Here is a 141230-nt window from a genome sequence, read left to right on the forward strand (position 1 = left end):
CATACATGAAATATCCTTATGTTTAAAGATGTAAAGTAACACATTAATAATGAATAAAGAGGGGAAAAACATGAAAATAACAGTATACAGTAGTTCTTACTATTACTTAAGTAAATAGGATTGTTGATGTCCCCTCCGAGGCTAAGGGACAGTTAGGGCCTCACAGCCCTCACTCATCACTGGCAGAACTGGCTGGCTGGGCAGGGCTGGCTGGCTGCACGGGGCTGGCTGATGAGTCTGGACTGGCGGATGAGACTGGGCTAGCTGGCTGGCTGGGGCTGGCTGATGGGGCTGGACCAATCGATAAGACTGGGCTAGCTGGCTGGGCAGGGCTAGCTAATGAGGCTGGACCGGTGGACAAGTGTGTGTGGTCTAATGCCGACAGTGTGAGGACGTTTTTGTTGCGTTTGCACATTCGCTGTTCACTGAGCCGTGGATGATCCATTGTTGTTGCAAATCGTTCCCATTGTATAGTGGGCATACGGTACTAAAATTTTGACATTGTATAAGCGAAATATCGTACAATGAGGCATTGTATAATGAGGGTTTACTGTATTTGTATTTCATGTATATTAACTCTTTATTCCTGCTTAAAATTGTCTGTCACAGGTGTTGGTGGTTGGTGGAGGTTACTTGGCTGGTTGTTCACCCCATCCCTAGTTTACCTATAATTTATGTAATTCTGCTTATATTAATGCTGTTTTTATATTTCAGGTGTATTACCCTCTTGTATTAACCCCTTATTCCAGCTTAAAATGATCAGAAAGTCAGTGTTGGTGGTTTGGGGGGAGGTTGCTCGGAGGCCTTGCTCCCTAACCCTATTTTTTCCATAATTTCTTCACTTCATTTAACAAGAATTCGGCTAACAAGCAAAATCCTTGCTCCCAATTAGCTTGTAAGATCGGGACCCACCTATAGTTAACTGAATTTAATCATCTTTATTCAAGGATACTCAAAGGAACTACAGGCCCTGCTGGCTGTCAAATTCCTTCTTAGACATCATCATCAGGAACAGTAATTTTAGCAGTAAGCAATATAAGGTGTATGATGCCCTCCTCTTTATTTCATAGCCAGGCCCCCTGCCCCTCAGATTATCTGCATGCCACAGTGCAGGAGTGTAAGGAGGGAATGGAACCTTGGAACACCACAGACTCTTGACCAACTTCACGCAGTGTATGGTTCATGACGCACGTGTTGCTTATCCACAGCCTAGTTTTGTTAACATCAACATCCTGGTGAAGACAATGGGCCCATGGGAGTCCAGTGAAGTCTATATGAGAATGCACAAAATGGGTGGCAAGGTCAGTTCTGTAGCTTGCATTGCAAGAGATGCAAGCATCATGCAAGAGACCACAGAAGGCAGTTAGAACAGGGACCATGGTAATCACTGTGCCAGAGGTCAGTGCCTGGTTTACTGCCACATTACCAATCTCATTTCTGCAACTGCCCCCATAATAAATCTGAATTAATGGAAGCACCAGTTGGGGAGACAAAGAAATGATGGGCGAAAATGTATAGAGGCCGCACATGAAACACGGTTTTCGTGTGGAAGCAGGGCAAAGACAGAACAGAGTTCTTGTGTAAAAACAAGCGAGACCCTCACAATTCCTCATTTGAACTTCCCGCCACTCACTGGACCCATCTAGATTTCTGTTTTGTATCCCAAACCTTCGTATTTTCAACATTACTGTGAAAAGTATTTGTTCCCCAGCATCGACAGACGACCAGTTATCAATATCATGTTGCTTAGACTGTATATAAATTAAAGTTTGTAGTGTTTGGTAGATACAAACACACTTGTTAGTGTTTGGGCGAAGTTTATTCGGAGTTTTGGAGGTTCGGGATAACTATAAAGTTAATAATTCTTAAGCTTCATAAGACGGACTATTGTATAAGCACCTGGTAAGTGTATGATCTGATAATGAAAGTGTGGGCAATAATATCCAAAACTGATATTATCGAACTTCATATTTTTTTTGGTTATTTTTGGACGGGGGGAGTGCCAAGTTTGGTTATAATTTTGGTTGTTAAGTTTATTGCATATTTTCGACAGTGTGATTGTGACTGCTACTTAGTAATCAGCTTGTACGTCAGTCTCTAGTGGATTTGTAAGTACAGAATTAATGGAGATAATTTTATCCAGTGATAAACGTAAGGAGGGAGAAGTTGGGGTTGACCCATAACTCCGTCGATTATTTTGACGTATTTTACGACTTTGTTTCGTCAGTTTAAGCGACATACCCCAGTAACACACATCTCGTTAATCATAATAACAGAGGTATAGTCTCATATTCAAAACAGTTATGGGCATATTGAAACGATTCCGTGAGGAGGAGGTCGGGGACACAGGATGGGGGCTCAGACCCCTTCTTGTTTAGAATTGTATGATTTGGTCCAGTTTCTTTCATAATTCATCCATTTTAGTTAGGGAATGGTTATATATTACGATATGTATCATTAATACTTGGTAAAATAATAGTGGCATAGGTCAGTTGGGGAGCTCCACTTGTTCAGAAAGCATTATTTCAGAATTACACCCAGCCAGCGGAGAATGAAATTAATGTATTCGTCATTTAGTTTATGCAGTTTTAACTTTTTTTTTTCAATATACATCCAAAGCAAATGCACTTTTTAGTACTAAGTAGCTAAGGTGTGGGAATGGGGGTTGTTCAGCTCGTAGCTCCATCTGTTATCGAATCTACATCCAGACAAAATTAAATTGGGTTAGTCTGTACATCTATTGCCAGACTTCTTATTTCTGTAAGGGATGGCCACAAACAATTTGCCTCCATGTCACCCTGTCCCCTGCCATTTCACTGCCCTGCTCCCAGCTGACTCCCCCCTCTCTCATATACCTCTCCACTCCATCCCTCCATCTCATCCTTGGCCTCCCCCTCCCTCTCCCCCCCTCCACCTCACTCACTACACTCTCCTCATGAGTTGCTCACTCTCCATCCTTTTCACATGTCCAAACCACATGAATGTGTTTTTCCTAATGCTTCTTATCACATCCGCATCCACGCAATGCACCTTCACATCCTCATTTGTCAGTCTGTCTCTCCATGTGACTCCACAGGCTCCTCTCAAGTAACTCATTTCCACTGTTCTCACTCTTGACTTCTGTCCCTTCAACTCCAAAAGGTCCAAGCTTCACTTCCATACATTACGGTACAGTTGGTATCACTATACTGTCATGTAGTAATTTTTTCACTTCCATGCTCACTTCCTTGTTTCTTATCACTGCTTTCAAGGAACCAACAACCTTTCTTCCCTGTTGTACCCTTTCAAGCACTTCACGCTCCAAACTTCCATCCTTACTTATCACACCACCCAGGTACTTAAACGCACTCACATTTTCCATTTCCTCCTCATCCGACTTCACTGTACATTCACTGGCTTCACTTCTCTCGAAGACCATAACTTTACTGGTACTCTTCTCTACATTCTCCTTTAGATTCCATTTCTTACACACAGTCCCAACTCATCCACCAAGCCTTGCAGCTCTCCTTCGTCTTCACTTAACAACACAGTATCATCTGCAAACAACAGTACAGGGAGTTTCCAAACACTTCCCTCTCTCATTAGGGCCACTCCAAAATCCATTGCCCTACCTTGTATCTCATTTATAACCTCATCCATATACAGTTTGAACATCCATGGAGACATGTCGCATCCCTGTTTTAATCCAGCCTTCAAGTAGAAAAATTCACTTAATCGCTATCCACATGCACTTCAGCCTTAGCGCCCTTATACATACTCTTCACAGCATTCAACAACTTCCCATCTACTCCATGTATTTTTAATACTTTCCACAATCCTTGTCTATCTACCCTGTCATATGCATTCTCCAAGTACATGAAGGCATTCTCTAGAAACTTTTCCACTAAAGATCTAAGAATGAATATCAGATCTACACAACCTCTTCCCTTCCTAAAACCTCCCTGTTCTTCTCCAGCTAATTCCTCTGTTAGGCCTATTTCTCTAACTCTGTCAATAAGTAGCCTACCAGTACCATATACTTTTCCTGTTACACTAAGAAGACAAATGTCCCTGTGATTACCACACACTTCTTTTTCACCTTTTCCTTAATACAGGGGAATAATTATACCTGACTTCCAATCCTCTGGGACTCTACCTTCCTCCCAGGCCAATCTGCCATCTTCCACATCCATTCTACTGTACTTCCATCTCTCCCCCATGCTTCAGCATTTCACCACACAGTCCATCAATTCCTGGGACTTTCACCATTTTGACTTTCTTCATTGCTTCCACAACTTCCATCCTACTGATTTCTTCCTCTTTTCTCACATCCCTCCATCTCCCACCCATTCCCCAGCCCCAGCCACTTTTACACGCATTACTTTCATTCAGTATGTTCAACAATTCCTCAAAGTGTTCTCTCCATGTGCTCACTTTTTCTCCCTTCTCCACTAGTAATCTACCATTATCATTCACTCCCCGACTAACTTGTTTAGGTTCAGTTGGATTAAGTTAAATTAGATGCAATGAAAGACAGAGATATGAGCTAGAGACTCTCCTTCCCCATCTCCTTTTCTTTTGTACGAAGAAAAGCATTTGCGACAAATGCTTATACACCGGTAAGAGAAAGTGCTTAGAATTGCTTAAATTCAGCAGTGAGCATATTGATTTCAGTGCCAGCTAGTTGGGTGTAATTCTAAAAATTTACCGTTTAGAATCATTCAGTATGATTTTCCACAGTTTCTTTTATAATGCCTAACTTCGCTGGATATTGTTTTGATAGATTTGAGCAGAAGGTGCTGGATATTGTGACAACAGATAAATGAGAGATTACTCTGCAGTGTATCAGCATACCAGATACAGAAATTTGCTGGTAAAGGAGAGGTGCTAGGGAACCTCCCCAACCAACAAGCATACAGGGTCCAGAATTCCTGAGACCTTGGTGGTGCCAGAGTGATAGTGCTATTCGCTTAATCTGTATGATGAAACACAGCCAGTAAGCCATGGCCACACCAGTTATAGCACATTACAAATTTTAATTACACACCACCAAGACTCACCCTTCCACACTTGTCCATACCCACCTCATTCTAGCTCCATCACTTGTAACTGTAACCCTCATTCTAACTCCATCACTTCTAACTGTAACTCTGACTTGTAATAGACAAATATATGCACATGATAGTGTCAGGGTGACTCTTGCACGTAGTAGACTACTACTTGCACGTGTCAGGGTCAGAATGAGGGAGTATCAACTCACATCATTCCACATTTGCCCATGCCCTCTCACTCTGACTCCATCACCTATGACTTTAATTTTAATCTGGAATGGAATATATTTACAGGCAATAAAGTTAGAATGAAGGAGCATCCGCAGGTGTGGAAAGACTTGGGTCATGGCCAGGAGTAATTTATATTTGGAGTAGATTGTAGTTTTGACCTTTGCACATAGTGTGTCATTTTAACCCGCAGATCTCTTAGTACCACACAAATGTCACATGAAGCAGTGTACTGTATATGTCTTTTATATGATGGAAGTAACCAGATTGTAGCATTTAAATTTAACCCTCTGATCCCTAAATGTTACACAAATGCTTCTGGAAATGGTATACTGGTATATGCCTTTTATATGATGGAATGGTGTTGTGCTACCTACCTCTTCCTTAGCCTTTATCATTCTTTTTCTGTGTCTGTCCTCCTCTCTTCCTATTTCTCCCATCTTTCCTGTCACTTCTTATTGCTTTTCTTTCCTTCACAGGTGGCTTTACATTGAGTGACAAGCCAAATGGTTTTCTGTAAGCCAAGAAACCATTTACAACACTGGGTGGTTACCATATAACCAACCCATACGTGGTCCTACATGTCAACAAGTGGGTTGGTGGAGGGTTAGTGCCCCTCCCTGTAAAACAGGTAACTCAAAGTCAAGTGGCCACCCCTTACGGGATTATGGCATCTGGCAATAGATAGATAGATAGATAGATCTTTTATTATTTGGTATTTTGGCTTTGGAATGGTAGTATATTACAATATATACCATTAATGCTTTGTAAACTAATAATGGCATAGTTGTAATTGGGAATGGTGCAAATTAAATATTGAAGTTATAAGGGCTATACGTTAGATGACACTAGATATCCCAGCAGAGCCGCCAGTAGGTGACCAAGGCCGACGCATGGAAGCATGTTGCATCCTTTGTAAATGATATGAAGGACATTTAATTAGAAACTTCTTGTGTGCTTCCCCACACAGGTATTTTTCATTATCCAAACCATGTCATATCAGCTTCTCACATGGGTGTTAGTCGAACCCTTTCACTTCGGTGTTGTACCGGTAAGGTCACCGTCACATGATTTTATTCAATTTGAGATCCCTTTTAAGCCAGTGAGGGTTTTGGCAGGAGGCTTATCTGGGTATAAACCTGGTGGACTGCAGGCTGAAGCTGCCCATCATCTACAGTTCACCATCCTCCTTTCAGGGAATAGAGAGAGAGTTGAGGGACATTTGTATAACCAAGCAATGGGGCAGTCCAGTTATATGGCGCCACCACATGATGGCGTCACTCTCCAGGACCATTGTACAGATTATGAATATTACATGGAATGGTTATAGTCGGTTTGTTTTTACCTGACAAAACTGGACCATTCCCATTGCTTCAGTACTACCGTAACTTGTTTCATGAAATTTTATAATTATTATAGATGATGAAGGAATGAGTTTCATTGGTTACTTGTCAGATCTGACCACTTTGTCTCCATTTGTCCATCACCTGAATTGAAAAGGGTTAGTGATCTTACTCAGGTTAAATACACTGTACAGTAGTTTGTCCACCTTAACTTTGTGGAGATTTTTGTCCTCCTCAGCATGTTTTCCCACTGTTGAGTGTCAAAAAGAAGACAGCACAATGACTACATCATTTCTGCTGTAGTTCTTCATTATGCCATATTCTATACCAGTACTTTTTTTTTTTTTTTTTTTTTTTTTTTTTTAGGCAAAGGTGCACTTCCCAGGTTGGTGATGATTGGTGGAAAGCAACATGTCCGAATAACATTTACTAACCCAAATTTCCCCCTCAGGTATATGTTGTCAGTTAATAATGCTAATGAGTAAAGAGATTGTGAGGTACCCTAATGTTGCATTCAACCAGGCATCACCAACCTGTCAAATGCATCTTCACCTCGGAGAAAAAAAAAAAAAAAAAAAGAGTATAGCACTGTATGATACCGTATTGATCTCTTGCTACAGCACTGGCAGAATATGACAGTATTGCAACACAATTGGGTATATAGCCTATACTAGTATTCTTGTGTTAACCTTATGCAACAGCTCAGTGGCAGAGTACCGGTAAGACATTACAATGGCTGTACCGTATTTATTCTTTAGCTCTTCTTCATGACTGCTATATGTGATTGAAAACTGCCATCTTTCCATAGTAAATGCAGAGCTGTAATTGGAGATGATTTGTAAATTATGTTGGTATCTATGAAGAAATTGATGGAATTGTTGTGTACATGTAGTATTATCTTAAACTACCATTAAATAACAGGTAATCAGGTAAAAGGGGCCACATATCTGTATCATACAAGATTAGACTGGCTATAGCACTCTTTTACAGTGTTACTCTGTGTGTCAGCTCAGCAGGAATTTGGAAGAAATTTGAGTGAAAAGTGGAGGGAATATAAGAAAATGTTCTGGAAAGAGGTAAAGAGAGTCAGACAGGGTGGCAATGAAGTTTGTAGGGGAGTGAAAGATAAAAATGGTAGATTACTAGTTGAGAAGGGAGAAAAAGTGAGCAGATGGAGAGAATACTTTGAGGAATTGTTGAACACAGAGAATGAAAGTAATGTGAGCATAAGTGGCTGGGGAATGGCTGGGAGAAGAAGGGAGGTCAGAAGACAGGAAGGAATCAGTAGGATGGAAGTTGTGGAAGCATTGAATTAAGTCAAAATGGGGAAAGCCCCAGGAATTGATGGACTGTGTGGTGAAATGCTGAAGCATGGGGGAGAGATAGTAGTAGAACGGATGTGGAAGGTGTGCAGATTGGCATGGGAGGAATGTAAGTCCCGCATGATTGGAAGTCAGATATAATTATTCCCTTGTACAAGTACAGCAGGGAAGAAAGGTTGCTGGTTCTTTGAAAGCAGTGATAAGAAACAGGGAAGTGAGCATGGAAGTGAAAAAGTTACTACATGACAGTATTGTGATACCAACTCTAACGTATGGAAGTGAAGCTTGGACGTTGTTGGAAGGGCACAAGTCAAAAGTGAGAGCAGTGGAAATGAGTTATTTAAGGGGAACCTGTGGAGTCACATGGAGAGACAGGCTGACAAATGAGGATATAAAGGAGCATTGTGGTGTGGATGTGGATGTGATAGAAACCATTAGGAGGAATACACTGAGGTGGTTTGGCCATGTGGAGAGGATGGAGGGTGAAAGACTGACGAAGAGACGGTATGTGAGTGAGGTGGAGGGGGGGGAGGGAGGGGGAGGCTGAGGATGAGGTGGAGAGGTATATGAGAGAGGGGGGTGTGAGTTGGGAGCAGGGCAGTGAAATGGCAGGGGACAGGGCGACGTGGAGGTGATTTGTTTGTGGCCACCCCGAACGGGATTGAGGCGTCTGGCAATAGATAGATAGATAGACAAAGGGAAAGGGGAAAAAGAAGTGTGTGGTAATCATAGGGGCATTTTTCTTCTTAGTGTAATAGGAAAAGGGTACAGTAGGATACTTATTGACAAAGTTAGGGAAATAACAGAGGAATTAGTTGGACAAGAACAGGGAAGCTTTAGGAAGGGAAGAGGTTGTGTAGATCAGATATTCATTCTTAGATCTTTAGTGGAAAAGTTTCTAGAGAAGGGAAAGAAGTTGTATGAGGCCTTCATGGATTTGGAGAAAGCATATGACAGGGTGGATAGACAATGATTGTGGAAAGTATTAAGAATATATGGAATTGATGGGAAGTTGTTGAATGCTGTGAAGAATATGTATGATGGTGCTAAGGTTGCAGTGCATGTGGATAGTGAACTGAGTGAGTTTTTCTATTTGAAGGTTGGGTTGTAACAGGGATGTGTCATGTCTCCATGGTTGTTCAGTCTGTGTATGGATGGGGTTATAAAAGGGATAATAAGGTAGGGCAGTGGATGTTGGAATGACCCTAATGAGAGAGGGCAGTGTTTGGAAACTCCCTATACTGTTGTTTGCAGGATGATACTGTGTTGTTAAGTGAAGACGAAGGGGAGCTGCAAGGCTTGGTGGATGAGTTTGGGAGAGTGTGTAAGAAACGGATTTTAAAGGTGATTGTAGGGAAGAGTAAAGTTATGGTCTTTGAGAGAGGTGAAATCAGTGAATGTACAGTGAGGTTGGATGAGGAGGAAATGGAAAATGTGAGTACGTTTAAGTACTTGGGTAGTTTGATGAGTAAGGATGGAAGTTTGGATGGTGAAGTACTTGAAAGGGTACAACAAAGAAGAAACGTTGATGGTTCCTTGAAGGCAGTGATAAGAAACAGGGAAGTGAGCATGGAAGTGAAAGAAATTACTACATGACAGTATTGTGATACCAACTCTGACGTATGGAAGTGAAGCTTGAACGTTGTTGGAGGGACACAAGTCAAGAGTGAGAGCAGTGGAAATAGAGTTCTTTGAGAGGAGCCTGTGGAGTCACATGGAAAGACAGACTGACAAATGAGGATGTGAAGGAGTGTTATGGTGTTGATGTGGATATGATAGGAAGCATTAGGAGAAACACATTGAGGTGGTTTGGCCATGTGAAGAGGATGGAGAGTGAGAGACTGATGAGGAGAGTGTATGTGAGTGGAAGGGGAGAGAGGGAGAGGCCATGGATTAGATGGAGGGATGGAGTGGAGAGGTATATGAGAGAGGGGGGTGTGAACTGGGAGCAGGGCAATGAATGGTGGGGGACAGGATGACATGGAGGTGATTTGTTTGTGGCCACCCCGTATAAGGGATTAAGGCATCTGACAATGGGTAGATAGATAGATAAAAAGGGGAAATAAGGCAGTTTTTGGTCAAGTTAAGGTATGGTGTAGTGGTTAGAATGCCCTAATTGGAGTGACGGTCTTGCTTAGGTTGAGTCCCCTTGAGGTGACTTGGAGTTTTTTGACTGTGTAATACCATCAAGGGATGTAGGCTGGTCATGTAGGGTACCCTTGAAAGTATTGGACTACATTAGCCCAGCCATGGGGCCTTGCACCTTCAAGAAGATAGCTAGTTAAGAAGGGATTGCCCTTTATTTATTTTTTAATGGAGAGAAAGCAGATCCTAGCATTTTGAAAAAACATAAAGTGCATATACAGGGAAGGTTCCTGTGAGATGGAGTCAGTATTCTGGGAGCCTAAATGGTGAGTGAATGAATGGGTGGCCCATTTCACTGGTTATGTTGTTGGTTATTTCTCTCTGTATCATGTCTCCTATTTCCTTAGGTGAGAAAAGAAGCCATGATGATGATGATTTTTTTTTTCAGGGATGTGAAGAAAACTGGGATGGGAAATTACAGATCAAGGCCAAGATCTTCATGTGCAGAGGAACTATTGAAGAGAATACTGCAGAACTATAGACTGTTAGAAGAAAAGATGCAAGATGATTTAAATATTGATTTTGAGCAGCTTACTGAGATACAGAGAATATGCTGGTAGGTATCTTGTTTGTTGTGGTGGTGGTTTTGGTTGTTGTTTTTGTTGTGGTAGTTGTTGTCAATGTACCCAGGCTCATCGGAACATGAATCCAGTGGACTACAGCCTGAAATTTCTCTTCTGCAGTCCTCCATCCTCCTTTTGGTTAATAGGGAGGGAGTTGCAGGACATTTCTACAACTGTGCTGCAGAGCTACCCAGTTAGCTTATGTCAGTGCCAGTGCAAGAAGGCATCCCTCTTTAGCGCTGTTGCTTATTGTTGTTTATACCAAGTCCTTTTGATGAACGAATTTGGGACAGTGTGTAGGAGGAGGAAGCTGAAAGTTAATGTAAACAAAAGTAAAGTTATGGTGTTTGAGAGGAATGAAGTCACAGAGTGTGCAGTGAGGTTGGATGGTGAGGATATGGAGAATGTGAGTGCATTCAAGTACTTGGGTAGTGTGATGAGTAAGGATGGAACTTTGGGGGATGAAGTACGTGAAAGGGTACAGCAGGGAAGAAAGGTTGTTGGTACACTGAAAGCAGTGATGAGAAATAGGGAGGTGAGTATGGAAGTTAAGAAGTCACTGCATGATGGTATTGTGATCCCTACCCTGACGTATGGAAGCGAGGCGTGGACCTTGCAAGAGGGGAACAAGTCAAGAGTGAGAGCAGTGGAAATGAGTTACTTGAGAGGAGCATGTGGAGTGACGTGGAGGGACAGGTTGACGAATGAAGAAGTGAAGGAATGTTGTGGGGTAGATGTGGATGTGGTTGAAAAGATTAGGAGAAATACACTGAGGTGGTTTGGACATGTGAAGAGAATGGAGAATGAAAGACTGACTAAGAGGGTGTATGTAGGTGAGGTGGAGGGAGGGAGAGGGAGGGGTAGACCGAGGATGAGGTGGAGGGATGGAGTTGAGAGGTATATGAGGGAGGGGGGGGTGAGTTGGGGGGAGGGTAGTCAAATGGTGGGTGACAGAGTGACTTGGAGGCGTTTTGTCTGCGGCCACCCTTTGCGGGATTAGGGCGTCGGGCTATAGATAGATAGATAGACTTATTATATGTTGCCATTTGTACAATCATTTTTTGCAGTTAAGTTCATAATAATGTACAGAAAATTTTCCCATTCAAGTTTCTTGGCAGTCTATAAAGCTGATAAACTAGTTTTCACTAGGGCACCTTCCTGCTGTGGCACCAGTATAGTCAGGCAGCTCAACTTTCTGGTTATACAAATGTCCCTTAATTTCCTTACTATCCCTCAACAGGAGTATGATGAAAAGCAGAAGAAGGGCATTTTATGTTACAGTTTGCTGGGCTCACTTTCATATGAGCCTGGGGTTGCAGCTACCAGCTACTACTACTACTACAGCTCGCTAATTTACGGTAGCTAACTAGTTACCATTTGTATGGGTAAAGTTGTAATGTTTAGAACGTGTTATTGCCATTTAACGAGGACTGTCATGCACATATACATTTAAGACACCTGGTGGCGTGGTGGCAGAATTCTCAGGTCAGAATGCACCATGGCCTATATGTTACAGTTGAAGCTAGAGGTGGCTAGAGATTTTTCTATCATGAAAGCTTTAGCTACCAGGAACATAGGTCAGTCTTCGACTCATAAAAGCTCAGGACTCAGATAGCCTAGCCACAGAACCCAGTTCTCTGAATGGGGCACAGTGCGATTGGCAGTCATGGGAATGGCATTTATATACTTATTTTTGTATTTTTTTTTTTTTTTTTTTTTTACCCCTTCAAGCAAAGGACCTCATCTCTATTTTTATCCTTGTTGCTGCCAGACAGTATTATGCAGCCTATGAGAGTACCCTAGTAGTGAGGATTAATGAAAGCCACTGACCCTTCCAGTTCAAGAAGCCTCGTGAGCTCAATAAAATCATCTTGTAAGAGATTGACTAGAAGAGTGTATGCTAATGAGGTGGAGGGGGAGAAGGGAAGGGAGAGGTTGAGGTTGAAGTAAAGAGGTGGGGTGGAGAGATATGTGAATGGGTGAGGTGTGAGTTGGAAAGAGGGCAGATTGATGGAAGACAGAATGTAGTTCTCCCTTCCAGGAATGAGATAGATAGGTAAACAGCATAAATATCTGTAAAGCAAAAAACCACTTCATCTTGTTGAATGGATTAAGATTTATTGTGCCATTTATAAAGCTGGCACACTTTTTAAGCTATCAGCTACTATAGTGCCATTTTGCTAACTCTGTGTCATTTACTTTGGACCCTGTTAAACTAAGTGCTAGGGCTCCTGGTAATTTCATTAGTAGACACCTGGGGGCCTAGTGGGAGGTTTTTTGAGTATTGGAAAGAGGGATGAAAATAGTAATGAATGGTGAAGGGTGGAATATTTCAAATCTGATGTATGCAGATAATGTTGTGCTGCTGGCTAATAGTAAACGGGATGTCCGTGAGCATCGTGTTTTGAAAGTAAATGTTGATTGGAGTAAAGTGATGGTTGTTGATATCGAAGGTGACTCTCCCATTGTGATGTTCTGGTGAATGGAGAGAGACATGAATTGGTGAGATAATTTAAGTAGTTGAGTAGAATGGCACAGGGAAGGAAGGTGGCAGGTGCTATCCTCAGTATGAAACAGAGGATCAGGTGTCTCAGCTGCAAGAGGATTGCATGAATGAGCAGAAACATCCTCATGAATTTATGGGTGTGAGAATTTGATATGGCATGAAAATGAAAGGTCAAAAGTTAGAGTAGTGGTGATGGGGTTATTGAGAAAAAGTGTGTAGAGGACAGATGTGATTCATGAAACATGTGGAACATGGAGGTGCAGAAAAGGAGTTTTGTCAGAAGAGAGGACAGCATGTAGACCAATGAATCTCCATAGAGGGTGGTTCTTTGTGGAAGTAGGATCATTAGTCTGCATGGAACTGTGTAGTCTGTTTAATAGAGTTTTCAGGCAGAGGGAGCTAATTTATTTATCTATTATTATTATTATTTTTATTGTCATGGGGGTTGGCATTGTTTTTTTCTTTTGTAATACAACATTAGTATTGCAATTATTAACTAACAACTTTGATTAACAGGTATGTTTCTTATCTTTGTAATATCCAGAAAGTTTATAATTAACTAGAATGGAAAAGGATGCTGTGTGTTATTTATGTATTGTACTGTACTGGAATTGTGTTTGAATTTTGCCTTTATCTTTACAGCAATGGAACAGCTGAGAAACTAGCTTCTGTACTAAATTCAGAATCCCTTAGTGAGAGACTAGAGAATGGTATGACACTAATGCACCTCTGTTGTATGGCAGCCGTGATGGCTAAGAGTGATGATGCAAAGGAAAAGAAAGAGGAAATGGAAGTGGAAGGAAAGAAAGTTGAGATTGAAGGCAAGAAAAATGCGACTCAAGCTCCATGTATCCTGCAGCTGATGAAATCTCGAGGGAGAAGTGATAGGAAAGAGAAAAACCAGCTTAAAACTAGTGAAACTAAATGTGATGTTGACAGTACATCCAAGAGGAGCTCAAAGGAAGACTTGGGAAAAGAACAACGAGACCAGATTCGCCTGCTACTACAAAAAGGCGCTGATCCTGCTATTATAAGTAAAAACGGGTTCTCACCACTCCATCTGGCTTCGTACAAGGTTAAACCAGTAGAGGGTTTGAGTTGCCAGTGTTGTGAGCTTGGAGTGATGCCAATATTACTTATTCAAGGATGCATGAAAGGTGTGTATTATTTAACAGATTTATTCTTTGTAGAGATTATTGAGAAAAACTGGTTTGCTGTACTAAGCCAAAAACATTAAATAATACTTTAAACAGTATATCTTGTACATTTACAGTGCAAGTTGACACTTGCAGATTTGTTATTGATATTATGTCATTGCATTATTGTATATGACAAATGGAAGTACAGTACCATAAGACAGTGTTGGAGAGGGATGCTTTCACGGGGTGGCACTGATGGAATTGGGTAGTGGATCTGTCTGGTTATACAAATGTCCCTCAGCTACTTCCCTGTCCCTTTAAAGGAAGATGGTGGAATGCGGAAGAGCAGTTCACCCTGCAGTCCACTTTTTCACATGCAAATGAGCCTGAGGCAAAGGCAGCATCCATAAGGCAGTGTAATGTATCAGTTTATTATGAAAAAACAGGCTGTCAAGTAGTGGAATTTTCAGTAGTATTTATAAAAAACTACAAATGTGACATGGTGGTATGTTCATTCACATACTTGATTTTGCACTTCTTGCTTTGCTTTTATTATTCTGTCACTGTGTCTGCCCTCCTCTCATCATGTTTCTTTCTTTCCCTCTAGTCACCTTTTACAGTATTACTCTTCTTTCCACTTAAGGTGGCTCTACATTGAGTGACAAACCTAATGATTTCCCATAGCCCGGGAAACCATTTATAACATTGAGTAGCAACCACACACCGTAACCAGATGATGGGGTGATGTAGAGACAGTTATGGTTATGGTACCCCTGCTAACTGTGTGGAGCAATGCAAATCTGGCATTCACCCAGAAACTAAATCTCCACACTTTTCCCTGCGCCTTTTTGTTACAAGGGAACATCAGTTTGCCGCACAGGATGGCCCTGTATGGGTATTTGCCTGCCTGTAGTTGATGGGTTTGCCCAGCCAGACAGATGGGTTGATCAGCAACAAAATGTGTGACATTTTAGTTTCTTTATGCATGTTACTCTTGTTTTTAAGATACTGTATTAATTATTATACAGTAGCTACATAGCTGTAGCATTTGTTAGCAGCTGTGCTGGCTTTCTCATCCATTATCACAAGGCATGTGTTAATATTTAGTATATAACTGTTTGAACATAATAATCTTCTTAACCTTATGTCCCACTATATCCTAGGATTGGTGCTGGAATGAAACACCCTCATGTGGTGACACCAGTGTAACAGTCATTGGGGTTCCTTGGTTATACAAACTTCCCTTACCTCCTTCTAATCCCATGAATGGAGGATGGTGGACTGCATGAGAAGAGCAGATTTAACCAGCAATTCACTGGGTTCACATTCAAATGGGCCTGGGGCCACAACAACAACAGCTGAGGTGGTTTGGATCATATAGGAAAAGGACCACACAGCACTGTAAGGTTGCTTTAATGCAGCTACCCACATTACAACACACTTACTGACCTCATGCACCACACAGCATAAGACAGATAATTCTTCAACATTTCCTCAACAAAAGGTTTCTGGGAACACCTTGTTGAAGCACACTGATTTAAATAGACAGTTTCCTTCAGTTAACTGGGTTCACATTCAGATGGTCCTGGGGTGTAATAACAGCAACTACAACAACTGTAGCATGTTACTGATTTTTGCTGCTACATATGATCCACATAGAATGATTCCTTGCTAATAGGAGTCACATTTTTATTGACACTCATATACAGATTTTTTTTCTTTTTTAATATATAGATTGTCAATAATAGTACTAATAAAATTGTTTTGTATTGTGTTATAAGACTAGTATTGTTATCTGTCTTATGGATAATATATTAAGTTGAGAGTGAATTGCAGGAGCCTGAGAGTTACCATTAACACACTCATTGTTGGGAGTCTAGTATTGTTTCCCAACTACTGCCACGTGATTTTATTTAAAGTAACTGAGAGTGAGCATAGGAGCCTGAGAGTATTAATTTTGTTGATATGCTCCCTACAACAACCATATTAAATGAAAATTACTCTTAAGTGAGAGTTGTGCTTAGAGATGAACAATACAGAAATGTTAGACAGGTTAATGTTAACCTCCATGTGGAATAAGTTTGTATCAATATGATGGAGCCAGAGTTCTCTGGGCTTGAATGATGAGTGAATTGGAGTGTGGATCATTCATTTAGACAAACTGTGGTTAGTTTCTCATTCTGTCAATTTTTTTGACTCTGGATCATACCTCACCCCATCCTAGGGTGGGAAAAGAGGTTTGATGTTGACAAAAACAGATTATAGTTACCCCTTTTCACACTTCCATATTTTCCTCTTTATTGGACAGTTCTCTGGTGCATGCAAGGAGATTGAGTGTGAACTTTGTGTTGTGTTCTGATGTAGTAAAACTCCATCTCATAGACAGTGTTGTAGATGCATGATGAGGTGAGGCATTATAACTGGATGTGGCTAATAAGGATCTACTTGTAAGCTGTGCCTGGGGTTTGTTGCTCATATAGTATTACTCAGTTGCTTGGCCTCAGTAGCAGTCAAGTCCCTGCACTCCTGATGGGGTAATGGTATACTAGATTGGATGCTGATGGTGGCTAAAGATTCAGATTCAAAGCTACAAATAGTATCAGAATGTAGCATTGTTGACAATGAGATTGGATATATTTGGATAACCGTAATGTTAGAATCCAGTTACAGTTTAAAAGAAATACTGTAAGTGATATAATTAATAAATGCTAGTGTGCATTGTGGCAGGTCTGACCACTCACTGCAAGACCACTTTACAATAAATAATCAGTATGGAGTGGATTTTTGCATATAATGAGTGAACGAGCATTTGTGGTTGTTTTCCAAATTGCACAGTTTTATGGTGTGATAACAGTTTTGTGAATCATGAAATAGAAAATTGAACTGACTGACATAGCATCTAGAGAAAAAAAATTATTTGCTCAAGCTTTATTAGCTGTATTAGGTATAATGTTGTTCACTTCTGAAATGTGTGACAGTCAGACCAGGCCGCTTACTGTAATTTTCCACCCATGCATTGACAGTAAACATCGCTTACTCTTGATGATCTCTTGTATGAAAAGTGTTCCTGTGCTGAATACAAGTTTAAGAGTAAAAAACTTAATAAGAGAGAATGTCTGGTACTGTAATTACCTGGGATGTAACAGAAGAAATCTGTGCAGCATGTGAGGTGGTGTGTGGGGTGAAGAGAAGACGAAAGGGGATGCAAGGAACAGCGTGGTGGAATGAAGAGGTGAGACAGGCTGTGGCAGAAAAGAAGAGAGCATTTAGTGAGTGGATGGGAAGCCTGGGCATGGAGGAAGTTGAGAGACGGAAGAGAGTGAGGTATATGTAGAGAGGAAGAGGGAGGTAAAAAGATTAATATGAGAGAGTAAGATGAGAGTGGATGAGGAATTTAGAAGGAATTTGAGTGTAAAGTGGAGGGAATTTAAGAAAATTTTCTGGAAAGAGGCAGTGAGAGTAAGACAGAGTGATCAAGAAGTTAGTTGGGGAGTGAAAGATAAAAATGGTAGATTGCTAGTGGAGAGGGGAGAAAAAGTGAGCACATGGAGAGAACACTTGCAAGAACTGTTAAACATAGAGAACGAAAGTGATGTGAGGATAGGTGGCTGGGAAATGGCCAGGAGAAGGAGAGAGGTGAGAAGAGAGGAAGAAATCAATAGGATGGAAGTGTTGAAGCAATGGAGAAAGTCAGAATAGGGATAGCCCCAGGAATTGGTGGAGTGTGTAGTGAAATGCTGAAGCACGGAAGATATATAGTAGTAGAATGGATATGGAAGATATGAAGATTGGCCTAGGAGGAAGGTAGAGTTCTGGAGGTTGGAAGTCATGTATAATTATTACCCTGTACAAAGGAAATGGGGAAAAAGAAGTGTGTGGTAATCCATCCATTCATCCATCATCCAATCCTATGCCGCCCCATGAGGAATACAGGAACCTGGGGCTTGGCAAGTTGGTCCTGACATTTAAGATGAGAGTGACCAGCTTCACTCATCCCTGGGTGGCATTACATGAGCAATAAACCCCAACCACCCCTTGGATATTAACCTACACAGGCTTATCCGATTGGAGCGCCTTAATTACCAACTAAACCACCAGATGCCATAATTTGGTTATATGGTTATCATCCAGTGTAGTAAATGGTTTCCTGGTGTACAGGAAACCATTTGGCTTGTCACTCAATGTAGAGTCACCCACAGACAGAAGGAAGAGAAAAGAAAGAAGGAAAGAAAGACAGAGGAGGGAGTGAAAAGTCTCCCATAGGCAGAAGAAAGAGGAAATAATGAAGGAAAGAAAGACAGAAGAGGAAGGATAGAAGAAAGGAAAGGACAGACACCCAAAGTAGCACTACCTCGAGTGAGTGAGAGGAATTTGCCCTCTTAGTGTAATAGGAAATGTGTATAGTAGGATACTTATTGACAGACTTATGAAAATAACAGAGGAATTACAGGTAGTTGGTGAAGAACAGGGACATTTTAGGAAGGGAAGAGATTGTGTAAAACAGTTATTCATTCTCAAGTCTTTATTAAAAAAGTTTCTAGAGAAGGGAAAGAGGTTGTATGTGGCCTTCATGGATTTGGAGAAAGCATATGACAGGGTGGATAGACAAGGGATGTGGAAAGTATTAAGAATATATGGAGTAAATGGGATGTGGAACGTATTAAGAATGTACAGTACTGTATGAAGCAAATAGGATGTTGTTGAATGCTGTGAAGAGTGTGTATGAAGGTGCTAAGGCTGCAGTGTGTGTGGATAGTTAATTAAGTGAATCTTTCTGTTTGAATGTTGGATTGAAACTTTGATGTGTCATGTCTCCATGGTTGTTCAGTTTGTATATAGATGGGACTTTAAAAGAGATACAAGGTAGGACAGTGGATGTTGAAGCAGCATTAATGAGAGAGGGCAAGATTTGGAAACTCCCTGTACTGTAGTTTGCACATGATACAGTACTGTATTGTTGACTGAATATGATGAGAAACTACAAGGCTTAGTGAATGAGTTTGGAAGAGTATGTAAGAAATGGAATGTAAAAGTGAAAGTAAAGAAGAGTAAAGTTGTTGTCTTCAAGAGAAATGAAGCCACTGGATGTACAGTGATGTTGGATGATGGCAAAATGGAAAATGTAGTGCATTTAAGTACTTGGGTATTGTGATGAGTAAGGATGAAAGTTTGGAGGGCAAAGTGCGTGAAAGGGTACAACAAGGAAGAAAGGTTGCTTGTTCTTTGAAAGCAGTGATTAGAAGCAGGGAAGTGAGCATGGATGTAAAAAAATCGCTGCTTGACAGTACTGTGATACGAACTCTAACATAAGGAAGTGAAGCTTGGACTTTGTTGGAAGGACACAAGTCAAGAGTGAGAGCTTTGGAAATGAGTTATTTGAGAGGAACATTGAGTTTCATGGAGAGACAGACTGACAAATGAGGAAGTGAAGGAGCGTTATGGTGTGGATGTGGATGTGATAGAAAACGTTAGGAGAAATACTTTGAGGTGGTTTGGCCATATGGAGAGGATGAGAGCATGAGGCTGACGAGGAGAGTGTATGTGAATGAGATGGAGGGGGGGTAGAGGGAGGGGGAGGCCAAGGATGAGATGGAGGGATGGAGTGGTGAGGTATGTGAAAGAGGGGGGTGTGAGGTTTGAGCAGGGCATTAAAGTTGCTGGGGATCGGGTGACAGGGAGGCAATTTGTTTGTGGGCACTTCTTACAGGATTAAGGCGTCTGGCAATAAATAGATAGATAGTAATGATGATTTACCTTGAGAATGCACTACTGTATATACTGTCAGTTTTTAGTGTGGCTGAGTGGTTTGTAACACAGTGACTGTTATAGAAAATCGCAGTATGGAATGCGCAGAGCTTATGGAAAAAAGGAATTTGGTTGGCATCCTCCTCAGTGTCACACCAAATGACCCCCCCCTAAGCCTGCCCTAATCTTCCCCAATTTGACCATAAAAGTACCAGACATTCATAAGGAAACCTAACAACATTGATAAACACATCTAGGGAAGAGTTAAGTTTTGATCTTCAAGAGAAATTAAGTCATTGAATGCACAGTGTGGCTGGATAATGAGGAAATGGAAAATGTGAGTGCATTTAAGGACGGGTCATGTGATGGATAAGGATTCAGGATGGAAGTTTGGAGGATAAAATGCTTAAAAGAATACAGCAGGGATGAAAGGTTGCTGATTCATTGAAAACAGTGATAAGAAATAGGGAAGCGAACACTGAAGTAAAAAAGTTGTTGCATGACAGTATTGTGCTCCTCACTTTAATGTATGGAAGCAAAGCTTGGAACTTGTTGGAATGACACAAGTCAAGAGTGAGAGGAGTGGAAATTAGTTATTTAAGAGAAACTTGTGGAGTTACGCAGACTGACAAATGAGGAAATGAAGAAGCATTGTGGTGTGGATGTGGATGTGATAGAAAGTGTTAGGAGAAATACATTGAGGTGGTATGGCCATGTCAAGGGGATGAAGAGTGAGAGACTTGCAAGGAGTCTATGTGAGAGAGGTGGTGGAGGGAGAGAGGGTAGGATAGATTGAGGATGAGATGGAGCAGAGAGGTATATGAGAGAGGGGAGTGTGAATTTGGGGGATGGCAGCGTAATGGCAGGGGACAGGGTGACATGGAAGCGATTTGTTTGTGGCCACCCCTTACAGGGTTAAGGCATCTCGCTAGAGATAGATAGATAGATAAGCACTTATTGTACTTAATATGAATTGTGATTGTAGATGGGCGGGTGTGAGAGAAGGGGGAGGAGAAAGTGTGCAGTGGGCCTCTGAGCCATCACATGCCACACTCCATGGAAAGGAGGGGCACGTGTAATGGCCGGAAGTGCCATGTTTGGGCATGCTTGGGCCTGCACCATTTATTATGCACATTCTGTGCACTTTATGAAAACATTTTGAACAACATTTGACAACAGCTATGTGTACCATATTCAGATAGCATTTTGGAAGTGCATGTTGTGGATGAGCTGACCATGGTTTGTTACTGTTTCGTCAGGGTGATGTTGAGGTGGTGCGCCTGCTGGTGGACAAATGTGGGCACCTGGATCACACAGGGGCAGGGAGTCTTACGGCTCTTCATGTTGCTTGCATGGCCGGCCACCTGGAGGTCACCCAAGCCCTGGCCCAGCGTGGGGCAAACATTGAAGCTCGTGATGCTGTGTCCTTTTCACCCTTACACATCGCTTGTCTATTTGGACATGAAACTGTAAGATTTTTTTTTTTTTTCTAACTGCTTAATCCCTGAACCATTATATGCGTGTGGGTGTGTGGGTGTCCATATACTGTAATAAATAATAAGTAAATACTGTATGTATATATATATATATATATACTGAAAATGAGTGAGTTGGATAAAAGAGAGAAAAAGATAGAGTATCAGGAGAAATTGAAAGATGAGTGGAACGCAGTGAAAGATCAGGAAAATGGCAGTGTGGAGGAGGAATGGCAGTTGTTTAAGAGTGCTGTGGTGGGGCATGCAGAAGAGGTGTGTGGTGTGAGATGTGTGGGTGGTGGTGTAAGAAAAGGAAGTGAATGGTGGTGCGAGGAAGTAAGTATGGCTGTGGCTGAGAAGAGACGTGCATATGAAGTGTGGGTGCAGTGGAAGGATGAGATGTCATATGAAAGGTATAAGGAAAAGAGGAATAGGGCAAGAAGGGCTGTGCGTGATGCTAAAGTGGCAGCAGATGAGAGGTGGGGTAGGTGGCTGACAGAGAATTTTCAACAGAATAAGAAAATGTTTTGGAAGGAGGTGAAAAGGGTGCAAAAGGGAGAGTCTGGGAAGGAGAACAAGCAAAAGCAGAGGATGGAAGGATGTTAACTGAGATGGATGCAGTAAGGAAGAGATGGGCAGAGTATTTTGAAAGATTGTTGAATGTAGAGGAGGAAAGGGTGGCTGAGATTGTGGTGGATGGAAGGGTGCAAGGAATAAATGTGTTGGGAAAGTTGAATGATTCTTTGATCACGAAGGAGGAAGTGGAGAAGGCAGTAAAGGAGATGAAAACAGGGAAAGCTGCAGGTATGGATGGGTGTGCTGTGGAATGCCTGAAGGGTGGTGGAGTGACTCTTGTTGACTGATTAGTAAGATTGTTGAATGTGTGCTTTGTGAAAGGTATGGTGCCATTTGACTGGGTAAGTGCTTGTGTGGTCCCGTTGTATAAAGGCAAGGGTGATAAATATGAATGTACTAGCTTTAGGGGTATAAGTCTGTTGAGTGTTGTAGGTAAGGTGTATGGTAGAGTGTTAATTATGAGAGTCAGAGAGGGTACAGAGGGAGTGATTGGTGATGAGCAGTGTGGCTTTAGGAGAGGGAGGGGATGCGTGGATCAGGTGTTTGCTGTGAGACAAGTGTGTGAAAAGTATTTAGCGAAAGGCAAGGATGTGTTTTGGGCATTCATGGATTTAGAGAAAGCGGATGATAGAATTGATAGGGAGGCTTTGTGGACTGTTTTAAGATTGTATGGACTTGATGGTAGGTTACTAAAAGGGGTGAAAAATTTTTATGTAAATAGTAGAGCGTGTGTAAGAGTGGGAAATGCTGTGAGTGATCGGTTTCCCGTGAGAGTGGGGCTGCGACAGGGATGTGTGATGTCGCCTTGGTTGTTTAATATTCACATGGATGGTGTCGTAAGGGAGGTGAATGCAAGAGTTTTAGGTGGAGGTCTGAGTCTGGTGAATGTTGATGGTGGAGAGTGGAATCTGAAGCAGCTGCTGTTTGCAGATGATACTGCACTGGTGGCTGATTCAGAGGTGAGATTGAGACAGTTGGTAGAGAAGTTTGGAAGGGTGTGTGAAAGGAGGAAATTGAAAGTAAATGAGAATAAGAGTAAAGTGATGAAGTGCACGAGGTTGGTAGATGGTAGGGGGATGAATATAGTTTTGAATGGCGAGTTGCTTGAGGAGGTAGAGTGTTTTAAATATCTAGGGTCACATAGTGCTGTGGATGGAAGAATAGATGCAGAAGTGAAGTTTAGAATAAATGAAGTAGGAAATGTGCTGGGAGGAATGAAAAAAGTGTTTAGATGTTGTTAGCTTAGAATGGATGTATAGAGAAGGCTGTATGAGGGTGTTGTGGTACCAACTGCATTATATGGGGCTGAAACATGGAATATGGGTGTTGCAGAGAGGAAAAGTTTGAATGTAATGGAGATGAGGTGTCTGAGGAGTATGTGTGGAGTGATGCGTATGAATGTAATGGAGATGAGGTGTCTGAGGAGTATGTGTGGAGTGATGCGTATGGATCGAGTGCGAAATGATGAAGTGCGAAGGAGAACTGTTCGGGAGATGGCTAGTAGAGTTGAGCAGAGGGTGTTGCGATGGTTTGGGCATATGGAGAGAATGGATAATGAGCGATTGATGAAAAAGATAACTAGATCTGATGTGAGAGGTGTAAGGCTGAGAGGAAGACCACGAATAAGATGGATGGACAGTGTGAAGAGAGCGCTGGATGCGAGAGGGATGTCTGTTGTGGTGAGCAAGGAAGAGTGGCTGTGCGTGACAGAAATAAATAGAGAGAAATTGTGAATGAATAAGTGATGACGCAGCCCTGAGGGCATATTCTCCCGCATTTGGTCTGATCAGCTAGTCAGGTCAGGTGCGGGTAAGGGGATGGGTCTGTTATGATGCGGCAGGGGTAAACCAGCTCTGCTGTCGGGCCCTGCTGCGGATGTCACTGATTGCATTGCGCAGTTGACCCTTGTGCGGTGTGGTGCAGTGAGAATCTGTCCGTTCTCCCCTTTGGGGCTAAGATGCGAATGAATGTGTTTGAATGGATGAGTAAATGGGGAGTGTGTCATCCTGTCTCAGCTACCTCCCCTTCCTTGGGGGAAGTAGCCTACGTATATAGATAGATAGATAGATATATATATATATATATATATATATTGGTGATAGCCAATACCTCTTCAGGCACAAAATGATCCACAGGTATACATGGCGAGTGATGAGAAGGGTGGGTGGTGAACTGAATGAAAGGAAGGCAGTGATTGATTATGTATGTGTGGATGAAAGGATGCAGAAATGTGTAATGGATGCAAGAGCTTATAGAGGTTGGGGGAGTGGACTTTCTGACCACTGCTTGGTGGTGGCCAGAATCAAGATCCAATTAGGATGGAGAAAGAGAAGAAGGGAAGGACGGGAAGAAGGAGTATTTGTAAGGAGAGAAAAAAGGTTACAAGAGGATGAGAAAAAGGCAGAGTATAAGAGAGAAGTGGAGGAACGATTGGGCAAATATGAATTGGAGCAGATGGGGGGACATGGAAAGTGTGTGCAGGATATTTACAGAAGAAATATGTGCAGCATGTGATGTGGTGTGTGGGATGAAGAGAAGACGGAGGGGTGTGCAAGGAACAGCGTGGTGGAATGAAGAGGTGAGACAGGCTGTGGCACAAAAGAAGAAAGCATACAATGAATGGATGAGAAATAGGGGCGTGGAAGAAGTTGAGAGGCGGAAGAGAGAGTTATATGTAGAAAGAAAGAGAGAGGTGAAAAGATTAGTAAGAGAGAGTAAGAAGAGAGTGGATGAGGAATTTGGAAGGAATTTGAGTGTAAAGTGGAGAGACTGTAAGAAAATGTTCTGGAAAGAGGTGAAAAGAGTAAGACAGGGTGGAGTGAAGTTAGCAGGGGAGTGAAAGATAAAAATGGTAGATTACTAGTGGAGAAGGGAGAAAAAATGAGCAGATGGAGAGAACACTTTAAGGAATTGTTGAACATAGAGGATGGAAGTAATGCGAATATAAGTGGCTGGGGAATGGCTGGGAGAAGGAGGGAAGTGAGAAGACAGGAAGAAATCGGTAGGATAGAAGTTGTGGAAGCAATGAAGAAAGTTAAATTGGGGAAAGCCCCAGGAATTGATGGAGTGAGTGGTGAAATGTTGAAGCATGGGGGAGAGATAGTAGTAGAATGGATGTGGAAAATGTGCAGACTGGCCTGGGAGGAAGGTAGAGTCCCAGAGGATTGGAAGTCAGGTATAACTATTCCCTTGTACAAAGGAAAAGGAGAAAAAGAAGTGTGTGGTAATCATAGGGGCATCTGTCTTCTTAGTATAATAGGAAAAGTGTATGGTAGGATACTTATTGACAGAGTTAGAGAAAGAACAGAGGAATTAGTTGGAGAAGAACAGGGAGGCTTTGGGAAGGGAAGAGGTTGTGTAGATCAGATATTCATTCTTAGATCTTTATTGGAAAAGTTTCTAGAGAAGGGAAAGAAATTGTATGCGGCTTTCATGGATTTGGAGAAAGCCTATGACAAGGTGGATAGACAAGGATTGTGGAAAGTATTAAGAATATATGGAGTAATTGGGAAGTTTTTGAATGCTGTGAAGAGTATGTATAATGGTGCTAAGGCTGCAGTGCGTGTGGATGGTGAACTGAGTGAATTTTTCTCTTTGAAGGTTGGGTTGAAACAGGGATGTGTCATGTCTCCATGGTTGTTCAATCTGTACATGGATGGGGTAATAAAAGAGGTACAAGGTAGGGTAGTGGATGTTGGAGTGGCCCTGGTGAGAGAGGGTAGTGTTTGGAAACTCCCTGTACTGTTGTTTGCAGATGATACTGTGTTGTTGAGTTAAGACGAAGGAGAGCTGCAAGGCTTGGTGGATGAGTTTGGGAGAGTGTGTAAGAAACGGAATCTAAAGATGAATGTAGGGAAGAGTAAAGTGATGGTCTTTGAGAGAGGTGAAGTCAGTGAATGTACAGCGAGGTTGGATGGTGAGGATTTGGAAAATGTGAGTACGTTTAAGTACTTGGGTAGTGTGATGAGTAAGGATGGAGGTGTGGAGGGTGAAGTGCTTGAAAGGGTACAGCAGGGAAGAAAGGTTGCTGGTTCCTTGAAAGCAGTGATAAGAAGCAGGGAAGTGAGTATGGAAGTGAAAAAGTTACTACATGACAGTATTGTGATACCAACTCTAACGTATGGAAGTGAAGCCTGGACTTTGCTGGAAGGACACAAGTCAAGAGTGAGAGCAGTGGAAATGAGTTATTTAAGAGGAGCCTGTGGAGTCACATGGAGATACAGGCTGACAAATGAGGATATAAAGGAGCATTGGTGTGGATGTGGATGTGATAGGAAGCGTTAGGAGGAATACATTGTGGTGGTTTGGCCATGTGGAGAGGATGGAGGGTGAAAGGCTGACGAAGAGAGTGTATGTGAGTGAGGTGGAGGGGGGAAGAGGGAGGGGGAGACCAAGGATGAGATGGAGGGATGGGGTGGAGAGGTATATGAGAGAGGGGTGTGTGAGTTGGGAGCAGGGCAATGAAATGGCGGGGGACAGGGCGACGTGGAGGCGATTTGCTTGTGGCCACCCCGAACGGGATCGAGGCGTCTGGCAATAGGTAGATAGAATATATATATATATATATATATATATATATATATATATATATATATGTATATACTGTATATACACAGTATTGTATATTGATTTTTATTTTACTGCATGGTATTATGGCTACTAGAATGGTGAGTTTACTAATGCTATTCATGGCATATCTCTTTGAACACAACACTTAAGATTTTTTTTTTTTTTAGCCACTTTTGTATTCAGGTATGGCAGAACCATTGAAATAAAAATAAGGTAAATGTTTTAATAATTTATTTTACTTTAAATTGTGCAGCGACCTGGAACACAGCCGTGTGTTTTCAGGTGGTAGAGTATTTTGTGGCCTTTAGAGTGTCTGCTGTGCAGCCAGGTACTAAATGATGTAAAATCTTTCATTACTGTTTGCTAGTTTCCTAACTGTATTTGTATCATAAATTTTGCAGTGTTCTTGAACAGTAGGCTCATATTTTCAGGTGGTGGAGTATTTGTTGTCTCGGGGTGTTGATGTGAACATTTCTGGCTCAGTTGGAGACCGACCTCTCCATCTGGCAGCCACCAGAGGGCATTTCAGAGTTGTTCAGATGCTTCTTAAAAAGGGAGCTAGAGGTCTGTATTATTTTTTTTATTATTAGTTTTATCAGCATCTGCTATGCATAAAATCAAAACAGTTTGTGCAGGATTGGCTCAAAAACAGTCTGACACCACAAACAACAGCTGTTGCATGTTGCCCAGGGAGTCTGTCCTAACTGGTAAAAATATTTTCATGAAGATATCAATGTATTGCTTTCATGTTACATCTTTAAGTCATTGTTGGTTTCATATGCATAATCAGGTGATGATAGATGTAATCTTGAGACTTTGCAAGCTGTATTGACCATTTAAATATCATCAGACACTCCTACATGATACTGTTATTTTTTCTGTGAATTATTTTATGCAGTATCTGTGCATATTGACTAACTTATTCTGGTACTGATGGTATGATAATTTGCTTCCAGATGAAATAAAATTTCATATATTGAGTCTTGGAAATATTTATAGTAAATTATTTTGTTACTATAGCACGTCAGCAGGATGAGGAAGGCAACACACCTCTGCACTGCTGTGTCAGATTCGGTCACTTTGGTATCCTGAACCTGCTACTCCAGCCCCAGTACCGTAATGATGCTCACATAGCCAATGTGTACCTAGACACACCACTCCACATGTAAGAACTGTATTTTGTATGTAATCTTCAACCTGGTTGTTATATAATCCATGTAATTATAAAGCCACAACTAAGTTTTTAATTGTAAAACCATAGCTAAATTTTTTATATCCATCATACCTATTACAGTGGGATGGTGATAGAGGTCTCAGGTCAGAGCACACCATGGCCCATACGCTATGATTTGAGTCTCCGGGATGGCCAGAGGTTTTTCTATCATGTAAATGCCACCAGGGACATAGATCAGTCTCCTACCCTAAATTGATCTGGACCGCAGTAATCAAACCTCACACCCTTATGCTCTGAAAGTGGCAGCATAGGATTGGCAGACTTTACTGTTTTATTTGCCACTGAGTACACCCATACCCTGATTTCTGATCCAGCGATAACTGACGATTTGCTAGACCAAACAGAAGAAGTGGGGGAACATTTCCACAATCCGAGCAGCCATCAATTTGCTAGACTGCACACACCACCCCTCCCTAGCTTTGAAACAAGTGTGTCTGAATGGGATGTGGTGGTGCACACAGCTTTCCCTGTCCTCCCTCCATGCCCTCTCTTCTCCCACCATCACTCCTCCATCCCCCACAACGCTCAGCACTGTCAGGCGTGTCTCCCTCTCGATCCCACTGCCCTCCGCCACCCCCGGTTGTCTAACTCCCCTTCTCCCCACCTTCCCCCACCCCTGCTTGCCTCCCAAGTGTGTGTGTGTGTGTGTGTGTGTGTGTGTGTGTGTGTGTGTGTATTTACCTAATTGTATTTACCTAATTGTGATATACAGGAAATGAGCTACGCTCGTGAGGTCCCGTCTCTGTTTCTCAGGAAGCCAAATTTAGCTTTAAACTCGTTTAAGTTTTTAGAGTGGACATTCTCTTTGTCCAGGCTATTCCATAGGTCTATACATTTATAAGGAAAACTATATTTCTTGATATCCTTCAAGCAGCTTAGCTTCTTCAATTTCATTCTGTGTCCTCTCTTTACTCTCTTATCCCATAAAAACAGATCTTCTTTGTCAATTTTATATACTCCCTTCATGGTCCTGAACACTGCAATCATGTCGTCTCTCTTTCTCCTTTCTTCTAAGGAAGGCAAATCCAGCGTTTCCAGCCTCTCTCTGTAAGACAGATCTGCCAGACTGGAGACCATTTTGATTGCTGTTCTTTGTATTTTCTCAATCTTTTGTATATCTTTCTTTTTGTGAGGGGACCACACTACTGCTGCATATTCTAACCTGGGGTGAATCATGGCCACTATCAATTTTTTCATCATCTCCTCATCCATATAATGAAAAGCTACTCTTATATTAGTCAGGAATTTATACATCTCTCTAACTGTCTTGTTAATATGTTTTTCAGGTGACAAATTGTCCTGGACCAGCACTCCCAAATCTTTCTCTTCTCTCGCTTTTGTGATTGGTTCATTACCCATCAAATAATTCAGTGATGGCCTATTGGTGCTTGTACCCATTTCCAATATTTTACATTTCTTTGCATTGAATTTCATTTCCCACACCTGGCTTCATTCGTTTATCCTATCCAGATCCTCCTGTAGCATTTTACAGTCTTCCTCAGCCTCTACCTTCCTCAAGATCTTTGCATCATCAGCAAACAGACTTGCATAACTGTTCACTCCATCTACCATATCATTTATGTAAATCAGGAACATTACTGGTGCCAACACCAAGCCCTGTGGGACTCCACTTGTTACTTCCCTCCATCCAGACATCCTATCCTTTATTACTGTCCTCATTTGTCTCTCTCTCAAAAAATCTCTCATCCATTCCAGGAGATTCCCCTTCAGTCCTCCTATATGCTCTAATTTCCAAATTAGTCTCTTATGGGGTACCTTGTCGAAGGCCTTCTCCAAATCTAAATACACACAGTCCACCCAACCATCTCTTTCCTGAAGCACGTCAATTGCTCTTGAGTAAAAACTCAACAAGTTGGAAACACATGACCTTCCACTTCTGAATCCAAACTGACATTCAGCCAAAATATTCATCTCTGCCAGATATTTTACCCATCTATCTTTCAGAATTCTCTTGCACAATTTTGCGACCATGCTGGTTAGGGACTCTGGTCTATAGTTCAGGGGTTCTTCCTTGTTTCCTCCCTTATTAATTGGTACCACATTTGCCATCTTCCATTCTTAAGGCACTTTCCCCTCTTCCAGAGAACACACAATTAAACTGTGTATCTTATCCGCCAGTTGTTCTCTCCATTCCTTCAGTACCCAGTTAGAGATTCCATATGGTCCTGGAGCTTTCCTTACATCTTGAGTTTCCAGTAATTTATACACTTCCTGTACTTCCACTTTTATATCTTTTATCACTACATTTCTAGTTACTCCCTCCCCTTCTACAAACTCCTTTTCATTAGTGAAAACTGATTAGAAACATTTGTTCATTATTTCTCCTTGCATTGCCGCATCTTTATAGACCTCTCCTTCTACATTCAGTTTGGTGATTCCTTCCTTTTGTTTCAATTTGCCATTGACAGATCTATAAAACAGTTTGGGTTCATCCTTACCTTTGTCTATTATACCTTTTTCAAAATTCCTTTCTTCCTCTCTACGTATTCTTGTGTATTCAATTCTAGTTCTTTTATATTCTTCCTTTGTTTTGTTGTTGCCTCTCTTCAATTGTTCCATGCCGTGTCTCTCTCTTTTTTTGCCATCATACAACTATTAAACCACTCCTTTGTCCTGTTTTCTTTCCCCCTTACTCTTGGCACAAATTTTTCCACTCCCGAATTATAGAGGCCTAGAAAAATATCCTACTTCCTCTGTATCTCTCTTGTTTCTCTGAATTTTCTTCAGTCTGCGTTTTCTGGAAATTTTCTCAATCCTGTAAAGTTTGCTTTCCCAAAGTTGTATCTTCCCTGCCTATAAAGCTTGTCTCTTGGCTTCACGTTCCCTGTTATCATCTGGAACTCAGTGACCACATGATCACTTTTTCCATTAGGACACAGATATTTCAAGGATTCTGTTATATCGGGTTCTTTGGTAAACAGTAAATCTAGTCTTGCTGGTGTGTCCTCACCTCGGAACCATGTCTCTTCTTTGACCCATTGCGTCATCACATTGTTCATTGTTATATTTAATAATATAGTGCCCCACGAATATTCATTGCCTCCTGAGTCCCATTCTTCCCAGTTCACCTCTTTACAATTGAAGTCCCCCATTAAAATTATATTGTTGCTTTTCTCAATCATTTTCTGTAAAAAACTAGCCATGTCTGACAACATTTCGTGGTATTCATCATCACTCCATGCTCTTGTCTTAGGGGGAGCATACACTACTGCCATATCTCTCTTGCTATTCTCTCCAGTGTTTGTGTGTGTGTGTGTGTGTGTGTGTGAGAGAGAGAGAGAGAGAGAGAGAGAGTCAGTGAGTGAGTGAGAAAGTCAGTGAGAATGTGAGTCTGTGAATGAGAGTGTGAGTCAGTGAGTGAGTGAGTAAGTCAGTGAGAGTGTGAGTCTGTGAATGAGTGAGTGAGTCAGTGAGTAATTCAGTGAGAGTGAGTCTGTGAGTGAGAGTGTGAGTCAGTGAGAGTGAGTCAGTGAGTGAGACTGGGTGGGGAGGGGGTAATAGGGCAGTATGGCTTTCTTGTCTCCCTCCCAGTCCCAGCCACTCTCCTCCACCCCTGCTTGTCTCTCTCTCTGTCCCCCCACCCTTCCCTCCCCCTCCCCCACTCCAGCTTATATCCCCCCAGTCCCTTCACCCTCTCCCACCCCTGCTTGTCTCCCTCCCCTTCCCCCTGCCCACCTTCATCCCCACTTGGCACGTTGCCAGCTCCCTACCTGTCACTTGTTAATTGCCCTGAAGCATCTCGATCACACTACATGTCCCACCCACCTTACCTTCTTGCATGTGATGTTTGATGTCTCATTTTTTAGCAGTAGTATTATTTATGAGGATAATAGCATTACCTGTGGTGTTTCTATGTCAGTCTGTATTGATTGAATAAAGTATGTGAGAGTTTGGGTTTGGGCCTGGAACCCATTTCTGGCTTTTCCTCAGTATCTCATGGGGAAAATTGCTTTGATATCCGATATACTAACTGACTGAACACTCCCACTGGTACATAACACAGCTGGAAATCAGCGAATGGGTGTACATTGTTGCAGAAGGCCAGACAGGAGTGAGTACAGTCATTTCTTGAATAACGCTCAGTTGAGTAACACATTTTTGTTCTAACACGGCAACGATAATCAACACAGGAAAAATCTCAAGCTTACGAGGGAAGTGTCAGCTGGCTTGGCAACGCAGTTTGAAAGTCACGCGCAGTGACATCACCTGCCAGACTTACCATAATTGGCCAACTTACCTCCGGGTACATCCACCTTCAGCGACAAGGTCAGGTCTGTTGTTTCAGCCCTGGACCTTGAAGGATTCGGCTTAGATGTTGAGAAAGAATTGCAGGAGCATCATCATCTCAGCAATGATGAAAACAACATTGCAGTTGGGGGGTGGGGGAAGAGTGCCATGGAGCTACGCACCAACAACACATGGTTCCCAATGTGTAACTTTTGTTTTTGTTAATGCTATTTTTTAATACCATTCATGTTCTTAATTGCAAGAGTTATATCTCAAAGTGTTTTGCCTGATGGTGGGTATAAGTTTGTCTGTCTGTCTGTTGGCAGACACCTTAATCCCGTAAGGGGTGGCCACAAACAAATCGCCTCCATGTCGCCCTGTACCCTGCCATTTCAGTGCCCTTCTCCCAGCTGACATACCCCTCTCTCATATACCTCTCCACTCCATCCCTCCACCTCATTCTTGACCTCCCCTCTCCCTCTCCCCCCCACCACCTCACTCACATACACTTTCCTCATCAGTCTCTCGCTCTCCAACCTCTCCACGTGTGGCATAGGCTGGTAAGAAGGGGTAAAAGTGAGAGTTTTGGAACATTGCCAGAACACGTTGTACCATTATACGTGGAAACATATTGTTTGAGTAATGCCACTTGACTAACAAGTTTTGGATGCAAGAGTGGAGAGGGTGGGGGAATGGAATCTCAGACCATCACTTAGTGATAGCCAAAGGTAAGGCTGCAAAGAAAATTGGTGAAGAGACGAAGGGGAAGAAAGGAAGAAACAGCTCCTATGAAAAGAGTGGAGAAGTTGCAAGATAGTGAGAAAATGGCAGAGTATAAGAGCATAGTGGAAAAAAGATTGGGAAGGTATGAGTTAGAGCAGATGGAAGGGGTGGAAGAAGCATGCAAGATATTCACGGAAGAGATAGGTGCAGCGTGTGAGGTGGTTTGTGGAGTGAGGAGGAGATGCAGGGGTGTGCAAGGGACAGCATGGTGGAATGATGAGGTGAAACGAGCTGTGGAACAAATGAAGAAGGCATATAGTGACTGACTAGTGAGTATAGGTAGAGGAGAAGATGAGAGAAGAGAGAGGTATATGTTAGCAGGAGAAGGGAGTTGAAGAGATTGGTGAAGGAGAGTAAGAAGAGAGTGGATGAAGAGTTTGGGAGGAATCTGAGTGTGAAATGGAGGGAGAGTAAGAAATTGATTTGGAAGGAGTTAAAGAAAGTAAGTCAGTGTGAAAGGGAAACAGTAGAGGAGTGAAAGATAGGAATAATAGATTGTTGGTGGAGAAGAGAGAGAAATTGAGGAGATGGATGTAGCACTTTGAGGATTTGTTGAATGTAGAAAGTGAGAGAAATGCGAGTATAAGTGGTTGGGGAATGGCTGGGAGAAGAAGAGATGAGAGGAGTGAGGAAGAGATCAGAAAGGCAGAAGTAGTTTAAGCAGTGAAGAAGATCAAGATGGGAAAGGCCCCAGGAATTGATGGAGTGTGTGGTGAAATGCTTAGGTATGGGGGTGAGATTGTTGTGGAGTGGATATGGAAGTTGTGTAGATTGGCTTGGGAAGAGGGAAGGGTTCCGGAGGACTGGAAATCAGGTAAAATTGTTCCTTTACACAAAGGAGAAGGGGAGAGAGAAATGTGTGGTAACCATAGGGGTATTTGCCTTCTTAGTGTGATTGGAAAGATATATGGTAGTATTGATAGGGTTAGGCATATGACAGAGGAGCTAGTTGGAGAAGAACGAGGGGGATTTAGGAAGGGAAAAGGGTGTGTAGATCAGATATTTGTTCTGATATGTTTACTGGAGAAGTATCTAGAGAAGGGAATGAAAGTGTATGCTGCCTTCATGGACTTGTATAAAGCATATAACAGAGTAGATAGACAAGGTATGTGGAAGGTTTTAAGAATATATGGAGTGGATGGGAAATTGCTGAGTGCTGTGAAGAGTATGTACGAGGGAGCTAGGGCTACGGTGCGAGTGGATGGTGAGCTGAGTGAGTTCTTTGATCTCAATGTGGGACTGAAACAGGGATGTGTGATGTCTTCATGGCTATTTAATATATTCATGGATAGGGTTTTAAAGGAGGTGCAAGGTAGGACAGTGGATGAGGGGGTGGCTCTAATGAATGAGGGTGAGGTGTGGAAGATTCCGGTGTTGCTGCTTGCTGCTGATACAGTATTAAGTGAAGATGAATGGGAGTTTCAAGGTTTGATGAATTAATTTGGGACAGTGTGTAGGAAGAGGACTCTGAAAGTTAATATAAGCAAGAGTGAGGTTATGGTGTTTGAGAGGAATGAAGTCACGGAATGCACAGCGAGGTTGGATGGTGAGGATATGGAGAATGTGAGTGCATTCAAGTACTTGGGTAGTGTGATGAGTAAGGATGGAACTTTTGGGGATGAAATACTTGAAGGGGTACAGCAGGGAAGGAAGGTTGTTGGTTCACTGAAAGCGTTGATGAGAAATAGGGAGGTGAGTATGGAAGTCAAGAAGTCACTGCATGATAGTATTGTGATCCCTGCCGTGACGTATGGAAGCAAGATGTGGACCTTGCTAGAGGGGAACAAGTCAACTGTAGAAACTTAATAGGTTAGTAACACATGATCTTCCTTCCCTAAAACCAAATTGTCTTGGTGTTATCACTTCATTTTCTTCTAAATGCTTTATCCATCTTTTTCTAATAATTTCCTCACAGATTTTGCAAACAATACTAGTAAGTTATACAGATCTGTAATTGAGTGGATCTTCCCTATCTCCTCACTTGAAGATTGACACAATACTTGCTCTTTTCCAGTCTTTAGGTAACTGTCCATTTTCCAGTGAGGTCTTGATGATGTTATAAACAGGCCACACTAACTGGTCTGCACATTCCTTCAGGATCCATCCAGTCACACCATCTGGTCCCATTGCTTTTCTCACATCCAAATCCCTCATCAGCTGCAGCACCTCATTCACGTCATCTGTAATTTCTGCCATTCCCGTCATTGTGGGTTCCATTTCAGGTTCCCTAAATTCTTCTTCCAACACATAAACTGACTGCAGCTTGTTGTTTATTATTTCACACAATTCTTCTTCTCTTTCGTAAGTTTCATCTTCATCCCTAAATCGTATTATACTGTCCTTAACTTTCATTTTACCATTTACAAACCTATAAAATTAAATTCTTACCTGCCTGTACTCCTCCCGAGCCCTTTCACTATACCTTTTTCTCACTTTATTCCATGCTCTTTTTCTTGCCTCATGTGCCATTCTACATCTGTTGTTAAACCATTCTTTCTTCCTTTCCATAGCTGCGGAAAAATTTGGGACATATTTACCAGCTCCTGTTTTATACACTTCTATCAGAAACTCATATTTCTCATTAACATTTGTGATCGTATTCATTTTACTCCAGTCTACATTTTGTAAAAAGTTCCTCAGGGAGTCAAAGTCTGCCTTCCCATAATTGCATCTATTTTCTCTGTGTTTTTCATCTCTTTCTCCTTCCCTTACTCCTGCTACTTCCATCTCAATAACCAGATGATCACTTTTACCAAAGGGGCATTGGTAGGTTATGTTCTTCACATCATTTGGGTCCTTAGTGAATACTAAGTCGACCCTTGATGGTTCGTCGTCACCCCTAATTCTTGTATTTTCTTTAATTAATTGGGTTAACATGTTTTCCATTACCAATTCCATTAATTTATTTCCCCATGATTGCTCATTGTTCCCAGGATCCATACTTTCCCAGTCAACTTCTCTACAGTTAAAATCTCCCATTATTACTATTCTGTTTCTTCATTCAATTAACATCTTTAGTTTAATAATGGATTCCCTTATTAACTGTTCATAATCTTCTTTTGTCCATGCCCTAGATTTGGGGGGCATATAAAATACATGTTCCATCTATTTTTACTCCATAAATGTCCTCTATTTCAGTTCCCGAAAGTTCAGTCGTGGTATTTTCAATTTCTTTATTTTTTGTTCTTAAGTCATTGTGGGTTAAACTCATTATACCTCCCCCAGACTTGCTATCTCTGTCCTTCCTCCAAATATAATTGTTCCATCCAATCAATTTTGTATCAACATCTCAGGGCAATTTAGTCTCCACAAAGCAAACAATTTCAGGTTTATTTTCATTTATATAGTCTCTAATTTCCCCTTTCTAAGGTAATAATTCATCAACATTACCATACATAATACTTAGATTTACTGCAATCGTTTTATCTGTACTCATTCTTCCCTTTTTCGTATTCATATCCATCCCCCTTGTTTCCTTCACTTCTAGTTCCTCACATACCACTTCCTGACTTTTATATCAATCACTCTCCCAAAAAAAAGGTTTTACATTCTTCCTCTGTCCTCTTGTAATTTTTTTTCTTTACTTGTTCCTTCAAAGATTTTAAAACCTCTCTTTTCTTCATTCAAATCTATTCTTACTATAATATTTTCCATCCCTGCCTCTTTGCTTAGTTTCCAGGTCACTTTAAGTACAGTATATCGTTTACTACACTTTCTGATGACAATTTTTACTCTCATTGGTCCTGCATCCCCTTTCTTATATGGCCCTATCCTCCTTACTTCCTCAGTTTCTTTTACCCACTTGTTTCCTTCGGGATTGATCTTGCCCAATATTTTTCTCACCAGATTCGTGTCGTGTGTGTGTGTGTGTGTGTGTGTGTGTGTGTGTGTGTGTGTGTGTGTGTGTGTGATTTTTCTGCACATGCCTGACTGTCCTCATATATATTATTGATGCAAACTTTGTTGACATTAAAACACTATAAGTAGCGGATAAGAGAATCTGAAGATGTGATATGTAAAATAAATTGCTAAGGACAAAGTGCTATGACCCCTCCATGCCACCTAGATATAGACCTAAGAGACAGCATTTCTACACTGTAAACATTAGGAAGAGAGCTATGACTGAGGCCTTTCTTCAGGGTGGCATAAGAGACATTATAGCACCTGTTCACTTGCAGTTTTTTGCACAGTACACATTAATATTCTCTTCTGTGTTATTTATGCTCTTTTAATATGGGCATCGTTTGTATCGGTGACCTACAAGAGGATAATGAGGTGCAGTAAGGAAAACAGATTTTTGAGGAAATGTTAAGAAATCTCCAAAACCACTTAGAACAGGACCCTAAATTTGTGTGTATACAGGGCATGTTACGAGGGATGGTTTGAGTGTGCCAAGACCCTGCTGACATATGGTGGTTCCAGTCTGCTGCTGAAGGAGAACCTGTGGGGGGAAACAGCCCTCCACGCTGCCTGTACTGGGGGACAGTGCATTGACTTGGTGGATTATCTTCTCAGCCAAGATGCTGCCTACGTTAATTACCAGGTGTGTTGTCCCTGTGGACATGCAGTACAATATACATGTGTGGACAGCAGTTTTGATTTTTTTAATTTTCCGAACAGCTACGAAATTCCTATACGCTGTATTATCTTGGTGGAGTATCCTGTTGGTCAAGATGCAGCCTTTGTCATTTACCAGGTATGTTGCCTTTGTGGGTAATAATAATAAAAAAAAAAAAAAATGTCTGTGTTATTGTCCATTGTATTCTTTTGAAAGTGGACAAAATACAGTATTTTCGAAATATTCTCCAGAAAATTCTCACTTATATATCATTTCATTGTTTTTATCAATACAGCCTGAAGATGGAACTTTATATGATGGATTTATTACACTGTCCAGGCTGGGGGACCACTAATGCCATATTCATTGTTTGACAGCTTCAGGAAAAATATATTGGAAAGAAAAGAGAACTGCACTTTGTTTTTGGTGATTTGGAAAAGGCCTTTGACAGAGTCCCTAAATAGGTGGTGAAGTGGGCAATGAGAAAGTTTGGGATTGAGGAGTGGCTGGTTAGGGTGGAAGGCCATGTATGTGGGTGCTCACACCCAGGTAAGAGTGAATGCAGATTTGAGCAGGGGCGTAACTAGCTTCCAAAAGTTGGGGGGGACAGTAACGATATTAGTTTTGTTAGCTGTGGCAAGTGAAACGAGCCTGTACAGCCCCCACCCCCTTGGGAGAAAATTTTTGAGGTCTGACTAATTTTAGAGATGTTTTTGTAGGACTAGACTGTAGCACCAGTCGAGCATGGCAGTACTCCCAAGGTGGATGGAAAGCTGATGACAGGGAGAGCTGGAGCTCCCGTTTCATCAGCCCTCGGTACTAGGTCCTGACCATCCCCCTTTGCCGAACTTTTTCAGTGGTTCAGTAACACGGAGAGTAGGCCAGCATGCTCTCCAATACCAATTTCTCTAACTGTCAACACCAGACTACATGCACAGTACACACCACACTTCCTTTTCCAAAATTAAAAAAAAATTATGGCAGCAAAACACTTGGCCTCAGAGTCCCCAGGGAAGGGGGACCATAAATGCCCCCACCTTCCACCCCTCTCCCGGTGATGACTTGAGCTGCCTGGAACCACTATCTGACTCTCTTCTTCATTTCTGCAACACTTGTGGCCTTTCCTCTAACTTTTGCTCTGTTGAGCACCACCTCTCCTTCTCTAAACCTCACCTTTTTCTAACTAAGACTCAGCTGTCTGATGCAACTGACAGCAAACCCTTTTCTGTATCCTTCTACTTTCTCTATACTCATTTCAAAGCAAAAGGTGGCTGTTGTGTATATATACGCAACGACTTATCTTCCTCTTGTGTTCCTGAACTCGATTCTTCTGACTAAATATATCTGCGCTGTTTACTTATCTCCTAATTCTACGGACTATGAAAAATTCTTTGACTATCTTACTTCTACGATGGAACACATTCTATCTCTATCCCCTTTCTCTGAAATCTCCATTCTAGGAGATTTCAGTGTTCACCACCACCTTTGGCTCTCCTCTCCTTTCACTGATCCACCTGGTGAACAAGCCTACACCTTTTCTATCCTTAATGACCTAGAGCAGCTTGTACAGCACCCAACTGACTGCCTTGGAGAGAGCTCCAACATGCTTACCATACTTGACCTTTTCCATACAACTAATCCTTCTGCTTACACTGTTAATCTCTTCTCTCCGTTGGGCTCCTCTGATCACAACCTCATTGCCTGAACCTGTCCTATCACTCCGGTACGGCCTGTGGACCCTCCAAAGAAACGTCGTCTCTGGCACTTTGGAGCTGCGGATTGGGAGGCCCTCAGGCAGTACTTCTTTGATTTTCCCTGGAATGATTATTGCTTCCATGGCTGGGAACGATCTGGGTGTGCCTTGTGCATTACGGAAGTTATTCTCTCGGGCATGGAAGCATACATTTCTTTCACATATCCTCTGACTAATCCAAAAAGGCCTTGGTTTAATCACTCATGTTCTAATGCTGTCCGCAATGAGGAGAGGGCCTATAAAAGGTACTGGAGCCAACCCATCCCTGAATCACATCTTTTATACGTTTCTGCCTGGAATCGTGCTAAGTCTGTTCTTCACTCTGCTAAAAATAATTTCATCCATACTAAATGCTCTCATCTCTCCAACTCTAATTCTTGCCGCTCCTTCTGGCACCTTGCCAAAACCTTTCTAACAAATTTACCTCATCATCCTTCCCTCCTCTTTTCTACTCTGATGGCTCTGAAGCTATTTCTTCTACTGATAAAGCAGATCTCTTCGCTCAGACTTTCTTCTCCAATTCCACCTTAGACAATTCCGGTGCTGTTCCTTCATCACTTCCCCCCTCTGACTTCCTCATGGCTGACATCAAAATTTCTTTAGCTGATGTATTTTCTGCCATCACAGGCCTCAGTACTAATAAGGCATATGGGCCTGATGGAGTACCTCCTGTTGTTCTCAAGAACTGTGCTTCTGTGCTTACACCCTGCTTAGGCAAACTCTTTCGCCTTTGTCTATCAACTTGTACCTTTCCTTCTTGCTGGAAGTTTGCTCTCATTCAGCCAGTCCCAAAGAAGGGTGACCATTCCCAACCTTCTAACTATCATCGAATTGCTTTAAGATCCTGTATCTCAAAAGTTTTCTAATAAATTCTTAATAGAAAAATTTTAAAGCATCTTTCCTATCACGACCTTCTTTCTGATCGTCAGTATGGGTTCCATCAGGGACGCTCCACTAGCGATCTTCTCACCTACCTTTCAGACTCCTGGTCATCCTCCTTTCGGGACTTTGGCGAAAGCTTTGCCATTGCACTTATCTCAAAGGCTTTTGATCGAGTCTGGCATAAATCTTTAATTTCCAAACTGCCCTCTTATGGTTTCTGTCCTTCTGTCTGTGCTTTCATCTCTAGCTTCTTTTCTGGTCGTTCTATAGCCTCTGTTGTAGACAGCCATCGTTCTTCTCCTAGATCTATCAACAGTGGTGTTCCTCAGGGCTCTGTCCTATCACCAACTCTCTTCCTTTTATTCATCAATGACCTTCTAAGCTGTACATCTAACCCTATCCACTCATATGCTGATGATTCCACCCTTCACCTTTCCATTCGGTTCCCGCAATGTCCATCTCAGCAGTTACTTCAACAAACTAAGGATGAGGCTATGGCACACCTAATGTCTGACTTGGCTCATATCTCTGACTGGGGTAAAAATAATATGAGTATTTTTAATGCATAACAAAGACTCAGTTTTTACACCTATCAACCCGACAAAATCTTCCACAGGTATGCTTAATCCTGCATCATCCTTGAACATGCTTGGGGCTTCATTTACTCGGGACTTATCTTGGAAAGATCATATTACATCTCTTGTCAAATCTGCTTCCAAGAGATTGGGTGTGCTAAGCCAACTCCGTTCCTTCTTTACCTCTGCACAGTTGTTGACTGTATACAGGGGTTTTATCTGCCCCTGTTTAGAGTACAACTCTCATGTGTGGGAAGGTTCCCCACAAACAGCTCTTCTCAATAGGGTGGAGTCAAAGGCTTTTCATCTCGTGAACTCTCGTCCTCTTACTGACGTCCTTCAACCTCTGTCTCTTCGTCGCACTGTTGCATCGTTATCTCTTTTCTATCACTATATCTCTTTTCTATCACTACTTCAGTGGTCACTGCTCCTCTGACCTGCCTGCATGCATTCCTCCACCTCTACGACGGGCGTGTAGCACCCTTCTAGCAGCAAACTCTCATCCCTTTTCAATCCAACTCTCTAATGCAAGAGTTAACCGTTACCCCCAGTCCTTCATTTATGCAACGGGTCAAATCTGGAATTGTCTCCCTCTGTGTGTATTCCCTGCTTCCTATGATCTTCAGTCTTTCAAACGCAGTGTGTCCAGGCATCTCGAAATGAATGGATCTTGAATTTGGCTCTCTATTGTATTTTGTTTTTCTCTTGAAAGGAACGGTTTTGTGGGCTCGTTGCCTTTGGTTCCTTCTTCCCACATAAAAAAAAGACACGAGAACGTGCTATGTTCTTCTAACCTCTTTTGAATACAGAAAAGTCATGAACCTGCAACATTCACACACTACGGTCAAAAGGCAGAGTCCAGACAAGCTATATTCTGATGCACCATCAATACTGAGTCTAGTCTAGTGACAACCTGATGAGCCCTAGGCTGGGTGGCGGGGTTAGTTACTGGAGTCAGACATGTGCAGGACCTGTCCAATTCAGTGTTCATACACTTAGTAAACGTGGTGGGTGAATGAGATTCCCAGTTGTCAATGGTTGCTACATTTAATGCCCTTTTCCCTGTAAGTTCTCAGATTTTCATGTTATAATGTACATCTCCCTTGTTCAAAAGTTGGGGGGGGACAAAATCTATGATGTCCCCCCCAGTTCAAACCTTGAGGGGGACGTGTCCCCTTGTCCCCCCCATGAGTTATGCCCCTGGATTTGAGTGATGTGTTTTCTTGAATGTTGGTGTGCTTCATGGGTCAGTTTTGAGGCTTTTGTTTATCATGGTACTTGAAGCCCTCTCATGTGACTTAAGAAATGGACTCCCATGGGAGATGTTGTATGCTGATTATTTGGTGTTGATTAGAGAATGAAAAGGAGGTGGAGGAAAGATTTAGGAAGTGGAGAGATGCTATGGGGCACAAGGGCTTAAGAGTAAATGCAAATAGAACTAAAGCGATGATATCTAGGGTTGGTAGCAGTACTGTCAAAGAAGAGGGAGAGTGGCATATGTGCAATTTGCCACAAGGGCTTGGGAAGTAATTGCATCTTGTGCAGTGTTTGTGATAAGTGGGTGCATAAGAGATGTAGTGGTATTAGAGGTAGACTGCGAGATGATGCTGATTTTATGTGTGCGGTGTGTTGGGGAGAGCAGATGGAGATTGTCAGGCGTTCTGGTGAGTCTCTTGAATGTGTGTAAGAGTTTTGTTATTTGGGAGACAAATTATGTGCTGGAGGTGGGGCTGGAGCTAGCTCTGTGGCTAGGGTGAGGAGTGGTTGGAAGAAGTTGCCTCTCCTGACACTGAGAGGGCTCTCCCTACGTTCTAAGGGATCTTTGTGTGCAGCATGTGTTAGGAGTGTAATGCTGTATTGAGTGAGACTTGGGCAGTAAAGAAAGAGAATATGTGCAGGCTCAAATGTACAGAAATGACAATGATTAGGTGGATGTGTAGTGTGTCCCTGAATGAAAGGCCTGGGTGGGGCTAGGTTTACAATGGAAGAGTTGAGAGGTAGGATGGGACTGAAGTATATTGATGTTGTGATGAGGAGAGGTAGATTGATGTGGTTTGGGCCTGTGGATAGGATGGGGGATGATAATTGAGTGCTGAAAGTGAGAAGCGTTAATATTAGGAATGGGGTTGCAAGGGGTAGACCTAAAAAGTCCTTGGACGAGGTCGTTAAGTGTGACCTCAGGTTAAGGGATGAACAGGGAGGCTGCCAGAGATTGAGCAACATGGAGATCTGTCATTTGGTGACCAAGGCCAACGCATGCAAGCACGTGGAGCCTTCAAAAAACAAAAATGAAAACTATACAAAAATATTTGCCTTAGGATCATCAAGACCAGCAACATCATTTGTTGTGCAATCATTGTTCTCCTCGTGTTGGATACTTTTTTTATTAAGTGTATGGTTTGGTCAAAAGTTTACTTGACCCGTTAACTGCAGCATTAGGTTTCGTGGTCGATCCTCCCCATGCACAAAAAAATGGGATTTTTTTTTTTTTATTCCTCAAAAATAATTTTTGCTCTTATAGGCTAAATGAAAGAGTGCATGGAAAAGAATAGGAAAACCAAATATGAGTTCATTATTTACCTTAGTTTGGCTGTGGGACACTATTTATGGACATTTGGGTGAAAAATGTAGTGCGCCTTTAACAAAAAAAAAAAAGAAAAAAAGAACTTGATCATATGATGTACATAGCAGTTGCACACTATTCTTCATATGATGTACGTAGCAGCTGTCGGGTTAATATATGTCAGCTTCTGCGTGTCACTAACCTTTGCTTATTTTTCATTATTTTTTAATCATCATCATCTTCTAGACCTTTTCCACCCTAGGGCAGGGTGAGGAGTAGCTATGTTCAGACACCCCAAGTTTGCCCGCTACGATGGGCCACGCTTCCATTCATTCATCATTCAAGCTCCTGGAATCCTGGCTCTATCTGATATGCCCAAAATCTTTCACCACATTCTTTAGCTTCGTATGAATATATCCGATAGAGTCGGTCCGAACGCTGTCATGTTGAAAAGGGGTGCCAAATCCCTGATCATGCACTTGTTCTCACAACATTCATCCAGCCAGCTCGATCTCTTGTCAGTCCTCTACCCTCATCGATTTCGATACCTCTCATTGTGACACACTCATCCACCATATCCCTCTACCTTCTCCTTGGCCTACCATGCCTCTTTCCTCCTTCAGATTCGCGTAGACATACCTTTTTCACCATTTGATTGTTATCCGTTCTCTCACATGACCATACCACTTCAGTACACTCTCTTTGATTCTGGTGGAGTAGACTATAGCACCAGTCGAGCAGGGCAGTACTCCCAAGGTGGATGGAAAGCTGATGACAGGGAGAGCTGGAGCTCCCGTTTCATCAGCCCTCAGGACTAGGTCCCGACCATCCCCCTTTGCTGAACTTTTCAGTGTCTCAGTAACACAGAGAGTAGACCAGCATGCTCTCCAATACAAGTTTCTCCAACTATCAACACCAAACTACATGCGCAGTACACACCACACTTCCTTTTCAAAATTTTCAAAAATGGCTTCGAAAAACATACCGGTAGCCTCGGAGTCCCCAGGGGGGGGTACCATAAATGCCCGCACCTTCAGCCCCTCTCCCAGTGACGACTCAGGGTGCCTGGAACCACTGTCTGACTCTCCTCTTCTTCATTTCTGCAACATTCATGGCCTTTCCTCTAACTTTCGCTCTGTTGAGCACCACCTCTCCTTCTCTAAACCTCACCTTCTTTTCCTAACTGAGACTCAGCTGTCTGAGGCAACTGACAGCAAACCCTTTTCTGTATCCTCCTTCTTTCTCTATACTCATTTCAAGCCAAAGGTGTCTGTTGTGTATATATATGCAACAACTTATCTTGCTTTCGTGTTCCTGAACTCGATTCTTCTGAATTCTCTACACTCTGGCTTCGGCTTTCCTGTCATTCTCTGACTAAATATATCTGTGCTGTTTCCTTATCTCCTAATTCTACTGACTATCAAAAATTCTTTGACTATCTTACTTCTACGATGGAACACATTCTGTCCATCTCTCCTTTCTCTGAAATGTTCACCACCACCTTTGGCTCTCCTCTCCTTTCACTGATCCACCTGGTGAACAAGCCTACACCTTTTCTATCCTTAATGACCTTGAGCAGCTTGTACAGCACCCTACCCGTATCCCTGACCTCCTTGGAGAGAGCTCCAACATACTTGATCTCTTCCTTACAACTAATCCTTCTGCTTACACTGTTAATCTTTTCTCTCCGTTGGGCTCCTCCGATCATAACCTTATCACCTTAACCTGTCCTATCGCTTCGGTACGGCCTGCAGACCCTCCAAAAAAACGTCGTCTCTGGCACTTTGGAGCTGCGGATTGGGAGGCCCTCAGGCAGTACTTCTTTGACTTTCCCTGGAATGATTATTGCTTTCATGGCCATGAGCCATCTGGGTGTGCCTTGTGCATTACGGAGGTTATTCTCTTAGGCATGGAAGCATACATTCCTTTCTCATATCCTTTGACTAACGCAAGAAAGCCTTGGTTTAATCACGCTTGTTCTAATGCTGTCTGCAACAAGGAGAGGGCTTATAAAAGGTACCGGAGCCAACCCACCCCTGAATCACATCTTTTATACATTTCTGCCCGGAATCGTGCTAAGTCTGTTCTTCGCTCTGCTAAAAATAAGTTTATTCGTACAAAATGTTCTCAACTCTCCAACTCAAACTCTTCCCGCTCTTTCTGGCACCTTGCCAAAAACCTCTCTAACAACTTTACCTCATCATCCTCCCCTCCTCTTTTCTACTCTGATGGCTCTGAAGCTATTTCTTCTACTGATAAAGCAGATCTCTTCGCTCAGACTTTCTTCTCCAATTCCACCTTAGATGATTCCGGTGCTGTTCCTCCATCACTTCCCCCCTCTGACTTCCTCATGGCTAACATTAAAATTTCTTCAGCTGATGTATTTTCTGCCTTTGCTGGCCTCAGTACTAATAAGGCATATGGGCCTGGTGGAGTACCTCCTGTTGTTCTCAAGAACTGTGCTTCTGTGCTTACACCCTGCCTAGGCAAACTCTTTCGCCTTTGTCTGTCAACTTGTACCTTTCCTTCTTGCTGGAAGTTTGCTCTCATTCAGCCAGTCCCAAAGAAGGGTGACCATTCCCAACCCTCTAACTATCGTCCAATTGCTTTAACATCCTGTATCTCAAAAGTTTTTGAGTCTATTCTTAATAGAAAAATTTTAAAGCTCACAACCTTCTTTCTGATCATCAGTATGGGTTCCGTCAGGGACGCTCCACAAGCAATCTTCTCACCTACCTTTCAGACTCCTGGTCCTCCTCCTTTCGGGACTTTGGCGAAAGCTTTGCCATTACACTTGACATCCCAAAGGCTTTCGATTGAGTCTGGCATAAATCTTTAATTTCCAAACTGCCCTCTTACGGTTTCTATCCTTCTTTCTGTGCCTTCATCTCTTGCCTCCTTTCTGTGCCTTCATCTCTAGCCTCCTTTCTGGTCCTTCTATAGTCGCTGTTGTAGACGGCTATCGTTCTTCTCCTAGATCTGTTAACAGTGGTGTTCCTCAGGGCTCTGTCCTATCACCAACTCTCTTACTTTTATTCATCAATGACCTTCTAAGCTGTACTTCTAATCCTATCCGCTCATACACTGATGACTCCACCCTTCACCTTTCCATTCGATTCCCACAACGTCCATCTCAGCAGTTACTTCAGCAGGCAAGGGATGAGGCTATGGCACACCTAATGTGTGACTTGGCTTGTATCTCTGACTGGAGTAAAAATAATCTGGTTGTTTTTAATGCATCAAAGACTCAGTTTTTCCACCTATCAACCCGACAAAATCTTCCACAGGTATACCCACTTATGTTTAATAATACTCAACTTAATCCTGGATCATCCTTGAACATGCTTGGGGTTTCATTTGCTCGAGACTTGTCTTGGAAAGATCATATTACATCTGCTTCCAAACGATTGGGTGTGCTAAGCCGACTCCGTTCCTTCTTTGCCCCTGCACAATTGTTGACTCTATACAGGGGTTTTATCCGCCCCTGTGTGGAGTACAACTCTCATGTGTGGGGAGGCTCCCTACATACGGCTCTTCTCAGTAGGGCGGAGTCAAAGGCTTTTCGTCTCATTAACTCTCCCCCTCTTACTGACTCCCTTCAACCTCTGTCTCTTCGCCGCAATGTTGCATCTTTATCTCTTTTCTATCGCTACTTCAATGGTCACTGTTCCTCTGAACTGTCTGCATGCATTCCTCCACTTCTACGATGGGCGTGTAGCACCCGTCTAGCAGCAAACTCTCACCCTTTTCTGTCCAGCTCTCTAATGCAAGAGTTAACTGTTACTCCCAGTCCTTTATTTATGCAACAGGTCAACTCTGGAGCTGTCTCCCTCTGTCTGTATTTCCTGCTTCCTATGATGTCCAGTCTTTCAAACGCAGTGTGTCCAGGCACCTCAAAATGAATGGATCTTGAATTTGGCTCTCTCTTGTATTTTGTTTTTCTCTTGAAAGGAACAATTTTGCGGGCTCATGGCCTTTGGTTCCTTCTTCCTCATAAAAAAAAATAGAAAAAAAGAAAAAAAAGACCACTCCGCATCTTTCACAAATCACATTATTTGATATCCTATCCTCTCTTTGTACTCCACAATCATTTCTCAGCAGTCCCATCTCTCTCCACTGCTGTCACTCTTGACTTTTCATTTTCATGCCACACCATAGTCTCACATCCATATGTTAAAGTTGGTACTAACACTCTTTCATGTAAACCTCGTGCAGCAGCAGCACTGAAACCTTTGTTTCTTATCAAGGCCTTCATAGCACCAGCTACTTTCCCTCCTTGTGTCACTTTACTTTCCACTTCTGCATATTTTCCACGCTTTTCTGTCACTGTACCCAGGTATATGAACTCTCTCGCCAATTCCAGTCTCTCTTCTTTTACTGTAACATCACAGTGGGAGTCACTTTCTCTCTTGATGTAGAAAATCTATATTTACTCTCAAGGCACAATGCTTACAAAGATCAGCAAAACTCTGCACTAGTCTGCCAAGTTCTTGTCTAGTATTTGCAAGTAGTACTGCATTATCAGCATACAACAAATTTGAGATATTCCATCCATTACTGTACATTAACAGTGCCATCCCTCTCTCCATTACTTGTGTTTTTACTTCTCTTATCACCTCATTATTATATATGTTGAACAACCATGGGGTCATTACACAACCTTGTTGCACAGCCACATTGATCGTGAACTATCCGCTTTGATGCCCATTTACCCTTACTCGTGCCTCACTACCATCATAAAAACTCTTGTCGGGACCTATCAGCTTACCATCTACACCCTACACATGCAAAACTTTCCACAGTCCTTCTTTGTCTGCTTTGTCATATGCTTTTTCCAGATCCATAAATGCCATAAACACCTTATAGTCCTTCTCACAAGCCTTCTCCACTGTCTGTCTCACTGCAAATATTTGATCCACACATCCTTTGCCACTCCTGAAGCCACCCTGATCATCACTCACTAGGACATCTGATGTCACTCTTACTCTCCCTATAATAATTCTTCCATATACTGTACATTCCCTACAACACCCAATAAACTTATGCCACGATAATTTTAGTACTCACTTTGCTTATCTTTATATTTGTACAAGGATACAATCACAGCCTTTTTACACTCTGCTGGCACAGTTTCACTCACCCATGCCTTCTTAAATATTTCCAACAAGTACTTCATTCCGCTCTCTCAATTACACTTAACCCATTAACTGTGCATGGCGGTTTTTTGAAGGTGTCCATGGTGTGCAGACATAGGGGTAAAAATGAAATTTCCCAAAGGCCAAATTTTGTCTTAGGAATTGAGAGAAAACATGCCAGAGTATATAGTAACGAAATATTAGCTCAATATTTAGCTTGGTAAAGCCATGGATGAACATTGAAGTGTCTGATTCCCAATTGGAATGTATGGTTTTCGTTTTCGGTTTCGGTTTTGAAGGCTCAAATAACCTTGCATGGGTTGCCCTTGGTCACCATGGCACTATATTCGAAATTCACCTGTGTACCCAGAACTACATTTAGCAGTTGCACTCGCAACAGCCCAGGCTGTATAGTGCAGTTAATGGGTTAAACATCTCTTCATACACCTCATCAACCCCAGCTGCTTTCCCATTTTTCAGCTGTTTCACAGCGTTCTTCACCAGTGCAAGTGTCATGTTTGCTGGCACTGCATTCCTTCTCTGCACTGCCCCAAAACCAGTCATGTTTACAGCAGCTCTGCTCTTTCAATTCCCATTCATCAGACTTTCAAAATATTTATTCTAACTAGTCCTTACTTCATCCCCATGGGTTAATAATCTTCCATTTACATGCTTCACACTTTCGCATTGCTTTTTGTTGTCACTTCTTCGATTCTGCACGCCTTTTCAGAATAATTTCCTACTTTCACAGTCATTTACATTCATTTTTCTTCCAAGATCATCATTTTGGGGGAAAAATTAGAAAAATTTAGAATATACCCCTGGTAGTGTCGTAAATATGTAACTGGCTAATCACTTGCACTAAACAAGACAAAAATAGGCCTACAACACTACATAATTTGTCCGGATATATATGTCTTACTCCCAGGACTCACCTGGATCGTAATGACGTGTAGGTTGTGTTCCCTACTAAGCAACTAAACGATCTGTTTAAGGATCCTCAAATAAAAGCTGGAAACCCTGGTGAAATATTATTCGCCCAGTCTTTCGCCACTAAGGGTCATTTAGTTACTTAGCTTAAGAGTAGCAATGGAGAGGCTTGTAGGTTGTTGTCATATGGTCGGAGTTGTTGAAGATGTTACTTGTTGCTAGTGCTTGGCGGATTACTGGAGGTTACAGCCTGGACCAAATACGTACTTTTTACGTAAGCATTACTACTTACTCTATTTATAAATTAAAGTGAATTGATAATGTTCATTCCCATCTAGGAGGAAGCACTGTCGTAAATTAATTAATCAGTCCAGTCTGTCCCAACCGAATTCTCTCGCAATACCATGAGAGTTGTTAGACTGCTTCCAAGCGTGACTAAGGCATGACTGGGACTGCCTCTGACCCGACTCGAGATCATCTGAGACTAAGACTCAATGAATTAGGACTGAGAGCGTGGGCGAGAGCCCAAGCAACTGAGGTCTTGAGACTCGTAATTGACCGAGGCCTAGCCGAGACTAAAACTTAGACCTCTGGAGAGAAGAACAGAGGCGATCCACCAATCAAATAACTAAAAATGCATATGTGCACATTCCATCCATGGCTGGGAAAAAGACTAAATTATGAACCATAGTATAAATATACGTAATCCTATATACCCATCACCCTGGGTTACGTATAATACATTATACTTCCAAAATACGACTGCCCATCACCAACTAAAATAGAAAAATGGGAGGAATTATTCCTAAATTTCCGACAATCATTTACTCCCTTCTTTTTCCTTTTTACTAGTCTTTTTACATGCTTCTTGCTCTTAATATATTCAGTTCTTATATCAATTGGTCCCCTGTCCTGTAACCATTCTATGGTCCTTCCAATTTATCCAGATCGTTTGGGCGTTGTCCCTCACGGAAGTTCCCCATCGAGCGACGTTGCCGAATCTGTACCAAAACACACCTCTCTGTCTCATGTCAGCTATTTACTACTTCTAAATGAAATTTATTTACAGTATATATATATATATATATAAAATTCTCTAATATGGCTATATAGTGTAAGAAAATGCCTATTGTTTTTAGTAATAACAATGACTTTTTATAAATACCTCAACACTTGGCAACGTTGCATTCCAACGTTGTCGCACTTGTAGGTGAGTCAGTGAAGGTAAGTCAGGTGTCAATCCGCAGGTCACTTTATCTGACCACCATTAAAAGTTAAACTCCTACCCCTAATACTCGCCCTCGTCTGCTCCACAGTCGAGAAAAAGAACTTATTTACAGCGTATATAAGTATTTTTTAGAAGAGAAGGCAAACAGGGGACCTATAATTGATCCCTCAAAAGCTGTTGCTCGAACAGCAAAGGCCACCAACGTGAGTGAAGTAACAGTCAGACGAATTTGCTCTTCTTTCAATCAAGCCTGCATTACACAAAAGTCACCAGAACAAACTACAGTGGGGCACCAATTTTCGCTACAGCAGGAATCGCGGAATCCACTTTCGCGGCATGCACCAAATATTCCCTAACTTCCACTTTCGCTTGAAAAAAATCGATTTTCGCGCACAAATTTTGGGTTTGGGACAATATTTTGAAATTTTAATTTCCTGCACCGCCCGCCCGCAACCCACCGCCATCTTGAATGACGTCATGTCAACACTCTGTCCACCCATTCCCGCCATTGTGTACGAGCGTGCTAGCTCCATTGTGTTGGATTCTCACGGTTCAATGGCCTCTACTATACCTGGTAGTGTGGGGAAAATTATTGCTTGCTTTCAATCAGCACTAAGTCTGATTGGTGAAGTGTTCAATAAACGCATCCATGAAGGGCAGCAGGCTCTTATCACACGCTACCTGCAGAAGACTAAGGAAATAACGGAGGTGGAAGTACCATTGGAAGCCGAGGGTGCAGCTGACCATGGTGCTATCCCTACTGACAATGCCATAGAGGAGCTTAACCTGGATGAAGATTTCAATGGATTTGTTCAAGAGAACCTAGCACAAAGGGAAATTCAGCACAGAGTGGAAGTGTTGCATCAAGTTGCATCTGAGGAGGCAGAGAGAGAGAGTGGTAGCGCAGCAGCAAGAGGTGGCGCCAATACGTCTGGCGTGGCTAAATAAGCCCGCCACGCACCTCGGATACTTACCCCCAACATCCATTAAACACCTCAACCTGGTCTCTGTGGTATGTTTCTCCTCATATAATGTGTACTGTACAGTTTTTATTGTTTGTATCTCACAATGCAATGTACAATAGTGATTTGATGTACTGTATTGCAAGTGAAAATGAAAATCTGATGTTACTTTAGGATAACCGGGAACCAATTAGCCTTTTTGCCATAAAGACAATACCCCAACTTTCGCTAATTCCACTTTCGCGCATTATTTTTGGACCCAATTAGGCGCGAAAATTGGTGCCCCACTGTATAATAATTCATAAAACCGTATAGACTTTTTATAGAAATAAATCACCATAACTGTAGATTTTATATGCAGAGAGAGAGACAGAGACAGGGACAGTGGACAGAGACAGACAGACAGACAGACATGAAGTCAGGAGGCTTTTCCTCAATTTCTAATAATTCATAAAACCGTATAGACTTTTTATAGAAATAATCTCCATAAAATGTTGATTTTATATGCAGAGAGAGAGAGAGACAGACAGACAGAGACAGACAGACAGACAGATGAAGTCAGGAGGCTTTTCCTCAATTTCTAAAAATTCATAAAACCGTATAGACTTTTTATAGAAATAAATTTCCATAAAATGTTGATTTTATATGCAGAGAGAGAGATAGAGAGAGAAAGAGAGAGAGGTAGTGAGCTGAGAGTGAGGGTTAACCCTTGTCTCTAATCCGATAATTGGCCCAGTAGAAACTATGGCAACGTCCAACGTAGGGGAAGTCCCGTGAGGGACAACACCTAAACGATCTGGATAAATTGGAAGGACCATAGTCACCTCTTCCTCTTTTCCTCCACTCTCTCTTAACCTCTTCATCCCACCATATCTTACCTTTCTTCTTTGTTGTTGCACTTGCCACACCACACACTGCTTTAGCATTCCCCAGGCTGCCCAGGTCCATTTCATTCCAATTCACTTATTCTATCACCTCCCATAGTTTGGTCCTGTATTCATTGGCCATTTCTTTGATCCTTAGCTTCTCAACTTTCAGTCTTTCTCCCTGACTGCTCCTCTCTCTCTCCTGGTCCACCTTACTCCTCTCAGCTTGATCTTGTATACCACAATCATGTGATCTGACAGACCTCCACATTGTCCTCTCACGGTTCTCATATCAGCAACCATTCCCAGCATCGACCTCTCTACAAGCACGTAATCAGCCAGGCTCCTTTCAATACGATCCCCATTCCCTCTATACCATGTATATTTATGTGCATCTTTGTGTTTGAAATACGAGTTACAAATGCACAACCTCCCTTCTTGACACATATCCTTCAGTCACTTCCCACTCTCATTTTCTGGTATTCCATTACAGCCCATTATGTCATCCTCAGGACCAGTGCCTACCGTTCCATTCATATCGCCCATTATAATCACTTTATAGCTCCTGGGCATTTCTTCCACTGATTCATCCAGCTTATCCCAAAACCTGTCTTTATCTCTCTCACTCCTGTCTTCACACGGTGCATACACTACAATCACTGCCACTTTCACCTTCTCAAACTTAAACTTGACATACATACATCTCGAGCTGACACATTTGTAATCTCTCATTCCACTCTGCCACATTTCATTCATCAACAGAGCAACTCCTTCTTTGCATCTTCCTTGCCCATTCATCCCCGACCTTACACTTTATGTACCCTCTCACTCCTCCACTTCACGTCCTTTCATCTTTGTTTCACACGGAGCCATCATGGCATGCCTCGCATTCTTGAACCCATTCACCACTTCCACCCTATTGCTCTCCTCATTCACACCTCTGACATACCACATGGCCATGCAAATCTGCACATTTTGTTGGAGCCCCAGGCAGGTAATGAGCCCTCCGAGGCTCTCTGAAAAGTTTGCCATGATTAAGTGATTATCGATAGGGGAATCTGTGCAGGGTTGGTCTGATACCTTTCTAATATTTCAGGCTCAGTCAATATGCATTCTTCACTCTTAAGGACAGTACTCATTGGCTTTGGAGATTTCACAACTCCTCTTTCTTAATGATTTAGTCCACACATTTCACTTCATTATCCTCTTGTATATTATTGATGCAAACTGTTTTGATAAATTGAACAACATAGACAACATATAAGAGAATCGTAAGTTGTAATGTGCAAATTACATTGCTAAGGAAGAGATATTATGAAGCCTTCTATGGCACCTAGAATGCACTCTTAGGCGTCATTTGTTTTGTACATAATGTGCACAATACCTTATTTAACATGCATACAGTTGACAGAAAAAGAATCTCACCAGAAAGGTTTGATGGTGTCTTAAATGATCAAATATCGTCCATGCTGATTCAGGATGATCAACCTATTATCTTCTAAATTCACATATGTTAATAGTACTGGCTAGGAAATGTCAAGCAAGTGGTATCCTTAAGATATCTGATTTTGCAATAATCATCCTCTGTGGTGTCAGATTGTTCCATGTGAAGTGTGCTCTGATGCTTCTTTTGATGGAATGTACATGTGTTGTTTAGGGTGTTGATGGTCACACACCACTACACTCTGCCTGTCACCATGGCCACACACGAGTGGTACAGCTGTTACTGAGCCACGGTGCTGACACCAACCTCACTGCCCACCACCGCCCTGACAACAACAACTTCCACCATCGACCTGAGAGCAGTCTGATTTCATTGCATCGCCCACACTACAATGACAGAAAGGTGGGTGTATTGTTTTTCATCCATCCATCCATCATCCAATCCATTTTTGCTGTATCATAAGTACAGGGGACAAGGCAATGTACAGGCAACTTGTTTATGGCCACTCCTTATGGGAATAAGGCATCTGGCTATAGATAAATAGGTGCATAGTAACTTAGGGCTCGGTACACTTCAGGCAAGGGTGACCAGCTTCACTTACTACTGAGTGGCACTGTATGAGCAGTAAAGTTCAACCACCCTTAACCACCCTTACAGGCTTGATCTGGTTGGAGTATCTTATCCTACTAAACCACGAAGCATCACTACTGCTTTTATATGGCCTAAAAGCATCTTATGATGGTTTGATCTTGTGGAAAAAATGGAGATTGAGAGAGTGACTACAAAACTGTACAGTATGTGAATGAAGTACAGGAGGGGAGGGAGAGGGGGAGACCAAGGATGAAATGGAGGGATGGAGTTGAGTTAGGATATGTATGAGGGAATGGGGGAGTATGAGTTGGAGAGAGGGCAACCTAATGGTGAAGGACATAATGAGGTGAAAGTAATTTGTTTGCAGCCACCCCTTCTGGGACTGAGGCATCTGTCTGTTGATAGATAGAAAACTGCCATCTCTCAACTTGAAAGTGGATTTGTAACAAGAGGTGATAACACTAGGATGCTAATTATGAAGAAGTACTATGGAAAGGATGTAGAGCTGAAACACTGCCTTGTCTTAATCTGCTATTGTGCTTCGTGAAGAAGGTACAACAGAATTAAAATCTCTGCCAAGTTAAATTGAATGAACTGTTGTGACTGGTATTTAGAGTCATCATCATCATTATCTTGATCATCATCATCATCATCATCATCATCATCTTTGGCTTATTTTCTGCTGATGTATGAGATGGATAGGCGTCATCATCATCATCATCATCATCATCATCATCATCATCATCATCAGTAGTAGATGTTTTAGCCTCAGGTTCATCTGATGCTAAAACACTTACTACTGATGATGTAGTAGGTGTTTTAGCATCAACTTCATCTGAAACTTGAACCCAGTGGACTGCAGGCTGAAATTGCAGTTCTATGGCAATCCACCACCCAGCTTCAGGAGGATAGAGAGGGAGTTGAGAAATGTTTGCATTACTAGGAAGCAGAATCATTCAACTAAACCAGCGCCACTGCATGAAGGCATCCCCCTGTAGCACCGTGCCATAGAGTGAATGGTTTGTTCACTGACCCTGGCTTTGTATGTTCAGAGGATACCAGTTATTGTTTTTGTCCCATGATTCCTGGGGCTTGAATGGTAAGTGAATGAGGGTGCATCCCATTCAACTGGGCAGACTTTTGATAATTTTCTCATTCCATCAGGTTTTTTCTTGCTTTCTCAGCCCTATCTAACCCCATGCTTAAGTGGGAAAAAGAGGTCTGGCTAGTGATGTTGATGATGATGATAACAGAGGCCTGGGTGATGATGATGATGAGTGAAATTCTTCAGGTGTCAACACAGGATGAGCAAACCCCTCTGATGTGGGCATACGAGCAGGGCCACGATGATATTGCCAACATCCTGAAGCACTTCCGTCGGCCTGGTCTTCACGAGGATTGTGCAAGAGGAGATTACCTGGCCGGCCTTGACACCTCTTACTTCCCTATACCATCACCTCTTGGAAAACTGCGTACTATGATACAAGGTAGGTCAGGTTAACTCTCATGTCATTTATTTGATATCTGGTGCTGAAGAGGGATGTCTTCCCATGATGTCACTGATATAACTGGTTGGCTCCATTGCCTGGCTTTGCAGATCCATAACTGAACTCCCTCCTTTTTCCCTCAAAAGGATTTTGACTGCAGGAAAAGTGCACCTTCATCCTCCAGTCCAGTCCAGATTCAGATGAGCCTCATTGCACATAAACATGTTACTATCTGGCCAACCTCAATACTTCTTCCCCATTCCCTGACCTTGTATAACACTGGTGTACAAGGTAAGGCAGGTCAGCACACTTGTATTGTACTAACTACCTGATTGATGTACTGATATTTACAGTACAGTACCCTCAGTCCTTGTGTAAATGAGCAACATGTTTTTGTTCTAACATGCTCAGCATAATATGATAGGTCATAATCAACACCGGGAAAAACTCGAGCCCTTGCAGGAAGTCAGCTGGCCTGATGACAAAATTTGAAATTTACGTATGGTGATGTCAACCATCAGACTTGCCATTATTGGCCAGCATACATCCAGGTACCGTACCTGTCCTGGGCACTTTGAAGGGTGTATGGTTAGATGAAAATATATGGGTTTCGCAATTTTAGGGGGTGAAATGGAACGAAAAAGTACTTTCATCCATGCATTCTCGTAAGTTACTTTTCAGTTCCACATTCTTTGTTCGATTCCACGCTTCCCAACACATTGCAGACCGACTGAGCATACGGCTATCAATCCTTTCACGTGTCTTACCGAGCTCTACTTTCTGGGCTGTATAATATGGGGAGGCCATATCTGCAGTGAGCTTGTAACTTTGGCCGCCATATTGAAACACTTGCACTCGTCCCCTCCACCATGGTAATGAAATTTGAACACTGTTTTTGCTTGGTGTCTCTGTTTCCCTGCTGCTTGTATATATTTATATATATATATATATATATATATATATATATATATATATATATATATATATATATAGATAGATATATATAGATATATATTTATATATGTGTGTGTATATATATATATATATATATATATATATATATATATATATCTATAGATATATATTTATATATGTGTATATATATATATATATATATATATATATATATTTATCATAATAAAAATACTGTGTATATATATATATATATATATATATAATTGTGGTAGGTGGGGGCGCTCACCATCCACTCACTTGATGTAGTGCTGCTCTCGGGTGTCTGCCCTTTCCTCTCCTCCATCCTTCTTTCCATCCATCCTCTTCTGTCTTTCCTTCATTCTTTTCTCTTTCTTCTGCCTGCGGGTGACTTTACGCTCCCTCTTGTGTCTTTCTTTCCTTCATTCTTTCTTCTTCCTTCTGCCTGTGGGTGACTCTACACTGAGTGACAAGCCAAATGATTTCCTGTACACCAGGAAACCATTTACTATGCTGGGTGGTAACCAGATAACCAAATTTTGGCTCCTGGTGGTTTAGTGGGTAATAAAGGTGCTTCAATCGGATTGAGCCAGTGAAGGTTTATATCCTAGGGGTGGTTGGGGTTTATTGCCCACATAATGCCACTCAGGGATGAGTGAGGCTGGTCACTCTCATCTTAAATGCTAGGACCAACTTTCCTAGCCCCGGGCTCCTACGCTCCTCATGGGGCAACGTAGGATTAGATGATGGATGAATGGATATATACAGGTATTTTAGAAAATTCTACGACACTTTTCTTCTATGATATTTTCGTTCCAAATTCTATCTATCTATCTATTGCCAGACGCCTCAATCCCGTTTGGGGTGGCCACAAATAAATCGCCTCCATGTCGCCCTGTCCCCCGCCATTTCACTGCCCTGCTCCCAACTCACACCTCCCTCTCTCATATACCTCTCCACCCCATCCCTCCATCTCATCCTCGGCCTCCCCCTCCCTCTTCCCCCCTCCACCTCACTCACATACACTTTCTTCGTCAGTCTCTCACCCTCTATCCTCTCCACATGGCCAAACCACCTCAGTGAGTTCCTCATAACGCTTCATATCACATCCACATCCACACCACAATGCTCCTTTATATCCTCATTCGTCAGCCTGTCTCTCCATGTGACTCCACAGGCTCCTCTTAAATAACTCATTTTCACTGCTCTCACTCTTGACTTGTGTCCTTCCAACAACGTCCAAGCTTCACTTCCATACGTTAGAGTTGGTATCACAATACTGTCATGTAGTAACTTTTTCACTTCCATGCTCACCTCCCTGTTTCTTGTTACTGCTTTCAAAGAACCAGCAACCTTTCTTCCCTGCTGTACCCTTTCGAGCACTTCACCTTCCAAACCTCCATCCTTACTCATCACACTACGCAAGTACTTAAACGTACTCACATTTTCCAGTTCCTCACCATCCAACCTCGCTGTACATTCACTGACTTCACCTCTCTCAAAGACTATCACTTTACTCTTCCCTACATTCACCTTTCTTACACACTCTCCCAAACTCACATTCACCTTTCTTACACACTCTCCCAAACTCATCCACCTAGCCTTGCAGCTCCCCTTCGTCTTCACTCAACAACACAGTATCATCTGCAAACAAAAGTATACCCACTAATGTTTGATAATATTCAGCTTAATCCTGCATCATCCTTGAACATGCTTGGGGTTTCATTTACTTGGGACTTATCTTGGAAAGATCATATGACATCTCTTGTAAAATCTGCTTCCAAGAGATTGGGTGTGCTAAGCCGACTCCGAACTTTCTTTACCCCTGCACAGTTGTTGACTCTATACAGGGGTTTTATCCGCCCCTGTGTGGAGTACAACTCTCATGTGTGGGGAGGCTCCCCACATACAGCTCTTCTCAATAGGGTGGAGTCAAAGGCTTTTCATCTCATTAACTCTCCTCCTCTTACTGACTCCCTTCAACCTCTGTCTCTTCGCCGCACTGTTGCATCTTTATCTCTTTTCTGTCGCTACATTAATGGTCACTGCTCCTCTGAACTGTCTGCTTGCATTCCTCCACCTCTACGACGGGCGCGTAGCACCCGTCTGGCAGCAAACTCTCATCCCTTTTCTGTCCAACTCTCTAATGCAAGAGTTAACCGTTACTCCCAGTCTTTCATTTATGCAACAGGTCAGCTCTGGAACTGTCTCCCTCTGTCTGTATTTCCTGCTGCCTATGATCTCATCTTTCAAACGCAGTGTGTCCAGGCATCTCAAAATGATCAGATCTTGAATTTGGCTCTCTATTGTATTTTGTTTTTCTCTTGGAGGGAACTGTTACTGCGGGCTCATGGCCTTTGGTTCCTTCTTCCTCAAAAAAAAAAAAAAAAAAAAAAAAAAAAGTACAGGGAGTTTCCAATCACTATCCTCTCTCACCAGGGCCACTCCAACTTCCACTACCCTACCTTGTACCTCTTTTATTACCCCATCCATGTACAGATTGAACAACCATGGCGACATGACACATCCCTGTTTCAACCCAACTTTCAAAGAGAAAAATTCACTTAGTTCACCATCCACACGCACTGCAGCCTTCGCACCATCGTACATACTCTTCACAGCATTCAACAACTTCCCATCTACTCCATATATTCTTAATACTTTCCACAATCCTTGTCTGTCCACCCTGTCATATGCTTTTTCCATGAAAGCCGCATACAACTTCTTTCCCTTCTCTAGAAACTTTTGCACTTAAGATCTAAGAATGAATATCTGATCTACACAACCTCTTCCCTTCCTAAAGCCTCCCTGTTCTTCTTCAACTAATTTCTCTGTTCTTTCTCTAACTCTGTCAATAAGTATCCTACCATAACCTTTTCCTATTACACTAAGAAGACAAATACCCCTATGATTACCACACACTTCTTTTTCCCCTTTTCCTTTGTACAAGGGAATAATTATACCTGACTTCCAATCCTCCGGGACTCTACCTTCCTCCCAGGCCAATCTGCACATCTTCCACATCCATTCTACTACTATCTCTCCCCCATGCTTAAGCATTTCACCACACACCCCATCAATTCCTGGGGCTTTCCCTGATTTAACTTTCTTCATTGCTTCCACAACTTCTATCCTACTGATTTCTTCCTGTCATCTCACCTCCCTCCTTCTCCCAGCCATTCCCCAGCCACTTATACTTGCATTACTTCCATCCTCTATGTTCAACAATTCCTTAAAGTGTTCTCTCCATCTGCTCACTTTTTCTCCCTTCTCCACTAGTAATCTACCATATTTATTTTTCACTCCCCTGCTAACTTCACTTCTACCCTGTCTTACTCTTTTCACCTCTTTCCAGAACATTTTCTTACAGTCCCTCCACACTATACTCAAATTCCTTCCAAATTCCTCATCCACTCTCCTCTGACTCTCTCTTACTAATCTTTTCACCTCTCTCTTTCTTTCTACATATAACTCTCTCTTCTGCCTCTCAACTTCTTCCACGCCCCTATTTCTCATCCATTCATTGTATGCTTTCTTCTTTTGTGCCACAGCTTGTCTCACCTCTTCAGTCCACCACGCAGTTCCTTGCACCCCCCTCCTTCTTCTCTTCATCCCACACACCACATCACATGCTGCACATATTTCTTCTGTAAATATCCTACACACACCTTCCACGTCTCCCATCTGCTCCAATTCATATTTGCCCAATCGTTCCTCCACTTCTCTCTTATACTCTGCCTTTTTCTCATCCTCTTGTATCCTTTCCACCTTCCTTGCAACTACTCCTTCCTCTCGTCTTTCCCTAATTCTATTCCTCCATCTTACTTGAATCCTAATTCTGGCCACCACCAAGTAGTGGTCAGAAAGTCCACTCCCCCAACCTCTATAAGCTCTTGCATCCATTACACATCTTCGCATCCTTTCATCCACACACACATAATCAATCATTGCCTTCCTTTCATTCAGTTCACCACCCACTCTTCCCATCACTCTCCATGTATACCTGTGGATCATTTTATGCCTGAAGAGGGTATTGGCTATCACCAACCCCCTCCCAGCACAAATGTCCACTAACGCACTCCCATTCTCATCTATCTCAGCATGCACACCCCACTCACCAACTATTCCATCCATCTTCACATTAACTTTACCATTCATATCACTGATCAAAAACACTCTCTCATTCTTTCCAAACTTTTCCATGCACACTTCCACATTTGTCTAGAACTCTTCTCTCACTCTTCTAGCACGATCTTGCGTTGGCGCATACACACACACAATCGCCCACATTTGTATTCCAACTTTCAACTTTACCCACACAATCCTTGACCCAAGTGATCCATACTGTCTTATGCTCTTCTTCCATCTTTTACTCACAACTATACATACTCCTTCCTTTGCATACTCCTTCCTTTGCCCTCTCATTCTCACCTACTCCTGCACATATACCCCATCCATACTCCCATTCTCTCACACTTTCTCATCTCCATTTTGTTTCAGTCATTCCACGTACATCCACTTTCGCACCCTCAAGCACCTGGACAATCTTTATCTCTTTCACCTCATCATTTGCTCCGCTTACATTCCATGTACCCATTACCAAGTCCTTTGTCCGGTCCTGGGTTGTCATCGTTTGGTCAGTCCTTGTCCGAGGCTTCTTGTTTGTTTTTTTAGTTAGTTGTTTTCCGGGGAGGGGCACTAACCCTCCGCCAACCCTTTTAGTCGCCTTTTACGACAAGCAGGGATACTGGGGGAGTATTCTTGAAAAAAAAAAACCCTACCCCCAGGGGTTCATATACCGGTATAATTAAAAGAAAGAAGTGAGATATTGAAGTAAACATTTTTTCACATCACATCCAGACCATTTATTGAAAAACAGTTGCATGTTATGTAAATGAACATCCATATACTGGAACATGTATTAAGGTAATGCATGGTAAACTAGGAATTATATAATACCTAATTCACTTATTAGATGTCTGGTAGTTATTATAATACCTTACTCAGAGTGACAACCATGTTTTATGCATTGGTATCACCTCCAAGAGGTAACTGGGGATTTTATTATATCTCAGCCAAGGAGAGTAGGTTGGCCATCGGCCTCTAAATGTACTGGACTACAATAGCCATCCTGTGGGTCGCTACACTTTAAAGAGGGTTATGTCTGGTACCATTTATTTATTTGTTTACTTTTTATATATTTTTTACTGTAAACTCACTAATGGTAGGTGGTGGCAACCATCATCCATTCACTCGATGTAGTGCTGACTGTTTCTTCTTTCCCATTTCTCATTCTGTCTCTGTGTCTTCACTCCTCTCTTCCTGACTCTCCCATTCTTTCCAATCACATTTTGTTACTCTTACGTCCACATCAGGTGACTACACTGAATTACAAAGCTAATGGTTTCCTGTAACCCAGGAAACCATTTGCTGTGGTGGGTGTTAACCATATAACCAAGTTACGGGTTGACGTGGAGCCTGCTATGGTGCCATTGTTAAGTGGGTGGAGAACTGCAAGTGCAGTGTCCATCCAGGAACAATGTTGCCCACACCTCGATGTGGTGAGGTGGTGTCAGTCACAGGGGAACATCAGTTCACTGCACAGGACAGTCTTGCAGTGGCAGTTGCTTGCCTGCAGTTGATGGGTCTGGTCAGTCAGACAGACTGGGGCTGATCAGCTACAACCATTGTTGCATGTTGAATTTTCTTTGGAAGCTCATTTTCACAATCTCAACCTTATACACACATTCACTCAGTATGTCTTCATCACAGACTCCAAAACTATCATGAACTATTGAGGATTGCCTTTTTTCTTTTGTCTTTTATGTTTAGCCAACGGCCATGCCACGTTGAGTACACCGCTTCCCGTCCGATCAGCGAAGTTAAGCAACGTTGGGTCTGGTTAGTACTTGGATGGGTGACCGCCTGGGAACACCAGATGCTGTTGGCATCCCTACGTGTCAAGTGGGGTTGGTGGAGGATTAGTGCCCCTCCCTGTAAAACAATTAACTCTAAGCCCTTGACCACCCCGTTTGGGATACATGGCGTCTGGCAATGGATGGATGGCACTCAGTTAAAGTCACAGTTCAGTAAATAATTTTATAATCAAATGTTCCAAGACTTGTACACTCATCTTTACTCATATTGTCTTCTCATTACTCATTCAAAGTCATCTTATTATTATTCTTTCCCACACTGCCCTATATGCAGCTGCAAAGCAAGGATTTTAAAAAATGGGGTTGCCAAGTCTGATTCAACAGTGGCCCAAGGAGAACTCTGTAGAGTGGTGCAGGAACATTCTTCCAGAATTCATGGGGTTTAGGCATATTACAGGGGTGGATAACTTCGTCCTGGCATCCCCACTGGCTACTACCTTAAATATAAGTAATACTGTAGCAGGCAGTGCTTTCTAGGACAGAGAGACCCCTCGGCCTGAAGGAGTTAAGAGGAAGCATAGCATCATTTTAATATATTCGTTTTGTTTTGATATGCTGATATCCACAGGAAAAAAGGAAGCACACAATATCCCAATATCTTTCATGTATTCACATCACCCTTGAAGATATGAATACACAAAAGCACCTGGTATATTTTGTGTTTCTTCCCTGTCGATACCCAAGTAATTTTTTTACATGATGTTTTGATATTCATATTTTCCTCACAGAGAAAATAGACGTCCTCCATTTGCGATCAGTGCTGCCGCCTCACCTCCATCTCAATCTATCAGAAATAGAAAGTTTAGAAAATATTGACTCTGGTTCATTCGGAAAAGTTTATAAGGTTTGTACATACTGTCATGTATGTTTAATAAGGATAGCTTCTGGTGTGTTTGGATGATGAAAAATTTAGTGATGGTATTAATAATCAATTTATTCTACGGGCAGTTGTTACTTTTTGTCAAAAAATGTGTTCCAAAATATCAAATGTTTTGACATACCGTTATTGTTGTAAATTGGAGGAACTAGCAATTCAACTTCATAATTAACAATAGAGCGTGAATAAGCAGTCTTCGTAAATTACCATGAACTTAAAAGCAAAAAAGAACGTCTGTTAGAGGGCTGAGAACAAAAATTTACTGCACTGTTTGAGGGAACTGTGTCCTCTTGCACCTGCCTCAAGAATATTCTGTTTCTTCATGAGCCATAAACTTTTTTCATGTGTAATACTGAAGCTGATATCATGTATAGATACTGTATTCACTCTTGAGGCCAGTACAGGCACCCACCATTCTCCTTTCTCACATACAGGGGCGATATAACGACAAGATTGTGGCTGTGAAGAGGTACCGTGCCAATCTGCTATACGGCAAGAGTGATGTTGAGATGTTCTGCAGGGAGGTGTCCGTCCTGGGCTCCCTTGACTCTCCCTATATTGTCAAGTTTATCGGTGCCTGTCTACATGACCCGAGTGTGAGTATGGTGATCTTTCTCTGATTGGTCTTTTTCATACATGACTCCTAGTTAATGGTTTGCTGTTAATGAGAAAGTTGAATTCTGTGGAATCATATAGGGGCAATCTTCTCAGGAAGCTGCAGTCTCCCATTTTTATGCATACTTTTTCATATTTCTGATATTTGTGTACCTCATTCATTTTGTAGGAAATAAGGTTTACACAGATGATGATGATGATGATGTCAGATACATTATTTATTCTTGTTGTATTAGTGGTGTTCTGCTCATATCAGTCCAGTTACAGAAAGCTCAGAAATTAGTGAATGTAAGCATACTGGACATCTTTGCCATGATATCTGATAATATGATTGTCTTAACTATAAGTGAATTAAAATAGAGAAGAGAGAGAGAGAGAGAGACTAAAGAAAGTTACAAGAACATATAAACTCAAACATTTATTCAGTTGCAGCAGTTTGTCCAAAACAAGTTACAACAAGACCTTATAAACTCACCAGTACTGTATTTATTTGGTTGCAGCAATTTGCCATTGTAACGGAGTACGTGCCTGGCGGGTCACTGTTCAGCACCCTACATGAGCAAAAACGTTCCATTGACACCCTCACTCGGTTCAACATTGCCTTGGATGTGGCAAGAGGGATGCACTATCTCCACACACTCAAGCACCCGATCATACACAGAGATCTTAACTCACATAATATTCTTCTTAGTAATGAGGTTAGTTGTCTTTATCTTCATTTTCTTCATTATCATTTTCTTTTTTTCCTTCATCATTATCATCATTATCTGCTTCATCATCATATGGTTATCATCATTGTCATTATTAGTGGATTAAAGCAGTCAAAGTTGTTTAACCAAGAGTTGTTTCATTTAAACTGCTGATGATGTAGCTCCTGTTCTTAATGTAGTGTTACCTTTGAATCACTATAAAGTTGTTTTAAGTTCAGGAATGAGTGTTTTTGTGCTTCTAACCCCTTACTCCTGGTCCAGAAATATGTTTCACTTCAAGTCATTTCACTTAAGAGTATTGCTTTGCTCTCACACATCCAGACTAAGTAAATTAATCCGTAGAGAGCGATAGGCCTCATTTGGGTCTTATCAGAGTCAAAAGCAGTAAGCCTCAAATGATCGTAATTTTCAAAGGCGTACCAAAACCACGCCACGAGGAGTAGGTGGCTGAAATTTGTATGGGAAATAGGGGCAGGCGGCAATGCTCGACACCACCTGCGCACTGCCTATTATACGCTCAATACTCGCGCATGGACACCTTAGAGCGTGCACGTAAATATTCCACCCACGACGCCACCAGCCGCACACCAGGCACTAAGGGATCTGCACACACACACACACACGAGAGAGAGAGAGAGAAAGAGAGAGAGAGAGAGAGAGAGCGATAAAGGGGATCTGCACACACACACACACACACACACACACACACACACACACACGAGAGAGAGATAGAGATAAAGGGCATTTTTCTGAGCGAGAAAGAGAGAGAGAGTTACAAGTAAATTGTATAATAATGTATGTTTTGTAGGCAGTGCGTAAGGTAATTTATCATAGTTTGAGAGTTTGTATAACCTAGACATTACATATCATTTTTGAATGGTCTTGTCCGTTTGTCAGGTAGAATATGGAGTCCCTTAAATCTGAAATCCTTTAAATGGAGGTCCCATAAATCAAGATTTGAGTTGATATTGCTGGATGCGTGCGAACATTTCCAAAATGGTGATGTGTGTTTCATTCAATTCTGTAAGACTGGAAATTTCGGCCAAGTCATCGCTTGGCGGTAGGTACCTCTAGAACCATGGTCGCTCTCCATGGGTTAAAAATGGTATCAACCAATCCCATTATACCGCCTATGAAGCATGGGGACCCAACGCCAGGCTGCCATAGTCCATTTCATCCAGGAATAGATGACCACCCTGCTTAGTTTGATGGTGTTATATGTATTAAAGATAATATCCAATCACTCAATACCAGGCTGTCACTCTAACTGGAGCATTCAAACCACAAGACCACCAGGCACTTAATAAATCCATTCGCATTTAAAATTACATTTGGCTAAAACCCACTCCCTTCCATACCTGTATATTCTCCCACACTGTAACTCCATCACCAATAATTCTAATTCAGAATAGACTGTAGTTATAAATGTTAGAGTGATGGAGCATGAGAAGATGTTGAAAGATGTGAGTGAAGTTCTGATTTTGGATGGACCACAATTGCAGGTGATTGAGTTAGAATGATGGAGTATGGGCAGGTATGAAAGGATATAACCCATTGCCTGGTGTAAGTCAGAGTTAGAGTGGATTATAGGTGCAGGTGATGGAGTTAGTGATGAAATGTGGGCAAGTGTTGAAGAATGTGAGTTGTGGTTGAGTGTGATGGAGTTATAGTGATGGAGTATGGTCAGGTGTGAAATGGTATAAGGCATGGCCAAGTGTGCTTCTAATTTGGAATGGACTGTAAGTGAGGGGTGACTATATTTGTCGTTATGTTGACAGTGTCGTGCTCGTGTGGCTGACTTTGGTGAGTCAAGGTTTGTGCGTAACATCTTTGAGGAGAACATGACTAAACAACCTGGTAACCTGCGGTGGATGGCACCTGAAGTCTTCACTCAGGTAAGTAAATCTGTTGACTGTGTTATAAAGGCTCTTGTGCAAAAGTGCTAATTTTTGTTGTTGTGGCCCTAGACTCCTCTGAAATGTGAACTTGGTGGACTGCAGACTGAATTCATTGTCTTCCCTCTGAGGGGTAGGGAGTGAATTGAGGGATGTTTGTAAACTGGGCAGTGGAGTCACCCAGCTGTATTGGTGCCCCCACATGAAGGCATCCTGCTGTCACTCTCCCCCTTCCCCCCCCCCCTTTTTTTTTTTTTTTTTACTGATTCATATATCCATCCATCCATCATCCAATCCTACGTTGCCCCACGAGAAGCATAGGAGTCCAGGACTAGGCAAGTTGGTCCTGACATTTAAGATGAGAGTGACCAGCCTCACTCATCCCTGAGTGGCATTACGTGAGCAATAAACCCCACCCATCCCTTGGATATAAACCTACACAGGTTCAGTCTGATTGGAGCACCTTAATTACCTACTAAACCACCAGGTGCCATAATTTGGTTATATGGTTACCACCCAGCATAGTAAATGGTTTCCTGGTATACAGGAAACTGTTTGGCTTGTCACTCAGTGTAAAGTCACCCGTAGGCAGAAGGAAGAGGAAAGAATGAAGGAGAGAAAGACAGAAGAGGATGGAAGTAAATAGGGATGGAGGAGAGGAAAGGGGAGACACCCGAGAGCAACACAACATTGAGTGAGTGGATGGTGAGCCCCCCCACCAACCACAACTGATTCATATAGCACCTATAATTATTAGATGTTAACAGTCTGCATCTGTCATTTCAAAAGCGTACTTAGCAAGGGTCAGAAATGTGTGGCAGTATATATGGAAAAACACATGACAAGGGTTTGACACTTCTTTTTAATGTCAGCTGCAGGATTGATTAATGTGTAATGGGTGTATGTGAAGTGCATTTACTAAAAACAAACAAACAAACAAACATGAAGATGATTTTGCCTGTGAGGCCAAGTCAGAATTCTGAAAGCATGAATGATGTACATCCACTTTTATTATTACTGTACAGTATTTATTTTTTGGATCTTACCTTACCATGTGTTTTCAGGTAAGAATAACAGTTGTGATGTTGATAATATATTGAGTAATCAGCTGTATGTCAGCAGAAGCATCTTTCTCTTCTAAATATTTGAGCTTGACAAACATCCCAAACCGTTTTCAGCTTGGTTGATGGCCAGATATAGTCAGATTGGAGGATCATTTGAGCAGTTAATGAAGGTGGCTCATTACCACCTCTTAACTAAAGTTTATTAAATTTCATACAACCATGACATATTGTAATATTTTAGCTGTGTGATTGGCTGCATTCCACCAGATGATAGAAAACCAACTGTAGTGCAGTACAGGTGAGGCTCCGATGTTACGAGTAGTTATATACACCTGGAAATACTGTATGTTCATTAAGTGAATGCTCATATTATAACAAAGTACAGAACAGAACATATCCTTTGAGAAAGGGGGCATTTAGTGTTTGACCAAACTTTTTTTTTTTTTTTTTTTTTTTTTTTTTTTTTTAAATACAAGGAAGAAGGAACCAGAGGCCAAGCATACACATATAATGCTGTGTAAGGCAGTTTTAATTGAGAATAAGTTAGGTATACCTAACACATATATAGAAAATAAACATATGCATATCTACCCCCTGGGGGTAGGGGGGTTTTCAAGAATACTCCCCCAGTATCCCTGCTTGTCGTAAAAGGCGACTAAAAGGGTTGGCGGAGGGTTAGTGCCCCTCCCCGGAAAACAACTAACTAAAAAAACAAACAAGAAGCCTCGGACAAGGACTGACCAAACGTTGACGACCCAGGACCGGACAAAGGACTTGGTAATGTGTACATGGAATGTAAGAGGAGCGAATGATGAGGTGAAAGAGAGAGAGATTGTCCAGGTGCTTGAGGATGCGAAAGTGGATGTATGTGGAATAACTGAAACAAAATGGAGAGGAGAAAGTGTGAGAGAATGGGAGTATGGATGGGGTATATGTGCAGGAGTAGATGAGAATGAGAGGGCAAAGGAAGGAGTGTGTATAGTTGTGAGTAAAAGATGGAAGAAGAGCATAAGACAGTATGGATCAGTTGGGTCAAGGATTGTGTGGGTAAAGTTGAAAGTTGGAATACAAATGTGGGCGATTGTGTGTGTGTATGCGCCAACGCAAGATCGTGCTAGAAGAGTGAGAGAAGAGTTCTGGACAAATGTGGAAGTGTGCATGGAAAAGTTTGGAAGGAATGAGAGAGTGTTTTTGATCGGTGATATGAATGGTAAAGTTGGTAATGTGAAGGTGGATGGAATAGTTGGTGAGTGGGGTGTGCCTGCTGAGATAGATGAGAATGGGAGTGCGTTAGTGGACATCTGTGCTGGGAGGGGGTTGGTAATAGCCAATACCCTCTTCAGGCATAAAATGATCCACAGGTATACATGGCGAGTGATGAGAAGGGTGGGTGGTGAACTGAATGAAAGGAAGGCAATGATTGATTATGTGTGTGTGGATGAAAGGATGCGAAGATGTATATTGGATGCAAGAGTTTATAGAGGTTGGGGGAGTGGCCTTTCTGACCACTACTTGGTGGTGGCCAGAATTAGGATGCAAGTAAGATGGAGGAATAGAAGAAGGGAAAGACGAGAGGAAGGAGTAGTTGCAAGGAGAATGGAAAGGTTACAAGAGGATGAGAAAAAGGCAGAGTATAAGAGAGAAGTGGAGGAACGATTGGGCAAATATGAATTGGAGCAGATGGGAGACGTGGAAGGTGTGTGTAAGATATTTACAGAAGAAATATGTGCAGCATGTGATGTGGTGTGTGGAAGGAAGAGAAGACGGAGGGGGGTGCAAGGAACAGCGTGGTGGACTGAAGAGGTGAAACAGGCTGTGGCACAAAAGAAGAAAGCATACAATGAATGGATGAGAAATAGGGGCGTGGAAGAAGTTGAGAGGCAGAAGAGAGAGTTATATGTGGAAAGGAAGAGAGAGGTGAAAAGATTAGTAAGAGAGAGTAAGAAGAGAGTGGATGAGGAATTTGGAAGGAATTTGAGTGTAAAGTGGAGGGACTGTAAGAAAATGTTCTGGAGAGAAGTGAAAAGAGTAAGACAGGGTGGAAGTGAAGTTAGCAGGGGAGTGAAAGATAAACATGGTAGATTACTAGTGGAGAAGGGAGAAAAAGTGAGCATTTGGAGAGAACACTTTAAGGAATTGTTGAACGTAGAGGATGGAAGTAATGCGAGTATAAGTGGCTGGGGAATGGCTGGGAGAAGGAGGGAGGTGAGAAGACAGGTAGAAATCAGTAGGATAGAGGTTGTGGAAGCAATGAAGAAAGTTAAATCGGGGAAAGCCCCAGGAATTGATGGAGTGTGTGGTGAGATGCTGAAGCATGGGGGAGAGATAGTAGTAGAATGGATGTGGAAGATGTGCAGATTGGCCTGGGAGGAAGGTAGAGTCCCGGAGGATTGGAAGTCAGGTATAATTATGCCCTTGTACAAAGGAAAAGGGGAAAAAGAAGTGTGTGGTAATCATAGGCATTTGTCTTCTTAGTATAATAGGAAAAGTGTATGGTAGGATACTTATAGACAGAGTTAGAGAAAGAACAGAGAAATTAGTTGGAGAAGAACAGGGAGGCTTTAGGAAGGGAAGAGGTTGTGTAGATCAGATATTCATTCTTAGATCTTTAAGTGGGAAAAGTTTCTAGAGAAGGGAAAGAAGTTGTATGCGGCTTTCATGGATTTGGAGAAAGCATATGACAGGGTGGATAGACAAGGATTGTGGAAAGTGTTAAGAATATATGGAGTAGATGGGAAGTTGTTGAATGCTGTGAAGAGTATGTATGATGGTGCTAAGGCTGCAGTGCGTGTGGATGGTGAACTAAGTGAATTTTCTCTTTGAAAGTTGGTTTGAAACAGGGATGTGTCATGTCTCCATGGTTGTTCAATCTGTACATGGATGGGGTAATAAAAGAGGTACAAGGTAGGGTAGTGGATGTTGGAGTGGCCCTGGTGAGAGAGGATAGTGTTTGGAAACTCCCTGTACTGTTGTTTGCAGATGATACTGTGTTGTTGAGTGAAGATGAAGGGGAGCTGCAAGGCTTGGTGGATGAGTTTGAGAGAGTGAGTAAGAAACGGAACCTAAAGGTGAATGTAGGGAAGAGTAAAGTGATGGTCTTTGAGAGAGGTGAAGTCAGTGAATGTATAGCGAGGTTGGATGGTGAGGAATTGGAAAATGTGAGTACGTTTAAGTATTTGGGTAGTGTGATGAGTAAGGATGGAGGTTTGGAGGGTGAAGTGCTTGAAAGGGTACAGCAGGGAAGAAAGGTTGCTGGTTCCTTGAAAGCAGTGATAAGAAACAGGGAAGTGAGCATGGAAGTAAAAAAGTTACTACATGACAGTATTGTGATACCAACTCTAACGTACGGAAGTGAAGCTTGGACGTTGTTGGAAGGACACAAGTCAAGAGTGAGAGCAGTGGAAATGAGTTATTTAAGAGGAGCTTGTGGAGTCACGTGGAGAGACAGGCTGACGAATGAGGATATAAAGGAGCGTTGTGGTGTTGATGTGGATGTGATAGGAAGCGTTGTGAGGAACACACTGAGGTGGTTTGGCCATGTGGAGAGGATGGAGGGTGAAAGACTGACGAAGAGAGTGTATGTGAGTGAGGTGGAGGGTGGAAGAGGGAGGGGGAGACCGAGGATGAGATGGAGGGATGGGGTGGAGAGGTATATGAGAGAGGGGGGTGTGAGTTGGGAGCAGGGTAGTGAAATGGCGGGGGACAGGGCGACTTGGAGGCGATTTGTTTGTGGCCACCCCAAACGGGATTGAGGCATCTGGCAATAGATAGATAGATAGATATCTACTGCAGTGGAAGCATAAAGATCCCCAAGAAGTGCCATTGGAATTTTAACTACACCTGTTAACTCAGAACTCTGGCTAGTGACTGCATACAACTTCTGTGTTAAACATGAGTACAGTAACCTTGAATAATAAACATGTGAACCAAGCGATATGGGAAAATAATTTACAAGAACTGAACTCACATAATTATGTTTCCCAAATTCTTATATTAACACTTAAACTCATCATGTACAGTGAAAGCCAAAATTATCTAACCCTGTGTGTCAGCTTATGACAAATATCAGCCACGAAACAATTTTCATATGCATTGCACTAAATGTGACAGCTCATGAATTTTATTGCTCTGGCATCATTAACCTCTTTAAAGAGTTTATTACTTTCCAACAATGGGCCTGTCTACATCATAACACAGTCAACTCATTTTTCTGATTGTATAAATACGATGAGGTGGAAGAATGGAGTTGAGAGGTATATGAGGGAAGGGGGGGTGAGTTGGGGGGAGGGTAGTCAAATGGTGGGTAACAGAGCAACTTGGAGGCGTTTTGTCTGCGGCCACCCTTTGCGGGATTAGGGCGTCGGGCTATAGATAGACAAATACGACTCTCCTCTCAGTTGTATTAAGTTCCTGTATTTCCTACAATATTTGTACTTTTTTTTTCAATAGTAAATCCTTTTCTTATCCATCCATCCATCCATCATCCAATCCTATGTTGCCCCACGAGGAATGCAGGAGCCCGGGGCTGGGCTAGTTGGTCCTGACATTTAAGATGAGAATGATCTTCTTAGTATTTTCAGCACGAGAAGGAGCACTTTCTGGACACTTATGCATCGTAATTAAGTTAGTTTGGAGCCACATGGTCAGAGTTCTGGGATGAAATGAAGAGCAAACAAGGAAAAAAAAAATCTAGAAACAGTGACAGTCAGTGCAACAACCAGGCTAAGGCAAGCAGGTACAGGTATAGAACATGAGTCACAGGGGTGGGCTTGGGTCTCCTGACCCTAGCACTGAGCAACATAAGTGCAGTGCACAGGTTGTATGCAGATGCATCCATCTGGAGATCAGATATTTAAACTCACCTACTTTGTTTCTTCTGTGCAATTGAGGATTATTATTTTGTTATTAAGTGGTAGGTGGGGGCACTTGCCATCCACTCACTCAGTGTAATGCTGCTCTCAGGTGTCTGCCCTTTCCTCTCCTCCATCCTTCTTTCCATCCATCCTCTTCTGTCTTTCTTTCCTTCCATCCTCTTCTGTCTTTCTTTCCTTCATTCTTTCCTCATCCTTCTGGCTATGGGTGACTTTACACTCCCTCTTCTGTTTTCTTTCCTTCATTCTTTCCTCTTCCTTCTGCCTGTGGATGACTCTACACTGAGTGACAAGCCAAATGGTTTCCTGTACACCGGGAAACCATTTACTATGCTGGGTGGTAATCATATAACTAAAATTTTGGCACCTGGTGGTTTATTGGGTAATTACGGCACTCCAGTCGGATTGAGCCGGTGAAAGTTTATATCCAAGGGATGGTTGGGGTTTATTGCTCACGTAATGCCACTCAGGGATGAGTGAGGCTGGCCACTCTCATCTTAAAAATGTCAGGACCAACTTGCCTAGCCCCTAACTTCTGTGCTCCTCACAGGGCAATGTAGGATTGGTTGATGATGGATTAAATAATGAAGGGAGAAATTAAATGCTTGTGTTGTTGTAAGATTCTTATATTCCTCTGTCGTAAATTACAGCTCTGCTGTACAGTATACACTAGGAACATTGTCCCAACTCATTGGGATTGAACTGCCCTTATAATACTTCACCACCAGCAGGGCTGGCTCAGTGTCTGCTGGCTGGCTCAGTGTCTGACTGAGGCTCAAGAGAATGTGATAATGAAAGTTGCACGTGTGCTTTTAAAATTTTCCTTACTTGTGCTTCTTAACTGATTCTCATATTCTTGACTGATGCTTGTAACATTGAATTTCTTAAACTCATAAGACCAAAAAGTCTCCTACATATGTCAGTCATGTAACACTGAATTCTAATATAATGGATGCTTGCATAAGGGGGTCTTACAGTAGGTGTGTTTGTTATTGCAGTGCACCAGGTACTCAATCAAGGCTGATGTGTTTTCATTTGGACTTTGCCTGTGGGAGTTGCTGGCCTCAGAGCTTCCGTTTGCTCACCTCAAACCAGCTGCTGCTGCTGCTGACATGGCTTACAAGTAAGTTCATAGTTTTATGCCTGACTGTGGTGAGGAATTGGTAGGTATTAGAAGGACCAATAGAGTGTATTTGAGATGTCGAGGAGAAGAATGATTTGTATGAACTTTTCTGTATGGAAGAAGTTTTTCCATTCTTGTTTAAGATGTTTGAAGTGTAATCATCTTTAAAACCCTGTCACAGTGAGCATGGAATGAGCCATATACTGTTCAAAGTGTCTGATCATAAAGGTTTGAGTAAAAGCTGGAATAGGTACACCACATTTATATTGGGACACATTCTGAGTACAGTATTTTGTCTTTAGATGCTAGATATGATGCAGTTGACAGAAATAAATGAAAGGCATAGATTATTGTCCAGAGAATCAGAGTATTTTTATTACAACTTTTTCTCTTACCTACATTGTCAGAATGCATAAAGTTTCAACCTCAAAAGGGAGGATGCCATAACTGTAGGTACAGTAGTTTCTGTTCCATAAATTTTATTAGAGCAACTTAATTATGTGAAACATATTTTTGTGTGGACTGATGCTTTTGTGGTGGGATGAACAGTTTGAAGGATTTAATGAGTAATTGGATGTATGACCTAGTTCATTGGGCATTGCCATGTGAAGAGGTTGGAGATCTAGACATTGACTAAGATTGTGTATATGACTGAAATGGAGAGGAGAAGGGAGAGGGCGACACCAGGGATGAGATGGAAGGATGGCATGGATAAGTGCATGAGTGTCTTGGGTGGTGTGAGTTGGAGAGAGGGCAGCATATTGACAGAGTACAGGGTGACATGGAGGTGATTCATTTGTGATCATCCCCTATGGGATTAAGGCATTGGGCTGTAGATAGATAGACTTCACTGTTATGCAGCCTTTTTCATGAATTGTATCAAACCCCATTTACTATAGTCGTGGGACACGAGTCTGAAGGTGTCATTATCGTTCTCAGGCAACCTACCAGTCAACAGTGCGCCCGATTTCATATCATGTACTTGCATCATATTACAGTAATCCTTCCACTATCTGATGTAATAGAGCCAAAAGCATGTCCGGAAAGTGGTCCCATCCGGAAAGTGGGCCCCTGGTTCCTGGACTGGTACGTAAGGACCCTAACCCAGCCTAACTTTGAAAGCCACCTATAACTTCCTACCGGACGTGCATAGCACCTATTTAAACCTATTTAAGACTCTGTTCACACCAATAATGGACATAAAGCATGAAATAAATGAAAAGGAACCAGAGTATGAGGAATTAGAAGTGGTTATGGAAAACAACAGTGTACAGGGTACTTACAGCACGTCTGTGGCCGCCTTCTCTAAGGCTTTGGCGGTGGTGAAAATGCTCTTGAAGCACGTAAAGTAATCCAGTGTTGTGCTGCACTTACTGTAATTCTTTGCGCTGTGAGTCTTAATTGTTTAACACTGCACATTCTGTTCTTAATTGCACCACACCAGTTTCAACTGCCAGTTTGCACTCCACAGTTAATCCTTAGCACTCTGAATTCTAATTTCTTAACACTGCACAACACTGTAAATTCCTGTGCAGTCTAGTGATGAGGTTTTGCATTTTATTCACTGTTTATTCACAAAAACGAGCACGTGTGGCATCCATTGCGATAAACATCCACTCGTGATGGCAGTTAGGCGGTAACTGGTGGAGGGGGCGGCAGGGTTGCCAATTGGAACTTGACCACATTACCAAACTCCTCAATTTTCATTACCAAATTTAACTTTTCATTACCAAATTCGTAAAGCAAGCATTTATTCTTCACTAATTATATATACAAGTGGAAATAATCACTCTCCTTATAATTAACAGCATGTTGATTATTTTCATGCTATGTAGGCCAGCAGATTAATCAGAGAAAGCAGACAATCCACCATCTCCATCCTGTGTATCCTCATACATGTGAAAAATCCGTTTGGTAATGCATTATTCTGATTCATTACCAAACAAATTTTTCATTACCAAAGTGGCCCACGTTTGGTAATGAAAAATACCAAATGGCAACCCTGACAGGGGAGGGGGGGAAGGGGGAGGGAGGAAGGAAGGAAGGGGTGAAGGGGCCGTGTTTGGCGCCACGCGGCATTTTCAATTTACGGGTGGGAAAAAATTAGGATTTGGGGGGGATTTTTTTCCTTTTTTGGCCATTTTTGGGTTCTGAAGGTCCAGGCCCACAATGATCCGGTAAGTGGGGAGTCTGGATAGTGAGCATCCGGATAATACAGGGGTTACTGTATACCCGAATAGATTACACATGAATATTACAGTAGTCCCTCATTTATCCTGACATGTTCATTATCCAGACGCTGGACCTTGGCTCCATTAAACCCTTATCTGAATTTACTTGCTATTATCCGGATGTAAAAGTCCCCAGGAACTTTGGCTGGCCAGCTGGCATGTTCAAACATTCAGTATCGTGGCTGCTGGGCTCAAGCCATGAGTGGGATTTTGGCCATAACCCACAACCAGAGCTAAAATATCCATCCGCCCCTGTACTGAATGGTCAAAGTCGCGCGCTCATCCGATCACTTCCAGCGAACCTTCAGCACCTGAGTAATACGACTGTAACCCAAAGCAGTGTCAAAACGTCTGTACGCATCCCCACCGAACGTCCAACGTTGCACAGCCACTAGGCAAAGTCTTTCCTAACTGCCACTGAGATTGTAACACAGACTGCAAGCCACGAGTACATGTTCAGTGACAGCAGCCATCTGCCTCTCTACCAGACGTCCAAAATTGCCCGGTCATCAGGAGTTGTGTGTCCTCATGGCCACTGGGCTTCTAAGAGACCTCAAGCCATGAGTAAATGTACAGTAGAAGTGCCCGTCTGTCCCTCTGCCTCGTTACAGAAGGGTGAAAATCCTGCCCATAGCCTCGCTTCTCCCCCCCTCCTGTCCCTCCTCCATACCCTCCCGGCTCCCCCCTCACTCCCTCAGTCCCTACCCTCCTTCGTGGTGACAACACTGACTTGTGAGATTTTAAAGTTTGTTGCGATTTATTCTACTACTATTGGTCATATCGAAATTCTGCAAAATCACCCGAGAAAGCACATGAAATTCTACATTTAGACATATGCATATCTCTTAGAAGGTGCAGGCAAAATTTTACACTGGGATGGTGGGACGTTTTATGAAGGTACGTTTTACTCCTGAACACTTTATTCTTATTGCATTTCTGTACTTTTACTTGTCAGTTTTATGTGTTTTTATTAGCTTACCTTATACAGTAAAACCTCTACAATTCGTCATCCTTCAAGTTGGAAACCTCTACAACTCGGGATTGCTCCAAAATATTTAAAAAATCAAAATTCAAACATTCCCAAAAATGCGCACGTAAGAGGAAGAGAGTCGGCAAAAAGCCCCCCAACTCGGTAAGATGCTGATTTGTACAGTAATGTTTAAGTGTTTAGTTCCCCAGTATAGTACAAGAGATAAGTAGTGTACATTACAGTATTGGCCTTTATAGTGTTAATTGTGGTTTACATAGTGTACAGTGTCAAGTACATTACAGTAAAGGTGTGCCCAAAAGTGATCTTGAGCTCCCCTAACACCTCCAAAAACTACCAAAAGTCCTCCTCCATGCCTGGAATACACCCTACAACTGCATGGAATCATGGTAAGGCAGCTTTTACTGTTTATTGTAAAAACTTTTATTTTTTTTTCCCTTTTTTTTCCATTTTTTCCTTTTTTGTGTGTGTGTGTGCTTGGGGGGAACTTAAAGTTCATCCCTACAACTTGGCAAATAGGCTAACTCGGCAAGGCTTGCACATGTATTATACCGAGTTGTAGAGGTTTTACTCTATTATAAACACCAACAGAGATGATGATATACCATTTATACCAATATAGTATAACGAATTTATGGTGGCATATTTGGCCATGGAATTTTTATTGAGCCCCGGGAGCAATCACTCATCACAGATAATTGATTTTCAAACTGTTGTCAGGTTTTTTGTGGATTTTTGTTGTTTGTGCAATTTGTTTTTTTGATGTTTAACATTAATATGGAGAATCCTGTGTGTTTGATGTCTTAATATGGCAGAATACCCTATGTGTCAGCAAGTGGGTTGGTGGAGGGTTAGTGCCCCTTCCCATAAAACAAATACCTCAATGTTAAATAGTCACCCCTTATGGAATTTTGGCGTCTGGCAATAGATAGATAGATAGTGAACCTGAACACAGTGCCAAAATTAGGAGGGGTACTGTACATACAGTATTGTATAGGTAGGATGTTGTTTGGTTTTCATTTTTTTTCTTTTTTTGCATGATTTTCTTGGTGTTTAGCAATATTTTAGATATTCCTATGTGTGTTTTGATGTCTAAATATGGGAGATTGACCTGAAAACAGTGCCAATATTAGGAGGGGTACAGTACATACAGTAGTGTATAGGTAGGGTGTCTTTTGGTTTTCAGTGTTTTTTTTTCCATGGTTTTCTTGGTGTTTAGCATTACTTTGGATATTCCTATGTGTCTTCTGATGTCTGAATATGGCAGAATGACCTGAAAACAGTGCCAAAATTAGGAGGGGTACTGTACATATCAGTAGTGTATAGATAGGATGTTTTTTGGTTTTCATTTTTTTGTTTGTTTTCATGGTTTTCTTGGTGTTTAGCATTACTCTGGATATTCATATGCATGTTTTGATGTCTGAGTGTCCCTGAATGACCGGAAAACACTGCCAAAGTAAACATTGGTACTGTACAAATAGGTTAGGTATAGGTTGGAGGTTGGGTATAGGTAGGGTTCTGGGTATAGTAGGGGCATAGTGTTCATTATCCAGATGTTGCCACAACCCAGACATGCCTTTGGCTCTATTATGTTCAGATAAATGAGGGATTACTGTATTATTCATTCATTCATTGCCAGACGCCATGTATCCCAAGCGGGGTGGCCAAGGGCTTAAAGTTAATTGTTTTACAGGGAGGGGCACTAATCCTCCACCAACCCCACTTGACATATATGAATCACATGTGTATTATACACGAAATTGGACGCACTGTTTATGGGTTGATTGCCAGGGCACAGTAATGACACTTTCAGAATGCTGCGCCATGACTGTAGTAGGAAATAGGATTGATGAAATCACTTTATAAAGAAACAACTTTAAATGATGAGTGCACGTATTATTATTATTAATCTTGCTGACTTTGTGGCACCTCAGACACAGCCGACCACCCTTGGAGCTGGCCTTCCCAGCAGAGGTGTCTGTACTCTTGGAGAAGGCTTGGCACAAGATCCCAGAGGAACGGCCTGATTTTGCTCAGGTGAGGAATGACGTGGAAAGTTAATCATCTTTGGTCCTCAAGAGAGATACCTTCATATGGTGGCATTGGGTGACTCCACTGCCTTGCTGTACAAACATCCCTAAGCATCTTCCCTATCTTCTAAAAAGAGGATTGTAGACTGCTGGAGAAGAGTAAACTTCAGCCAGCAGTCCACTGGGTTCACATCAAGATGAGCCTGGGGCCATGATAGGAGTACAATATTTTTCCAGTACATGGGAAATGAGTACAGGGGTGTTTGTGCCAGTAACCCATTCACTGCATCAGTGTTTGTTTACATATACATCCCTTGTGTGACAATTTTCAAGTATTTAGAAAAAAAATAATACTGTCAAAAGATAGAGAAAAAATCCCGAGTTGAATGGTATATAACACAATGTAGCAGACAAAAATATAACCTCCGAAACAGGTCCGTGAAGAATAAATATTCCCTGTGCGGTGGTGCCAGGCGAATAATGTGTTATGGTCGCACTGTGTCATCAGGGTCAATCTTATGATCAGATTAGGTGTAAATCAGCATCTGAACCATCACTGTCATCATCTAACAGCATACTGTATCACTATCATTACTACACTCATCCAGAGATATCATCCAATATTTGCTTGGGCTACTGCTAGCGGCGACATGGAGAAGATTTTATGTCATTACCTTCGGCATTTTGTAGGTAACTGAGCTGAGCTCTGCTCCTCGTAAAAATATGTAATCTGTGTATGGCTATATTCTGTAGAGTGCCATGAGTTGCTAGCTGATTTATTTCATGCCATTTCTGATAGCAGAATTTTTTAAAGCAGGAAATCATATATGATAGAGCTGCAGTCAGAGCCATTTGGACTCAAATACTGTATCATATACAGTATGATACAGCCGCAGTCAGTGGGTCAATGCCACCCTCTGGACATACCATGTGGCAGCAATTAGAGAGGAAGAGGGTGGTTTGTATTGTAATTGGCTTGGGAGATTTTGTAACCCCACTATCTCTGTGATTTACAGTATTGTGCACATTACACCTCGGTGTTGGTGATAGGTGGTGGCAACCATTATTCACTCACTTGATGGTTTGCCGCCTACTTCTTCCTTCACTTTTATTATTCTTTTTATCTGAGAGTCTGCCCTCCTCTCTTCCCATTTCTCCCATTCTTCTTGTTCTTGTTCTTCTTCTTGTTCTTGTTCTTCTTCTTGTTCTTGTTCTTCTTCTTGTTCTTGTTCTTCTTCTTGTTCTTGTTCTTGTTCTTCTTCTTCTTGTTCTTCTTCTTCTTCTTGTTCTTCTTCTTCTTCTTGTTCTTCTTCTTCTTCTTGTTCTTCTTCTTCTTGTTCTTGTTCTTCTTCTTGTTCTTCTTCTTGTTCTTGTTCTTCTTCTTCTTGTTCTCTTCTTCTTGTTCTTGTTCTTCTTCTTGTTCTTGTTCTTCTTCTTGTTCTTGTTCTTCTTCTTCTTGTTCTTCTTCTTCTTGTTCTTCTTCTTCTTGTTCTTCTTCTTCTTCTTGTTCTTCTTCTTCTTCTTGTTCTTCTTCTTCTTGTTCTTCTTCTTCTTCTTGTTCTTCTTCTTCTTCTTGTTCTTCTTCTTCTTCTTGTTCTTCTTCTTCTTCTTGTCCTTCTTCTTCTTCTTGTCCTTCTTCTTCTTCTTGTCCTTCTTCTTCTTCTTGTCCTTCTTCTTCTTCCTGTTCTTCTTCTTGTTCTTCTTCTTCTTCTTCTTCTTCTTCTTATTCTTATTATTCTTATTCTTATTCTTATTCTTATTCTTTTTATTCTTATTCTTATTATTTTTAATCTTATTCTTATTCTTATTCTTCTTTTTTCTTTTTTTTTTTAGATGGCTGTACATTGAGCTACAACCATAATGATTTCCTGTAACCCAGAAAGTAAGAAATATATCAGAAGTCCTGGTGAGTGATGAATAGGTGGCTTTAGGAATGGCAGAGGATGTGTGGCTCAAATATTTACAGGAAGACAGATAGTGGAGAAGGCTTGTGAGAGGGACTGTAAGGTGTTTATGGCATTCATGGATCTGGAAAAAGCATACGACAAAGTAGACAGAGAAGGATTGTGGAAAGTTTTATGCATGTACGGTGTACAGTAGTGCACCAACTTTCACTACAGCAGAATTCACGGAATCCACTTTCGCGGCATGCACCAAATATTCCCTAACTTCCACTTTCGCTTGAAAAAAATCGATTTTCGCGCACAAATTTTGGGTTTGGGACAATATTTTGAACTTTGAATTTCCTGCACCGCCCGCCCGCAACCCACCACCATCTTGAATGACGTCATGTCAACACTCTGTCCACCCATTCCCGCCATTGTGTATGAGCATGCTAGCTCCATTGTGTTGGATTCTCACGGTTCAATGGCCTCTACCATACCTGGTAGTGTGGGGAAAGGGCCTGGTGGTGTGGGGGGAGAGCCTGGTGGTGTGGGGGGAGGGCCGGGAGGCAGTGGTGGTGATAAAAAGTGGCCGGGACATTCAAAGTCGGGAGGAAAGGCCAAGGCTAAAAGAGAGTATCGTGTTGGAGTGAAGAAACGGCAGTATAATAATGAAATGAAAAGGAAGAAAGTTGAGCAACTTGGACAAGGGCGCAAAAAACAGTGAAATCTGCCGTATATTTAACATCCAGCAAGAGGTAGCGCCAATACGTCTGGCGTGGCTAAATAAGCCCGCCACGCGCCTCGGATACTTACCCCCAACATCCATTAAACACCTCAACCTGGTCTCTGTGGTATGTTTCTCCTCATATAATGTGTACTGTACAGTTTTTATTGTTTGTATCTCACAATGCAATGTACAATAGTGATTTGATGTACAGACTATATTGCAAGTGAAAATGAAAATCTGATGTTACTTTAGGATAACCGGGAACCAATTAGCCTTTTTGCCATAAAGACAATGCCCCAACTTTCGCTAATTCCACTTTCGCACATTATTTTTGGACCCAATTAGGCATGAAAATTGGTGCCCCACTGTAGGTAGTAAGCTGCTAGGTGCTGTCAAGAGTTTTTATGATGGTAGTGAAGTATGTGTAAGGGTTAATGGGCATCTAAGTGAATGATTCACAGTCGGTGTGGGCATGTGACAAGGTTGTGTGATGTCCCCATGGTTGTTCAGTATATGTATGGACAAGTTGATGAGAGAAGTAAAAATACAAGTAGTGGAGAGGGGCTTGGCATTGGTGATGGATGGAATATCTCAAATTTTTTGTATGCTGATGATGCAGTACTACTTGCAAATTCTGGACAAGAGCTTGGTAGACTAGTGCGGAGTTTTGCTGATGTCTGTGAGCATTGTGCCTTGAAAGTGAATGTAGAAAGGAGTAAAATGATGATTATTGAGAGAGAAAGTGACTCCCAGTGCAATGTTACAGTGAATGGAGAGAGACTGGAACTGGTGAGAGAGTTCAAATACCTGGGTACAGTGATAGAAAAGAGAGGAATATATGCAAAAGAAGTAGAAAGTAGAGTGACACAAGGAAGGAAAGTAGCTGGTGCACTGAAGGCCTTGATAAGCAACAGAGGCTTGAGTGTTGCAGCTGCACAAGGCTTACATGAAGGAGCGTTAGTGCCAACTTTAACATATGGGTGTGAGACTCTGGTGTGGTGTGAAAATGAAAAATCAAGAGTGAGAGCAATGGAGATGGGACTGCTGAGGAATGTATGTGGACTACAGAGAGTGGATTGGATACGAAATAATGTGATTCGTGGAAGATGTGGAGTGAAGAAGTCATTGAACACCAGAATCAAAGAGAGTGTACTGAGGTGGTATGGTCATGTGGAGAGAATGGCTAACAATAGAGTGATGAAAAAGGTACATCTGAGCAAATTTGAAGGAGGGAGGAGGCGAGGTAGGCCAAGGAGAAAATGGAGGGATATGGTGGATGAGTGTGTAAGGAAGAGAGGTTTGGAAGTCGGTGAGGCTAGGGGACTGACAAGAGATCAAGCTGACTGGATGAATATTGTGAGGAGAAGTGCATGATCAGGGATTTGGCACCCCTTTTTAATGTGACAGCGTCTGGATTGACTCTATCGGATACGTTTATGTGAAGCTACAGAATGTATTGAATGTTTTTGGCATATCAGATAGAGCCAAGATTCCAGGGGCTTGAATGATGAGCGAATGGAAGCTTGGCCTATTGGATTGGGCACATTTGGGCTGTCTGGACATTGCTACTCCTCACCCTGCCCTATGGTGGGAATGAAGGTCCAGATGATGGAGTGGTATGGAACCTATTATGGTCCCTCTGTTTGCTCAGTTAACTGGGTAGAGAGACCCAAATGTGACATCCATTGAGAAACCAAACCTCCACATTCTTCCTTGCTCCTCTCTCTGACAAGATGCTGCCCACCAGAAGGGGTGGTTGCTTGCCTGCAGTTGATGGGTCTTTTTGGCCAGACAGACCAGGGTTACTCAACTACAACAACAACAACAATACCTCAGTATCCTCTTGTATGCTGGTGATGCAAACTAAGTTTATATTTTCATATTAAATCTGTAAAAATAACATATAAGATGGTGTTAAGTGGTAATATGCAAAAGTAAAATGCTAAGGAAGAGGTGCTACAAAGCTTCCTGTGCCACCCAGAAAATGACCCCTAGAGAATTGTTGGTGACAGAAAAACACAAAACTTGTCATGAGCTTCCTCTATGGAGAATTTTCTGCTTAGGAGGAATCAGAGCATCACTGAGATTGAAGGATACAGTAAGCCTTCATTTTTCATGGTACTTGATTTTGATGGCTCTCTTTATCTGCAGATAAGTAAATCGTCGTTGATATATACTAGTTTAATGTGTATTTGGAGATAATTAAAAAGAATATATCAAATCACCCCAAAATACACTTCACACAAATATTCTAATGTCTGGTGATGTTTAAAGACACTGCTTAGGGTGTTTAGTTTATTACATAATTAAATTATGACTGTGAGGCCTTTAAGGATTTCAGTGCTTTATGGAAGTTTTTTTTCTCATGAGTGTCCATGTGATGTAACTCCTCAAGAAATGAGGGCATACTGTTTTCTCTAAAATGACAGATTCAATGGCTCATGGTGGTGTAGGAGTTAGAATATCAAAGTTGAAATAATTCCCTTGCCATTTGCATTAGATCAGTCTCCAAGAGCTGAGTGAATTTTTTTATTCCGTCCTCACCAAGACAAGTACAGTACAGATTCTAGTCAGCCATTCTTATATAAACTAGCGCTCTTTAATATAGCCTCAAAACTCATTGCCCCAAAGGGTATAAAATGAAGTTTGCTGTTAACTTCCATTTGTATGTGTATGTGTTTTTTCTAACAAGTTCTTTTGATTAATTTGGTGCTTATCTGTGTGTATTTTTTTCTTACCAGCAGACTCTTTCTAAAAGCAAAATCCTTTCTGTTTGCATTTACAGATAATAGATGAGCTGGAGTTGTTGCGAGGGAGTCAGATTGCGTGTGTGAAGGGTGAAAGTGAGCACCCACACCCGCACCACCATCATCTTCATGCTTGCCTCCCATCGTGCCCTGCCGCCTCACCCTCAGGCAGTACCACACCACCTGACTCAGCCCACCACACCTATTCCGAGCTTTCTGGTAGGGTGCCCGCCCCCCCTAGGCCACACTCGTACATTTGGAATGGTATGTGGTGTGTTGCTCCCGTCCCTTACTGTTGCTTTCTGCCCTGCCCTGCCCTGGTCTGCACTGCACTGCCCTACTGTGCCCTGCTCTACCTTGCCCTACCCTGCCCTGCCCTGCCCTGCCCTGCCCTGCCCTTCCCTGCCCTGCCCTGCCCTGCCCTGCCCTGCCCTGCTCCTATCATGCCATGCCCTGCCCTCTCCATCTCTCAGTTCTCTACCCACTCTTTCCTTGTTGCTCTGGCCTCATGTTTGTGCTTGCCGTTACAAGAGTTTTTTAGTTGTATTTTCATGAACTTAAGGATTCTAGGTGACACAGGAGGCTTTCTAGCACCTCATCATTATTGGTTCTGTTCATCTGTCTATTGCCAGATGCTTTATTCCCTTATACGGGGTGACCACAAAAAATCGCCTCCACGTCACCCTGTCCCCCGCCATTTCACTGCCCTGCTCCCAATTCACACCCCCTTCTCTCATATACCTCTCCACTCCATCTCTTCCTTGGCCTTCCCCTCCCTCTCTCCCCCTCCACCTCACTCACATTCTCCTTGTCAGTCTCTCACTCTCCATCCCCTCCACATGGCCAAACCACCTCAATGTGTTTCTCCTCATGCTTCCTGTTCCACTGCTTTCACTTTTGACTTGTGTCACTCCAACAACGTCCAAGCTTCACTTCCATACGTCAGAGTTGGTATCACAATACTGTCATGTAATAACTTTTTCACTTCTGTGCTCACATCCCTGTTTCTTATCACTGCCTTCAAGGAGCAGGCAACCTTTCTTCCTTGTTGTACCCTTTCAAGCACTTCACCCTTCAAACTTCCATCCTTACTCATCACACTCATTATCAGTAAATTTTGCTTATTATACCTTAACATCCTCGTGTACCATGTATTATTTATTTCATTTTAGTAGGAATATAGTTGACATAGTAACATACAAGTGGATATTGAGGTATAATGTGCAGAATAAATTGCATAGGAAGAGGTATGGTGAAATTTTCAAAGCTGCGGTACTTACAGTTCAATCCTAGAGTGCTCCTTTGCACCTCTTCCATTTTAGCTTTGTCCTTGTATAGGGTACCATTACGTGCTCTTGAATGATATGGATACAATTTATGACCATATACAGCACACCCTCGTTTTACAATGAAACTGCGATTAAATAAATCCATTGCTTAACGATTTATCATGTATTGAGTCAGTTATGACTTGGGTTCATTGGGGATATGTATTTAGCCTAGGGTTACCCACCCAGTAGAGTTTAAAAATAAGTTTCTAACTCACCTAAAGTGGTAGTTATATCACATCACATTCACTTCACTTGTTGCTTACCACAAAATATAGTATAAAAACAAGTTTCCAACTCACCCTAACTGTTAATTTCACTTAACTGCTCTTTACTTGCTTCTTGAACTCCAGCATCAGTGACACTAACACACCCTGTAGTGATGAGTGGAAAGGCCATCTTTGAACAAACAAAAGACTATGTACTTCAGTGAGGGAGAGTATATTAACTAAAATAGCGGTAGGGTCTTGACCATTGAGGTTTCCTACGGGACCGTAATCATCATATAAGCAAAAATTCTAATATATATTGATAAAAGTCCCTAATTTTTCCTCCATTGTATTAACAATTCATTGCATACTGGTTCATTGTATGATGAGGGTTTGCTGAAAAAGTCATAGGGACCAATATCGTCATCAACATCTCAGACAACTTGCTCCCTCCTAGGAACCCCCAGCAGGGACTAAGAAAGACCTCCAGGCTACTTTGGCCTCACATACTTCTGTCTTTCCCATAGACCAATATATTGGGATTCATTGCTTGCGTACCTGTAATACCTCTCTGTAATAAGCAAGTATACTCAGTTTGTTTTATCGAGGCGACGATGCACTTGACAGGTTGGTGATGATTGGCTACATTACTTCATAATCCCTTCTCATGGACATTATTTATTGACAACATAATCTGAGGGGGAAATTTGGGCTAATAAATGTTATTCTGACATGTTGCATTCAGTCAATCATCACCAACCTGCCAAGTACATCTTCGCCTCAATAAAAAAAACTGAGTATAGTCTCTTTTGTCATAAATGTCTGGACTAAGTAGTCTAGCCCTGGGCCTGTACACTCCTGATGAGGCAATTCAGTAATGTAGAATCCTTTTATAACATGAGATAATTTCTTGAGAACTTCCTGCTATTGTTGTTTATACTAAATTATGACATGTATTTATGGGTTCTCCATCCCTCCATCAATCATCCAATCCTGTGTTGCCCCATGAGGAGTGTAGGAGCCCAGGGCTAGGCAAGTTGGCTCTGGCATTTAAGATGAGAGTGACCAGCCTCACTCATCCCTGAGTGGCAGTACATGAGCAATAACCCCAACCACCCCTTAGATATAAATCTTCACCGGCTCAATCCTATTAGAGTGCTGTAATTACCCACTAAACCACCAGGCTCCTTTATGAGTTCTGTACATGTGAAATAGGAGATTAGGCCCTGGAACCCCCTCATTTTCCATCCAAAACATAAATATCTCCAAGAAATGGAATTAGACTTTATCCATGAACTCCATTTATTCATACTTTTCACAGACTACATAGTACACTAGTCATCAGTTGAGCTCATCTTCTATAGTTATGTACCATTACTTACTTTGTGTGATTTAGGCTTACAAAGTTGAACCACATAGTAGTGCTGAGTAGTGACCATCATCTCATTTCATGAATATTTGCTCAAGTCCCACCTGTCTCAGTCTGGTGTTTGGCTGTGGACTGCCATGTTTTCCAAACATTTTGCCAGACAGCTATGTAACCCTTGGCATAGAGACACAATGACATAAACAAGGTAAATATGGTGTTGTATGCATGTTCTATATGTTACATGACCAGGAACATTTCAGTTGACTGAGTCAGAACTGTAAGCATTTTGTGCCCACAACTCGTGAAAAGTGTGAATAATCTTGATTTCAAGTCCTTCTCTTTATACATAATGGTATTTGGGTTGCATGTTCCTCTTGTAAACACGGCATTTAAAATCCAGCCCCTTGACCAGAAAACAAGAACTGATATAATGCAGCCCCTCACACCACACCACACGTACCTAATGCATCTCACTCGTACCTACTAACAGTACAACTCCCTGCAATCCACTATACCCTCACAGTAGTGCAGATCCTCACACCACAGCAAACCCACCTCTCGCATCTCACTATCACAGCACAGACTGTCCTTCATCACCGCTCAACAAAAGCTCTTTGGGAGTGTTAGGCTTAAGTTTAAGACGACCCACTATGCGTTGTTGCCTTCCCTCTATCCTCTGCGCTATGGCATAATTTACTCCATGTCATTACGGTATACAGCAGACTATTTAAAAGTGAACACTTGTGGTATCAGTGTTTATGCTGTGTATTTTATTTTATTTTGTTTATTTATTTTTTTATCTGTAACATATGGTTAGAGGGGCTTTGGTTAAGTCAGTGGCCTTAGTCTTAAGATGCCTGTAAATGTTGTTGGATAGAAAATAAGGTTAGTGTATTATCATAGAAGGTTAGTTTTGTCATTAACCTTGTACCTGTGGTGCCTGTAAATGTTATTGGATACATATCAGTGCTGGGATAGTATAGACAAGCTTTTTAACATAACCAGTTTGCGGCTTTTAATGTTCCTCTCTTAATCACGTCACCCTTATCCAGGCCTTTCCAGTAATTATAAATTATTGCATGATGGCATGCCATTATTTACAATAACAATTTACCATGTATATTCCAATATAATTTTTAACATTTATCTTAATTTTTGATATGATTGCTTGTTACTGTATGAATAGCAATAACTCTTGTTCAAGATATTTCATAAATGGCATTTTGACTGAGTTGTTGCTGTACTCATTTTTTTGGCTTATGTATTGTGATATGTACTTTATTTAGCTAAAGTTGGTATTAGAGAAATATTGATTGCTGAGAGTATTATGGATGCAGAATAGCTGGTACTGTAGTAGTAATCATTGATGGTTTGTATGATATGTGTGTGATAATATGAAATTACTGTTGCCTCCCTATGTAAGAACTTCATTTGTTTTGACATTTGGTTTGTATTTCAAAATGTTCACAAGTCATAATTCACTTTAGTAGTATGCAAGGCCAGATATATACAGTCGTGGTCATAAATAATTACTTATCCTCAGTTACCCAGTGCCTGAGGCTGGCTCCTTTATGTGAAGCAAGTCACAGTGGAGTAAGAGGGGCTGAGAGGGAGGGGCCAGAGAGAGAACGGAAGGCGGGTGGGGGGACGAGCAATTGTGCAGGGGTGGAATGAGGGGAGGGAGAATGAAATGTTAAGTGATTGTCACATTATTTGTCTATTTTCTTCTATTCAGGGCTTAATATAAAGAGTTAATATTTGGTAGATAATGCTGCATTACACCTTGTATTGTGGTTCAGATAACGAGCTTTGTGTACAGTAGGTGGTGATATCCAGGACTGGCTTGTGAGAGAAATATACGGATGTGACAGATCAGACATTAGTGCAGAGCCAGAAGTTTCCGTCACAACACACTATTTGCTTGTCCACCAATTTGTAACTAGCTTTTTTTTATTGGACAAAAATTTCATTCTGAGGTGATGAGAGGGTGTTGAGGTTGTTGGACAACCATTCAAACCCATATCAGCATGGAGTCCAAGCAACAGATTATGAGAGATATCATTATTATATCCACCTATGCGCACAGACATCAGCTTTATTTATCTTTTATGCACAATTACAGTAAAAGCTTTCTCATTCGGCATCTTTGAGACCAAGCAGGTGTCGAAAGAGCAGAAACTACCGAATGACCAGGAAAACCTGCCAGAAAGTTTCTAGCAGTCATGGTCAGTCACCACTATGCAATCACAGTGTCTGTCAGGCATTATTGGCCAACCCTAAGCACTAAATCGGCCTTATGTTTCTTAATGTTCTATATAGTGGAAGAGCTCACACCGAAATCTTCCATTATCTTCCTAGGAACACCCACTTCCACTTTTTTCAGTACAATCTTACCGATAGTCTTCACCTTATGGGTGCCTTTTTTCAAACCACCAGTAGGCTTTCCATTAGTAGAGGCCATAATGCAACACGAGAATGAGAGGATGACCATAATATAGCCTGACAAAGTTTCCAAACTTTCAAAAGGTCCCGCTCACAAGGCCAGACACTCATTAGTCCTGATGGCCGACGGCGCATGCAGTGTTGGCAAGCAGAAGTCTTCAGAAACACCAAGCTCAACTGTAAAATGTGCTAAGCTATAGGTGAACTGTTCAAACTTTCATGCTAAATTGGACTTTAAAATGTGCTAGATATAGAAGAAAATGTAATATTTATTGACACTGATTATTATGAAAGCACTAAATTATTATGCAAAATGCTAGATCTAGCGCCAAGAGTACCAAAATCGCCAATCAGCTCAGCATATGTGCTGAAAGAGCAGAGAACTTTCATAATGGGACTATTTATGAAAACTGCCGAAAGACGGGAAATACCGTAAAACCAGATGCTGAAGGAGAGGACTTTTACTATATTTTAAATAGCCTTTTCATATAGAGATGCCATAAAATAGTAGACAAGTTTTGTGGTAGGTGGGGGCGCTCACCATCCACTCACTTGATGTAGTGCTGCTCTCTGGTGTCTGCCCTTTCCTCTCCATCCTTCTTTCCTTCCATTCTCTTCTGTCTTTCTTTCCTTTATTTTTTCCTTGTCCTTCTGCCTACGAGTGACTTTACACTCCCTCTTCTGTCTTTCTTTCCTTCATTCTTTCCACTTCCTTCAGCCTGTGGGTGACTCTACACTGAGTGACAAGCCAAATGGTTTCCTGTGCACCATGAAACCATTTACTACACTGGGTGGTAACCATATAACCAAATATTGGCGCCTGGTGGTTTAGTGGGTAATTATTGCGCTCCAATCGAATTGAGCTGGTGAAGGTTTATATCCAAGGGGTGGTTGGAGTTGATTGCTCATATAATGCCACTCAGGGATGAGTGAGGCTGGTCACTCTTATCTTAAATGTCGGGACCAACTGCCTAGCCCCGGGCTCCTACGTTCCTCATGGGGCAATGTAGGATTGGATAATGGATGGATGGATGGATGGATAGTGACTGTATAAAGGGAGTGTATTCCGAGAGGATGATCATATTTACTGTGGACACAGTCATGTCAGAGGTTGCATACGATATTTAGTTCCAAAAATTAATTACACTCGACCCTCCATATCCCATACCCCAATTTCCCGGATTTTGGATTTCACGGACATTGGGTGAGGCCGGGCAGTATTATCAAATGCCTGACATATGCCCATACAAGTCCGGGATTCTCACAAAAGTCTGGCCATTATTCCCACATATAAAACTTTAAACAGTCTGCTGCACAACACAGTATAATTTTAGCAAGGTTTAGACTCGATAAAAGCCATTTGTAACACACACAAAAAGATATTTTCATACATGAAAAGCATCACGGCCAGCATCCTGCTTCACCCCACCAGTTCCTTCCAACTTGTGGCACTATTTATATTTATGTTTATGTTATTTCAGTATGTACTGCATTTATATTTATGTTATTGTGTCAGTGTTATTATTTTATGTAATGTGTGTGTTAATTATGTTGGTATAGGCAGCCCACATTCCAGAATGCTCTAGAATATCAGAATAATTGCTGGACAATATTGGATAATTTGGGCAAAGTATGGTAAAAGTACGGGGAATGGTATGTGGGGCCGGACTTTTGCGATTCCCGGACTTTTGGGTTTCCCCTTTTAGTCCAGGAAATGGAGGGTCGAGTGTACATGTAAGGGTAGAGGATGTGACTTAGACATTACGAAAGTCAAAGACATCAAGATTCCATTCTATGTCCGAAGTCAAAATACACGGATAAACACAAAACACAGTAAAACCTCAATATAACAGACTTCAGTAGACCAGAATTCACTTTTATCATAATCGAGGAACTTCCGAACTAAATCCTTATCATTTCGTTTCGTTTTTAAAGGCTCCAACACGCTTGCATGTGTCGGCCTTGGTCACCTAATGGCGGCTCTCCACGCTGCACGATCCATTGCAGCCTCCCTGTTCAGTCCCTTAACCCTAAGGTCACACTTAATGACCTTGTCCCATGTCTCTCGGTCTACCCCTCATAACCCCACCCCCAATATTAACACTTCTCACCTTCCTCACCCAATTGTCATCCCCCATCCTCTCCACATGTCCAAACCACCTCAATCTACCTCTCCTCATCACAACACCAATACTCTCCAGTCCCATCCTACCTCTCAACTCTTCCATTGTAAACCCAGCCCCTCCAGGCCTTGGACGCAGGGACGCACTGTTCATCCACCTAATCATTGTCATTTCTGTACGTCTGAGCCAGCAAATATCTTCCTCCTTCACTGCCCAGGTCTCACTGCCATACAGCATTACACTCCTAACACATGCTGCATACAAAGACCCCTTAGCACGTAGGGAGAGCCCTCTCAATGTCAGGAGAGGCAAGAGCTCCTTGAACTTCTTCCAACCACTTCTCACCCTAGCCACAGAGCTAGCTCCAGCCCCACCTCCAGCACACAACATGTCTCCCAAATAACAAAACTCTTCCACACACTCAAGAGATTCACCAGCAAGTTCAATCCTTTCACGTCTGACAATCTCCACCTGCTCACCCCGGCACGCCATACACATAAAATCAGCATTATCTCGCAGTCTACCTCTGATACCATTACATCTCTTATGCACCCATTTATCACACACACCGCACAAGATGGAATTACTTTCCTTATGTATCGGAAAAAGTCTGATATAGCCAGAAGCAGTCTGGACTGCCTGACCACTTAAGCTATGACCACTTTATGTTCAGCATAAAGGAGCCAGCGTGAGGCACAGGGTACCAGAGGATAGGTGATTATTTATGACCACGTACTGTATGTACAAATTATTGGTGAAGCAAGATAAAAATAACACTGTTATACCAATTATTTCAAGTCAGTTTAATCAACTCTGTGTTGTACTGTATCTGGTTTATTACTTTGTATATGTCATTGAAATAATAAGTTAGTACCAGTAAGTGCTTCACAAGAGAAAAGTTTGTGGCTGTTGTCCTTTAACTTGGCCCAGATTTTTGTCCTTATGAAGCTTATTTCATATATTTCAGTAACATAATAAGACAATACTATAGCTCTGCATCCTTTCCATGGTACTTGTGTGTGACTAGCATGATATTATGACGTTAATCTCTTCTTGCAACTTAGTGTTCAAGATGGAGGATGACAGTTTTAGGTTATGTTAGAGTAAGAAGAGAACAGACAGTTCATAAATAAAAAGGAATATAAACAGTTCTTAAGTAGGGGAGCAACTTTGTATTATGAGAACTGAACGTGTGGTACCCAAGAGTATATGCATGTAGGTCATGTGACTGCACTGCGCCACCGCTGGGAGCAGGAAGCTAGCCGGGGCCAGACTGCCTTCAAGTCCTCACACCCAACTATTGAGGAGCTCAGGAGTCGCCTCAACAATAACGGCTACGTGGAGGGAAATACCTATCAGTATCGCATTGCCCCAGTCTTCACTCGACACAGGAAATCTGTGCTCCAAAATTACTGATGTTCAAGATAACTAAGATAAGTAAGTGTACAGTTTTTACATTTCAGTATCGTACCAATACAGAATTTGAATTAAGAGCAGTGGTTAAGTGGAGGGAAATAGATACCTGATTTGCACTGCCTTGGTTTTCACCTGTCACAGAAAATTGGTACTTCAGAATTATTAGTATTTGAGGTAGCTTAGTAGGACAAACTCAAGAAGAAATGTAAGTGTACAGTTCTGTACATTAAGATATTTTTGGTGGCACACTAAGATGAGTAGGTGTACAATTCCTTTTATCGTATTACTGATATATGAAATAGATTATTAAGATAAGTAGGTGTGCAGTTTTTTATATTACTGATATTTGAGATAGCTTAGTAAGATAAGCAGGAGATAGCTTTAAAAAATGAGGAGAACAGTTTTCATTTCACTATGCAAATTATGTTTTACTCCGTTCTTTAACAATTTGGTCAACCATTACTGTATTTCCGTAGTGAAAAGCTGATATGAACTGTACTAGGGAAATTTGTCGACACTTACCTCAGCTGACATGGCTGTTAATGCATAAGTGGTAAACCCTTCCACATTTCCTTGTAGTGACTTCAGTTGTAGATCTTGGTGCTTTTCTAATTTGTTACATTTTTTAAATACACTTTTGAGATCGGCATAAGAGAAGGTGAAGGCAAATACATGATGATATTATTCGTGTCTGGTACATTACATAGTTTTAATATGCTGTACTTTAACTCCTGTCCCCTGGAGGTTGTCTTACAATACGGAGAGAAGCATCCTGGGGGATGGCATGTGATGCAAGTGATTTTCTGTGTAAAGGAATGACATCTGTTTCCTGGTTATCTCCCACTCCATCAAGAGATAACCAAGCCATTTTCAGCCATCACAAAGGATATCCTTATTTTTCACCTCACAGTATGTCCATACTTGTTCCACTAACACCTATCTAAACAAGATCTCTCTCTCTCTCTCTCTCTCTCTCTCTCTCTCACACACACACACACACACATTTTAGTTTTACTTATCACCACAGTAATATCATGCAAGAAAGCTGGTGAAAAATGTTTTATCTTCTTGTTTGCCTTGGAAAGATTGAAGTTCGGTGTTGGACATCTTAGTTTTTGAAATAACCTCTTACATAAAGGAGTACAGTAATTAAGAGAAAAAGATTAGTAGGTTTTTCATAAAATGCCCAGGTGGGATAGAACGCTCTGCGTCCCACACATTTTATGCACCTTGAGTGTCTGTCTATCTATCTGTAGCCAGATGCCACAATCTGCAAAATGTGGCCATTTGTCTTTGAGTTAGTTGTTTTACGGGGAGGGGCACTAACCCTTTGCCAACCCACTTGTTGACATGTAGGGAACACTTATGGGTTGCTTATATGGTTACTACCCAGCATTGTAAGTGGTTTCCTGGCTTACTGGAAACAGTTAGTCTTGTCACTCAGTGTAAAGCCACCTGAAAAGGAAGGATAGTAAGAAGAAGTGACAGGAAAGATGGGAGAAACAGGAAGAGAGGAGGGCAGACAGAAAAAGAATGAGAAAGATGGAAAAAGAATTAGGCAGCACTAGATAAGTGAGTGGATGAAAATTTGTACCATCTTATAATGGCCTTGGCTGAATTATGACGGATGACCAGAATTTTACTGTAATTTCATATTTTGTATGCTGTTATTAATTTCAACTTGTTATACACTTATTAATATGATATTAGCATTATTTTTTTACTTTCAACTTCATACACTTTTACTGTTTTTAATTTTACATTTTTTATTTATTTATTTTTTTTCCATTTCATACATTTTGATCGGGTCAATTCTAGTGCTTTATTTAGGGGCCAAGATGCTGTGCGTTTCTATTATGGTACATTACAACCTTTACGCACTCTAATCACACGGGTTCTCCTCTCACAAGCTAAGATAAAATCAGGTTTCACATACTGTACTGTACTTTAGTTTGGCTTACGGTATTTCAGTTTGTTCACATTTCGTAGGCGCAAATTCGTTCCTACATTGCATGCATCAGTTTGTTGAACTTTCATACTCAGTACTGTCTTGAACAGTACTGGCCATTAGATCATTCCAATCTGTCACAACACTCGGCATTAGATCATTTCAGTCCTGCCACAATACTCAGTGTTATTTTACTGTACAGTACTGTATTTAAGTCATGCCTCAATACTTGGCATTATATTATTTCAGTTTTGCCACAATACTTAGCAGTAGATTATATCAGCCTTGCAACAATGCTCGGCATTTTACTATTTCAGTCTTGTGATTATTTCAGTCTTGCAACAATACAGTACTCAGCATTATATTATTTCATTCTTCCCATGATACTTGGCATTAGATTATTTCAGTCTTGCCACAATTCCTGATATTACATCATTTAAGTCTTTGTAGGGGTTAAATTAAAGTTTCCTAACCTAAGAGAGATAATACTGTATGGACTTTTGTAAAAGTTATGGATGGAGAACAAAAATGAACAAAATGTAACACCTTGTTGATGATGAGTGCTTTCACTTTTGTGGAACAGTTCTCTGAACATGCAGGGAAATCAGTGGTGAGTCCTTCCTGCTGTGTACTGATACATTGCATTAGACTCATTACCCTCATACATTTTTTAGGTGTCTGGGTGTCAGTTGAGAGAAGGATGGTACAGTTGCGGATAATATTGTTCCACAATTAGGTCTTACAGCTTTCAAGACTTGCCAAAAAGTTTGTTGGGTTCTGAGGATTGCTTCACAGTTTGAAAAGTTACTGATCAGACATGTTATTTATAGCTATGGCTTTCAGTCGAAATCATCCCAGTGGAAACACACCCCATGCAAACTCACCTCTCTCAGGCTCGCCTCGATACAAATTTGCCCTCTATACGTAATTCTCAGGCTCAATAAAAGTGTTAATCAGACATATTTCTTAATATCTATATACAGTATATATATATATATATATATATTTTTTAACACAAGAGAGAAGGAACCAAAGGCCAGGAGCCTGCAAACCTATGGCACACCTAATGTCTAACTTGGCATGTATCTCTGACTGGGGTAAAAATAATCTTGTTGTTTTTAATGCATCAAAGACTCCGTTTTTGCACCTGTCAACCCGACACAGTCTTCCACAGGAGTGCCCACTGATGTTCAGTAGTATCCAGCTCGGTCCTTCATCGTCCTTGAACTTGCTTGGGGTTTCATTCACTCGGGATTTGTCCTGGAGGGATCATGTTGCATCTCTTGTGGGGTCTGCTTCCAGGAGATTGGGTGTGCTGGGCCGACTCCGTGCCTTCTTTGCCACTGCACAGTTGTTGACTTTATCACCGGGTTTTGTTCACCCCTATATGGGGTGCGGCTCTCGTGTGTGGGGAGACTCCCCACATGCAGCTCTTCTCGGTGGGGATGAGTCGGGGGCTTTTCGTCTCGTCGGCTCTCCTCCTCTTGCTGGCTCCATTCAATCTCTGTCTCTTCACTGCACTGTTGCATCTTTATCTCATTTCTGTCAATGCTTTGGTGGTTGCTGCTCCTCTGAACTGTCTGTTTGCATCCCTCCACCTCTTTGGTGGGTGCGTGGCGCCCATCTGGCGGCAAACTCTCGTCCCTTTTCTGTCCGACTATTTGGTGCAAGAGTTGACTGTTGCTCCCAGTCCTTCGTTTGTGTAGCAGGTTAACTCTGGAGTTACCTCCCTCTATCTGTTTCCTGCTTCCTTTGATCTCCGGTCTTTCAGGCGCAGAGTGTCCAGGCATCTCGAAATGAGCGGATTTGAATTTGGCTCTCTTTTGTATTGTTTTTGTTTTTTCTTGGAGGGAACAATTTCCTGGCTCCTGGCCTTTGGTTCCTTCTTTCTTGCATACAAAAAAAAAAAAAAAAGTTCCTTCCAAGAAAGAAACAAACACAATACAAAAGAGAGCCAAATTCAAGATCCGCTCATTTCACGATGCCTGGACACACTGCGTTTGAAAGACTGGAGATCCTAGGAAGTGGGAAATACAGACAGAGGGAGACAGTTCCAGAGTTGACCTGTTGCATAAATGAAGGACTGGGAGTAGTAGTTGTAGTAGTGGTAGTTCCCTAGGCAGTCTGGCCGAACAGCCCTGAGTCCGTAAGGAAGGCCATGAAAGAGACCGGGCTTTCCCACAGATCTCTCAAGGAGTGTATGTTCTATTGTTGGCGTAGGTGATTGTGTACAATGCAGTCTTCCATAATGTGCTTAATAGTATGGGGTGCTGTGTTGCATTCTGGACATGCATCAGTGACAGAGGCGTCCAGCCTCTTCTGGTAACTTAATAGGGCTGGATGATGCCCACATCTCAGCCTGGCCAGGTGGACCATGTCCTCACGAGGGAGATAGAATTCGGAGGTGTGGATATCAGGTGGCCATGTATGTAGCTGTGTGTTGTCTTTAAGTGACTGGATGGAGCGGCGAGTGATTTGAGTGTGGATATGCTTCTGGAAGCTGGTCTGAGGCGGGCGAGGGGGGAGAGATGATAGTATTTGTGTATGATATCGTGTGCTGGGTGTTGTTTTGATGTTCCTTGGTGTGTGTGGGTGTGTTGCCATGTCATGTAATGGATGTTGTGGGTTTGTGGAGGCTGCAGCGAGAATTTGAGTGCCTCTCATGTCTAGATGATCCTTGACTTATGAGGATTTTGGTATTTCTTGAAGTAGGTGGTCTGTGGGTGTAGTAGCTGTGCAGCCTGTGATTATTTTTGGGGCCTTGTTCTGTATGGTCTGTAGAGTGTTGTAGTGTGTTTTAGTGAGGTTAGGAGCACAAGCAGAGCTTGCATGATTCATAACTGAACGTATATATTGTTTGTATACTGTGGTGGTGGTTTCTTTGTTGTGTTCGTATGTTGTGTGGGCAAGTGACCTCAGGGCATTGAGTCTTGGTGTTATTTTATTTTTAATGTTTGTGATGTGTTGTTTAAATGACATTGATGTATTGTATGTTACACCAAGGATTTCGCGTGTGTGTGTGTGTGTGTGTGTGTGGTAGGGGAGTATTGTTTATGGTGAGGTGTGGAATGTGACTGTTCTGCTGTCCAGTTTGTGAAAAGGGTCACCGTAGATTTGGCTGGGGCTATTTTGAGACTGTTTGTGGTGAACCATTCGTGTAGTGTGTTGAGGTAAGGTTGGAGGATGTGTGCAGCTGTGTTTGCATTTTGGTGTGTACATGTGAGTGTTATATCATCTGCATAGGAAGCTATGTGTATCTGTGGTGTGTGGGGTGTGGGTATGTCGTGCATGTATAGGTTAAAGAGTGTAGGAGACAAAACAGATCCTTGGGGGACGCCATTTATGAAGTTTCTGATGTTTGAAAACTGACCAGCAAATGTTACATGTGCACATCTGCCTGCTAAGTAGTTTGCCAGACATCTTTTTGTGTTCTTGTGCATGTTTGTGTTGAGTGTTTTGTTTGTGAGGTTGTGGCAGGGGATGGCATCAACAGCTTTGCTAATGTCTAGTGTGACTAGGAGTGTTCAGTGTGGTGGCCTAGCTGAATTCATTCCATCAAAAACTCTCTGTGTAAGGTCTGTAAGAAGGGTGTTTGTGGAGTGCAGCGACCTAAAGCCATGTTGTGGTGGGGCTAGGGGGGTGTGAGGTGTAACTATCTTTAGTGCCAGTCGTTCAGTGACTTTAGAAGGGGTGCAGAGGAGTGTGATCAGACGGTGTGAAGAAGGTAACATGGGGTCTTTGTTGGGTTTAGGGATAGTGATGATAATTCCATGCTTCCAGATATTGGGTATTGTGTTGTAAGAGTAGCTGTAGTTTGATATGTTGATGAGTGCTTGTATGCCTTGTGGTCCAAGGTGTTTCAGGTGAATGTTGCATATGTTGTCTGGTCCGCAGGCAGATGAGTTCTTAAGGCTGCTGCTGATGTGCTTCGTCTGGTTGTAAGTGAAAGGTGCATAGTCTGGGCTTGTGGGGAACTGTCTCTTACGTCTGATGATACGTCGGTCGTTGTGATGGGGGTTTAGATGGCCGACATGTGAAAAGTGATTGATGAGAGTGTTTGTTTGTTGTTTGTTTGAAGGTATGGTGTCTGTTGTTGTGATGGTAGCGTGTGATTGTGTAGTATTGCTGTTGGAAAGTGTGATGCTGTTTAGTGTTTTGTAGAGTTTGCTGATGTTTGTTTTGTGGTCAAGTGTCTGGAGATAATTTTCCAGTTTAGTGTTTGCTGTTCTGATATTTTATTGTTTGAGTGTTGAGTTCTTGTATTTGTTGTACGGTGTCTTGTGTATGGGGTGTTGGGGAGTGTCGTAGTTTGTTCCGTTGCCTGATGAGGCTTTTAATTTCTGGTGTGAAGTTGGGTTGTGTCTCTTTCTGTTGCCTCCAGGGATGTGTCTTTTGTTTGCATTTTGTATAATTGTATTGAAAGTGTGCACAGCAGTGTTGATGTTTGTGATGGGTGTACTGTTTAATGTTTCAAAATGCTGTTCTGTTTCAGTTGTGAAGGCCTCCCAGTTGGCTCTCTTATAATTTGTATGTGTGTGTCATTGGCCAGCTGGGGTGATTCTGGTTTTGGTAATGACGATGATTGGGAGGTGATCAGATCCAAGAGTTTTGACTGGGAGTAACAGTTAATTTTTGCATTAGAGAGTTGGACAGAAAAGGAATGAGAGTTTGTTGCTAGATGGGTGCTACGCACCCATCGTGGAGGTGAAGGGATGCAAGCAGACAGTTCAGAGAAGCAGTGTCCATTGAAGTAGCAATAGAAAGGTGATAAAGATGCACCAGTGCGGTGAGGAGAGAGAGGTTGAAGGGAGCCAGTAAGGGGAGGAGAGTTGATGAGATGAAAAGCCTTTGACTCCACCCTATTGAGAAGAGCTGTATGTGGGGAGCCTCTCCACACAAGAGAGTTGTACTCTAAACAGGAGTGAATAAAACCCCTGTATAAAGTCAGCAAGGATGCAGAGGTAAAGAAGGTACGGAGTTGGCTTAGCACACCCAGTCTCTTGGAAGCAGATTTTACAAGAGATGCAATATGATCTTTCCAAGATAAGTCCCGAGTGAATGAAACCCCAAGCATGTTCAAGGATGATGCAGGATTGAGCTGGATATTATTAAACATTAGTGGGTACTCCTGTGGAAGATTGTGTCGGGTTGATAGGTGTAAAAACCGAGTTTTTGATGCATTAAAAACAACGAGATTATTTTTACCCCAGTCAGAGATACAAGCCAAGTCAGACATTAGGTATGCCATAGCCTCATCCCTTGTTTGTTGAAGTAACTGCTGAGATGGACGTTGCAGGAACTGAATGTAAAGGTGATGGGTGGTCTCATCAGCATACGAGTGAATAGGGTTAGATGTACAGCTTAGAAGGTCATTGATGAATAAAAGGAAGAGAGTTGGTGATAGGACAGAGCCCTGAGGAACACCGCTGTTGATAGATCTAGGAGAAGAACGATGGCCGTCAACAACAGCAGGTATAGAACAATCAGAAAGGAAGCTATAGATGAAGGCACAGATGGAAGGACAGAAACCGTAAGAGGGCAGATTTATGCCATATTCAATCGAAAGCCGTTGAGATGTCAAGTGCAATGGAAAAGCTTTCGCCAAAGTCCCAAAAGGAGGATGACCAGGAGTCTAAAAGGTAGGTGAAAAGATCTCCAGTGGAGCATCCCCGACGGAACCCATACTGACGATCAGAAAGAAGGTTGTGATAGGAAAGATGCTTTAAAATTTTTCTGTTAAGAATTGACTTGAAAACTTTTGAGACACAGGGTGTTAAAGGAATTGGACGATAGTTAGAGGGTTGGTAGTGGTCACTCTTCTTTGGGGCTGGCTAAATGAGAGCAAACTTTCAGCAAGAAGGAAAGGTACAAGTTGACAGACAAAGGCGAAAGTGTTTACCTTGGCAGGGTGTAAACACTGAAGCACAGTTCTTGAGGACAACAGGAGGGAGTCCATCAGGCCTATATGCCTTGTTAGTGTTGAGACCAGTGATGGCAGAAAATACATCAGCTGAAGAAATTTTAATGTCAGCCATGAGGAAGTCAGAGGGGGGAAGTGATGGAGGAACAGCACTAGAATCGTCTAAGGTGGAATTGGATGAGAAAGTCTGAGAGAAGAGATCTGCTTTATCAGTAGAAGAAATAGCTACAGAGCCATCGGAGTAGAAAAGAGGAGAGAAGGATGATGAGGTAAAGTTGTTAGAAAGGTTTTTGGCGAGGTGCCAGAAGGAGCGGGAAGAATTCGAGTTGGAGAGTTGAGAGCATTTAGTATGGATGAAATTACTTTTAGCAGAGCAAAGAACAGACTTTGCACGATTCCGGGCAGAAACATAACCAAAATGTGATTCAGGCTGGGTTGGCTCCGGTATCTTTTGTAGACCCTCTCCTTGTTGTGGACAGCATTAAAACAAGCGTGATTAAACATAGGCTTTCTTGCATTAGTCAAAGGAAATGAGAAGGGAATGTATACTTCCATGCCCGAGAGAATTACCTCTGTAATGTGCAGTGCACACTCAGATGGCACCTGGCCATGGAAGCAATAATCATTCCATGGAAAATCAAAGAAGTACTGCCTGGAGGCCTCCCAATCCGCAGCTCCAAAGTGCCACAGTTGACGTTTCTTTAGAGGGTCCACAGGCCATACCGGAGCAGTGGGACAAGTCAAGGTAATGAGGTTGTGATCAGAGGAGCCCAATGGAGAGGAAAGATTAACAGTGTAAGCCAATGGATGAGTTGTAAGGAAGAGGTCAAGTATGTTGGAGCTCCCTCCAAGGCGGTCTGGGATACGGGTAGGGTGCTGTACAAGCTGCTCTAGGTCATTAAGGATAGAAAAGATGTAGGCTTGTTCACCAGATGGATCAGTGAAAGGAGAGGAGAGCCAAAGGTGGTGGTGAACATTGAAATCTCCTAGAATGGAGATTTCAGAGAAAGGAGAAATTGATAAAATGTGTTCCATCGTAGAAGTAAGATAGCCAAAGAATTTTTGATAGTTGAATTAGGAGAAAAGTAAACAGTGCAGATATATTTAGTCAGAGAATGACAGGAAAGCCAAAGCCAGAGAGTAGAGAATTCAGAAGAATCAAGTTCAGGAACACGAGAGCAAGATAAATTGTTGCGTACATATACACAACAGCCACCTTTGGCTTTGAAATGAGTATAGAGAAAGTAGGAGGAAACAGAAAAGGGTTTGCTGTCATTTGCCTCAGACAGCTGAGTCTCTGTCAAGAAAGGGTGAGGTTTAGAGGAGAGGTGTTGTTCGACAGAGAGAAAGTTAGAGGAATGGCCACAAATGTTGTAGAAATGAAGGAGTGAGTCGGACAGTGGTTCCAGGCATCTTTCTGAGTTGTCACCGGGAGAGGGGCGGATGGTGGGGAAATTTATGCCCCCCCCCCCGGGACTCCAAGGCCTGATTTACTAACGTCATTTTTCTTTTTTAATTTTGAAAAGGAAGTGTAGTGTGTACTGTGCATGTAGTGTGGTGATGACAGTTAGAGAAACTTGTATTGGAGAGCATGCTGGCCTACTCTCTGTGTTACTGAAACACTGAAAAAGTTCAGCAAAGGGGGATGGTCAGGAACTAGTCCCGAGGGCTGATGAAACGGGAGCTCCACCTCTCCCTGTCATCAGCTTTTCATCCACCTTGGGAGTACTGCCCTGCTCGACTGGTGCTGCAGTCTACTCCCACCACCAGGTTCTGATATGTTCATTGGGCAGTTGGAGAAGGGCAAATATCTCAAGTAACCTTTATGTCTTTTTCTTCTGTATGCTGAAGACAGACTCAGCTCCCATATCTATTCCAGATGGTCTATGACCAGTGGAAAGTACAGATGTTCATGGTTGCTTATGCAGGCAGTTCATAATGAAGGGTCTGTCAGGTTAAGTATACAGTATATTGTAACTGTTTAATTATTTATGCAACATCTGTTTTGTTCCATTTCATGAAAATCGTAATTCTTTGTATGCACAGTGAAATACAATGATCTGTGAAATGCTGAATACCGTACTAATTTCAAAGCCCATAACAAGTTTGATCACTTGTGCTTCTTCAAGGGGCTTCAGAGAACTGAATGAGCTTGAACAACCAGGATGGAGTACTACACACAAACAAAGAATATTCAAGGTAAAACTAAGGACCAAATGGAAAGAGTATTTTGAAAGCCCGATGAGTAGGAATAGAGAGAGCAGAGCCGCTGGTTTTGGGGGGTGCAGAGAAGGAATGCTGTGGTAAGAAACGTGACACTTGCACAGGTGAAGAACGCTGTGAAACGGCTGAAAAATGAAAAAGTAGCTGGGGTTGATGAGGTGTATGCAGAGATGATTAAGTGTAGTGGAGAGAATGGAATGAATTGCTTGTTGGAGATGTGTAAGATGGTATGGATAAGTGAAACTGTGCCAGCAGAGTGTGAAAAGGCTGTGATTGTACCCCTGTACAAAAATAAAGATGAACGAAGTGAGTGCAAGAATTATCGTGGCATAAGTTTATTGAGTGTGGTAGGAAAGTTATATGGGAAAATTATTATAGAGAAAGTAAGAGAGACATCAGACGTCCTGGTGAGTGATGAACAGGGTAGCTTTAGAAGTGGCAGAGGATGTGTGGATCAAATATTTACAGTAAGACATATACTGGAGAAGGCTTGTGAGAAGGACTATAAGATGTTGATGGCATTCATGGATCTGGAAAAAGCATACTACAAAACAGACAGAGAAGGATTGTGGAAGGTTTTGCGCATGTACGCTGTAGATGATAAGCTGCTAGTTTCCATCAAGAGTTTTTATGATGGTAGTGAAGCATATCTGAGTGAATGGTTCACGATCAGTGTGGGCGTGCGACAAGGTTGTGTGATGTTCCCATGGTTGTTCAATATTTATATGGGTGGTGTGATGAGAGTAGATGGAAATGGTAGTGCTTTGGTGTCATCCGTGCTGGTAAAGGGTTGGCAATAGCCAACACCTTCTTTTGGCATAAGATGATCAACAGGTACCGGGTATACATGGAGGAGGATGGACAGTAAACTTGTTGAACGAAAGGCAGTGATAGATTACGTGTGTGTGGATGAGCGAATGAGAAGACAAGTGTTGGATGCAAGAGTGTGGGGAGGGTGGGGGAATGAATCTCTGCGGTCAAGGTAAGGCTGCAAAGAAAATGGGTGAAGAGACGAATGGGAAGACGGGGAAACAGCTCCTGTGAGAAGATTGGAGAAGCTGCAAGATAGTGAGAAAATGGCAGAGTATATGAGCATAGTGGAGGAAAGATCGGGAAGGTATGAATTAGAGCAGATGGAAGGGGTGGAAGATGTAAGTAAGATATTCACCGAAGAGATAGGCGCAGAGTGTGAGGTGGTTTGTGGAGTAAGGAGGAGATGTAGGGGTGTGCAAGGGACAGCCTGGTGAAATGATGAGGTGAAATGAGCTGTGGAACAAAAGAAGAAGGCATATAGTGACTGACTAGCGAGTATAGGTAGGGGAGAAGATGAGAGAGAGGTATATGTGAGCAGAAGGGAGTTGAAGAGATTGGTGAAGGATAGTAAGAAGAAATTAGATGAAGAGTTTGGGAGGAGTCTGAGTGTAAAATGGAGGGAGAGTAAGAAATTGTTTTGGAAGGAGGTAAAGAAAGTAAGACTGTGTGAAAGGGGAAATAGTAGGGGAATGAAAGATGGGAATAATAGATTGTTGGTGGAGAAGAGAGAGAAATTGAGGAGATGGAAGGAGCACTTTGAGGATTTGTTGAATGTAGAGAGTGAGAGCAGTGCGAGTATAAGTGGTTGGGGAATGGCTGGGAGAATAAGAGATGAGAGGAGGGAGGAAGAGATTAGTAGGGCGGAAGGAGTGGAAGCAATGAAGAAGATCAAGATGGGAAAGGCCCCAGGAATTGATGGAGTGTGTGGTGAAATGCTGAGGTATGGGGGTGAGATTGTTGTGGAGTGGATATGGACGTTGTGTAGATTGGCTTGGGAAGAGGGAAGGGTTCCAGAGGACTGGAAATCAGGTATAATTGTTCCTTTATACAAAGGAAAAAGGGAGAGAGAAGTATGTGGTAACCACAGGGGTATTTGCCTTCTTAGTGTGACTGGTAAAATATATGGTAGAATACTCATTGATAGGGTTAGGGATATAACAGAGGAGCTAATTGGAGAAGAACAAGGGGGATTTAGGAAGGGAAAAGGGTGTGTAGATCAGATATTTGTTCAAAGATGTTTAGTGGAGAAGTATCTAGCGAAGGGAAAGAAAGTGCAAGCTGTCTTCATGGATTTGGAGAAAGCTTATGACAGAATAGATAGGCAAGGTATATGGAAGGTATTAAGAATATATGGAGTGGATGGGAAATTGTTAGTGCTGTGAAGAATATGTACGAAGGACTATGACCACGGTGCCTGTGGATGGTGAGCTGAGTGAGTTCTTTGATCTAAATGTGGGACTGAAATAGGGATGTGCGATGTCTCCATGGCTGTTGGAGGTGCAATGTGGGGCAGTGGATATGGGGGTGGCTCTAATGAATGAGGGTGAGATATGGAATTATCTGGTGCTGCTGTTTGCTGATGATGCAGTATTGTTGAGTGAAAATGAATGGGAGTTGCAAGGTTTGGTGAATGAATTTGGGACAGTGTGTAGGAAGAGGAATCTGAAAGTTTATGTAAACAAGAGTAAAGTTATGGTGTTTGAGAGGAATGAAGTCACAGAATGTACAGTGAGGTTGGATGGTGAGGATATGGAGAATGTGAGTGCATTGAAGTACTTGAGTAGTGTGATGAGTAAGGATGGAACTTTGGGGGATGAAGTTCTTGAAAGGGTACAGCAGGGAAGGAAGGTTTTTGGGCTCACTGAAAGCAGTGATGAGAAATAGGGAGGTTAGTATGGAAGTTAAGAAGTCACTGCATGATAGTATTGTGATCCCTACCCTGACGTATCGAAGCGAGGCATGGACCTTGCTAGAGGGGAACAAGTCAAGAGTGAGAGCAGTGGAAATGAGTTACTTGAGAGGAGCATGTGGAGTAACATGGAGGGACAGGTTGACGAAGAAGTGAAGGAATGTTGTGGGGTGCATGTGGATGTTGTTGAGAAGATTAGGAGAAATACACTGAGGTGGTTTGGACATGTGGAGCGAATGGAGAATGAAAGACTGACTAAGAGGGTGTAGCCTATGTAGGTGAAGTGGAGGGAGGGGAAGACCGAGGATGAGGTGGAGAGATGGAGTTGAGAGGCATATGAGGGAGGGGGGAGTGAGTTGGGGGGAGGGCAGTCAAATAGTGGGTGACAGCGACTTGGAGGCGTTTTGTCTGCGGCCACCCTTTGCGGGATTAGGGTGTCGGGCTATAGATAGATATGGATAGTGATGAGAGAAGTAAAAACACGAGTAATGTAGAGGGGGATGGCGTTGATAATGAATGGTAATGGATGGAATATCTCGGACTTGTTGTATGCTCATAATGCAGTGTTACTTGCAAATACCGAACAAGAACTTGGTAGACTGGTGCAGAGTTTTGCCGATATCTGTGAGCGTCGTGCCTTGAGAGTAAATGTAGAAAATTGTAAAGTGATGGTTATTGAGAGAGAAGGTGACTCCCAGTGCGATGTCACAGTGAATGGAGAGAGACTGGAATTGGTGAGAGAGTTCAAATACGTGGGTACAGTGATAGAAAAGAGAAGAAAATGCGCAAAAGAAGTGGAAAGTAGAGTGACACAAGAAAGGAAAGTAGCTGGTGCACTGAAGGCCTTGAAAAGAGACAGAGGCTTGAGTGTTGCATCTGCACGACACTTACATGAAGGAGTGTTAGTGGCTTAGTGCCAACTTTAACATATGGATGTGAGACTGGTGTGGCATGAAAATGAAAAGTCAAGAGTAAGAGCAGTGGAGATGGTGCATTGAAGGCCTTGATAAGAAACAGAGGCTTGAGTGATGCAGCTGCACGAGGCCTACATGAAGGAGTGTTAGTGCCAACTTTAACATATGGATGTGAGACTATAGTGTGGCATGAAAATGAAAAGTCAAGAGTAAGAACAGTGGAGATGGGACTGCTGAGGAATATATGTGGAGTACAGAGGGTGGATATGATATGAAATAATGTAATTCGTGAAAGATGTGGAGTGAGGAAGTCTGTGGACAATATAATTGAAGAGAGTGTACTGAGATGGTATGGTCATGTAGAGAGAATGGATAAGAATAGAGTGATGAAAAAGGTATATCTGAGGGAATTTGAAGAAGGGAGGAGGTGAGGTAGGCCAAGGAGAAGATGGAGGGATTTGGTGGATGAGTGTTTGAGGAAGAGAAGTTTGGAAGTCGGTGAGGCTAGGGGTCTGACAAGAGGTCAAGCTAGCTCGATAAATATTGTGAGGAGAAGTGCATCATCAGGGATTTGGCATCCATTTTAAACCTGACATCGGCTGGACTGACTGTCGGATGTGTTTATGTGAAGGTATAGAACGTGCTGAATGTTTTGGTCGTATCAGATAGAGCCAGGATTCCGGGGGCTTGAATGGTGAGTGAATGGAAGCGTGGCCCATTTGATTGGGCAAATTTGGGCTTTCTGGACGTTGCTGCTCCTCACCCCACTCTAGGGTGGGAAAGGATATCCAGACAGTGATGATGATAACTTCTATCTGTCTGTCTGTTGCTAGACGCCTTAGTCCCTTAAGGGGTGGCCACAAATAAATCGCCTCCAAGTCACCCTTTCTCCCTCCATTTCACTGCCCTGCTGCCAGCTCACACCCTCTTTCTCTCATATACCTCTCAACTCCATCCCTGCATCTCATCCTTGGCCTCCCCCTCCCTCTCCCATCCTCAGCTTCACTCACATATACGCTCCTTGTCAGTCTTTCACTTTCCATCCTCTCCACATGGCCAGACCACCTCAGTGTGTTTCTCCTAACGCTTCCTATCACATTTACCTCCACACCAGACGCTTTAAAAACATATCAGATAAAATTACTCTTCACTTCTTTTACCATAACCACCTAAACTGCACCTGCAGACTTTTTTTTTTTTTTTTTTTTTTTTTTTTTTTTTTTGGAAAGACTGAATCTCTTACTGACTGGTAGGACGAGCTTGATTTGGGAGGGTTAGTTTGTTCTGAGTGCAATTTATAGAGGTCTGGAACACTGAGAAATAATTCACCTGTTCTCACATTACAATGAACATTATCAAAGAATTTTTAACTTGTATCGGGGATTACATAAGATCAAGTTGGCCTAACTTACAAGTGTTCTCTCCAGCACTGAGGACGTAAGTTATAAGTATTCAGTCTCACTTTGAAGGCTTGTTACAATTGTTCAATCTTGTTTTGAAGAAAACCTGCCAGGTGTTGATACTTGGTGCTCATAGTTAGAAAATTTTTCCACATTGATATTCCAAGACATTTCATAGGAGTTTGTATGGAGCGATTTCACCTGCGGATTATGTCTGAAACAGTCTTTAGTCACCCAGTTGCTCCAACACCTTCAGTCTGAGGTCTTTCATTTTATTCTTCTACCATCATAAGATTATATAGGAAGGTAAAGCAGTGAAGTGGTTTATGAAATCGCTGTCTAACCCTACCAGTTCAACAAGTCCAACCTAAAGAGAATAAAACCCTGGGATAGCTAGGAGGAAATACTGTATGCTTTAAATAAGACTAAAGGGGTTCGGTTGGCTTAGCTCCTCTCATATGATGCATAGGTTTAATCTTGCTGTTTCCTGACAGTTTTATTCAGCTTAGGAAAGTCAGTAGAAGGATTTGAACTACTTTTTATTACATTCTTAACTGCTGGGTATCATTTCCAGGTTGAATGAATGTAAAGTGGTAGGAAGGTTAATGTTAATGAATTTTAGGTGTTAACCGTTGGGGCTTTGAGTAGACTGGAGAATCACATTAATACCAACACAGTTGACATCATTAACATGGTAATGTCTGGGTTTCTGTTGACCTTCATTGGTTAGGAGAAGGTTAAAAATACCATTTCAGTTCATGGCAATTATTTAATTTCTGGCAGCAGAGGTTTTCATGTTTCATTTGATTAAATCATAAAGTAAAGTAGTAAAAATTTAAGATAAAGAGGAAAGCAATAAACAGGAATAAGTTAGGTAAGAAGAGATTTGTCCGAACACATATACATATAGGATAATTTAAAGGTAATTCTTGAAATAGATTTATTATTAAAAGTAATAAAAACAAGTATACTACAGCTAAAACCCCACTACAGTACTGGACATAGTAGTGAAGCAGCAGTGTGACGCGGTGGGGGAGTCGAGATACCAACGCAGTCACGAGTCTCCCTGTGGAAGAATTTGTAAAATCCCGATTACTTCTTTCATGGTCACATCGTCTTTGACTCACACCAGGCAGTTTTATTTAAGTGGAGGAAGTATTAATATTGGCCTCATTTATCCTATCAAGGTCACTTCAGCTCAGGATTTTATCAGTAGGCCATTATATATAGACTTGCAGACTATTTTAATTCTCAGATGAAAATACTATGGTTGCAGCTTACAGTATTTAAATTCCGAAGGATAGTATACCAATAGTGCTATTACTTTGAGGTAAACCTCCGAGAACTGTACTAGAATTTATTTCAACAGAGAAAATTTGGTGTAGCTGCTGCAGAAGCAAAGTTGTAAAAGCATCACTAATGCAAGTCATTCAATATAATTTTTAACAGTTAAGGTTCTTGGTCTCCTTTGAAGATTTTTCCTGTTAAGCACCAGAAACCTTTAAATGCTGCCTTTCCTCAGCTGGATGCTAAGAGAAGGCACAGGCGCCACAAGCAGTGTACTGTGTATGTCCTGAGCTTCACTGATTAAAACATAGGCTGTATTCCAAGTGGCTTTGAAGATTTTGAAAACCACTTCGTTAGAGATTTCTCCACCACATTATGCGTCATCTTGTATGCTACTGACCCTGACTGTGTGGATACTGAAACTATATAGATAACATACAAGAGAACATTATTGTGTAATAAGCAATGGACAAAATGTTATGAAGCTTTCAATGCCAACGAAGAGTATGGACTTCCGAGTTGCGTGAGGCCTTGTTACCTTAAATTGATATGTGATTGAAATATCTTGAGCTTCACTGTAATGAGATTTAGTAGGGTACACATTAATTTCACAGCACTGTAGTACATATGAAATTGTAATCCTGTGACCCGTCTTAACGAGGTTTGCCCCAAAAGAAGAAGAAGAACACTAGGAACCTAGTGCCAAAATCCAGCACAAAGCCGGATCATCGGCTACAAGTTGTGTACGTTAGGTGGGCCGGAAGAAATGGGTCAATGGAAGGAGTATATCATATCACAGATGGGGCTATTGAAATAAGGAACGGAATTAGATGTCGGAAAGAAGACCAACAGAGGTAAGGAAGGACATGATATTATGGAGGGAAAAATACGATGACTCTCGGAAAAAGTCTGCAAGAAGGGGGGGACATTGGAGGCGAGACAAAAATGGAAATGCAACACGTCGCTGTAGTGTGTAGAGTGGACAATCAAGGAAAATATGGCGTACAGAGAGAATGGTATTGCAACTAGTACAAAAGGGAGTGCGACCACCAGACATCAAATAAGAGTGGGTAAGTAGAGTATGACCAATTCTGAGGCGAGCTAAAGCTGTCTCCCACCTCCTATTACAGTGGCAAGGGGTTGACCATGGAGAAATAAACGGTTTAATAACACGTAGTTTGTTATTAGTGATAGAGTCCCAACAAGACTGCCACCGGTGCTGAAGGAAGGATGACAGAGCAGGAAGGAGATCAGAGACTGGAATGAGGAAGGAAGGAGAGACATCCCTAGTAACTGCCTTACGAGCCAACTGATCAGCACGTTCATTGCCCGCGACGCCTACATGTCCCGGGACCCAACAGAACTGGACTCTTTTACGACGAGAGGAGATACGGAACAACCATTCCAAGATACGAAGAATTAGAAGGTGAGAAGCAAAAGGTGACTGAAGAAGGGTTAGAGCACTATATGAATCAGAGAATATCACAAATGAGGAGGAGGCACGACAAATATACCGTAACGCAAACAGGAGGGCATATAACTCTGCTGTTAGAACACTTGCATAGGTAGGAAGGCTAAAATGATAAAAAAGTGTCAGGAAAGAGTATCGCAAATCCAACGCCAGCAGGAGTTTTTGAACCATCAGTGTATATAGGGACTGCAGAGGAATGTTGGGAGAGATGGTCTGAAAACCGAGAACGGAGAATGAATGGAGGGGAATTGGACTTGGAATAAGAGAAAATGGAAGAACAAATGTAGGGTCGCGGAAGTAGCCACGGAGGAAAAAGACATGTGCGGAAAGGAAAAACATTACTAACAGTAAGAGAGGAGCGCGAGAGAAGAGTACGGGCTCGAACTGCAAATGGTGGCTTGGTCCTAGGAGTGGAAAATATGCCTGAGTCAGGACTGGGAGGAAGTAGAGAAGGGGTATGAGGAAAACAGTGCATCTTAGCATAGGTACGTAGAGAAAGAAGAGCACGACGACAGAAGAGTGATGGAACTCCTGATTCAGTATACAGACTCTCAATTGGGGATGACTTAAAAGCACCAAGACCCAGACGCAAACCGTGATGATGTACAGAATTAAGTTGTTGGAGGACGGTGTCTGAAGCAGAAGAATAAACTTGGCAACCATAATCAAGTTTGGAGAGAATGAGAACAATATGGAGGTGAAGAAGAGTAGTTCGATCAGCACCCCATGACACATGAGAAAGTTTGTAAGAGACGGAGGCGTTGTAAGGCTGAGGTTTTCAAGGAGGCAATATGATCTTTCCAAGTAAGACGGGAGTCGAAAAGAAGGCCAAGAAAGGAAGCGGAGGTTTTGTATGGGAGAGGAGAGCCACAAAGAAAAAGAGGTGGTTGAGGAATATGATGAGAACGAGCAAAGGTAATAGCATGAGACTTAAGAGGAGAGAACCGAAAGCCATGAGAAGTGGCCCATTCTGAGGCAGCAGAAACCTCACGCTGAATAAGAGTACTAAGGGCAGAGATGTCAGAATTTGAGGCATATACTGCAAAATCATCAACATACAAAGAAGAGCGGACGCCAACTGGGAGGCAAGAAACAATCCCATTAATTGCCAATAAAAATAGAGTAGTGCTAAGAACACTGCCTTGGGGAACACCTTCGTATTGTGGAAATGAGTCTGAATAAGTATGCTGGACACGGACTCTAAAGAAACGAGCTGATAGAAAATTCTTTAAGAAGACACCAAGGTTACCATCAATACCACAAGAACGAACTGTGCGTAAAATATGGTAGCGCCAGGCTGTGTCATAAGCCTTCCCAAGGTCGAAGAATACTGCGATAAAAGATTGTCGAGTGGCAAAGGCTGAACGGATATAAATCTCTAGATTTAGGAGGGGAGTTAAGGTGCCGCGAGCTTTTCGAAAACCAAACTGTGAAGATGACAAAAGTTGCTTGGATTCTAGGAGCCACATAAGACGATGATTTATCATACGCTCAAATAATTTGCAAAGACAGCTGGTAAGAGCAATGGGGCGATAATCTTGAGGAGCATGGCCTTGCTTTCCCGGTTTAAGAAATGGGAGGATGGTGGCACTACGAAAAGAGGGAGGAAAAATACCCTCTGTCCAGATACGATTATAAATAGTTAATAATAAAGCCATGGCCTGGGGGGAAAGGTGACGGAGCATATTATAGTGTATGGCATCAGGACCCTCACAAGTGTTCTTACAAAGACGAAGGGCAGAGGACAATTCATGGAGCGTGAATGGCGCGTTATATGACTGACTAGACGACAGCTTGAAGACAATTGGCATACATTCAGTAGCAGTTTTAAGGGTATGGAATTCAGGTGAGAGATGAGAACCGCTACTAACATTACTAAAATGAAGACCTAAGCCGTTAGCAACTAGATGCGCATCTGCAACTGACTCCCCATCCAAATGTAGGACAGAGGAAGGCATGGGAATATGTTTACCTGCTATTTTGCGTATACGTTTCCAGACGGATGCAATGGGTGTATTGGCAGTAATGGTGGAAACGTATTATCTCCAGCTACGATGTTTAGCCCGTTTAACAGTCTTACGAAGAACTGCTCGGGCCTTTTTAAACAGCAGAAATGCACTCTGTTCATCCGGAGTGTTGCGTTTGCGTAGAAAACTCTTCCAACGTGCACGTTTAACACGGAGTGCTACAGTAGTCCGAATCCCACCAAGGTACACACTTCAAAGTAAAAGGACGGGACGACCTAGGAATCGCTGTCAAAGCTGCACTTAGAACTAACACATTAAAATAGGTGAGTATATCTAAAACAGTGGGTAAGGAAGAAGCGTGCATAGAAGGCGCAGTTAAAGAAGTAAATAACTGCCAGTCAGCTTTCGGAAAACTCTATCGAGGGGGCCTGAGTATGGGGCAATATATAGTAAGAGTAAGCCTTATAAGGAAAGTGATCACTATATACAGTGTCCGAAAGAATGGACCAATGGAAATGTAAAGAAATAGAAGAGGAGCACAAGGAGAGATCCAGACAGGAAAAAGTATGAGTTTTGTCGTCAATATGTGTTGAAGTTCCTGTATTTAGAAGGGATAAATCATTATTAAAAATAAAAGTCTCAAGTTGGCGGCCACGCAAATTGGTAACGGTGTCGCCCCATAAGGCATGACGACAGTTAAAATCTCCTAACAATAAAATTGGGGTGGGTAATTGTGTTAATAAAAGAGATAAGGCAGGGAAATCGATAGGTTGGGAGGGAGTAAAATATATGGACACCACCGTAATCCATCGTTCGAGGAAGACACGAACAAAATGACACGGAACCGTAGTGTGAATGGATAGACGTTCTAGCGGAACTGTGTGATGAACTAAAATGGCGGAAACAGGAAGAGAAGCAGGAGAAAATAAGAAACTATAGTCAGGTATGGGTACTGGGGGGGCAGACAAACGGGGTTCTTGTATGCAGACTAATGTAGGACGATGAACTGCGAGAAGATAACGAAGGTCATTACGATGGGCCGTAAAGCTTCTAAGATTCCATTGTAAAATAGACATGTTAAAAAAAAAAAGAAAAAAAAAAAAGTAAAACCAAGGGAAATAAAAGCTTAAGAAGAAAATTTACAATGGATAAAATACAATAAAAACGAATTTATAGCGGACTGGTATTATATATCACCGGGTTGGTTCGATAGTTGGAATAGGAGCAGAAAGTGGAGGAGGTGGATGAGCGGGATGGTCAGTATAGCCTGGTGGCATCGGAAGGGATAGAGGAGAGGGATTAGAATAAGAACGAAGGGGGGCAGAAGGGGAAGGAGCTGTGGGAGTGGGAGGGAGATCAGAAGGAACAGAATGGACTTCGGCTGTATGGATTATTTTTTGTGGACTCATGGGTTCCTGCAATGGAGTCGCCAGAAACTCCATGATGTCTGTGAGGGTTTCACTCTCGACGCTTGCTGGGAGTGTCGTCTGTGGTGTCGGCAATGGAGTTGATACAGGTTGTGGAGTAGTTTGTGGGGTTGGGATAGGGTTGGGACTAGTTCGTGGAGTCGAGATAGGGATCTTTGATGGAGTGGTTGTCGTGGAGAGCAAGGGGCGGGAGGTACACATTTTACGGGTTGGGGGGGAATGTGTGAGTTTTGTGAAACCCTTGGCATCCGAAGTGGTGGGAGGAAGTCCACGTTTGCCAGAGGAAGGCGGGCGGCGGGCATCACGCTGTGGCAGAGGGAGTAATTGTTGGTGGTGAGACGAAGAGGAGCGAGGGGTAGCAGCAGAACAGGAACGGTGTTGAGGAGAAGTGATAGGAGTAGACAATAGAGGCGATAGGGAGGAAATTGGAGTGGAAGAGTCTAGAACAGAGAAAGAGTTGGAAAGAGTAACCAGAGGGGTTTGAGAGTGTGAAGTGGAACAAGAAGAGAGAGAAGGGGAGGTGGAAGAGGGTAGAACAGAGACAGGGGGGGAGGAGACAACACTGACAGTCGGAGAAGAAGACGAGGAGGAGGTATGAGTAGAGACTGGAAAAGAGGTTGGGACAGTAGGGGAGCAGGAGACTGGTGATACCAAGGGAGTAAGTGTGTTAGATTGGGAGGTGACGGCAGAAAAGGAGGTAGAGCTTGTAATGGTGGTAGAGTGGGTGGGACTGGGAAATGGAGGAGGTAGTGGGGACAGGACGGGCCACTCGAGCATATGTAGTATTGGTAGAGAATCCTAGTTCACGGGCACGTTGACGAGCTGCACGAAGGGAAAGACCTTCTTTCCAGCGAATCCTGGAGACTTCGGATTCGAAGGTATACACGGGGCAGTTCCGGGACGAGGCAGCATGAGAGCCTTGGCAATTCGGGCAGACCTGGGTCTTTGCTGTGCAGGCTGAGAAGGTGTGGCCGGGTTGGGCGCAGGTAGGGCATATTGATTCTGATCTACAGTATTTGGCAGGATGTCCATAGTGCCAACATGAAGAGCACTGTCGCGGACGAGGTATGTATTCTTTGACACCGAGTCGTGTGCCACCAATAATGACAGAAGTGGGAAGATCGCGGCCCTTAAAACTGATCTTAGCGATGTTGGAGGAGTATTTCCAGCGCCCCTGAGGTGGAAGCGTGTAACACTGAACGGACAGTACTGCTAGGTGTTGGGCTGACAAGATGGCTTGTATATCTGTGGAGCATTCTGAGAAACTGCGATCTCCTATAGATATATATGAAGGGATTAGAACAGTTCCCGTGGTGGAGTTTAGGTGGGGATCTGGTACTGCTGCAATGGGATGACCAGAATGATCAGTAAGCGCCATCACCTTCTCAGCCTGCGCAGCAGTGTGGACAGTCAAAAGGCGGTCTCCATTTGGTCGTGATGCAAATGTTATGTCAGGACCTATCTGTCGAAGGAGAGAGAGATGGAGAGTGAGGTCATTTGTTGTCAGCTGGATGTTGAAGAACTTGGGCCATGTCTGGCGACCAAAAATTGATGTTACTGATGGTGGTTTTGGAAAGAGGGGGGGAGGAAGGAGAGGGGGGGGGAGAAGAAGAAACAAAAGGATAGGAAGAGGAGGAAAGAGGCGGAAAAGTAGGGGATGGGGGATCCGCCTGTCCGGGAGAAGGTTTTGAAGGAGCATCTCCCGTTGCTCCTTGAGAATTTGTTAATTTATCATTATTGGCCATGGTGAGCCTAATTGTACATAACGGGAATTAAACTGGTCCACTCCTGAGAGCCCGGTCAGGAGTAAGGGCGAAAAATACAAGGGCTACCGTACCCATGGTTCACCGAGGCCGTTAGCGACTGACACAGAAGAGACAGCCTTGCATCCCATCAGCACGGCTCTCACACCTTAGGAAGGTGAGAAGAAAGAAAATAAAAGAGGAGAAGAGAAGAAAAAGGACCAAGCAAAATTAGTAGGGCCAAGGACTGGGACCCAAGGGCGGGGGAAGCAGGGTATAAGGACACCACCCCCATCATCAGGTCCCAGCCCCAGACCCCGGAGCCCCCCCACGACTACAACGGGCTTGGTTTTGGGGGGGTTTGCCCCAAAAGAAACTGAACTTTTTAAACAGTGCGCCAACTAGTCAGTGTAGTGTGATCACAATGGGAGCACTGTGTAGCAACGAATTTGAGCTTTAGTCCATCACTAGCCATATCACACCACGTCACTTAGTCAAGGTATACACACTTGAGTGAACCTTTGTTCAGTGCACTTGATTTGTTGTACGTTGAACAATGGAGGATTTTTAAGAGCAATGTGTTTGCACGAAATTCAGATTGGGAAAAACTTTTATGGAGACTTTTCAGATATTGCAGCAGGCTTATTGGGAGGGTTGTTAGCTGTACACAGTGTCACAAGTGGTTCCAGCAGTTCACATCAGGAAAACATCCACCAAAGATGATTCGTAATCTGGACAGCCTTCCACTTTAAGAGATGACATGTTAAGAAAGTGTGTGCTGTAATCCATGAAAATTGTCACCCGACTGTCCATACAGTTTTTGAAGAAGCAGGCACTTGTAACAGTTTGTTCCACATGATTTTAACCGTAAAACTGAAGATGCAATCTTGTTGTCACGAGATTTGTGCTGTGTCTGCCGACTACTGAGCTAAAAGCGAACTGTATCAGTCAGGAGCTGTTTGTTTGAATGCTAATGAAAACTCCTGAAAATGTAAGAATAAGTGAAGAAACATGGTTGTATGGCTATGATATTGAAACAAAAATGCAGTTTTTGCAATGGGTTGGAACATTGTCACTGTGACCAAGAAAAGTACAGTACATCAGAATTGTTCAGATGTTAAGGTGATCATGATTGTCCTTTTTTATTGGAAGGGCATCGTTCATCATCAGTTTGTTCTATGTGGTCAGACAGTCAATAAAGAGTTATACGTGGACGTCCTGAAGCATTTGAGGAAGGCAGTGCAAAGGAAAAGGTCTGGGGCATGGACAAACAAAATCTGGATTGCTCATGTTCACTCAGAGTCTGTGACTTTTTGGCAAAGCATGAGACTACTGTACTATCGTCCTCCAGCCACCCTGTTGTCTAGATTTGGCCCCTGCAGACTAGTTGGAATCCACCAGAAGGACACCAGTTTCAGTCAGTAAAGATAAAAGAAGATTCACCACGTGCACTAAAAACACTTCAGCTCAAGCGCGTGTACCTTGATGACCAAGTGATGTGGTATAATGCGGCTGACGTTAGACTGAAGCTTCAAGTCATCGCCAGACAACAGTCCCGTCGCGATCATGCTAATCCAGCTAGTTGGTGTGTTATTTAAAAAGTTCGGTTTCATTTTGGACAAACTTTGTACTGGACTTAGAATCTTTCCTAGTCAGCTAATGAGGCTTCCTAACACCTCTTCTTTACCAGTTTGTATCTTTACACAACAGGCCAGTATATTCGGCCTTGTAATTTTATGTGAATCTACATCAGTGTAAAGGCAATATATGCAGAAAAATTAGTTGTAACGTGCAAAATATGATGCTAGAAAACTCCCAAGCCAACAAGAATATGGCCCTTAATCTTAAAAGATAAATTTAGGTAAAAACTTGAGTGATTTGGAAAATCTGACTAAGCCATACCATCACCCCCCCCCCTCTACATAGTCAGATGTGTACAAAAACCATTCACAAAAATCTTTGATGTTTTGAGTTGGCATTGAGACTGGTTTGAGATTTCATAGTATCACTTCCTCAGCAAACCATTTTTTGCTATTGCACCGTACCAATGCAAACTGTGTCCAAACTAGAATTATACGGGAGGATATCGGGGTATATAAGCATGATAGCCTAAATCACTAAAGGAGAAAGGGACTTTGCAGTCGTGCCGTTCGTATTATGAATCCCTATCTGAAGTGACTGATCTCTGCCAGCCAACTTGTCCGTCGAGCTGCACCTTCACAGCCACCATCCAAGGTTCATGGATGCACTGAAATTTATAAAGAAATACAGTGTGGATGTACTGTGTGAGGTTACAGTTTTATCAAATGCATTTGAATTAATTACCTGAGCCAGTTATAGAGTGACTGTCAGGAGTGTATCTACAGACAAATTGGCTGGTGCAGAGCTAAGAAAGTTTTATTAATGCTTACCTTGGCCTTAGGTACAGGCTGTTCATTGATTTAACACACTTGCTGATGCCCCTCAGCCTCTACCATCAGCTACTGCATACAGCACTGCTGACCACTTGCCCCTGGCATGCCTGCCCCCGGCGCAGCTCCTGGCATAGCACCAGGCATGCCTGCCCCTGGTGCAGTTCCTGGCATAGCACCAGACATGCCCACCCCCGGCATAGCTCCCGGCATGCCCGCCCCCGGCATAGCTCCCGGCATGCCCGCGCCCGGCATAGCTCCCGGCATGCCCGCGCCCGGCATAGCTCCCGGCATGCCCGCGCCCGGCATAGCTCCCGGCATGCCCGCGCCCGGCATAGCTCCCGGCATGCCCGCGCCCGGCATAGCTCCCGGCATGCCCGCGCCCGGCATAGCTCCCGGCATGCCCGCGCCCGGCATAGCTCCCGGCATGCCCGCGCCCGGCATAGCTCCCGGCATGCCCGCCCCCGGCAGAGCTCCCGGCATGCCCGCCCCCGGCATAGCTCCCGGCATGCCCGCCCCCGGCATAGCTCCCGGCATGCCCGCGCCCGGCATAGCTCCCGGCATGCCCGCGCCCGGCATAGCTCCCGGCATGCCCGCGCCCGGCATAGCTCCCGGCATGCCCGCGCCCGGCATAGATCCCGGCATGCCCGCGCCCGGCATAGCTCCCGGCATGCCCGCGCCCGGCATAGCTCCCGGCATGCCCGCCCCCGGCATAGCTCCCGGCATGCCCGCCCCCGGCATAGCTCCCGGCATGCCCGCCCCCGGCATGCCCGTTCCCGGCATGCCTGCCCCCGGCATGCCCGTTCCCGGCATGCCTGCCCCCGGCATGCCCGTTCCCGGCATGCCTGCCCCCGGCATGCCCGTTCCCGGCATGCCTGCCCCCGGCATGCCCGTTCCCGGCATGCCTGCCCCCGGCATGCCTGCCCCCGGCATGCCCGTTCCCGGCATGCCTGCCCCCGGCATGCCCGTTCCCGGCATGCCTGCCCCCGGCATGCCCGTTCCCGGCATGCCCGTTCCCGGCATGCCTGCCCCCGGCATGCCCGCTCCCGGCATGCCTGCCCCCGGCATGCCCGCCCCCGGCATGCCCGCTCCCGGCATAGCCCCCGGCATGCCCGCTCCGGGCATAGCCCCCGGCATGCCCGCTCCCGGCATAGCCCCCGGCATGCCCGCTCCCGGCATAGTCCCCGGCATGCCCGCTCCCGGCATAGTCCCCGGCATGCCCGCCCCCGGCATAGTCCCCGGCATGCCCGCCCCCGGCATAGTCCCCGGCATGCCCGCCCCCGGCATGCCCGCCCCCGGCATGCCCGCCCCCGGCATAGTCCACGGCATAGCCCCCGGCATGCCCGCTCCCGGCATAGCCCCCGGCATGCCCGCTCCCGGCATAGCCCCCGGCATGCCCGCTCCCTGCATGCCTGCTCCTGGTGCAGATCCCTGTGCTTGTGTTCCTGCTCCCTGCATTCCTGGTAATTTCAGCTTGTCCATCACACCGTCAAATACACCCTTGACAGATCCTAGAAGTCCACCTTGTGTAGGTCCTTGCCCAGTTCCCTCTGTATGCGTTTGCTCAGACCCTGTCCCATCTGTTGCCGTCACTCCACTGCCTGACTTTGATCCCGATTTAAACTTGGATCCCAGTTTACCGAGTCCCAGTAGACCTCCACCTTTTGCTTTAGATCCCTCCTTGCTTTGCTTAGATCCAGATTTCCCAGTGCTTGGCAGTTTTAGTAATTTGAGTTTCTTCTTGCCAGTTCCCTTAGAATCAAGTTTGAGAAGTCCAGGCAGTCCAGAGGGTTTCGATTCAGATTCGGTTCCAGTTTCTTCTGTTTGCTGGGGTGCCGGTTGGACTGATGTCTCTTGTGCTGGTTGGATTGATGTCGCCTGCAGTGGTTGGGGTGCCGGTTGGACTGACGTCACCTGTGCTGGCTGGGGTGCCGGTTGGATTGAAGTCACCTGCAGTGGCTGGGGTGTCGGTTGGACTGATGTCACTTGTGCCGGTTGGACTGAAGTCACCTGCAGTGGCTGGGGTGTCGGTTGGACTGATGTCACTTGTGCCGGTTGGACTGAAGTCACCTGCAGTGGCTGGGGTGTCGGTTGGATTGATGTCACCTGCAGTGGCTGGGGTGCTGGTTGGGCTGATGTCTCCTGTGGTGGCTCGGGTGCCAGTTGGATTGATGTTACTTGTGGTGGCTCAGGTGCCGGCTGGATTGATGTCATCTTTGGTGGCTCGGGTGCTGGTTGAATTGATGTCACTTGCGGTGGCTCAGGTGCTGGTTGGATTGATGTCACCTGTCGTGGCTCGGGTGCTGGTTGGATTGATGTCACCTGTGGTGGCTCGGGTGTTGGTTGGATTGATGTCACCTGTGGTGGCTCGGGTGTTGGTTGGATTGATGTCACCTGTGATGGCTCGGGTGTTGGTTGGATTGATGTCACCTGTGATGGCTCGGGTGTTGGTTGGATTGATGTCACTTGCGGTGACTCAGGTGCTGGTTGGATTGATGCCACCTGTGGTGCCTTGGGCGCTGGTTGGATTGATGTCACCCGTGGTGACTCGAGTGCTGGTTGGATTGATGTCATTTGTGGTGATTCAGGTGCCGGCTGAATTGATGTCACCTGTGGTGACTCGGGTGCTGGTTGGATTGATGTCATTTGTGGTGACTCGGGTGCTGGTTGGATTGACGTCACCTGTGTTGGCTCAGGTGCTAGTTGGATTGATGTCACCTGTGGTGACTGAGGTGCCAGTTGGATTGATGTTACCTGCACTGGCTCAGGTGCCGGCTGGATTGATGTCACCTGTGCTGGCTCGGGTGTTGGTTGGATTGATGTCGTCAGTGCTGGCTCGGATGCTGGTTGGGTTGATGTCTCCTGTGCTGGTTCGGTTGATGTCTCCTGTGCTGGCTCGGGTGCTGGTTGGGTTGATGTCTCCTGTGCTGGTTGGATTGATGTCGCCTGTGCTGGCTCGGGTGCTGGTTGGATTGATGTCGCCTGTGCTGGCTCGAGTGCTGGTTGGATTGATGTCGCCTGTGCTGGCTCGAGTGCTGGTTGGATTGATGTCGCCTGTGCTGGCTCGAGTGCTGGTTGGGTTGATGTCGCCTGTGCTGGCTCGAGTGCTGGTTGGATTGATGTCGCCTGTGCTGGCTCGGGTGCTGGTTGGGTTGATGTCGCCTGTGCTGGCTCGGGTGCTGGTTGGATTGATGTCGCCTGTGCTGGCTCGGGTGCTGGTTGGATTGGCGACACTTCAGCTGGCTTAGATTCAGACTGTGTTTCCGGCAGTTCAGTTGCTAATTCTAGTCCACCACCTGGGAAAAGTATTTACAAATAAGTAGATTTGTACATAATTACTCTAGACAGAATAACTTCATTACAGCTTTTTTTTTACAGATTGTTTTTTCATACCCCATTCAGAAAGCTGATGTTTTTTTTTTGTTTTGTTTTTTAACCAGGTCTAAAGCAAACGTAGAGTCACCAATACAATTAGCTAATTGGCTACAGATCACACTACTTCTCTTGTGTGCAGATAATTGCGCCCCGCATCCCAGATCAAAGCACTTCATTCCCCTTTCAGTGAAGCTCTACCTTGTTTTAATATTCTTTTGTTTAGTTTAAATGTTTGACTGCTGTACGAGTGAAAATGGCAACTGGAAAATTGGAAAACTATTAATAATCTTATACAGAATGCAAATGAAAATTATTAAATAAGTAGGCTACTTTGACTTCATAGTTATGTAGTTTGGTGTCAGCTATGAATAGATAACGGCAAGAGTGAGGACTGGAGTACAGATTTTCATAAACAAGCACAAGAATGGATGAATACGATACCTGGTTGTTGCATGCTCCTCAAGTTAAGTGTTTGATGGTTGAAGGTGAAAGCTTAAGCAAGAAATTCTACGCAAACCTTGTAAACTGTATAGCTATTCTACCTGATGCTGATCCCGGCATAGCACCTTCTGGTACCGATGATCCATCGGACTCTGGGGTCACCACAGGCAACATAATTCTGAAGTGAAACCATAAGAGAAGTTGATGGATTAACATTTCCGCTACGATTATCTTCTGCTGTTAACACGCTATCAAAAACTTTTTAAAATTAAATCTATACCAAACACATCGACTCTGAAACTTACAAAACTCTCTGGATATAGAAAGATTAAACTAAACCTCGTAGTGAAGGTAAAGTACGGTGAGGTAAAACTCTCGTGGAGGGTAAAGTACGATGGACTTTTTGTATATTATTTTTGCTACCTTATCAGATTTTGTAAGAGCCCAGTATTTTAGAATCAAAGACTGCATATTATAAACACCTCCAGTTCAAGTAAATACAAATATGAAAATCATATGGGGATAAAGCCATCGGTCAAGTGGTGTCAAAAGTTCTATCTAGCTATATATTGCCAGACGCCTCAATCCCGTAAGTGGTGGCCACAAACAAATCACCTCCATGTCGCCCTGTCCCCCACCATTTCATTGCCCTGCTCCCAGTTCACAATCCCCTCTCTCATATACCTCTCCACTCCATCCCTCCACCTCATCCTTGGCCTCCCCCTCTCCCCCCCCCCCTGCACCTTGCTCACATACACTTTCCTCGTCAGTCTATCGCTCTCCACCCTCTCCACATGGCCAAACCACCTCAGTGTGTTTCTCCTAACGTTTCCTATCACATCCACATCCACACCACAACGCTTCTTTACATCCTCATTAGTCAGTCTGTCTCTCCATGTGATTCCACAGGCTCCTCTCAAATAACTCATTTCCACTGCTCTCACTCTTGACTTCTGTCCCTCCAACAAGGTCCAAACTTCACTTCCATACGTTAGAGTTGGTATCACAGTACTGTCATGTAGTAGCTTTTTCACTTCCATGCTCACATCCCTGTTTTTTATCACTGCTTTCAAGGAACCAGCAACCTTTCTTCCTTGTTGCACCCTTTCAAGCACTTCACCCTCTAAACTCCCATCCTTTCTCATCACACTACCCAACTACTTAAACGCACTCACATTTTCCATTTCCTCCTCATCCAGCCTCATTGTACGTTCACTGACTTCACTTTTCTCGAGGACGATAACTTTACGTTTCCCTACATTCACCTTTGGATTATTCAGTTTCTTATACACACACTCCCAAACTCATCCACCAAACCTTGCAGCTCTTCGTCTTCACTTAACAACACAGTATCATTTGTAAACAATAGTACAGGGAGTTTCCAAACACTGCCCTCTCTCACTAGGGCTGCTCCAACATCCACTGCCCTACCTTGTATCTCTTATAACCCCATCCATATACAGATTAAACAACCATGGAGGCATAACATTCTCGTTTCAATCCAACTGTCAAATAGAAAAATTCACTCAGTTCACTATGCACACGCACTGCAGCCTTAGCACCCTCATATATACTCTTCACGGCCTTCAGCAACTTCCCATCTACTCCTTATATTCTTAATACTTTCCACAATCCTTGTCTGTCCACCCTGTCATATGCTTTCTCCAAATCCATGAAGGCCGCATACAACTTCTTTCCCTTCTCCAGAAACATTTCCACTAAAGATCTAAGAATGAATATCTGATCTACACAACCTCTTCCCTTCCTAAAACCTCCCTCTTTTTCTCCAACTGATTCCTCTGTTATTTCCCTAACTCTGTCAAATAGTATCTTACCATATACTTTTCTTATTACACTAGACGACAAATGCCCCTGTGATTACCACACACTTCTTTTTCCCCCGTTCTTTTGTACAAGGGAATAATTATACCTGACATCCAATCCTCCGGGACTCTACCTTCCTCCCAAGCATATCTGCACATTTTCCACATCTATTCTACTACTATCTCTCTCCCGTGCTTCAGCATTTCACCACACACTCCATCAATTCCTGGGGCTTTTCCCATTTTAACTTTCTTCATTGTTTCCACAACTTCCATCCTACTGATTTCTTCCTCTCTTCTCACATCCCTCCTTTTCCCAGCCATTCCCTTTCATTCTGTATGTTCAACAATTCCTTGAAGTGTTCTCTCCATCTGCTCACTTTTTCACTCTTCACCACTAGTAATCTACCATTTTTATCTTTCACTCCTCACCTTACTTCCTTGGCACCCTGTCTAACTTTCTTTACCTCTTTCCAGAACATTTTCTTACATTCCCTCCACTTTACACTCAAGTTCCTTCCAAATTCCTGATCCACTCTCTTCTTACTCTCTCATACTAATCTTTTCACCTCTCTCTTCCTCTTTACATATAATTCTCTCTTCAGTCTCTCAACTTTTTTCACACCTCTGTTTCTCATCCACTCACTATATGCTTTCTTCTTTTGTGCCACAGCCTCTCTCACCTCTTCAGTTCACCATGGTGTTACCTGCACTCCCTTTCGTCTTCTCTTCACCCCAACACCACCTCACATGCTGCACATATTTCTTCTGTGAATATCTTGCACACACCTTCCACGTCCCCCATCTGCTCCAGTCTATAATTACCTAATCACTCCTTCACTTCCCTCTTATATTCTACCTTTTTTCCACCCTCTTGTAACTTTTCCACCCTCCTTGTATATACTACTTCCTCCTGTCCTTCCCTTTTTCTGTTTCTCCATTTTTTTTTTTTTTTTTTGGACTTTAATTGTGACCACCACCAAGTGGTGGTCCGAAGTCCACTCCCCCAACCTCTATATACTCTTGCATCCATTGCACATCTTCGCATCCTTTCATCCACACAAACATAATCAATCTTGCCTTCCTTTCATTCAGTTCACCACCCACTCTTCCCATCACTCGCCACGTATACCTGTGGATCATTTTGTGCCTGAAGAGGGTATTAGCCATCACCAACCCCCTCCCGGCACATATGTCCACTAAAGCACTGCCATTCTCATCCATCTCTGCAGGCACACCCCACTCTCCAACTGCTCCATCCACCTTCACATTCCCTACTTTACCATTCATATCGCCAGTCAGAAACACTCATTCCTTTCAAACTTTTCCAAGCACACTTCCACATTTGCCCAGAACTCTTATCTCATTCTGCTTGCACGATCTTGCATTGGCGCATACACATACACAATCGCTCACATTTGTAGTCCAACTTTCAGTCTTACCCTCACAGTTCTTGAGCCAACTGATCCATACTCTTATATTCTTCTTCCATCTGTTACGACAATACACTCTTATTTTGCCCTTTCATTCTCACCTACTCCCGCGCATAATCCCCATCCATACTCCCATTTTCTCACACTCTCACCTCTCCATTTGGTTTCAGTAAACCCACATACATCCACTTTTGCACCCTCAAGCACGTGGACTATCCCTCTTTCTTTCACCTCATCCTTTGCACCCCTTACATTCCATGTAGCACTCCGTACCAAGTCCTTAGTTTGGTCCTTAGTCTTCACCTTTTGGTCAGTCCTGGTCCGAGGCTTCTTGTTCATATTTTTAGTTAGTTGTTTTCCGGGGAGGAGCACTAACCTTTCGCCAACCCACTTGTTGTCACGTAGGGAACACGTGTTGGTTAGTTATAAGGTTACCATCCAGCACTAAGTTAGAGCTTTCTAAGTTTACAGGAAATCATTTGGCTTGCCACTCAGTGTAGAGCTACCCTAAAAACAGTGTATCACTACACTAAGTGGGTGGATTCTCGTTTCAGCTCATCATCGACCCTGTTGTTTCGGGAGTGTGTTATATTTAAATCTCATTATGCAACCACATTTTCTTTTATGACATTTTACATCGGAAATTGATTTGAAGGGAGATATTTCTTCATGTACCCTGCTAGCTGATATTACCAGTTTCGTGGTGTACTGTATTTTTATTATTATTATTTATTTATTTATTTATTTTTTAATTTTTTTTATCGAGGCGAAGATGCACTTGACAGGTTGGTGATCCTTGGCTGAATGCTTCATGTCCGAATAACATCGTTCTATATCAGATAACTATGTTTCGATTCACATTACCTGTAATTATTTGAAATAACGATGTTATTCGGACGTGTTGCATTCAGCCAATCATCATCAACCTGTCATGTGGATCTTCGCCTCTGTTAATAAAAAAAATTAAAAAAAAAATGAGTGGTCAATCACCGGCTGAGCTGCTGCCAGACAACTCGTTTCGCCATGGCTTCAGTGTGCAACAAGTGCTTTCCCATTCCTATTCTTGTTATTCAGGAGTATGAGGCCGATACCTAAGCTAAGGATGGAGTTTGTCTGGGTAAAGAATGAAGTGCTCGGAGTCTAGGCTAAGTGGGGCCAAGGTAGGCTAGTACCTAAAGTGAATAAATTCACTCATTTTGGAGTGGGAGAGGATCTCATCTGGCCATTTCCGACGAAAATGAAGGTAAAAGTCGAACTAATACAAAGAGGCGGAACTCAAATAGATCTATCGCTACGTGGAATATGAGCTGTAATGAGAATATTACCCAAGAAACTACAACTAGACAAACCATTAACCATTCAGTTCGATGACTCGCTTTAATCAGTTCACTACTGAACATTTTATTCAGTCTAGGAAGGCTCTAGCAGTGAAAAGGTAATAAATGCTGTAGCTAACCTTCGGTTCGAGAAATTAATCCCAAAACGAATAAAATCTTCCGGATGGAATTTACACACATGAAGGAGATTTTATCCTATACAGTACACCGTTCTACACATCTTTAAAGAAGAGTATATATGGATATTACACCAGTTTATACTCACCTCTTTTACCGTGAAATAAGGTGTAATCAACCTCAAATGGACAGCAGCACCCTCACCTAGTACAGTGTCAAGAAGCAGACTGACAAGATTTCATTTTCCCCCTCCCTCTGCTCCTCGCCAAGACATGAGTTTCCAGCTTAGCGATTTTGTAGCTAGGTCCAGAGATATTTATTTCCCTTTGGCAATTTTTAAGTCTTCACCATGTTCCAGTAATGTTCTTTCAGTTTTTTTTTTAGATAATTCTGTACATAGTGAGGCTGTGAATCCATATGAGAGCAATTTTAATGACTTTTGTAAATATGGTAGCTGCAACTCAAGCCCACCCCCTCCGTGTTGTGTTCTCGTTGTAAGAGGCTTAACAACACCTCTTCCTAAGCGATTTATTTTGCTTATTGTGCCTTAATCTTATATTTTATGATATGCAAATTATGTCCATATTGTACAAGTACAAATAACATGCAGAAAGAAGTTTGGGGTATTATGCTAAATAAGTCGCCAAGGAACAGGTGCTGCGAAGCCTCATGTACAGTACCTCCCAGACCAAGACCCCAAAGCTCCTTCCACCATTTGCTTTATGTCCCCCTCCCCCTTTTCATACGAAATAACTACTGTCTTTCGCACTCGTTTGATATATAATAAACCTACAGTACATGCACCACAGTGCCGTGTTCTGTCTGCATAGGAACTTACCTTGGCTACTTTGTAGTTTTGGAAGACAGGTCAGTGAACTGTTTGAGGCACTGAATATCTGAACAGAAATTCCGACTGGACTGAGCAATCCTTGTTTTAACTTCTTCATTTAATTAGTTATTAGTTTGGTTTAGTCTTGCATCCTTCAGACGGTTTTCTTCAACTTTGGAAGGACCTGTAGTAGTGAAGAGGTTAATAGGCTATTCCCAGTCCAAAAATCCGAATAAAACTATATGGAGAAGGAAGATTTACACCTGGAAATTTAAATCAGGTAAGGGAGGTAATTCACACGCAGCTTTTGTTATGTACGGGTGGAGTTCTCAAGTCGGAACGAGGTCTGACATACGCACTACGGTTGTCCAGACTCAAGAGTTTTTTTTTTATATCGTGTAAAACGCTGCCAGGGACCTAGGTTGGTTTCCTACCCTTAAATATTCTGGACTACGGTAGCCAAGCCTCGGGCCCCTACACCTCGAAGGGAGTGAGAGGCCGGTACCGTATTTTGTTAAAAGTACAGTAAAGGTACACACACACACACACACACACACACACACACACACACACACACACACACACACACACACACACCTGCAACTGGTACTGTAAATTGTGTTGGTAGGTGGTGCCGACCATCATCCACTTATGTGATGTAGTGCTGTCTATCTCTCCTTCACATTTATCATTCTATCTCTGTGTCTGCCGTCCTCTCTTCCTGCTTGTTCCTTTCCTTCCTGTCTCTGTTATTACTCTTCTTTCCACTTCAGGTGTCTCTACACCGAGTGACAAGTCTCATGATTTCCTGTAACCCAGCAAACCAGTTACAGTGCTGGGTGGTAACCATATAACCAGACAGTGGGGTGATGTGGAGCCTGTTATTTTGTCTCTGCCAACTGTATGGAAGGATACAAACACTGCGTCCATCCAGGAACCTTTTGCTCCACACTTCCCCCGCTCTCCGTAGCGAGGCGCTGCCAACCACATGGCAGTATCGGTTCACTGCACGGAAAGGTCCTGCAAGGGCTTGCCTGCGGTTGATGGGTCTGCTCAGTCATGGGTTGATCAACAACAACAGCAAACTTCGTAGATGGTGGCACATATATAACCGGGCGGTGGAGATGCCCGTTTATACAAACGTCCCTCAGTCCCCTCCCTGTCCTCCGAAAGGATGACGGTGGACTGAGGAGGAGAGCAGCTATAGCCTGCAGTCCAGCAGGTTCATAATATTCCAACAAACCTGGAGTTGCAGCAACTACGACCATTGTTACTACCACTACTACTACTACTCCTACTGCTGCTGCTGCTGCTGTTTGGAGAGGTAATTCTAGCACTCGCACGGAGAAGGTCTGGTACTGCACTGACTAATATGGACTGATAGATACTAATACTGATAGCCCAATATATATATATTTTTTTTACATCTACACCATGGCTATTTATATGCTAACAGCCAATGGACTAATTTACCGCCAGTCCCATAATTCCTTCGGATGTAGGTGGCTGAGACAACGCTACCGTACTTCAGTACATTAAAGGGTATGTAACCAATATATTTTCCTTGGTGGCGTTAGATATTCGAAATACGTCTAGTCACACTGGGAATCGAAGCTACGCAAGATCGTCACTCCGACTGGGGATTTCTAACCACTAGACAACTATAGATAACATACAGTACAACGGCAAAAGGTAGTACTGTATACAAATTTATCCATAAGGAAGATGTGCTAGAAACGTTCCTGGGGCTTCAAGAGTACATAATATAGTTAAATGGAGACGCAAATTTCGTAGCATTTAGTACTTGGAAGTTTATTTTGCACATTACACTCCTAGGTGCTGGTTTATGTTATTGATGTACACTGTGTCGAGATTAAGAACTGTATAATTAACTTCCAATATATTGCTGAAGCTTAACAACAGGCAGTATAAATCACTAAGAAAGAGCTGCTTCGACGCGTCTTGTCACCTATGAATAAAGTCCTACATCTCGTTCAGCAAATAATATGAAACGGGCATTTATCGCAATGTCTGGCAGCTGCAAAGGCGTAGTAAGTAAATGGACATGTGTGAATGAGGGTTAAAGAACAATGAATGAGCTTTAATACCGTTTAAATACAATTAAAAGGCATTAAACAAATGCAGTGTCATTGTTTACATTCAGGATGGCGGCCAGTGTACTGTATTTGCCAGATTACGAGACATTATTTTATTTACTTGTTTTTGAAGTGGTTTTGCTATGGATGCTACGTTGGTCAATAGGTGAGCGTATAAATAGGCTGTAGATGCACATGCTACTAGTCTCGTGTCTGAAAGTGCTTATTAATGTAAAACATTAATTTAAAAGATACTATTGGTATGTAGAAACTATCTGCAAGCATCATCTCACAATATGGCGCATTATTTTATAACAATGATTTAGGTCAAGGAATGCAATAGGCTCAGTAACAAGCCGTATTCTACAGAAATCTTCTCAGCATCTCTTCCTTAGCGATTCATCAGATCACACGTGAAATCTTGCGTGTTATATTGTTTTAATATGAACAGACGTAGAACAGTCCTAAAAGTAAGACAGGTGCATCCCTTCCATGAGACGTCGCGTCATCTCAACCAATCAGTGTTGACTATGACGGTTAGGGGGGTGGTTATGCGTTCTAAGTGTCATGTGTGGACGCTAATCCTTGGCTAATTAAACTGGAACTTAACTAAATTCAGTCCTAATAGTGATAAACACGAGCTCAATAATTATTTACTTGCACCGGAAGTGAAACTAAGAAAAGCTGTTGCAAAGTGTCGTGTTAAAGCCGATCGTAAGACTGGTTCGTGTGCTCACCATCATCTCCAAAGATAGAAACAGCGGAGTGAAGATTTCCTTGGAAACAAAGACAGATGTGAAGGCTTCGTTAGCTGGCATACCATCAGAAGACAACGACTGGAAGAGATATGTAAGTTAGAAAATATTAATCATTGTTTGTCTGCGCCTTGTTCCTGTTCGTTCGCTTTGTGTCGATTCACTCCCAAGTTCCGCATTCTCGTCGGATTACGAAGCTCTGCATCACCTCATCTCTTACCGTTTACTTTGGCTTTAATAAGGCGCGTTAATGATCCGTATGCTATTTCTCCGGCCGTATCTGTAAAAATAACAGTGAACGTACTAGAGCATAATTTGTTAATTGGTACGAAAGAGGTGCCAGGGAGCTTCCGTGGCGTATAGGAGGCTAAGGAACACTTGTGAGACGTGCATCATCTTTGGAGTGAGAGGAAACATCTCTCGGCTCGCCAGGATTCTGCTGTGAATATTTAGCTCCTTGTATCAGAAGTGATTCCATGAGTTCCTTCTGTATTAGTAGTGGTAGATGCGAAGTTATAATGTTACATCAGACTATTGCCGTACGTGAGACTTTTTTGAAATAATCTTTGGCCTTAGAGCACGCGCTGTTGCACAAGTTCATCAGGATGCGGTACAGCTGATGCAGATATTTTCAGCAATCAGTTACTCTTAGTGGTAAATGGTGGCGACCGTCATCCACTCACTTGATGTAGTGCTGCCTACTTCTTGCTTAGCCTTTATCATTCTTTTTCTGTGTCTGCCCTCCTCTCTTCCTATTTCTCCCATCTTTCCTGACACTTCTTATTACTTTTCATTCCTTTACAGGTGGCTTTACATTGAGTGACAAGCTAAATGATTTCCTGTAAGCCAAGAAACCATTTACAACGCTGGGTGGTAACCATATAACCAAACCATACATGCTCCCTACGTGTCAACAAGTGGGTTGGTGGAGGGTTAGTGCCTCTTCCCGTAAAACAAATGAAGTCAAATGGCCACCCTTTATGGGATTGTGGCGTCTGGCGGTAGGTAGATAGATAGATAGTTACTCTTACACCAGCTTATGTTCAATTAACGTCGAAGTTGAAGCCAGTATGTCAGATTTTTTTATTTTTTTATTTCTTAGCTTAGTCAAAAGATGCAAGCATTTTGCAACAGTCAGTCAATCTGTTGTGATAATTTCGTGGCAGCGACTTGTAAGTTAGCTTTTTTTTTTTTTTTTTTTTTTTTACCTGTCATGTACGTGAATTCTGCAGATATGAGGTACCAAGTTACAAAGGTTTATTATATTTCATATCGGTATTGCAGTGTTTTTTTTTACTTTTTCATATTAATTTTAGAAAACTTTTCATATCGGATGTTTTTTTTTTTTTTTTTTTCTTGTTAGAGTAGGTGCAGTTTTTACAAGCAAGCGTATACTCCTCTGCGAAAATTCCTGCCGTCTTTGGGTGAAAAAAGTCATGATTCCCAGTGTGTGTGTGTGTTGTTAGTCATGATGTACCGTACTGAAATATATTCGACCTGATTATATCGTCTGGCGTTAGCTGGAAAAAAGGCAATAAAGAAGGTGTGAGCACGAGGGATAATCATATATATATATATATATATATATATATATATATATATATATATATATATATATATATATATATATATATATACATATATATATATATATATATATATATATATATATATATATATATATATATAGATATATATATACCGGTACCCTGTATATATATATATATATATATATATATATATATATATATATATATATATATATATAGATATATATATACCGGTACCCTGTATATATATATATATATATATATATATATATATATACCCTATATATATATATATATATATATATATATATATATATATATATATATATACTGTATATATATCGGTACCCTGTATATATATATATATATATATATATATATATATATATATATATATATATATATATATAGCGGTATATATACATACTGTACATACATTGTACAGTATATTCTTTTAGGACACCCATTTAATGCAGTGTAAGTTGGAAGGAAGCTTTTTTTTTTTTTTTTTTACTGCATGCAACGTTGGAAGGGAAAAAGAAAACAGAGCTTTGTAATTTTGACATTTTACTTATTAATAACTTGCAGCACACCACAGGATGGAACAGATCATGTACAGTCGTCGCCTTTAGTTACTATAGGTATCCCGTCTTACCTAGTGTTTCACTCAGGAGGTGGACCGTCACTGGACCCGTGCACTGAAGTGGTCCAGGAAACTTAACTAGTTATAGTAAACCCAAAGGAATGATAAGAATAGTTTTAATAAGTCATACCTTCAGACAGAACAAACGGTGTAACTGATGTGATTGCCATTTCATTAAAGCTTCAGATCGTGAAGTTCGTGAGTCGTGGCCAAAAAAAAAAAAAAAAAAAAAAAAAAATAAGATGACGTTAATATGGATCAGCTGATTGCACACTATATGAATGTAGCCCATGGTGAAGAATTTTATAGTTTGAAACCAATCTGTATCGTTTTTGAATTGATGATTGGAAGCATGTACTCTGAACCGATACAGATAAACATGTATGTCTTTATATATCAGTAAAGAAATAGGCTTATACTGTATTTTATGCCTGTCGACTACACGAGGGTCATTAAGGAAGATTTTAATGACCTTGTGAAGAAATAAATAATGAGGGATAAAGAATTCCGCACGGTACAAACTCAGGTACTACAATAATTAATTCATGAATTAATAACGAGTAAAAAATACTGATATATACAGTAGTGATTCAAACATTAAAATGGATAATAAGACGAATTCAATAAGATATGACAAAAGACTTGAGTTACGCCCAGCACAAACTCAGGTATATACAGCATGTTATATATTAGTTAAATATTTCGTGGACCTCTTCCAGCCTCTTTTGGCAGGGGTCAGCGACAGTCTCACCTGCCGCTTGCCCTTACCCTCACATTTCACTCTTTTCATCACCTTTACCCCTTATCACCACCCCTCAAATTCACCCATTTAATATAACCTTCACTTTCACCCTCTTCCTCACCCCCACCGTCATCGTTTACCTTCATCTCCTACCCTCACCCCTCGCCATCAGCCTTCAACACTGTTTGTTTGGCATCACCGAGTTTCTTTAATTGAAAAACAGGTAATTGGACGCGAAAGTGGTTGCTAAGTAGAATTAATGTTTGAGACTTTCATTCATCTGCGAAACTACTGATTTTACTACAAGGAGGCAAGTGATTCATAACGTTATTATTATTATTATTATTATTATTGTTATTATTATTATTATTATTATTATTTGCCAAACAAGCAGTGAGGCTTGAGTAGGTTAAAGTGAAGGGTTCTTGTAACATAGGGCCGTCATTACAGTAAATGTCTTGACATAATTATATTTGGATATTACATACTTGCAATCAACACGTCATTTTATTATAATCCGCTAGAGCTTCGTTCATGTTACATTATATTATTATTATATATCTGAGCAATCCTTGAGACGAACGTAATGGAACTTGACAATAGTACCAAGGTAACGTGATTCCTAAGCAGCTGTCCATTGTCGATTCAAAGTTACTGTCGATTATACTTGTAGGTTCATAATAGTTCACGGAGACGCTGATTTGTTCTGGTAAGGTCCACGTAGTTCATGGGAGACATTTGTGGTGCCATTAACCACCACACACCTCATCACACCTCACCAACTCCATCGCACCCCACCACACGAAATAATTTTCCTGTCGGTGAAGGAGGCTTTCAAACATCTCTTGCTTTAGAGGTAAATTTTGCATACTAGGTATACCATACTATTGTCTTGTATGTCATCAGTACCTTTGTGATATTGACAGAGACTGCATTAACAAGATACAAGGGTTTATTAACGCGTCAGATGCAGAAATAAACTGGTAAAGAAGAGGGGTGGGAAAGCCACCTCCGACAAGAACACCCGCTTGAGTACACCACACTCCATTACTTGCACCTCACCCCATTTACCTGTGTTTTAGGCCAACATAAGATCCATATTCCTTATCGTTTCATCTTAACTCTCATTTATTACCACCTCTACATAGTTCCACCTCTCACTGTAGCTCAACTAAAAATTATCAATAAATACACAATAAATATCTTATCTGTCCTAAAAGCATGTAAAAAAATGAAGACATACGGAGATACAAAGAAAATATTAGTCATTCATCAAGAGTACAAAGAAAATGGTCCAGTCGTACATCAAAGAAAACTCAAACATCAGCGTGGCCAGGGGATACTAAACTGAAGCACCCAACTCTCTCCAGAGGGATTTGTCAGTGAGTTTCAGGCCCTCCTCTTATATACAGACACACGACACACACACACACACGCACACCTCGCCAACCCCACTATCACAACTCTGACTAGGATAAGTTTGATTCTCGTCGTGTGATTGGCATGCAGAATAAATAAACCGAAAATTTGCAAATCCAAAAACAGCAAAAAAGCTTAACATAAATGACTTGAGCTTGATATGTAGGAGTCTAATGTTTGCGTGACAGAATTAATGTGTATCATTTCCCTTGAGTGTGTGATTGATAAATTATTATATAGAGATATTAATAACTATATCTCCGTTTTGTAAATCATAAGGAATTTGACTAGGGAAATCAGAGCATTGGAGATAGTTTGAATGAATTATGCCCACAATGTACCTAAAAGTTTGTGAGTATAATTCCTTCATGCGTATAATCGCTGACAGTTCTTTAGCCACGGGGATGACAAACGCAGTAATAATAATAATAATAATAATAATAATAATAGTAATAATAATAATAATAATAATACCACGACACAGTTTACACATTCTGAGGGTCAGCTAATCGCTCGTGGATTCTCTAAATAAACACAGTTCCCTAGCGTAACTCAGTTGTCCCATGAAGCGAAAGATGATGATGGTGTCGCATTTTACTTTCTCTCGCTCATTCTGCATAAAATAATTCTTCTTACGACTGGGAAGTACTTGTAAGTATGAGAATTCGTTCCCTGGGTGGGATTCTTGAACATACAGTATTTACGATTGATTCCGTGTCGTAACTGTGAGTTGCTTCCCATGACAGACAAGGGAAGGAGAAGGCGGAGTTTTCCCTCGTCTCTTGTTCCTCATTCGAAAACAAATTCTTTATGAGAAGAAAATAATCGAAGGTTGTTTTGGCAGGAAGAACAGGGAATGGAGATTACAGACATTCTTGATGTCTCAAGTTCTTGTAAAAATAAATTCTCGCTACGACAGGGAATTAATTGCAAGCTTGTTGGAGAATTCGGCCCCCTGGTTCCCGGAGCTTTTGGGTGTTGTACTTGTTACAACGGAAGAAGAGGCTTGGGAGTAACTTAATGTGATGATGACAGATCTCTTGTGGATGAACCGATATTCTTAGGGTATCTGAAAGGAAAGAAGAAGGTTTGTTAGTGGACATGTTTTACGGCAGTGGTTCCAAACTTCTTCGTTCTGTGCCGCCCTGGATTAATACAGTAACATCTGTGGCCCTGCCGGAGTTAAGACGGTTATATCTGTGGCTTCATCCACAGTTTTGTTTGAAGAAGAAAACAAAGCTGCATCACGTGAATGAGTGTGTTAGGTATGAGATTCTAACAACTCGAGTGACTAAGAGCAAAGATGCGCTGCATTTACGTAAAAGAATACCATCCATCCATTGCCAGACGCCATGTATCCCAAATGGGGTGGCCAAGGGCTTAGAGTTAATTGTTTTACAGAGAGGGGCGCTAATCCTCCACCAACCCCACTTGACACGTAAGGATGCTAACAGCATCTGGTGTTCCCAGGCGGTCACCTATCCAAGTACTAACCAGACCCAACGTTGCTTAACTTCGCTGATTGGACGGGAAGCGGTGTACTCAACGTGGCATGGCTGTTGTGCTCATAATTAATTAAAAAATAGTGGTACGGTTGAAATTGCATTTTTGATACCATGTGGAGAAGCAGTGGTTGAGACACCAATAGAGTACAGAAGAGGTTACCACCCACACGAAACCAGTTATGCTTTTTAGTAAGATGCTTAACATGCTTGAAAAAAACTTTCGTGCGGAGGGATGATACACAAGACTGAAAGAAATACCCATGCATTCAGTTTGCTGGTACCGGGGTAGCGCCCCAGTCTTATCCCAAGCTCCGTCAAGCACTTCTTTACGAAAGTGTTTATGACACATAAGTTGCTTTTACGTCTGAGGAACTCATTTTGCATTGTCCCTAGGTATACTGTACGTAAGATGGTTGATAGGAGGAAAAAAAAAAAAAAAGGTTTCGCACAAGTATTGCTTCCGGAAAATTGTTATAAGATTGCACCACGAGTGACTTAAGATACTGAAAATTACCTCATGCCCTTTGAATTCCCCCATGGGCCCCATCAGGGGAATTACTGTTCTACACTTTTCTTAATAAAGGCATAATTAGAATGATGGAAGCACTGTCATCTCGAGTTGTTTTCATGAACTTGCCCCAGATTTTAGTCCTTCCATAGCTTGTTTCACGTAGCTCAGGGAAGAGAGAGAGAGAGAGAGAGAGAGAGAGAGAGAGAGAGAATGGTGTGACTGTGCGTCCTTTTCTTAGTACCGTATTTCTTTGTGAATGATTTCGTATTACAGTACCGATGTATTGTTACAACTTGCTGCTCAAGATGGAGAGATGGCAGTCCTATACCGGTACTGCATTTGAGACACTCCCCAACATTTAAAGAAACAGATGCAGGAAGTGAAGTGTTGCCCTCCCCACTAGACGCTGAACAAGCATCCGTTGATTAGTTGCACTGATCCCGTGATTGTACCGTCTTTGATAACTGACCGCGTAATTTTAAGTGATTTAACTCATTTCCCCCCGGCTGTGGAGACATCATTGGGGAAAAGGACTGAAAGGTGTACATTGCCTATGTGATTCACCAAAACATTGTGAGGGAGAATGCGGCGTCCTAGAGGATAAGTTGCACCTTAAATTCTCCAGTTTGGAACACCAAGTTCAATTATGTTTAATTGATGAATGAGACCGATTTCAAAACCTGGTGTAATAATGGATATGGTGTAATGAAGTGAAGGAAATAAGTACCAAATTTCATTTAAATCGATTCATAGGCAACAGAAGTATCGTATTTGTATTATTGTGGGACAGCAGCATAGTAAATCACCCTGTATATATATAGGAAGAGTCTGACATTTTTTCGAGTAAACAGTGGGGTTATATTTCCGTCAGTAAGTATACCTACTGACCAACAGAAATTTGCGGAGATACCAAGAGGCAGGGATGTAGAGGAGGGAAAGGTGGGAGAGAGAATCTAAGAGATGGAGAGGGAGGAGACTGAGAGAAGGGAGATGTAGCAAGACAGGTATTGTACAGTACATAGGCTACTGACCTAAATAAACCTGCGGTGAGGTACGCCATCGAGGCCAAAGATGACGGCCGGCGCGTCCTGTCTGTCCCTGGTGTGGATGTCCCCAGGGGCGGCCCTCAGCCTGTCCTCCCGCTCATCCAGCAAACCCAGGCCCAGGGGCAGGTCAGCAGAGGAGGCGTAGGGCACGTCCTCTTGGTTGCTGCCCCCCTCCCGAATGGATGAAGTCAGGTCAGCCAAAAGGTCGTTTACATCGTATTCACCTCGCACGGCATCCACAGACCTCTTGCGGCGACCACTGGAAAAAAGTAAAATGGCATATAACAGCCAATCCTGTATTACTCTCTTCCAGGTGTAGGGGCCCGAGGCTTGGCCACCATAGCCCAGTGAAGAAAAACGTCTATACTACGTCCACTGGTGCCATTACATAGGCTAATATAAAAACTTCCAGTAATTTCTGCTGATGGAACTTATGCAGTGCCGTCGCTCCAGCTGGGGCGTTGTAATCAGTAGACAACCAAGCACCAATAAGAAGACTTAGGCTAGATTAATGTCTGTCGACTACATGAGGATCGTTTAGGAAGACTTAAGTTTTTGCCAAGTCACAATCTGTCCCTAAATATGACCCCAAGCAGTTGATACTGAATTATCAGGGACATACGGGTCAGCAAAGGTAATGATGGGTGAAACAACTACCGGTAGGGGGATAAGCAACTATCCTAGAGACTGACCGGCCGAGATTCGAACTCTGCTGGATGCTATAATGCATCATCACCGGCTGAACACTAAGCTTATGCTATCGACACACATCTTCGTATATATATATATATATATATATATATATATATATATATATATATATATATAAAGTAACCTTTATCGCCTGTTTTACTCCTCCCTCCAGACAGCTATTGCGTTCATTAAACGTGGGTTACAACGGGTCCCTCTCATTTTGAATATAAAATCTCCTAGAGGTGGTAAGAATACAATTAAAATGAGTCATTGGATTAGAGATGGTAAAGTAGGTTATGTTAACTGGTGGTATCATATTAGCGTGGTTTGGTATATCGACTTAAGAATTACCGTATTCAGGCCCATACCAGACGGTTTTATTCAGGTGAAAGAAATCGCAGCTTTGAGGGGGTTAATACGTAGGCATTGATATGCTAAACGGTCTGATTATTTCTTTGTCGGAAAATACGGACTGGCAATTAAGATCCTTCGCTGTGGTAATGCGCCTTGTAGGATGCATCGGAAATAGTGCTCTCTCTCTCTCTCTCTCTCTCTCTCTCTCTCTCAACTCCACGGAGAGGGAAAATCATGAGAAAGGACAGAAATTGTATTGGAGAGCGTGTGTAGGTTTTCAGTCGTCATGCCATCAGTACAATAGCCTACCGCTGCCATGATAATCTGTTTGACACGAGGGGAAAAATTCATCGTCACTCAACTACCCCGAGCTGAAAGGATGTCGACAAAGAACTTGATTTGCTTTGGGATCTCATTTGCATATTAGTTCGTTCAGGGATATTTTTTTTTCATATCCTATTTTTGTTGCCGCCAGTTTCATTCAAGATTGCCTTATTCGTTTTAGCCCAGTAACGTGATGACTTCGAAAAGGGGAGGATAGACTGCACACACACACACACACACACACACACACACACACACACACACACACACAATTCTCTCTCTCTCTCTCACTCTCTCTCTCTCTCTCTCTCTCTCTCTCTCTCTCCACACCCGGTATATAATGAAGGTGGAAGGGTATCTTGAGAGGGAAGGCCGCCCCCCTTTCAGTTGCATCAACAGCAACTGATGGAATTATGCCATGAAGCCTTGCAATTAGCTCCCAGGGTTATCTAAATGCCACTCAGCCTCTACACACCCACACGACGCGGGAGGAATTATTAACACTCCTAGGCACAGTGCTGGTAATTTTCTCCTCTTCTTCGTAGCTCCATTCTTGATTTTGCGTCAGAGAAGTTAAAAGAATAATTGGTGGTTGGATATCCCGTATTACTACTAGAGGTGTGTCCTAAGCTGAGTAAAATCGTCTGGAAGCAGCTGGGAAAAATCATCAGTACACGTTACCAGCCTGGAGGGATTGACACAGATTCAATTGACTAACCTTCAGTTGACTAATATTCGTCTGGCGTTAGGCTGGAATATACGGTAATGCTAAAGTTATCCACCTTTCTCTCTCTCTCTCTCTCTCTCTCTCTCTCTCTCTCTCTCTCGCTCGGTCGCTCGCTCGCTCGGTACACCCAGAAGGATTAGTAGCGTATAGTGAACGGAGGATTTTTGGAACGAGATAAAAAATAAACTAATAAAGGTTGACATTTTCCTGTCTTTACTGTTCAGTGCATTAAGAGGTTATTTTGGCATGCATTCTCTCTCTCTCTCTCTCTCGCTCTCTCTCTCTCTCTCTGTAAGGGAATGAATAAAGTAATTGGGGATTATATGACCTCGATTACCTAACCTTAATTTAATAGCTGTTAAATCCGGATTGACACGATTCACGTAGTTGTTTCGGCGTACATCCTGTTTTTAGCCCCCCCCCACTAGTTTTTTTTTTTTTTTCTACCTGCCTCACCACCAACACACGAGAGTATGGATGTTCAAGTGAGGCAGGGAGTCTGTTGGGAAGAGATAAAGATAGCAGATTGTGGGTGATGTGACCTTCATTACCTAATCTTATTGTAACATCAACAATATCAAGGTGGCTTTTGGGGATGGTAATAGGATTTTGAGTTGGTTATGGTTGCAAGCATTCAATAATATCCTTAGAGTGGGGTGGAGACTTTAAACCAGAATA

The 141230-nt window shown here is 42.5% G+C and overlaps 2 protein-coding genes, 1 non-coding gene and 1 pseudogene across 3 annotated transcripts in view; 2 read left to right on the forward strand and 2 right to left on the reverse strand.

Annotated features, from left to right (window-relative positions):
* The first annotated feature begins 2002 nt into the window (after nucleotides 1-2002).
* LOC145416973 (serine/threonine-protein kinase TNNI3K-like) lies at nucleotides 2003-93550 on the forward strand. The gene is made up of 17 exons (XM_080285819.1): nucleotides 2003-2108; nucleotides 10457-10624; nucleotides 13780-14212; nucleotides 21281-21490; nucleotides 27073-27205; nucleotides 27662-27806; nucleotides 37269-37449; nucleotides 54016-54148; nucleotides 55695-55880; nucleotides 63478-63593; nucleotides 64061-64222; nucleotides 64742-64939; nucleotides 66730-66846; nucleotides 73780-73904; nucleotides 79058-79160; nucleotides 84552-84777; nucleotides 93204-93550. The coding sequence occupies exons 2-17, from the start codon at nucleotides 10476-10478 to the stop codon at nucleotides 93398-93400; spliced, it is 2814 nt and encodes a 937-aa protein (XP_080141945.1). The 5' UTR covers nucleotides 2003-2108; nucleotides 10457-10475; the 3' UTR covers nucleotides 93401-93550.
* On the forward strand, nucleotides 62645-62763 carry LOC145417070 (5S ribosomal RNA). Its single transcript, XR_013900406.1, has one exon. It is a non-coding gene; the product is annotated as a 5S ribosomal RNA (ribosomal RNA).
* A 43287-nt stretch (nucleotides 93551-136837) lies between the features above and the next one.
* On the reverse strand, nucleotides 136838-136956 carry LOC145417066 (5S ribosomal RNA; annotated as a pseudogene).
* A 1615-nt stretch (nucleotides 136957-138571) lies between these two features.
* The window catches only part of LOC145416968 (uncharacterized), a gene marked incomplete at its 3' end in the record, with an annotated part of 16146 nt that continues 13487 nt past the window's right edge, over nucleotides 138572-141230 (reverse strand). Inside the window, exon 4 of the mRNA XM_080285815.1 lies at nucleotides 138572-138713. Within this exon, the coding sequence (XP_080141941.1) occupies nucleotides 138572-138713 (142 nt within the window). The remainder of the gene's footprint in view (nucleotides 138714-141230) is intronic.

The sequence above is a fragment of the Coenobita brevimanus genome, chromosome 108, assembly GCF_032717465.1.
Source record: "Coenobita brevimanus isolate Jiangsu-jjx chromosome 108, ASM3271746v2, whole genome shotgun sequence".
NCBI lineage: Eukaryota > Metazoa > Arthropoda > Malacostraca > Decapoda > Coenobitidae > Coenobita > Coenobita brevimanus.

What these genes read in the sequence shown, in the direction of transcription:
- LOC145416973 (XM_080285819.1), top strand. Translation starts at nt 10,476, where the DNA reads ATGGGAAATTACAGATCAAGGCCAAGATCTTCATGTGCAGAGGAACTA. An exon ending in TCCATCTGGCTTCGTACAAG is followed by an intron (nt 14,213 to 21,280) that starts GTTAAACCAGTA and finishes CTGTTTCGTCAG; the next exon opens with GGTGATGTTGAGGTGGTGCG. An exon ending in ATATTCTTCTTAGTAATGAG is followed by an intron (nt 64,940 to 66,729) that starts GTTAGTTGTCTT and finishes TTATGTTGACAG; the next exon opens with TGTCGTGCTCGTGTGGCTGA.